This window comes from Fusarium phalaenopsidis (assembly GCF_050370095.1).
Source record: "Fusarium phalaenopsidis strain FUZ10S chromosome Unknown contig_32346, whole genome shotgun sequence".
Lineage (NCBI taxonomy): Eukaryota > Fungi > Ascomycota > Sordariomycetes > Hypocreales > Nectriaceae > Fusarium > Fusarium phalaenopsidis.
In genome coordinates, this window is record NW_028145388.1 from 1 (window position 1) to 142,671 (window position 142,671).

A 142,671-nucleotide genomic window follows, 5' to 3' on the forward strand; every position below is an offset into this window, starting at 1 on the left:
TAGCCTCAGGCCTGGCAATAGGGTGTTTAATCAAAGGTGTCATAACCCTCATTTCAAAGACCGACTCCATTTCGGCCTTTTGCGCCATGTTTGTTGCTCCTATGACAGCTGCGTCCTGCGACGTCGCTGTCGCCGCCACCCCATTGTTCAAAACGGCGACATTTGGTCTGCAAACACGGTCTGCAACAGGAGCAATTGGTACATATATCATCACCGCATTCTAACATCAAGTCCTTCTTGTCACAGAGCCAACATGTGCGGCAAAGAAACCAGCCTCGACGCCTTCGTTAGGGGTACCGAGTTTGGGGCTGTCATCAGCTCTAGCGCCTTCGGGACGAGGGGCATAAGGCCAGACTCGTCGGTATAGCCTCCGAATACGATGGCGTGTGGTGCTGGAACCGATACCTAGGCGCCCGTATCGATAGCGCCGTGCCACACCATGAGTTTTCTGGTCCAGAGCTTTGGTGTGGATGGAACTGGAGGCAGCGGTTTCCCGGCAGCGCAGAGATTCGAGGCTACCTACTTCTCATATGTCGCAGACGAGTGGGGCATCCGGAAACACACTGATTTCAACACGTACATCTCTAAGATTGTTTGGGATGAGCAAAGTAGGAGATGAACTATCGAGAGCAAGTACAAGAAGGGATAGGTTGTGCGGTATTTCCTCTTGAATACTAGCTTTGCGGCCGAGAGACGAATTCTTGACTGGAAAGGGGTCAACAAGTTCCGTGGCAGCTGTTTTTATCCTTCTTACTGGCCGGCGGAGGAGCCGGTCCGAGAAAGAGTGGGAGTTTGATCCTGTCGTCTGCCCAAAGAGGTTCGATGCCATCACCGGAGGTCTGATGCAAATAGATATCAGCGGCATATCGGGCCGGAAACTTGCAGATAAAGGGAAGAGCGGTGCCAAAACGCACCTTGGTATGGCCGTCGCTGGTTTTCCCAACATGCTCTGCACCAACAGACCGCAGGCGCCTACAGCGCTCTGTAACAGGCTGACCTGCGCCGAGTCCCAGGGTGAGTTTATCGTTCAAGCATTGAATAAACTGTAAAAGCAGAATCTCGCCCGAATGGAAGGTAATGAAGACGTCGAGGCTGAATGGGGGGCGGGTGTTTGTGAGACTGCCCATGCAGCTCTTCTACGCAGCACCAAGTTGGTATGCTACAAGATTCACACATCTTTTCAGAGAGAGCTTGAGCATGACTGATCTTTTTCCTAGTGGTATATGGGAGATAATGTCCTAGGAAAGCCGCGCGAGACCCTGATCTACCTTTGGCGGTGTTCTGACGTACAATAAACCCTTTTCCTCGGCCAGGAGCATCGCCGCATCCTGCCCCACAATTTGGTATGCTCAGCCCATTGGATTTGCGCGTATCTAGACATGACAGACATGAACGGCACTTTCCTCGCCCGTCCTATCTTGACGTTAGTAAGGACACTGACGACATTGGCCTCCCGGTTTCCGGAACAGGTGGCTACTTAGCAGGGTGGGGGGTCGGATACGTGGCAGGGCGACGGCTTGAACTGTCGCGGGAGTCTCAAAGCCAGAACTTGCCGCATGCAAGGGATAGGGTGCGTGTTGACAAGTCCATGGCCCTTCCGCTGCTGTACGTAGGCAGAATTAAAGCTCTTCCTTTTGGAGCCTCCCCAAGGCCTGTGCAATCCTCGAACAAACCCTGAAAGCACAAGGTATAGTAGGGTAACTAGGTGATTGGCTGGAATGATGTATTGTGTTCAGAACCTACCCACTAGGCCCCGTTCATGCCTAGTCGTGTTGTGCTTTAACAACGTCGGGTTTTGGCCGTCTGCAACATGCCCATTTACTCGTCCTTGTGGCCCCGGCATAAAGCCTCTGGTTTTCTTACCGTCTAAACCATTATTCCCTATATTCTCCCTTTCGACGGCACTCTCAGCGTGGCCGGTGTTCCATTGACTGACTGGATCGTCCTTTGCCATGTTTCATGTACCTCAGAGCAAGGCAACTTTCTCAGGATGCGCGCGAGACTCGTGTCGTTTTGCTTCTCCGTCATCGTTACATCCTTGGTTTTGACCAAGTTGATTCATCTATCCGTCCATGCTCGAACCGTGCCGATGGTTGACTTTGGCCGCTTCTTACCATCGCTACTGCTACCCGATGTCGCGATCATTGGATTGTCGCGTCTCATAATGCGACGCAGCAAGACGGCTATTGCGAAGGTGGGTCGCTTGACGGGATGTCTATTTTCGTACGTCGTTCACAACCCTGCTTTGACTACTATCTGTTGATAGGCAACCAGCCTTGTTCTCTTAGGTGCTGCGTCGTCACAACTGGGCTTCTTCTATAAGACCGGCAGCGAGTTTAAGTGGACGGACGCCCAAAGATATGCCCGCGACAAAGATGGCCTCAAGATTTTGCTCAACGAGGTGGATGCTGCCCTCGCAGCCGGCCTTCTTGTTGCCACCGTGTCTTGGTTTGCCGGGGAGAGCGTGTACAGAGCCACTGGCGCGCTGTTGGCCATGACTGGCATGCCCATTTTGAACAGTAGGTGGTAATTGCTTTCCTGCCTAGTATATCACACGTTGCCGAGCCGGAGCTGACGCTTGTTGAGTCTTACAACTCCTCAATAGCATAGAGATCCACTATTATTCTCGCTACGTCAGAAGGTTACCTCAATTAGACGATCCAGACTGTGAATCCAGCCGCAACGATAGTTTCCATGCAGCACCAAGACGTCCGACTTTTGAATGTAGAGGCGGTCCGAGGGTGCTCCTCGCAGAGGAAGCTGCTGGGTTTGGTCCGTCCTGGCATATTCAACGCTGACGGCCATCTATCGTCCATCATCGCCGTACTCTATGATGGCAGAGACGCTCCCCGTGGTGATACTAGAAAGCCTCAGGTCGGCGGCGGATGGCTGTGGCGATACGCAGGCTACACGCGACAGAAACCCATGGCCTTTCCCGGACCTTGTAGAAGAGTCGAGGTGGGAAAGCCCCGAGAAGGTTTCAGAGGGTGGGCGCCAGGAAGCAACAGCGGTGGTGCGTGGCGGTATCGGCAGCGCCGCCCTCCTTGGTTGCCAGAAGCACCGCCCTCCGGCTTTTCTAAGTGGCCTTTGAAGAACTCGACGCAGGAAAATGCCAAAGAGACTAGCGGCGGTGACGGCCGCAGCTGCCGCGACGAACAATATGATGGCAGATTCTATAACCCTGTCGGTGATCCGCTCAAGATCACGAACCATGACAGCGACATCCTGAGCGCGTTGAAGCCTGCGTTTGCTGGCGGATCCGTCAGGATCAGGCACGTCGTGCTCGTCATGCTGGAGAGCTATCGCGAGGAGCTCTTTCCTCTGCAGCAGGGCTCTGATGTTCATCGGATGATGGCGAGATCTCACGGGAGCAGAGACGACGACGATGAAGTCAATGAAAGGCTTTCCCATATATGCCCGATCGCCGAAAAGATCACGGGCAAGTCTGGACGCTGGAAGAGAAGGGACGGTACAGATTTCGGTCAGGCGCCTACCCCGGAGTGGAACGACACAACGCAGCATGGATTCGGCGGCATCAACGTGGTCGGCGGCCTGACAACGGCCTCTCTCTCCCTCAAGAGCATGACCGCCATCCTCTGCGGGGTCTGGCCCCTGCCGGTCGACAACTTTGAAGAGTCGGAGGCACAGAGCTACCAGCCTTGCATGCCCCAGATCCTGCACCTCTTCAACCAACTCAAGGAGAACGAGTCGACGGACGACTTCTTGGAGCAGCAGTGGCTGTCTGCATTCTTCCAATCCGTGACTGACGGGTACGACCGGCAGGACAAATTCGATGGCAAGATTGGCTTCGACCACATTGTCACCAAGAAGCGGCTCGAGCAGGACGCCAAAGAAGGCACCATCTTGGAGAAGATCAACTACTTTGGATACCCCGAGACGACACTGAGACCTCACATTCGCGATTACATCGAGAAAGCACTGGCACAGCGCAGGCGGATGTTCCTCTCCCACTTCACCAGCACCACCCATCACCCCTGGGAGTGCCGAGGGCCTTCCAATCTGCGGAGTACGTCAACACACGCGGGCCGATGGCATGGCACGGCGATTTCAACAGCTATCTAAACGCCATGCGATTCACCGACAAGTGGCTAGGCGAGCTGCTGCAGACCTTTGATGATTACGGCATCGCCGACGAGACGCTGTTCGTCTTCGTCGGGGACCACGGCCAGGCGTTCAAGGAAGACGTCGCCTCCAAGACGGGAACCTACCAGAACGGCCACATCAGCAATTTTCGCGTGCCCATCACCTTCAGGCACCCTCATATCCCCGGGTGCAGTACAGTGCCCTCGCCACCTCTCTGTCCATCCTCCCGACGATTCTTGACCTCCTGGTCAGTACCGGCTCGCTCAACGGCAGAGATGCGGCCGTGGCATCCGATCTCATCCAGGATTACGAGGGTCAATCATTCATCCGACCGTACAGGGATACTCACAACGGCCGGCGCGCTTGGAACTTTGGCATCGTCAACAGCGGGGCTAGCATGCTCTCCGTAACGTCCGCAGATGCCCCCTGGAGGCTTGTGGTGCCTCTGGACCAGGGTTCCCGATACCGACTCACCGACTTGAAGAGCGACCCGCTCGAGCTCGAGCCTCTTGAGAGGTGGTCCATGGGCGAGCTGGCATCCGAAGCAGGATCAAGGCACGGCGTGAATGCATCACGGTGGGCCGTCGAGGCGGAGGCGGTGGCTCGTTGGTGGGCTGCAGAACGCAAGCGTCTCTGGGGCTACAAGCCTGGACAGTAATGGGGGAGGAGGGGAGGGTGAGGTGAACGAGGTGGCATCGTCGGTACCTGTGCATGTGAGGAGTGCCAATAATGCGCAGCCCCGCCAAGCGTAGCTGCGAGCTGGACTCCTGAACGTGCATAATGGGGTGAAAAGGTGGAAATGCTCAAAAAGTCTGGACGTCTCGAGTTTGCGTCTGCGTCTGCGTCTGTGGTGGTGAAAATACCGCTGATTTAGCGGGACTGCCGGGCCCGTCCAATCGACAACGTTCCGACGGGAACGAAGTTCTCCCCGCTGCAGCACGCACATTGGTTGGCTGACGGCGATTGGGGCCGATTCCGCAGTTATTGACCATCCAAGCATTGCGTAGGTAGTCATGCGCCTAACGCCTCAAGACAGTGGTGAAGTTTGAATCAAGCTATGAGGCTAGTCGTTTTATGGGGTTGATTGCTTCCGAGGGCTTGGGCTCAGGCATGCCTCATTCTCGGAGCAGAGCGGCAAGCAGGTTCTTCCGCCAGCTCCCTGATGCATCTGAGCACAGTCTTGTTAGAACGACAGGACTTGTTTAAAAACGCGAACCGCCCGTCTCATTCGTGAACGACAAAGTTGACCCTCTCCATCTCCTGTCTTGCAGATCTGTCACCTTTTCTCTTCTATCCTTTTGCAAATTATTTAGCCAACTTATTTGTTTGAAACAATCAGGCATCCATCCGGTCCAAAGCCGCTTCTATCCTACTCTACAGACAGATTCGAAAACACCGTGTGTGGCTCGTCGCAACCCAGGTCGCAGGTATCTAAAATGGATCTTCTAGCTGAAACCAGAGGCAAGAAAAATGGTCCTAGTAGTCCCGGAAGATGACCTGGGGGTCTGAAGGGTGGCAGAAGTCGAATTTACAAGAGACAAAATCCAAATACCGCGCGGTGCCGGGCTACGGGTTCGAGACGTCGCTCTACACCGAGCTGCAGAACATCTAACACCGCTGAAGAGGCGTCGTCAGAGGCAGAGACGGAGATCCCGGATTCGGAATCAGACACATCGACGGATGTCATTCCATGCACTCAAGATGCACCTTCCTTGGTCTCTGTCGGCCATGAGAAGCATCATGAAGGGACATCGAATCTAGGACGACCGGTTAGTGTCTATAGCACCGTAGAGGTACGCTTAGATGATCATGTTGACGAAAAAAAGTAGATGAAAGCTAACTGCGTTTCGACCCATCAGGTGATGCTTCACGTCGACGAGCACACTGGAGTGCAGACAACTACAATGCTGTCAGCCTGTGGCGGATTTTGCGTCAGATATAAAACCCTAGGGTGCAAGCGATGAAACGAGAATAGTGGGTTTCTTATGAACGACACACAGGCTGAGTTCATTGCCGGAAAGAAGCGCAACCTGCTTGTATATAGATAGTAAAATACCTAACTCCCGTTGGAAATACCGGTAGACTCTCGGTTATCATCTCAATCTGCATTAGCGTCAAGTAAGATTTATGATATTCCCAATTCCAACCCTTGGAGGAGCAGGCGCGGATGACCTTGGTGGAATCGTATCAGGACAGTATCAATGTTTTATTTCTTTCATTTCTTTCATTTCTATCAACTACTTATTTGCCCCCTTCTGACGGCCCATTATTTCAAGGCCGCTGGCTGTCAGTGGCAAGCCACGTTTATTGAGCTCCCGCACAAGCAGCACAGCGCTCTCGGGCACATGCCCAAGGAAGTCATCTCCTACCGACTACCTTAACTAAGCCGAGGAGGATAGAAAGTAGAAGTACATAAAGTCAAAGCAATGCAATAGTCCGCGGTATCGACGTAAGCACCGCACTTTGTCCTCATTGAAAATCGGCGAGTTCAGTGTTTCCAGTAGCTGGGATAAGACCCCACTGTGAATCCTGGCACCGGGGGGCATCGGGGAAGCAAGCCCGTTGCCTAGCGGAACGGGCGGGGCTGCTGCGGTCCCAAGGCCCAGACTTGTCAACCAATTCTAAGAGTCTTTCTAGCGCAAGGACTTGTTGATCTTTATGGACTGGCGACGCTCGCTGCGTTGTGATTAGAGCGGCGAGCTCGATAATGTCGTCGATACTTAGGATCTCGCTCACGAGCATGGAACCGGAGCCGAGCATCCATAGGATAGAGAGAAAGGCGTGGTTTCGGCACAGCTGCCTCATCGCTGGCATCGCCTGGGCTCCCATGTCCAGCAGAGTACGGATCATTTGTTCCCTCTTGTAGCAAACAGACAGAACCAGTGGCGTACATCCATAGCCAACATCAGCGTTGACGTCCAGACCCTCCTGTTCAACGATGACTCTCACAAGACATGCCAGGTCTCCTCGTACAGCCGCCTTGAAGGCTTCGAGGTTTGGAGGGCGGAGGCCTATGGAGGCACCGCGCCGGACGAGCAGGATCGCTGTTGACTCTTGGTGGCTGACGATCGCTTCCATAAGCGGTGTCTTCTTGGAGGTGTCTGTATTCCCCGGGCCGTCGGGTGGCAGGCCATGGTCGAGGAGAAAAGACATGACATCGTCACGCCCCCTCCTGGCTGCCAGGCGCAGAGGGGAGTGGAGGGTCGCGTCGAGACTATACAGGGATAGAGGGTGATATTTCCGGGCATCCTGGCAGCGCTTGAAGTCTGCCCCATTCGCCCTGGCGGTCGCTAAGATTGCCAGGGCGTCACACTCGTCGCGGCTGTGAACAATGGCGTGGAAGACGGAGGAACATCGGTAGTTCTCGACGTCGTTTCTGTAGAGGATGGGGATGCAGATTTCGCAAAGGCGGCGGCATGAGCGGGAAAGCGACGCTTGACTGCCGAGCGGGCATAGCTCTATAATCATGCAGACAAGTTCTTGCGGCAATGAGAGGATCATGACAAGGTACGGTGGATAGAGCCTTTGTGCTGTTTGTCGAGATGAAGGAGCTGATGGCAACGTGTGGAAGCTTTCAAATCGCCGCGAGTAGAAGGTAGCTGTTCTACATGCAACGAGGTGTGGATTGAAGGTGTAGAAGGGGGACATTGGCCGGCTGGCAGGATCACTTGTCATTTTCAACACGGGATTTGTTGGTGCTTGGCTCAATCGAGATGAAGGATTGCAGTTTTGGACGTGACGACAATGCGGCAAGAAAGAGTGGTGTCGATCGACTGTCTGGTAGCAGCGGCGCAGCCCGAACAGGACGGTATCTTGTCAGTGGTCTACAAATATCACTTCGGCCGTTTGTGCGGAGATCTGGTGCCGTGCTAGCGCCTAACTGATAGCATTTTTTGGGCGGTATAGGTGTTGCCTGGGATGTAAAGTGTAGGTGGATGCCGGCGTGATCGGTTGTCAGACGCTTATGGCGGATCTACTTTAAGTCACTGGCTTGTCCAGTGCTGGCCCATTGGACAGACGGCCGAAAAGGCGAGGGAAAAAAAAAAAATGAACGGATCAAATCCTTAGCTGTAATCCGTGCTTCTGCAACTTGATTGTAATCACCGACCCCCTTCGTCTTCTACAACGGGTACCTACTATCCATTGGGGATGGCAAGGAGGTAGCTGGGGCGAGATCAGCCTGGTCAACATTGTCGGCTATTTCCATGGCTAGGCTTCAGCAGAGGGCCAACGCTTTCGGAAACACGAGAAGAGGAGGGCCGCAGGATACTCATAGACGCACAACTACACTCAGCCGATCTTTTCAGGCGCGATTGAACTATATGGTCTGGACTCTTCTTATAACCTTCTGACCTACTTAGTAGTCCTCCGCTCTCTCAAGAATCACCGTGAAGTGCCTCAGGGTATCCGCTTCTTTCACAATTCGGAGACCGCGGCTGATGGTGAGTCGCCGTCCGTAGATGTCGATGAAAGCTTTAGCCACAACGTCCAGCTGATCATTCCCGTAAACTCTTCTTGGGATCGCAAGGCGCATGAACTCAGCCCTCGCATAGCGATTGTGCCCCGTGATTGGATCTCGGTCATTCATCAGGGTGCCAATCTCCACGCCTCGCACACCGCTCTCGAGATAAAGCTCCACCGCCAGTATTTGCGCCACGAACTCTTCCCTAGGGACAAGAGGCAGAAAGGCGGCTGCGTCGATGACGATCGCATGGCCGCCTACTGGCTGCTGGATCGGAATTTTGGCGTCTATGGGCTTGCGGCCGAGCCGCTGGACTTGTCCAACTTGGGAGCGTAGATGATCCGCACAGGTGGCTTCGCCGCGGCCTACGGCCAATGCCTCCATGTCTCGGCCAGCCATTCCGCCATATTTTGTGTAGCCCTCAAACGGGATGACGTTTTCAGAGGTACGCTCGAACCAATCCCGGCCTCTCATCGCCAGGAAGCCTCCAATATTCACCATCCCGTCCTTTTTCCCCCTCATGATCATCGCATCCGCATACTGGTACATTTGCGCAATGATTTCTTCGATGGTTTTCTCCGCGTAACCAGGCTCGCGTTGTTGAATGAACCATGCGTTCTCGGAAAACTGTGCGGAGTCGAAAACTACAGGAACGCCGTACGCACGAGCTAGGGCCTTGACGCGGCGCATGTTGCCGATCGAGACCAGCTGCCCGCCGGTCTTGTTGCAGGTGACCGTGACGAGGACGAAAGGGACGTTGTTGGGCTGGGCCGCGAGGATATCCTCAAGCTTCTGGATGTCGAGATTGCCCTTAAAGGGGTGGTGTTGGTCGATGCAGAATGCCTCATCAATGGGGCAGTCGATGGCGGTGGCTTATTGGCATTCAATGTGGGCTCGTGTGGTGTCGAAGTGGGAGTTTCCAGGCACGACGTTGTTTCTCTCGACGATCCGGGAGAACAGAACGTGCTCGGCAGCACGGCCCTGGTGGACGGGAAGGACGTATTTGAACCCGAACAGCTGCTCGACTTTGTCTCTGAACCTGGAAAACGACGAGGACCCTGCATACGTCTCATCGCCAATCATCAATGCCGCCCATTGGCGGTCGCTCATGGCGCCGGTACCGCTGTCTGTGAGAAGGTCAATGAAGACTTGGTCGCTTTCGAGGCCGACGAGGTTGTAGTTAGCTTTACGGATCCAGTCCTCGCGTTGTTTTCTCGAGCTACGCCAAATCCGCTCGACCATCTTGACACGCCAGCTGGCTGGCAGCAGATCATGCTGAGACATGTTTGCGGCGAGCGGAGTGGATGCTTGCGACTCTCGCTTTGTATTGTTGATGGCAGAAGTTAGGTTGGTCCGTGGATAGTTACAATATGCTTGGGAAACAAAAGTTGGAACAAGACGATGCAGCTGCATTGCGGCCTGCGTATATGTAGGTGGTCTTTTGTTTTGGAACGCGGAAATAGTCTACGGCTGTCCTTGGTACATAAGAGGTAAGAAAAAGACATTAGTTCCTCCCAGTAGGAGTCAGTAAATATAACAACAAAGGCCAATTCATGTCGCGAAGAGGGTCACCTATTTTGTCCGGCCACTGTTCAGACGAGAGTGGGTAGAGTCGTTACTTGGATCGTTTCCTATCCAATACAAGACTTTTTTGGACGGAGATCTTGCATTTTTTTTTAAACTACATTTGAATTTCACAAGCCATTTCTCGCGCCTACCACTACACCAGATGCGTCTATCGTTGCTATTAGGAGGTAACAGACTGGGTGTGGCGCCTCGCAAACATGTGTACTAACGTGTGACCCGGGAAGTCCGTGCACCCCCCATCTCCGCACATCGTGATGCCCTCACGGTCGGAAGAAGCGGTTAGCGACAGTCATTGATTTCTCGGCCAATATAACTTCAAATTATTAATTAAATAGCGAATTAACTAAAGAAAGCACTATTAATAATCTAGCTCTTTTTGCGCCTTTTTCTCGCCGGTTTGCGTGTGCCAGTTGCCTTCCTTTTCTTAACCTGATTTTCAGCCTCATCACGAGTATCTATTATTTTATGGATCTGAGGGAACGCCTTATTGGGGTCAAATTGGACGGGTTTTCTTCCTGAAGGCTTCTTAGCCGCTGCTTTCGCCTTCAGGAGAGCGACTTCTTGCCTCAGATAGATAATTTCATAATTATCACGATCTGCGCAGTCTTGTGCCTTTTTAAGGACCCTCTTTATGCCTCGAGTCGACTCATTTTCGCCCAGATTAAGCTATTCAACTTGTCGTTCAATATCGCGGCCGCAATGAGGCGTATTCCACAGCCCGGGGGCATCGTCGATCTGGTTCTTTGGTGTTGAGGGCCCCGCCTTTTGTGCTTTGAAGACCTTTAGTTTCTTGACGCCGGCAAGAGCCTTCGTCACGTCAAGAGGATATATTCCAGAAGCCCGAAAACCAGCTCGGATATTCTTCTCGGTCATAGCTTTTATTGAAGCTCTTTTATAAGCTGATACGAAGAGTTGTTTTTGGTGTGGCGATGTGATACTGTAGACGGCCCACCCACGAGTCTCCTCATGATAAAAGACCTTCAACGGTCCAAAAACCGCAACGTCAAGCGGCTGCGTAAGGTGTGAAGAGTGTGACGGGAGCCAGCTAAGCCAGACCTTATTCTTCCAAGCTGTCTTTATAAGGTCTCCTGTTATATGCGTCTTATGTTGATCGAGGACTAAGATACGCCACTGGTCTAGCTTTTTTGGCTTTGTCTCAGGAAGAAAGACGAGTTTGAACCACTTGAGGAAGATATCTGCAGTTGACCAGCCGGAAGGGCTACAGTCATACTTCCAGTCCGGAATCTCCTTAGGAAACCACTGTCCTTGAAGGTTATGACCCGTAAAGACAACGCACGGCGTCAGGCGGCGACCATCAGCGCTCCCACACTCGAGAATCGTGATCCAAGCAGTTGAATCGCTCTCCATAGCTTCGGCCGCCGTCGTCAATGATGTTCCGGCCACTTTCCCGGCTTGGGTTTCCCCTTCTTTGACACCAGTCTCGTCGACATTATATAGACGATCCTCCTCGATGTCACAGTCGTTAAAAAGGTCGCCAAGGCCGCGCCAATGCTCCCTAAGTCCTTCTTCTGTGACAGCCTTCTTGCGAGCGGCATCAATAAGTCGAGATGGCTTCATTTTGACCTCCTCGTGGCGAGTAAAAAAGCGGTCAACCCAATGCTTACCGACGGGTTTATCATCGCCGCCCTCCTTCGCAATCGCCGAGGCAAAAGCTCATATCTCAGACTTATTGGCAGGCATATAAAAAGCCTCTCTTTGATGTATCCATTTGACGATATCCTTCTCTTGCAAAAGACTCAACTTTTGAGTCTTTTCCTTGGCGGTGTGAATATCGGTGGCTCCTTCCATCCGGTCTTTCAATGTCGAGGGCCCCAGGCCGTGCTTGCGCGCCGAGCCGCGAATTCCGATGCTTTTCGCATCCTCGATGGCCATAGAGAGAGTTACCTCTCTATCAGTGCTTTGAGAAGTCATATTGAAAATTTGGTATTGATTGAAGCAAAATTGCGCCCGTGAGAGTTATATTATATGATGTTGTGGTGATGCAATTGAGACATTCACGTGTGCGGAGATGGGGGGTGCACGGACTTCCCGGGTCACACGTTAGACCGGCTCTGACGCTTTGCCACCGCCATCTTCGAAAGCCAATAATGCGTGAGATATTTCCTTTATAGATACAAAGCGAGTATCTCTACGGTAAATAGCAAATCAAAATATCATTCTTCTTATGGATCTGATGAGATTTGTTGGCATCTCATTGATGTAGGGGCTTTGTACTATTGTGGATGAAGCTGGTGAATGAAAGCTCGCCGAAAACAATAGAAACCGATAGCTCAGTCAATGAAGGTTTGGGTCTCGCTGGCACTCCGACACAATTTTGCGAGGCGGCTATTTCTCAGCTGCTCAGGCTGTAGACATCTCTCGTGTGTTAAACAAACTTGATATGTCTTTCGTAGAATCTAAGCATCTGCAATCAAGATGTCAGATCATGATTTTGATTTTTTGGGATGTTTTTTGGACCAACCTGTTGAGGACACCTTCTATAGACCTCTTCTCTATCATGTTCAGAAACTTGGCCATTTGGCCACTTGAGGAAGACATAGTACTTCTTCGTCGACTCGTCAAACTCCATATGGTCGATATCTGAGTAACTCCATTCAACATCATGCTCGTTCGATGTGTTTTTGACTTCGTGAGCTGAAGAAAGCTGGTTCAGAGGCTGTTTTTGCGATCGAGTTCTCATATCTCTGGATGTCTTAATGACGATGCAAGCCGGGTTTGCAAATCTTGACTTTTTTTACTTTTATTCTTTTTTTTTCCTTTTCCTCTTTTTTTGGGGGGATGGGGGGTTAGGCGTAAATGTTGCCGGATCTCTCCTCGTTTGAACCCCTTTAGGCAAGCAGTAAAAGGTCCCTGATTGGCTCTTGAGGGCTGATTTCTCGTCAAATTTCATTCCTTGATTTGGTGACAAGTATGGACAAAGGCGGCGTGTCTGGTATTGGCACAACCCAATCTGGACTTGTGAGGTAGAGTCTTTCGTACGGTTAACCTTGCTCAGTGTAGTTTTATACTATCGGACTTTATAATTTAAACTCTTAAGGAATTAAGTCATTAATACATACACTTATGACCATACACATATTGCTGAGCGGATACGAACAGTAAACTTGATAAGCCCACTAGCCGCTTGTATTACTTGAACATGGCCAGGCAAGACGAGAATGATAACATGTAGGGCGATCTAGGCTTCATGTCGCAGATTATCTTCTATGGGTATTTGGACTGACTCGCAGCAGATACGCAGTCGATTCCATTCAGGATCATTTCGTTGATGAATATGTGAGACTTCACCATTTTCTTCTTCATTTCCGCACTTCTTACGTCAGACCCGCCTCCAAAGTTGAGACACGCCTGTTCGGTGGCCACAATGCCCTCGCAAGAAGAGAAAAAGACCCCTTCTATGCGGAATAACAAAATTTCTATCATGGTCTGTCTATACAGAACTGACATGTTCAAGGGCAAAACACATTTCCAAGTAAAATGGCAAGGCTATAAGAGCAAGAAGGAATGGACGTGGGAACCTGAGGAAAACCTCAGGCAAGTTTCCTGCCGTCCATGACTAGGTTACGTTCGGCTGATGATGGAACTCACCCAATAGAGTTGCAGGTGACACGCTTATTCGGACTTATTTCGAGAGCCTTGCTCAAAGATCTAAGAGAGTTCAAAAATCTGCGAAAAATGTTCATACTCCACGCAGCCGGAACAAATACGCTCGTGGTCCTGCAGGCCAAGGTTCACGCCAACATTCTCTCCCGAATCACGTTCCGGGCCAGAAATGGAGACCTCCTGCTGGGGACTGGGAATATCATATCCTTACAATTGATAGCTGTGATGAAGATGACACTGGAACCCTTGTGGTTTACATCACTTGGTCTGGAGGTCAGAAGACCAAGCATGCAGCTAGCGTGCTTTACAGGAAGTGCCCACAAAAGGTTCTACAGCCCCAACTTGCCCTGAACAGTATACCATAGCAGTTCTAACAGAGCCAGATGCTTCGTTTCTTTGAACAATTTGTCCAAATGTCATGAAACATACTCTAACGCGCGCTTTTCTCGCCTCTTCTTCATCCATGAATCGTCGGCACTGAAGGGGGGTTTGCCTCCATCTTGCTTTGGACAAGTTGTACCTAGTCTAGGCGATGAGACTTTGGCTAGAGCTTCAAAATTTGCGTCTGATCAACATGCTGGGATGTACGGCAGTGTATTGACATCGCACGTTGGTATGGAGCGCCTTGGTATCCCACAATCGATGGCTATAAGAATCAATTAAACACGATTTGATCAGCCAAAACGGACGTTGTCTTGATCATTATGGTAATGATAAAGACAGTATTGGATGTCAGCATTTCTGTAGCAGTAAGCAATTCAAGACTAGCCCGCTACCTTGGCTTGAAAAATAGGTCGGTACCTAGCAAGGCGAAATGGCTTTTTTCGCATCAAGTCCATTGATGTCTTTATGGTTATGTTTCGTAATAGAAGCCTAGAGTCGGTGTAGAGCTTAAACTATAAAATGACGTATCCAAGAAAGCCGAGATAGATTTTATCGTCTCTGTTAGTCGTTATTGTTGACTCTCTCATTTGCAACCTTTTATTTCATTGAGAAACCCCGCTCTAGGCACGCACCTAACTACACCATAATAATATCGCCTCTGATGGAACCGGTCGAGCTTAGTAACCACCATTCAACGAGCCGGGTGATGGACCTGACCCCTCAGCACGGGCTACATAATCATCGCGGTTCGTCAGATGATACGTCTCCTGCTCAGGCTTATCAGGCGGTTCGTCCGCTTCCCAAAAGCCAAGAGCCTAACTCGGCTTCGAACAGAATCAGGTCAGAGGCTGAAAGCGCAATGGAGTGTGGTCCATGCAGCCTGAGCCCAAGCACGCAAGATAAAATGGTCAGAATGGGCCAAGACCTGGACGCCTTGAAGAGCACCATTCATCATATGCAAGGTGTACAAGACGCACAGAACAAGATCATAGGAAGACTCTTGTTAATGCAAAGACGAGGGTCAAAAGCTAAGGGGTCACTCAAGGACGAAATCGGAGGGTAACAAAGACGTCCGATTGTAGGTGGTGGACAATTGGGTAGCTTTATCCCTGGCTGGGACGCAAGAAGGGATCGGTTCCTGCCACATTACCGTAGAGTCTATCGGTTGGCGGGGCGGGAAAATGTTCGGATGTTCAGATTTGGCCGTCTACTCTGGCGGAATCAAGACGCTAAAAACGAGGCGGCATCCCGCAGAAGACCTAGTTGAAGTCAAATATCCTGAGCATGACATTGTTTTATCCCTTGTTTCCGTTCCTATCATGAATCTGTATGATCTATACTACAGCAACCACAGAACACTGACCTAAAAATTGATCTAAAGTGAAAGAGAGAAAGACGCCTAGGTTGCAGAAGAAAGAGAGAAACACGGAAGGGTAGCCGCATGATGCTACTACTCCACACGGAAGGAAGCAACGGGCCAATGTGCAGCATGGACGAAACGCGTCTCCTCGCTAGCTGCAGGGAGAAGCTTGCGGCGCATATTGGTAAGCAGAGAACCTCCAGGACATGGAATATTCACGCTGATAGGACCAAGAGCAGAGAACCGGGGTTAATATAGAACCCGCTAAGGTTCGCCTAGTGACGATGCAGAGTGATGCCTATACTTGGGTCTACACAACTGAAGTTGCACACCTCTTTTCCAAGGATTTGGTCGACCACGGAGTCACAGCGTATCAACGACTCTATCAGGAGGTGGGGCAGAGTTTTCACGCAGTGACATTTACGAACAATACCACTGTCATCAGTCAAGCCAGTTCCGCTCCCTACGTCTTGTCGGGCGGCCTGCCAACTCACAATATGTCGACGGCTCGGTTGGAGACAATGAGGCGCAAAGACCTGATTCAATACGCCTCACACATGGTTCAACAGTTATCCCAGATGGAGGAGAAGGCCGTTGTCGAAGCTGCCGCGATGGCACGCATGCAGCAAGATGTGGAAAAACTGCACCACGAAAACGAACGTCTCGCCCAGGAAGTCAGACAGCAGTCGGAAGATGCAAGGTACCATCGCGACTTCTACTACAGGCTTCTGGGGACCACATGCCAGTTGAGTTCATCAGTAGAGGAGATTCAACAAGACTACATGAGAACCGTCGACACTAGAATGTTCCCCAAAGATGAGTTCTCGATTTTATAAAGCTTCTGATCGTACAAGGTTGCATCAGCCTCACAATACCACGACAACAAAGTACCTACCCTGAACGCGGCTGGTGGAGCGCCGAGAGTCTTTGGGAGATCCATGCAATACGAGGCCTAGACCGCTTGAGGGATCTTTACACGAGGCCAAGAAGACACAAAAAGCTCGGACTTAGAAATATATCCGCTCATTACTATGGGGGGGGGGGACATGGTGTCTACACTTATGAGGATAGTGCTCTGGTTTATTAGAGCCAACTTATTTTTTTGGTCATTTTCTTATGTACGAAAAAAAAAAAAAAAAAAAAAAACACCTGCTGTGGTGCCATCACGTTCTGAACGGAAGGACTCAAGCATCAATAATTCTTTATGTTGAGGCCAAATTAAGCTATCCCTAACGATCTCTTATTCATGTCTGTTATCTCAAGAGAGAAGTCATACAGCAGACAACGAACCCTGACTGACCCATAAGATACCTCGTGACATGTCATCTGAGGGGTAAAACGGAGGCTTGCAAACTAATCACCCGCCCAAAGCTATACTTGGCGTCAACAAAATGGGTGGTCTAGACACCTAGAGTGGTGATGACATACACGTCTGCACTAGACTGGCTGTGCACACTGCCTACACCTTACGGACTTACAGTAACAGCACTCGAAGAAGAGACCGCACTCTGTAGTCTCACAAGTAGGGCAGATCCACTCCGCTAAGCATCCATTGGCCTTGATCATCCATGAATGCTCCATTTCCTGTCTGGCAGAGCAATCGCTGTGCGGCCGTTCTGTAGTCGCAGTCAAAGCAGGTTGACTTGGCTCTGGTCGGTATGGAATATATGGATCATTTTCTGGTGGATTTTCTGCATTATGGTGACATTCGCAGCAACTATGTATCTTGTACTGTATTGTATTCATGACCCCTGGACCAAAGAGTCGTACATGTACTTGGACTCGTCAACTTGGCGGCACAACAGGTCACACAAGCGGCGGCTGAAAAGTAAAAGTAGAGTTTCTATTGAATATTTATAGCTTAACTAAAGCGCTTATTACGACCGCGACGTGCGCACTTTTGTGTTTCACAACAAAATACCTTCTATCCTATATAGGGCGGTCCGATGTTCACAGAACAAGCCAAGATTTGAATACCGCCATGTTACCGCTTTTGCGTTACACTGGTCGATATCGGATGGAGATGAAAGAATTCTGCGTATTACTCATGCAAAAACATCTCTTTGGGCTGTTTCCTGCCAGTGGTTGGCGACCACTGTGCCTACAGCCATTCTAGGACGACATGAGTAGGTCTACGTAGGAGACAGGTTTTGTACAGTGCCGACCACTTCCAGAGGCCTGGGCTGTATGTTTAGTAGATTCGTTGCTTTGAATTATGGCCGTGCTTGATGACACGTGACGGTGACAACCATCTTTGGCAAGGCGGGGTAGATTACCACAGTCTTGTCATAGAACAGAACGCACTGTTGAGAAGCCACAACAGCTAGACTTCCTCTATCTTACAATATCGAATGGCTGTTAAGTTGGCAACAGACCGAGACAAGCGGTACTCACGGTCTAGGGTAGCCTTGGATACATGGATAACCTGAAACCGTCCTTCTCTGAGGCCGCCACTAGGCTTTCAAGTTGATGGTAAGCTGGCGTCCCATTAATCTTTATCTTGCTGGCCTGTCTTATCTTACGGGCCAGAGGATCAGTTGGATCCGGTTTATGTGGTCTATCAAAGTCCCCAAACAACTACTGGTTTAAAGTATTCGCTTTGCAGCAGGTATTTCTAACTTAAACTAGTTATAGCCATTTCGAAGAATCGCAGTGAGGCACCGAAATTTTTATGTTCGGTTTTACCCAAGTACCCGTTGGTCAAGGCCCCACCAGCCAACTTTCGGGGCAGGCTTCGCGCCCCTTAGTTGGTCACAAAATTCGCGGACAGCCACAAAATTCGCAGACAGCAAAATGCCTCATTTTGGGTGGGAAAAACTGCCTTTTTTAATCAATCGATTCATAACAGCGTATATTCTAATTCTGATGACTAGAATGAGGTACAGAAAGTCAGACAAAATGCATACTTCGTAAGGAAGAGCGTGAATCGCGCCCCTGGGGTCTTCTGAGCCCGTCTCTTCGCCCAGTCCGGGCTGCTTCCTCGGTCACCTTAGCTGCCAATTTGGCGGTGACTTTGACCGGCATCGTTGTTCAAGTTGGCCCTCATGACTCTCACGGTCTCGGTCAAGGTCTTCCAACGCTGCCTAGGCTGTGAGGGCGGCGGCAGCTGTGGCGGCGGTTGCCTCGGGCAAGGCGTATCCGGGTCGATAACTTCAATGACTTCTGCCGGCGGTGATGACTTCATAAATGGGGGCAGCGAGTCGAACTGGGTGTCATCTTGGTCATCAGAATCTCCTCTGTCTACGAGGGTATCCTCATCTTCGTCGTCCTCGTCGTTGAAGGGACCGAGGCCGGTGAAAGTGACGGTGTCATCGCTCTTGGGGAAGTCCATCGCGAGGATCGGTCTCGGCGCCTCCGAGGCTCGTTGCCTAGCTCGTCGGAGCTCTTGTGATTCGGGAATATCGATCATGAAGCCATCGGGCTTTTGGTTGAGGAGCTCATTGAACTTGGAGCTACTAGTATCAATAGAAAGGTAGTCAGTTTCTCTTCCTGTATCCTTCAGCCAATCCTCGAATTTCCAAGCCTTCCTTGTTGTACCAAAGCGAGCAATTTTATCAGCTTTCCAAAGCTCGAAAAAGCGGTCTCTTTCCTGCTTAACGAGAGCTTTGACTGAGCGAAGTTGACGGCGTTGTTCCTTCTCCTCGGCGGCGGCGAGCTCGGCCTCATGTTGTTCCTTGATATCTTCAAAGTTGACGCTTGTAACGAATATTCCACTAGGTTTAATGAATTTTCCGGGCTTTCTCTTACTTGTGACTTTCTTAATACGTGATTCGAAATTGCTGACGAAGGCATTACGCTGCTTATCCATCAAAATCGACTCTGAGAGCACTTTTCTCGCCGACTGAAGCTTCTCACGGCTCGGCGAGCTCATAATGTCGCCATATTTCTCAAGCACGGCGGCGAGAGAATCTTCAGCCTGTTGGAATCGTGTTTCCTTGGGCAAGAGGTCGGCATAGGCGGGCTCGGCCGGCGTGCGTGATTTGAGCTGCTTTTTATGGATATATGTGATCGCAGGTTTGGAGGTGATAGGATAGATACCGCTTTTCTCGAAGCCTCTCATGATATGAACAGCTGAGAAGCCCTCGAAATAAAATTCGTGAAAGGCAGTGGCAAAGGCAAGTCGTGTAAAGGCCAAGTTACCCTCTCTTATCGACTGACGAAGAGCTTTTTGGTGTGCATTTTTCAGGAATTGAAAAACGCCCATATCGAGAGGTTGAAGGATATGAGTAGAATGTGGAGGCAAGGAGCAAAATACGATATCGAACATAATACAATAGTTGACGAAATGGAAGGCTGTATGACCGGTGAAGCCGTCGATGATCAGAAGTCGATAAATTCTCTCGTTATCCGGCCGAGAATTAGGTGGCTGCTTGAATATGTTATGAGGCCTTCCAGGCTCTCGTAACCACTCATCACAGCCAAACCATTCCTCTAGGGATAACCCGGTCTTCTGTGCCTTGGCCGAAGCATTCCAAGACTCAACGTTGAAGTGGTGAAGCCACTCGAATGCGATATCTCGGTTACTGAAGCCGGTCTCTGACTTGGCAAAGCGCATGCCGGGCACACAGTCGATCTCTAACCATGATTCTGTAGGAAAAGCTTTGAAAATAAGCCAAGGAGGAATAGTATCACCAACGGCATTTCCTGCTCCTAAAAGTGACGTTGTTTCACGGTTGTTAGGGTCAGAAACCTCTGGCCGCTGGGCACGAGTGGTCCTTACGATCAGGACCTGGATTCGCTCGCGGAGGCAGCCAATACGGATGCCGCATTCGTCCTCATTCCACATCTCTGAGGGACCGATATCTAGCTCTTCCACGGTGGATTTGAGGTCATCGAAGAAAGTCTCGGTGTTCTGGATGTCATTGTTCTCATATGACTTCCGTGCCTTATCCACGGCCTTGATATGTGACGTTTTGAGTTCCTGATGACGCCCACGGAACTGGGAATACCAATTCTTGTTAAAGGGACTGTCAGGGAACCCTCTGCTAAGTCGGAATTCCCTCGCAGCCTCCTCAACTTGAGACCTTTCAGCTGGAAAGCCGGATCTCTCAAGCCAAACGACATATGCCACTAGGCCGGCCTCTTCCTCGGGCGTAATAAGCGGTGGGCGCCCTCTCTTGGCAGCAGGCTTTGGTCTCATCGCTTTTTCAACCGCTGCTTTAGTGACCCCGAGCTTCTCAGCTGTATCACGATAGGAACCGGGTTGCCGTGTGCCGTTGTTGGTGGTGTTGCGGGTGGCACGCGTGAAGCGCCTCTCGTTATTCTTGGCTGCGTTGACGGCATTTTGGATCCGTAGATTAGCCGAGACTCGAGCCATAATGACCTCACACGTTTGAGTACTTGGATTGAACTGAAATGGCCGTATTTTGGTGGGTTTTGGGGGTGTTTGAGTTTACGTGTGGTATTTTGAGGTGTCTGCGAATTTTGTGGCTGTCCGCGAATTTTGTGACCAACTAAGGGGCGCGAAGCCTGCCCCGAAAGTTGGCTGGTGGGGCCTTGACCAACGGGTACTTCTAATAGCGTCGTTCTAAAAGCTTGCTTTTCATCGCTCACATTTTTTTTTATCACCAACTTTTGTCACTCACCTTTCATCGCCCGCATTTTATCGCCCGTTTCATCTACATCTTTCTCACCGTTTCTCTACGCACCTTAGCCCCTTCATTCTGCACCTCTCTGTATCACCTGTCTAGTGTTGCATCGTCCTGTCTACTGTCTCAGAACGCAACTACCACTGTATCACGACGCAGATGCTGACCTAGAGCTTCTTGTTTCCTTCGTAACGCAACCTTTTTGGGTTCAGTTAGGGAAAAATTTCGCTCGACTCAGCCGATGCAATGATGACAAGGCGGGAAATCGGGGAATGAACTTGGAGATTTGCCCGCACTTCTGGCCCAGAGGGCGTTAATGGTGAAGGGAGCTTACGTGGATGGCTGACGTGTATAGCAGAAAGCCATCGTGTAAGACTATGACAATCAAAGTGAGGCATCTCACATAAAGAAGGAGTTGAGAATCACAGACACTAGGTCTCTATGCACGAGTTCCTGATCATGTATCTTAACGATTTGCCCTTCCTCAACCGGGCTTCAGTTAGAATGGTAGTTGGTAAAAATCCGAAAGCCTAGGATGGCGAAGTTCGACAACTTTCTCAACGTGACTAGCGGGTATAGGATTCTTTGAGCCGAGCAAAGATCACAATAGGAATCTCTCCAACAACATTGATTTATGTTATGCAACAAAACCCGCCACCATAGCAACCGAGGGATAAGTTCAACGTTACATTCAACTCGACTTCCCGTACATAACTCCCTCAGGGTTTAGCGCAACCCGTGTCGCTCTGTCTCTCTGCCACACACTCAAACATCACAACAGCTATCCGCCTCCAGCAGGCATGGCAGCTGCAGCAGGCAGCCATGCTGTCTCAACGCTGCCCAGTTTCAAGCAATGTCTGGTGGCAAAAGCAGCTAACGGAGCTGCAAAATATTAGTGATCCTAATTCAACTCGTGGGAAGAGCATGAATTATTCTTGTTTCAAGTCGCCGGCATTAAGAGCGCCGCAGAGATGAAATCGAACCAGCAACTTCGGCTTTCGCCAGAATGTTAGCAGTTTCACCTGTCCAAACCAATCTGGAATCTCATTGACCAGTTCCCAGTCGTACGAGTACACCATGGCGGCGAGGATTATCTTGGCCTCGAGATACGCCAGGTTGACGCCCAAGCAGGCACGAGGCCCAAGAGAAAACGGGCGGCTAGCCTCTTTGACACTCCCAGAATCGCCCCCGATCCAACGATTGGGATGGAAATTATCCGGGTCGGGAAAGTTTCGCGTATCGCGAGACATGACAAAGTTGTCGACCGATACTTCCGTGCCAGGCGGGACATCGGAACCATCCACCGTCGCACCGGGACACGTCCGTGGAAGACCGAGCGGGACTGGAGGAAATAAGCGGAGGCCCTCCTCAACCACGGCGTGAAGATACGGGAGATTCCTAGTGGAATCTCCATCGATCTCACCCCTGGACGAGAAGGAAGATCTCACCTCGCGCTGCAGCTTTTTCAGCGCTGTAGGCGTTTTTAGTAGGTAGTAAGTTACTCCGGCTAGGAAAGTTGCCGTCGTTTCCGACCCGTCCAGCAGCAAGATCTTGGCCTGCTCCGCCAGCTGGTCTTTGTTGAAGCTGCCGCGGCGGAGGATGTGGGCGAAGAAATCCTCACGCTTGCTTGGATTGCTCATCGCGATGCGCTGGGCGACCTTGTCTTTCGTCAGCCTCTCGTGAAGGCTGACAGTCGCTCTAAGGTCGCTGGGCATGAGCCAAGAGAGAAAAGATTCAGGAATGGATAGTCGTTTGGCCGCCTGGAGCAGAGTGAAATGCCTCGTGAATTCCAGGATGAGCGAGACGTAAATGTCTGGTTTCCAATTGGCGACAGACTTGAAAGATTCTCCAAACGTAAGCTCGCCTACGGCTGTTAGCCCTTCGCTCCTCGCATTAGTGTCGCATCTTACCAATGATATCAAATGTGAGCCAATTGTACACAGCCGACATGTCGATGCCTCCACTCCCCCGGCTACCATACTTGCCAATCCGCTCCACAAAGAGCCAAACGTGGCTCCGAATAATGTCCTCGCTCTCTCTCAGGGCTTTCGCGCTGAAGGCGTGAGAGAGGGATCGTCGCTGCGCGCGGTGCTGCTCGGGGTCGATGGTGAAAACGATGTCTGGGTGCACGACAGACGGGCCTCGATCGTAAAAGACTCTGCTCTTGAGGAATGGTTTCTTGTCCCCGACAGCGTGGCCGTAGATGTCTTTGTAGGCTCGTGGAGTTTTGAAGCTTAGCTCGTTGGGCGCAACCCTGACCACATCGCCGTATTTATCATGCACCCGCCTCATGTCGAATGGATAGTTTCCTCCCATCCACGCTCGTATGAACCAGAGCTGCATCGTCCTGAATTAGCATCCGGTTTGTCTGGTCAAGCATTGGTTCCCGCTCACCTGACTGCATGCTGCAAGCTTTGGACCGGGATATCCAGCAAGAGGGTGAAAGTAGATGCGATAGATGGCTAAAGCCAAGAACGTGAACCCTGCCTGTCGAATGGGAAAGGTTATTACGACAGATACGAGGGGAGTTGGGCTGTCTGGCGTACCGTTGTGAGCAAAAAGACAAGACCTAGAAGGAAGGAACTATGAGTGAGAATGGGTTGAAGAAACCCATTGTCCAAGACGATTCGAGACATTCCCAGTGCGACCGACCTACAAATCAAATTACCCAGTCTGTAGATCCTTTGTTTAACTTGGCGAGATTGAGCCTTCCAAGCGAGCCGAGGACTGCGGACACCTTATGTACCCTTCTGTGGATTGAGGAAGGGGTGACTTCTTAATACAGGACTGGCTGAAAATTGGCCGCTCGTTGATGAAGACTTTCGAGGCCTTTGCGTATCGGTTATGGATGGGTGTGCCGCTAGCAGTCCCTGGAGATACTGTACTTGTGCCTGGCGGAATTGCCGAACGCTACTTGTAAAGCATGTGCTTTGGAGTAAGTCTACCTGCGGACGGAGTCCGTAATCTGCCGTTCACTGGACCCAGAACAAGCCATCCGAGTTATCCGGCTTATGGCTCCCTGCCGTCCATGCGGGTAATGACACTACGCTGCCGCACACGTACGCAATGAGTTCGATGAGCGAGTGCGCAGTCTTTGTCCCAACTACGTATGATAGCCGGGAAAGGGGGATAATGGGTAATGAGGCGAGTCAAGAATCTATTTAAAGATCTTGCCCGAATTCAAATGTCAGCACTACCGACACTGAGGTGTTGTGATGTCCTATTTTACAGGTGCATGCACTGGTGATGGCATTTTAATTCCCCAAAACTCTACATGAATTCAAAACCTAGCAAAATCTTCATCTTGCAATCAGGGTGCTCTAACCTAGCCTCGTGGAGGCTTGCTCTGCTGGCTCTGGCTGTTCTGTCCATAAGATCGGTGGGCCGTATTGCCGGTTCCAAAGATAAGCCCTTGCATGTTGCCCCGGTTGACATCCATCTGAACTCTGTAGTTCGTGGCTGTCGTGAAGTTGATTCCCTTTAGCTCTACCTGGTCCTCCATTGTTTGAGAAGCCGCCTTCTGTAGGCGAGGATCGACGTCTCCAATGGCCTCCAGAAGCGTCTTGAGACTGTCACCAATGGTCTCGGATTCGCTGTGGCTCAGTTCATCGAGTTTTCCCTCCAAGGCGACGGCGTTCTCGAGCTCCGCAATGAGGCCCAACAGCTTCATCGTGAGAGCTTCGCATTGTTCCTTTTTATACAAAGCCCATTGAGCGCCAAGGATACCAGCTATGACTTGGCGACATCTTTTGTCGACGATATCGCGAATCTTGGCCTTAAGGCGCTGGAACTTTGGCCGAATATCGTCGTCATCATCCAAGTCCATGTCATCCCCATGGACTTCCAGTTCGCAGACTCTTTCTGGGCCTTCTTTAGAGCGCCATTGATGTTGTGCGGTATCTCTGCAATGGCTTCTGCTTCTTCGTTGATGGCAAGAGCCGACTGTCATTTCTGGGAAGCCCCGCCGTTAAGCTTGGCTTCATGCTTAGGGGTTTAGACCGACAGCCTCTCCCCATCGCGACAGTCTGAGTTGGGTGATAGCAAGCTTAGTCTGATGTAGGCCGGCTTCATCCTCAAAGGATCGGGCGACTTCTATGAAGTCGAATGCTTGGAGCGCCGTAGAAAAAAAAGTTAGGAATCTGCGAGATGGGGTCCGTCGACATGATGATAATGTTGCTGGTCTGACAGATGGGTGTTTTGGGTCCATGCTAGCACGCATGCTCGCATTATGGAGGGGTTCAAGGCGATCGCCAACAACGTCAAGCTATACGGCCGCCACCAACCGAAGGCTGATATACTACAGCTTGTCTATGACTGGTTGTCTAACGAGCAGGATGGCAAATGGCTTATGATTCTGGACAGCGCCGATGACTATAACGTGTTATACGGCACAACTGGAAACCGACAACGGGCGGCCTATGGCAGCGTACCTCCCACGGAGTCAGAATGGATCCATCATTCTTACCACCCGCAACAAGGCCTTGGCTTCCAGAATGACCGGTGCTCACGAAAATATCATCGAAATTAGCTCTATGACACAGAAAGAGGCCCTGTTGCTTTTAAAGAACAGATGTGGCTCTCTCTCAGATGTGGACTGGGCAGCTGATCTTGTCAGGTTACTTGATCATATCCCGCTTGCTACAGTAGACACGAGGGCTAGAAGAGAGCCATTCTATACGCAAGCCCAGTTCAGTTTGTGGCTACCATGGTCCTGGGGAGTGCCAATCTGATCTTGATTCGGCTCTGTATCACACGTAGCGGCCAGGATAGAGATGCAGGATATACGGCAAAGCCGGCTGCGTAGTGCTCAAAATCGGACTTTTCTTAGGCCACTCCTCATTACAGTGAAGGAACAAGGTATAGACGCACCACTTCTGCAGCTTTTTTAGGCACCTTATCGGTGTTGAAGGTAGCGGGACGGCATGGCGCGTGACCAAGTCTTTGTGAGATGCGAGACCAACCGCTGAGCTATTGAGATAAGGGCTGGGTACACCTACGGATGGGCCAACGCCCATTTCCGAACGTTTAGCTAGTGGGATAGCCAAACATATCATGAGCCAACGGGTAACGGCAAAAAACAGTCTCTCTAGTTTTCTAGATGACTGGGTACTTCGGACGCCTTTCCAACCTACTTATAAATAGCCGTTCAAAGCTCGTGCTGGATCCTAGGACAGGACTCGCTTCATCTCTTTAATCTTTGGTCGCTGAAAGAAAGTGGTCGAAATCTTTTCCACGCCACGGTTGCAAAACGCTCCGAATCTTGTGTTGCCGGTGAGAAGGCCTAACGTCATGTTTCACTCTAAGGCAATTCTCGGCCAAGAGCTCTGGAACAACCACCTCGACATTTTGGCCCCTGCATCCGAAAAAGAGATCTCCCTGCATTATGCGAGAGCAAGGTCGCTATGCCGTCACAGCGGTGGGTACAAGATCTTCATGATATACTGTGCCCACCTAGGTACTAACTCAGTTATCTGACAGGCTTGTCGTTGCACGACATCAAGAACTTAACGCAGAAGTTCTGGGATTTTCATTTTGATTGTGAGTCTCAGATTCCATGGCTTGATTTGCACTTTAGTCTAACGATGTCGTGAAGTGGTTGCCGCCCGCGACATGACGGCTTTCATCATCGCCACGATCCACATAAATCTTTGCATTGGGACGCTAGGTTCTTTTTTCGAAGAGCGCCCCGACCTACATAACTTGCTCGACAGGCTTTTGAATTTTGACGTATGCGGCGAATTCATGCTTACTGAGGTCGGGCACGGCCTGGATGCTCGCAACTTGGAAACAACCGCGACCCTGCGGGCCGATGGCTCCTTCGATCTCCACACCCCTCACGCAGCAGCGTCAAAGGCAATGCCACCGACGACACCGTGCTGCGGCATACCTCGAGTTGCCGTAGTCTTTGCTCGCCTGATGGTAGGCGGGAAGAGCCACGGTGTCAAGCCTTTCATCGTGTTTCTCAGTGACGCGGAGACGATGCGGCCCGGAATCACGTCGCGGATCCTACCTACGAGACCAGGTACCAAGCCGCTGGATCATTCCATCACAACCTTTGATCATGTCCGTCTACCCCCGGATGCGCTGCTCGGTTCTTTCTCCAAGCCAAAGAGTGAGCGCACTGAGTTCTTGCGTCGGATTTGGCGCGTCTCGGTCGGTACTTTGTCACTCTCCATCATGGGCATCTCTGCCATCAGGGTGGGAACGCGCATAGCTGCCGTCTACAGCGAGCGAAGGACTATCACGGCTGCTGATGGACGCTCCACTACGCCAATCATGAGTTTCAGCACTCAACAACGCCCGATCGTCGAGGGGTGGGTCCAGGGCAAAGTCCTGACCGCGTTTGCTCGCTGGACCGTGGATATGTGCCCTGACCCTACTGATGCGACGCAGCATGCGCTGGCAACGATTTTCAAAGCGACGGTCATCAAAGCTGCACGGCTTCTGGGTGATCTTGCTGAGAGGTGCGGCTGGCAAGGCCTGTTTGCGTACAATCAAATAAGTGAGCTGGCACTGACTTTCCAGGGCAACTGTATTGCCGAGGGGGATACATTGGTTTTATGTATACGTATGCACTTGGACATAACTCAGTTCTTCGTCCCAGGTCGTAGCTAATCTCTCTTCTAGGTTTAGTATCCGAGCTTCTTGGAGGGAAGTTCAGGTTACCACGACCGCGAAATGAACTGACGGCTTTTGCACAATACGAACAAGAGCTGGTGGAAGGCCTTCGTGCAAGACTAGTGGAGATTGGAGGATATGGAGAGCATCGCGGTCCAGCTTTCGATCGGCACATCCTCCCTCGATGTCGGCCACTGGTTGAGGCGATCGGTCACCGCATGGCGTACGAGGCCGCTGAGCAGTCCGGAGTTGCCCCGGACGTGCTCGAGCTGTACGGGCGCATGTGTGCCGACGGAGATCTAAGCCGTCCACTTGGAGAAAAGCATTGGAGCGGGCCCAGTAAAAAACCAGCGCCATCTGATGATCCATACGACACTGTTTTGGCACAGATCAGAGCGGAGTCGGCATGTGGATCCGAGTTAGACGACTATGTCACGGCGCCTATCATGTCAGACGAGGCGTGGGTCGATTTCGTCGAAAGTCTGCGTGTATTCAGCCATCCTAAGGATACTAGAAGTAACTGGTCCAAGCTATAGATTACCTTGTCGAGGCTTGTACTTTCAACGGCCGTGAAGGAGCATTAGGTAGATAATAGAGAGGAATATTAGCGGAGAGTATTGTTGGCGTTCAACGAAGCACGTAGAAACACTGCATAGTATATGTCACATCAAAGATACTAGTAACAACCTCGTTCAGCAAAAATGGTGTCCAAAGTGAGATCGGGTCGATGTAACAACAATACTGGCACTGAGGTCAGAGCTCCGAGAGAGCTACGCTGGCCTAGAGCTCTGGCTTGTTGTCTGGGCTTGGCTTGGGTCTGCTCGATACCTTACGAGACCTACCGGTACTAAAGCTGCTGCAAGCAGTGGGCAGAATGTCCGTTGCGAGCTCCACAGTGTGCCAGTATCTGGGGGAAAAGTCTGCCTTTTGGAGTCAGAATCCGGGCTTTTGCCAGTGGGCTGTACTACCAAGCGTGTCAATATCTCGAAGCTGGTCGACGACACTCGGCCGTATCAGATATTGCTAGTATATCCGAGAGTGTATTGAGAATCATTTCTACTAATATGGGCACCTACATATTCCTTAACGCCTGCTCCCCCTTGGTGGTGATCTCGCCCAGGCGTTGCCTACTCCCGTGACCTATGTATGCTCTTCTGAATATTGTCTGTTACTTACCTACTCCTGCACGTATCCTGTATTCAAGACATCCAGCTTGGAAAACCCCTCCCACACCGTCGTTAAAATCTTTGCCTAGAGATATGTGAGCTTTTTGTCGTTGTGCAATAGGGTAGTGAACATACAGCGCGCCCAGATAGTTTGATAAAAGACAGTTGCGCATGACGGGCCCTGGGATCCAAACGGACTCCTCATCTCTTGTGGGTCACCAACGCAATCTTTCACCCAACAGATAGAATACTCATACTCAACATCCCACAGATCCTTTTCCAAGCTCAAGAGGCACTCGTCACCAGCTTTCATGAGTCCTTTGGTGGTTGACCTGCCACACCAAGCCTCTGCAGTCATGCTGACTCGCGTGCCATAGACCTTGGCGTTGCCGGCCAAGACATTGGTATCGTAACAGACGATATCTGACGGGCTGGTTTGAGCGGCCGAGGTTGTCGTTATCGTCTTTGTCTGGCCTCTTGTCAACGCCGACGTCAGTAACGTTGTTTTAGTGTCCGTAGAGAACGTTGTGGATGCTTTTGTGGGATACTGAGTGTATAGAGCAGTGCTCGAGGGGGCAGTCGTTTCCACGGCGGAAGACGCGAGCGACGTCATCCCAGTTTGCGTGCCCGATCCCACATTCGTCGTATCTGGCTTGGATGCGAGATTGCTCCTTGTAGCGGATTCTGCTGTAGAAGTTTCTCGACCTGTTGGTTTCTGAGTTGCGGATGTAACCGACACCGGAGTTGAAGTTGTGACTGAAGTTGCCGAGTATGTGGCTGTCTCCATCGTAGCTGTCTCCATCGTGTCAGTGTTTGATGTAGTTCCTGACGGTACTGTCGAATGTTTGGTCGTAGAGGCATCGCACGACTGATCGATGCTCCGGTCTGATGTTTCTTCTGACCCTTTCGGGACTGATGTTGTCGGTGGGGCTGTATTTAGCGTGGTCTCGCCACTGATGCTGGCCGAAGTCGTCGGCGACGTGACAGTTGTTCCCGCCTTTTTGGACTCTTTAATCGATGTTGTACCCGAGGTAGAGATAAACGAGGTTGATGTCGTCTTTCCTTGTCGATTTTCCAACGTGGAAGCCGGTGAATCTGTCACAGAAGAGTGGTCAGACTTTGTGCTCGTGCCGACATACGCTGACGTTTCCATCGACGCTGTTGAAGCCGCAGCAGATCCCTCACCATCTGTAGTGGAGACTCTCGCGGGCAGACCAGTGGACCCTTGACTTCTATTAGATATTGGTGCGGTTGTCTCTCTGGTTTCAATGGTACCGGTTCCTGAAGTCTCTACGTCGTCTGATGCCGGCGCCTGTGAAGATCCTGCGGTACCGCCTGTTGGAAGCGAGCCTCGCGCTTGGCTTGATGCTTGGGTGGTTGGTCGCGTCGTGGATGTAACGCCAGATTCAGCGATCGACTCATCCGATGATCCGGCCGTTGGTTTGCCCGTTGGGTTAGGGTGTACTTCCGACTCCGACACTGATTCTCGCATCGAGCTATGTGAGGCGGAGTCGATGGCTGTAGGAGTTGGTTGTCTTGACAAGTTCGAGCCTAGGCTGGATGGGAGCTGAAACGCGTAGGATGCGCCAGCCTCGGTCTTAGTTTTTTCTTTGTCCTTCACTACACTGGTTGATAGGCGCCGGGACTCGGGATACTGCGAGGTGGATGAGAATGCGGTGCTAACCAAACGATCAATTGTCGAGGCGGTCGCGCTGTCTGCAGCATGTTGGATCTCGAGCAAAGGTGGGCAGTCGTTTGTCCATGCACCAGAAAACCGCGGTACCCTATATGGCACGTTGTAGGGTACATGAGGATAGATGTCGTCAATGTCTACAGCCGGATTGAGAACTTCGATCTCTGGGCGAGTTACTCCCAGCTCTCTCATTACTATAGCAAACTCCTGGCCCTCTTCGGGTTCCCATATTCCATTATCCCAGTTGCATAAGGCGTGGGCCAATGGGGCCCAGCAGATGAGAATGTGAAATTTCATTGCTTAGCTTATCTCCAGGCAACACGGCGACTGCGCCCTAAGGTACAAGTGTACCGGCCCGGTATATAGAGTATTTCTAGAGATGCGGAGCCTATGTTGGACTCTGTGAAGGACTGATTGGGCCCCTTCTAGCCCCGATACCCTGTGAGCCTTTTCTAGACTGCCTTGGGAAGGAGGTTGGATTTAGCCTGGGTTAACAAGGCAGATAGATGTAGGCCATTGCATCATGTACTCCAGCAGTCGTCTGGAGGTTAGTCAGTTCTTACCAAGCGTCTCTTTTTTGCTCAAAAGATTACGTCACAGAGAAAAGCCTAATAGCGTCCTCTGGTCCTAGATTCATTTTGGTGCTCATCTTGACACGCACATGCAGCTTTAGCAACACCTGACTCTAACGTCCAACGTTAGGTCGGTTTCCAAAGACACCAGCCATCATACACGCCGCGGTTGCAGTGATCCGCGTTCTGTGGTAGACCCTCAGAGACGCTGATAAGTTAGGAAGAATAGCAGACATAGGGCGATCTTCATCAAGTGCAACTGTACGATGAGACTGGCCTTGCACAGTAACACAGCCCACAGAGGTGCCTGCTTTATTTGAAAGTCTTGAATATTACACTAGTCGGTCTTGTTTTATGAACTTAGTAGAACATATGTCTTCAAACCAGCATGTTACCCATTCCTATGCCTTATCTTGTCCTGGCAACCAGCCCCTGACCCTCAGGCCTGAACAGGACACAAAGATACAGACAGACCCCATCACCTTCTTTGTGTTTTCACCCAATCCAGAACTTATGAATCACCCAGCTTTATTTTAATACGGTCAATACAACGCCCACATGAATCGCCCGGTAGCTATGATGCCGGTTGGTCTGGGTGACGCTCAGAAGGATTCGTATAGATGCCAGACGTTACCTCAAGGCGGAACGAGCTACCACACGCTTTCCCCAATGCAGATCGAGGCGATGAATGGACCACAAGTGGCAATCAGGCCTTCCGATTCCTATATCAGTTCATCAAAATGTCCCTTGGGGGCTAGTTTACTCGTTGGCGGCACAGTGACGGAGCTGGTGATGGCGCCGGAGACCGCCTGAAGCGGCCTGACGACAGCTTGGAGAAATAGTGTAGTAATTCTGAGTGGAATCCAAAGCCGCGCTGGGCGCGCTCGGGACCATCCTCAATAGATGGCATGATGCTAGATTTCCCACCCTTGTTTCGACCAATTCCGCTGCCGTGAGATAATCTGATGCAACGGCAATTCTTAGAGACCATCTTGCCTCAGGATCAAAATGCGCGGCCGTGCACGTCGTCTTGTTCGAGGAATATGGGGCCCTAAATACCTGTAAGAGACCATGATTTGGCCACGTCGGTCCCATCACTCGGATACTGCTGCACACTAGATAGCCGAGGACAGGGGGAGAAAAATGCAAGGAGAGTTAGAAGAAAAGCGAACGGCTGTCCAATTCGTTGTCTCACAATTTAGTTTTGAAGACCCTGATGCTCTCACGATGGTACAGTATTGACCACTTTCATCTTCCTCTTCTACGATAATCTTTGTCGCTTAGAAGTGTCTCCACACAGTGTCGATTACCCGACCTGCACAACCGTACACATTAAGATCAAGCCTCGTGAAGCTCTGATCGTAGATTCCAGCAATTTTTGGTGCTACAAGGCCGGGCTAGGGTAATGGCCCGGATGAAGCGTGGGGGTACCGGGACGCATAACTCGCACTGTGAACTTGTACCCACCCACCCAAACTTGGTCCCTGGCCATTAGGTATCCTTGGCACTCAAAGATACCTACCCGTTGGCCCGCCGTAAAGGGGCCTCAACTCCTGATGCGACAAACCGATCAAATGGAATTCACAGACAATGACCGAACTAAAAATCACCGGTTTTGTACCTATGCCGAGATTACTCTTATCCAAATTAACCTGGTCAGTTGCGACGTGTAAAAAGCCGATTTGGTCAGTTACTGGCAGGGTGATTTACGGCCCTTCTTATTTTAGCCTGCCGTTGGCTGACGACTGAAATGGCCGGGCGATGGTCGTAGGTCCACGCAAGTAAGCAACAAGGTACTTGCAAAGTCCTGTTTTGGAGGTGCGGGCTCAGAAGACCTTCAATTACGTGCCCTTGGCCGATGGCCGAAATAAGCTCTATCCGGCCACCAAGGGGTAGAGGTTGTGAGTATATAAGAGCCAAGGGAGAACTCAAGGCTTTTCAATCCCAACACACAAGCAACTCTACCAAGCAACTTCAGAATGGCCTCTAGTCAAGCTACAGGCGATCACACTCCAGTGGTTGAGGCAAAGGAAGAGCCGATGGATGACATTGGAATGGACGGAACCGACACAGGTGGGGGGCAAAATGGAACTACTCCCGCCGAAGACGGCAAAAGCCCGTCAAGCGGGGGGCAAAATGGAACTCCTCCCGTCGAAGATGGCAGAAACCCGTCAAGCGGAGAGAAACAACCACCCCCAAGCCAACCGCCCACCGGCGAAACACCTGCTGAACAGAATCCTCCTAGTGGAGGAGGAAAAGGAGAAGGGGGAAACGACGCTCCTAAGCCCAATGGGGAAAACCAATCACCCCCCTTGAGTGCAGAGGGTATTGATTTGGCTCGACCAGACTTTAAAGAAGGTTTTCGAGGAAACAAGAGGCTGCGACCAGATTCAGCGCAGATCGACAACTCCAACCAGAGAATGCCTCTTTTCAAAGCAGAAAAAGGTGGTTTCGACTACAGCGCTCCGTCTCATGGCTATGACGACTCTGACTTTGATGACGACCTTCATGGGGATCTAATAGGGAGACAGCAGCCCCCCAAGAACATGGAAACTCTGGAACTGGTGAAGGATGGCAAAACGCCGATGTATCTCAACGAGTACAGTCATGGCAAGGCATGCATATTACGGATTCAGCCGATGAAGGACCATGGCTTCAACAAACAAGGTAGGGAGCCCCTCACTTCTAACCTTCCCCAAACCGGGGGTTACCAGAAATGTTGGGGTGACGTGTACGACGTACTGGGCGTAGCGATACCTGGCGATGAAAATAACCCATTGGAAACTTTGGCTAAGATTGACCCGGAGAATTCTGATGCATTTCAGTGGGGAATGAGCCTTTTCATCCGCATTAGGTGGAAGGACGGGTCGACCTCATATGTGAATCGTCAATGGTGGCGTAAGAATTACGTGGCAAAGCACACGCCACCAGCAGAAAAGCGAAAGACCTACTCCATCCGCTCTGGTGATGGATATCGAGAGAATGTCAACGGATTCAAGGACTACAGGCTTCTGAAGTGGGCCATGAAACACGAAAAGAAGTACTGGGAAGCCACGAATCCGGGCCAGGCATTCCACAGTGGCCGAGACAAGTCGCCATCTCCGATTGATGACGATATTGCTCGGCTTCGAGAGGCAACAATGCCGCCCGAGACGGCGCCTCCCAACCCGAATATCGGCGTGCGAAACACAATTGAGCCTGAACTATCGCAGAACACCGCCCTCCAGCTATCCCCTGAGACCATCAAGCTACTCAAGCAGATACTCGTTCAGCTGGTTGCTCAGACGCCCTCCGATCAAGAGCAGCCCCGTTCACACAATTCGCAGCAACTTCAAGCAAGAAACAGCGTAATGGTCCGATAAAGCTGACGGGGAATCGCCCTCGTCAACATCAGTATCACAACGGCGCGGCCTGACAGGCCATCCGCCGGACAACTATTCCAACCAGTAAGAGGACGGGGAAAAAGTTACATATGCAAGTTTGCTTTGTACGTTGTGTTACCAGCTAGCGCTTGGAAAACGCGGGGATGGTTGGGTTACTTTTCATTTCTATTTTGTTTGATTCTTTTCCTTACAAGCACTCCTTAGAACCCTACGTGACTACTAGCTATCACGCCTGTAAATACTTGAGTTTTTCATTACTATCTGCGCCACTTTCAATTCAAGACTGGTGTATACCCCGAAGATAATTCATCCGGTGACGTTGACTGTTAACTTGCTACTTGTGTAGAATCCTCATTGATCAATCCTGCATCTACCATGAGATAGATGTAAGCCGCAGCAGTTGGAGATTACAGATGTTAAGTCTAGAGCATTAATGTTTCCTGATAGTAAGAATTTCAGTTAGTAGTAATATGCTTGCTCCTGAGCTAGACAGCATCCATGCAACTAATCGCACGACGACTTTGGACATCTTTGTAGCATCGTTCGAGCTACTGCAGATGGAGATATCTTGATAAATTGTTCGGTACCCTCTGTGCCTATCTGCTAGGCTTGACGTTTTTGCGGCCTGGGTCGCTAAGGAGTAGCCTAATGAGCATACATCGACATAGCACCGAGAGCTATTCCGACACGCCAGAGTTCTTGGTAGTGTTGACGTTGCAAATACATTTCGATGCAAAAGTTCGCAAGTTCAATTCATCAACCTAGCCTATTAGTAATATATGCGCAGGCCCGCATGGTGGCATTCCCAATGTCCCGGTCTTCTGCGTGTGACAGCAATATTTCGTGATCTTAGTCTACTCAGTCAGGTCTCACGCAAGCGGATGGATGGGATTTTCCATCAAGTCAGTGCAAAAATTCGACGATTTCAGTGTCCAATCTCCGTGATGTGAGCTAAACTATTACAGAATCTCCATCGCTGGGCCAAAGTGGAGGCTTGGTTGGCTCATTTGGCCATTTACGGTCAGTACTTCAGCATAGACCGAACGACACAGGCCCTCCACAGCCGTTTATGGCTCTCAAAAAGCTTGAGAAGTGGTACAGGCCCACACAGTTCAACATTGTCATTTACAATGCTTACAACATATATATATGCACGTGCTAGCAGGCTGCAAATATAGGTATTCCAGAAATCCCCTCGGCTGTTTAATGAGGCAATCATTCTTCCTCCAGCCTCGCCACCCTAGAGCCACTATCCACATTTTGCTCTTCTTTCGCCAGCCCTCATCCTCGACAAGCAGGGATCTGAAGACAGCTGGGATTTTATCAAATTTACATGTCCCGTCGTCATGTCGCTGGGCACCGCGCACTCTATGAAGGAAAGAGGTGTGACGAATTGGCTGTCCAGAGCCGACTGGAACCATCCTCAACTGGAGGCACAAACACAATACCTCATGATTTGCTCAGTCTACCTCTTGATCTTTGCCTATCATACGCGCCGCAGCCTTCCGGTTTATCGTTTCAATTCAAGTCGGAAAAGGTCTATGGCGCTGGCTCTGCATATACTGGCAGGAGCATTCGAGCTTACACGATACTACGCTCGAGCAGTGAAAGGGCCTGTCCTGCCAGATATCGCGGACACCGCTGCCTGTTTCGCTCACTCTCTCACCACCCTCATCCTCGCAAGGACACTGTTACGAGGTGATAAGACAACAAGGGCATCGTACCAGGCTCCTGCGCTAATGCGACCGCTGCTCGCGTTGATTGCTATCAGCTACGAGAACGCCTTCATCCACGAGGCTTCAGTCAAGCTTCTTCATGCCTTTCTCTACACCCGATTGATCATTTTCCTGGCCAAAAGGATTGGAATGAATAGGGTCCAGTCATCCGCCACAGTGTACGCTCATGCGGTTTTTCTAGGCGCTATTGTGGCCATCCACTACTCTGGTCTTCCGGGAGGTGTCCCCATATATATCGGAGCGGTCGGCATCGTGATGGTCTTTAATAATCGTATGACTGCTGCTCTGTCCAATTCAGCAGAGTCGGGGCAATATGCACGGGACATCACAAGCCAATCAATCAGCAGACACATTGGGCAGGGAGGGATCAAGTCAGCATTTGGACAAGCTCTCATGCGGGTGTCCTTGTGGATAGGGCTGGTCGATATTGAGACTATCAAAGTACAAGATCGTTCTTCCATGACATCTTCATGGGCGGGCGACGAGTACATCGAATCGAGAACTAACGGACGAGGACAAGTGGTTCAGGCAAAAGTTAAATAGTATAGTGGCCGACGAGCGAGGTTGTAAAGCAACGAGATATTGCTGGAGAGAGGGCAAAGGTGCGTATTGTCCCGGAACCAGAAGAGGCGCTAGAGGCAAAGCACGTCCCATTCATTCATCTCTCTTGAACCATATCACTACTGGCTGACGCATGGGTATAAGAGGCCGGCCTTCGTCGCTTCCATAGATAGAATCAAGCAGCGCAATGGAATTTCTTCTGATCACACCTTCTCTTGCGCAACTAGTCTATTGGGAGATCTGCCTGAACACTGAATGCTTCCCACTCCTCACACGGTAACGTAGTATTACCCAGCATAGCTCACGAATGCGAATCCGCCGTGCTATACATCGAGGTATCACCACATCAAAGAGGCTGAGAAATAAGCTAAGGAAGAAATATCAATATCACCGGTATTGACACGGCGTAAAAGAAGTCGTGGAACTCTCAATGATAGACTAGATAGTGATACTGCGCCTTAGAGACCCTATTTACCGCGGGTACAACGACGTCAATAGATGTTTGAAGGCGCATTGATATTTCGTGTTGTACCTGAGGCGGCCCCTCCCTCGGCAAGCGCTTACGAGCCATCTGATGGCTTCTGTTTTTGACTGAGCTCGTTGTGTTACGCGGGGCCAAACGAGGACACCATATTCATGCGGGTAGCTGGCAAGTATCCACGTCAATTTCAGTGTTCTCTGATCAAGTTGAGAATTCCTGTAGTTATATCATGGCGGCCATGGTGCAATTGGTGGTGGCATTAGCACTCAGTTCCATCGCCCTGATGTTAGCCAGTAGGTGGACCAAATCAAGTGCCATTTTCGGAATATTTGACTCAATGTACTCTGTAGGTATCATTTAGCCATCATCCTATATCCGCCCCACCCCCTGCATCTTATTATGGCGGAAGAGCCGATAAAGCTGCCAACAACATCAGGCCTGTAGTTCCCAGCTTGGACATGGAGTCCTTTGTTGTTTAGGTTTTTTGTTCGAACTAGGCTGCCGGGATCCCATGCTATTCAAAACGGTAGGAATCCAAGGCCGGATGGCGAAATTGTCAAAGTAGGCTGTAGCGCCATGGGAGGCACTGTGGTATCGTAATGAGGCTTGATACTTCAAAATCTCGCTCAAATCATCCCCGTCTTTCACTAATTGTGGTTCCTCTCCATGACTCTGTACTAGAGGTCTCCATTTTCTCTGCCCCTTCGCAAAGGGCTCCTCATCATCTCAAACGTCAGCTAGCACTCATGGATCACGGACAGAACCAACAATTCAACACCCAAAGCCATCAATGTCGCGACGAGGTCTTGGCCAAAAGCAGAAATCACGATCTGCAGGCGGTCATTTCTTATCAGCTATCGCTCCAGACAGAAAGCCTCTATCGTGAAGAGATCCTTCAACATCTGGAGCACATGCAGGTTTGTGCTAGCTGAAAGGGGTCGTTCACTTTCACTATAGCTGACCAAGGCTAGGATATCACTCTACCAGATGCTGCTATGGTTGCAGCGCAGAAGGAAATCACATGGTCTATGCGATCATGCCTCATTGACTTTCTTGTCGAAGCCCACGGCTACCTCGGTCTCACGCCTCAGGCTCTTTTCCTCTCCATCAACCTCGTTGACCGGTACTGCTCAAGGAGGGAGGTTCGTCGGGGCCACTATTGGCTGCTGGGCAGTGCTTCCCTTTTGATTGCTTCGAAATACGGCGACAAGAGGTCCGGCGACACGAGGCGTAATCATCCGTCGATCCGCGAAATAAGTGGGTTATGCTGCGGCGTCTTCAATGCGGCAACAATTGCCCAGATGGAAATGTCCGTCCTCAACACACTCGATTGGATCGTTGGTCACCCCACGGTCGATTGCTTTGTAGAAATGCTGCTGTTGGGGGTAGAGCGCGATGAGGAATTCAGGAATATGGTAGCCTACATTTGCGAAATTGCCCTCTACCACCGCGACTTTGTGTCTGTCAAGCCCTCTATTGTAGCTGAGGCTTCTTTGTTGCTCGCACAGGTGGTTCTGCAGCAGGATGCAACACCGCGTGTGGGCACAAGTGACCTCGTACGCGGGACGGTGAAGACTTTGTCAGCGCACCTTCGCTATCCCCGGCCCGTTCTCGCTGACAAGTTTTCAACATCCAAGCGATCCAGAGTAGCGCAGCGGCTTCTTAACTTTTGTCACCAGCACACCCGATAAGGAGTTGAAGGGAAGGACTTTGTCTTGTACTTGACTACCTAGGTAGAGCCGCATATGAAACCATGACGTTGTCCTCAAGCTTTTCTTTTCTTTCTGCGTTGGGGCTCGGCGGTAGGCTCATCTCAGATTGCCCGACGCCGGACTAATGGTCTACGAGCATACTACCCGTTGGCTCACGTGAGCCAACGGGTAAACCGAGAGCAGTCTACGCGGGATCTTAGAGTGCGCACTAGTAGCCTTGTCACCTTGCCTTTGCCTTGGCATAGGTATCGATCTACACTAAAGTAACGCGGGAAGAGCAGAAACGCAAGTAGGTCAGATGATCGCACTTAGGAGGCACTTATCTGCGTCTACTGTCCCCTGTCAATTATTGGAAATCGCGGTGGCAATGAAGACGGGTCATGTGGTCCCAAAAAGCAGTAAACGCGCGGTTGATATGATGGCGGCAGTGAGTAAACAGCGAATTTGAATCATGAAATGATCCACCGTACCACTCCATCGGTCCAGTTATGTATGTAAAGATGTGAAAAATGAGGCGCAGGGCCCGGCAAAGGCTGGCCCAAAATGTCTAGCGAATCTCAGACCATTCTAGGAATCCTACCCAGAATTGATTGAGACACAAGCCTCTGGCAGCGAGTGGTGTGATGTGGATGCTTAAGGTATACTATTGAGTGCATTGCATTTTAGGCTTTCTCGAACCGGCCATATAGGGAAAGCCCCCTGTGCCGTGCCCTCTTTGGCGGCCTTTTATGGAGTAGACAACCGGCCAATTTCGTTGATTTGAGCAAACTTTGAGCAGAGGACGCATTGAAAGCCAAGTCAGTTCTGGCCACAGGCAACTTTATAACTAGGAACTGTTCCCGTCTCAAAACTTCAACAAATCAGCTATTGTAAACTTTTGTGGAAATGAATGTAGAGTCGCAGCGTGCGAGTGGTCTTGTGGACTTAGATGCCATCTATAACGATGCAGTTCTACTGCTAGGTTCACTCTTCCCTAGGGGGTACAACACCGGCATGATTAACCAGGACTCACGAGTGAAGCTATACTGCATGCTAAGATCGTTAAGGGAGAAAGAGGCATTCTGGTTCATTCTAGGCCAAGCTTGGTCTGGTGCACCCTTTGAAACCGCCATACTTCTACATGACTCTCCCGCCGAGATACGACTAGCGATTCTGGATAGAATGAGGAAAGCCAGCTACTCTGAGACGATGAAGGTGTTCTCTGAGCTTGAAATACGCAGAAAGCAGAACGATCCACACGGCATTTTCCCCTCAGTCGTTACAGAAAGTCTTCTGAGTGAATTGCGAGCAGTGGGTCGGCCAGATGTTTGCCATCTATGTAAGGGAAGGTTTGAGAAGGAAGGTGACGACGTTGTATGGAAAAAGTGCAAGGCACATTTGATGCATGTCAGATGTTTTCAACATGAGGTTGACAGGGGCGGCATGCCATTGTTCGGCCCTTGCGGCTGTCCTTAGGATGTTTCGTAAGGCCATCAAAATCTTGCTAGTGATCCATGCTGGTAGACTTCTACGCTACCTGTATCACTATGGGAATAGCTAGGGTTTGCTCTTTGATTTAGGACTAAGCCCCAAAGTTCGAGAGTGCATCGCATCATGTAGACCATTAGGGGACTCAACAATAGCAATAACTACCTCAGTCTTTATTAGGTGTATCAGGAGGACTTGTTCAGTCGCATTATACTAGTCACGTAAAAGAGAAATATAAATAACATTCATCAGCTCAGTGTAGAGGCTGGTGTTTACGCCCACTTCGTTGCTCTCGCGCAGTACAATCTACCTACAAGATCAGGTTCTGACTCAGTCACTTACCACCTGCTGGGAGGACAAACTCGGCCGCCAAGAAAGGTTCTAGTGTTTGATTTTCTGTATATTCTGTATACTGTGTTTAGAGTGGCCTGATGGAATTGTGTGGCACTTGTTTGTTACAGCCTTCCTTATCATAAAAGAGGACGATGTCCGTGCTCTCCACTGTCTCCCTGGGCAGCCCTTAGTCCGATTACGCACGACTTGAGAAGCCCGCGGCGAAGATGCTACGCAGCCGTAACCGCAACATCATATTCGATCACCAAACTAGACTTGTACACAGTGGTTCCCATGACGAGGTCAACATATCCCAATGTGTCAGTTGCATGCAATAGAAGTCATACACTTACTTTTTTTGTGACCTCGGTATGACTTCAGGAACAACGACAACCTCACATTGCGCTCCTCATGGCGAGGACATTTGTTTCAAGCCATGACGGTATACCCATTCTCCTACAATAGATAGATATGTAGTGAAGACTAAATATGTCTTACTGGTCTACAATCGGCTGTACGCTATCATGATAAGCATAGTAAGACCTAATATAGCTCCTCCAAGTGTTATAATGTAGAGCCAGAAACGATAGAAAGCTCAAATCGGGCCTACTTACCGGCTTTCATAGGATATAAATATAACCACAGGCAGCCCCGTGGTTTACTGGTAAAGCAAATTACCGCGGCAAAGCGATTTCAAAAGACCATGCCTCCAAAACGGAGATTAGATCCAGATACCGGAGGTTTACCTGCGCAAAAGAGGCGGATGACTGAGCTTCTCGCCGCCCTCTCGGACCGAGGAAAAGCAAATGACACAACAGTCAATCAAGTTGATCTTATAGAACACCATAAGCCCCAGGCTAATGGAACGCTCAACTCTTCGTGTCATAAGCGACCCGTTTCGGACATGGAAGAAACCTCTCTGCCAGAGCGTGAAGCCAAACGACCAGCACTTGATAGGACTCACTCGAAGTCTGTCGACGACGAGAGTAGACTGAAGATCTATCAGGTGCTCCAAGAATGCACGCGCTGGGATGTCTTCTGCTCTATCTTGAATACGGCTCATGAGCTTGGTGACATGACGTTAGCTCAGGTCCTTCATGACTCTCCCCCAGCCATGCGTCTCGAGGCACTGAGACAACTAGGCCCAGGATGGAGGGAAAGATTGATTGAGTTGATTACCAACATTGAACATGAAAAAGAGCATAACGATCCCAGATCTCGCTTTCCTACAGTCGTTACTGATTTATTTCTTGATTTTCTATCTACTTCCAACGCCGACATGCGAGGAAAGGCCATCGTGTGCATCATATGCGACAGAGGGTTCTGTAGAAATAATGTAGAAAAAGAGGTCTACATCGAGGAAGTGATTTGGAAAGAGTGTGGAAAGCATCTTATGCATACCAAATGTTTCAGAAGCAAAGTCCTTGGGGGCAGCATGCCTCACCGTGGCCTATGCCCATGTGTTCTGGCGTTTGATCTGGCTTGAGCGAGCCCTCCGTAGAGCATAGGAGAGAGCTTTTCAGACGATAGGTGCCAGAGATACTCACTAATACCATAGGAAGGTTTGGAAGAGGCCGAGAGGGAATGAAACAATCTAGATACTGGCATCTGCCTAGTTGCCCCATTTCTTGTAGTAATTAGTGGAAGATTGTTCCAGCTTCATGCCCACGAAGGAACGTTCTGGGGTATTCAGGTGACATTCCAATCCACCACAGTTTGAATAGATTACCTCCAGGCTATTGTCTTCAAGTTCTATAGCGACTTAGTGGTAGTTATGCTAGATGTAGCTATGATTTGATGAACCATTCTATAGTCATCACAAGCTGTCTACAGCTTGATAACATGCCCATCGACCCTCCGCCATGTCTGTTTATTCCTCTCATGATCCATCTACTCCCAGGAGTTCTGCCCCATAGCTTCATAAGCGGTACACATGGGTACAAAGCAGGGTCTGCCCCCCACGGTTCATCAGATATCGTTGTTCAAAAGCCGCACAACGAGACACTCAAGACGACTCCCGGCCAAGCTGCGCCCAACATTAGCGTTAGTCTTCGATGAAGCGAAAGGACAGCACAGTCTAGTAGCTCTAGAAACCTCGCTTCAACAGATCACTCACTACTGCATGGCATATCCCACATATCCCCGGCCGATTCCTTGGTCCATTAGCTGGCCGCCTTTGGATGGGTACTTTTTTCCCCATCGGCAGCCCCATTATCCGCAGTGTCAACGGCAGTTTTAATTATTGGGATATGATACTACATGTAATTTTTTGACAATGTGTTCTTTATTATAGTTGAAGCCCGGCCCTTGATGGGATAACTGGTCAGAAGACCGAAGCCCTAGAATAAAGGGCCACTCCTCATTCTAGAGCCTGTTGCAGTGACTGTCATGAGAACGGGTAACTTTGGCGGTTCTCGGGTCTGAACTTTATGCAGGGATTCCCTGTAGCGTAGGAGCCTACATCGGTCAACTGGGAAAATATCGTTCTAGGCTGTTCGGCAGAAGCGACGGGAGATGGACGCGGGTGGCACAGGTCACTATGGATTACTGAGCGGGGTTGATGTTAGGCTATATAGCAAATGAACACTCAATGCCCATTTGTACGATTGTTTGCTGGAGATCATCTGTCCGAATCAGACCAGAGTAGCACAGCCCAAAGTGCTTCTAGACGACTCCACGTGTAAAAAGAGTATTTCGATCGTTTAAGACACACTTAGCCAAGACGTTTGAGCACTAATCTTAACATGAACTCGCGTTCTATTTACTCCAGCTCCTTGCGATCCCTCCCTTCCCTCACTTTCCCTCTCTAACACGCTCTTATTAGGCAAATTCTTTGGTGAGAGGTGCCGGTAGTCGACACAACGACATCTGAATGGCCCGAGTCACGGACCCATTCCGAAGGAAGCCATGACCAAAATCGTGATCCTTTCAGTATCGAGGGGAGAACAACATGGCAATAATCGATAAAACTGGCGCTATCTGTAATTGACAAACTCGGCACCAGATGGGTGAGGCGCGAGGGCGGCCGTATAATCATCGACCACGCGATATACCGAAGAGGCCGACCATCTTTAAAGAAACCGGTCGTAGTTCTGCCACAACAACAGCTTCCGCAGCACCACATAAAGTACAATCGAAATTGATCACCTGTTCCCACATTAGTTCATTTGTTCGATAGTACAGTAAAAGGCAGAGACTAGAAGTCCTGCAATCCTTCGGACTGATAGAGCCGCTAGGTCCTCAAATATTGTTTTGTTCTTTTTATTTCATGTCGTTTATGCTCTTCTCTTTGTTCTTTTCCATTTTACCCTGCCCTGGATTTTTCTTAGCTTCCGTTGATTTCATTTGTAAATTTTCTCTTTCTCGCATCAGATTTCTTCCACCCCCATCCTGTACGGCTTGGTTCCCTATAGAATCGATAGAAACCTTAGAGGCAGTTGAAGCACCTTCCGTAATTGCTACAATAGCGATTATGGTCCAATCTTTTGCCCCATGGCGCAGTGGCTAACGTGCCCGCAGCTATAAGCCTATGACTGCCGCTACATGCCCGACTTTGCGCAAGCGAAGGTTTCTCATTGCTTCTTTTCCCATCCCCTAATTTCTTTCTCTTACCACTCACCATTCCTACAGGTAGCACGCAGTCGGCGACCTCGGAGTCCGCTCTCCCAGACGTTGTGTATTACCTAATTCGCATCTCCAATCGCGACGTGCTATGTAGACCCCCTTGTCCTGCGTGGTTGTGTCTGATAAATTAAAAAGGGTTGGCACCTCAGAAGCCCGTTGGGTCAATATTTCAACAGTGTCAGACTACGGGCGACTCAACTCGTAACGTATGAACTTCTTCACTCCACCAGAAAATACCTGCTCTGTTCTCTTTTTCGGCCACACCTAACCTCTCTTCGTTATTGTCTTCAATGAAGAGTCTACGAGAGACCGTCAGCCATAATAGTCAAAGACACAGTCATTAATACATGACGACATCAAAACCCAATACCATAAAACACCGTAACCTAACTATTTTGACTTCTATGGCAATAGCCATAGAGAATCAGAGGGAAAGGTGCGTATTCTGCACAAGATGGCACCTTTCCCCGTCCTCACAGAGGATAAATGCCCTGCGTTGCTTCTCTGGCTGGCCACCGACACCTTCATCTTCATCCTTATCTTGTCTGTCAGAATGACCGCTACAATTAGGGGTTGGTGGCAGAGTTCTGCTAATGGGATGAAGTAATCGGACTGGTGTCGATGGCGGAGACCGTTGACGAAGTCAAGTTGGGTGGGAAAAGTGAATCGCTTGCAGGAAAAGGCGCATTATAGTTCACAATGGACCTGAAAACAGGGCACTTAACCTCTCAGTCTTCCCACGATGGCTCAAGCCGGCATACTTCCCATCGTCTCATTTGCGTCTCTGTGTTGTGTGTAGCTGGTCTCTGATTTCGGTATGGGAAAGCCAATATGGACAGCGTCCTGCACTGATTGTCAAACAGAACTAGCGAAAAACGGTAGCATACACTCGAACTCTTCCCGAGTGGCTATATGGTCCGGCCGACCCACCTCCAGAGCTGCCCCCAGTATACCGGCTCGTAAAGAACTGTTCAGGTTTACCTAATGCCTAACGCTCATTGGGACTTGGGGCGGCCTCATCGGTCGTTCAGTCCACCATAAGTATCTTTGTTTCGAAACAGCCTATAATAGCTCTGCAGGGACAGTATTGTTTGAAAGTCGATTTTTTTCCCCTCACCTCCTACCTCGATCGTTGACGACGCCTTATTATAGCGTTGATGGTGTCTTGTTTTAGGCGATTACCACGCCTTGTTTCGGACGTTCATCATGTTCTCGGTAATGGATCTTTCATACGTGCACCTCTACACTCTCATCTCACTCCTTGCTTGACTTTCCAACGGCCTTCTTCAGCCAAATACCGATGGGAGTCTATTAGAGACTCAGACTACCCTAATGTTGGACTCTCTTTGAGTCGGGGGTACGTCACAAGTTCACATGACTCATCTGCTGCACAGGTATAAAATCTCGCAAAGCGAGCCCGGCCACTTGGATTGGAAAACCCGTACTAGAGCCATTGTGTTCTAAGTTGATGTGTGCCAAACAAAGTTTGGCAACTCGCCGAGAGGTTGCATTCAAGCTGCCTGATCCTCGCCGTACTCCTGATGCAGCTAGGTATGAGTCTTCTACTGCAGGCAGCAGAAAGACTGAAAAAAAAAGGGCCATTGTGTTAGCATTCAGATATGATGGTATGATGTGTTGATAATGTGTTCTTTGTTATAGTTGAAGCCCGGCCATTGATGGGTTAACTGAGCCAGAAGGCCGTACTAGAACTAAGTTAGTTTCATCCACGTAACTTGGCACAGAACAAAATATCTAAAAAAGGAGCAGAAAGAAATCTCTTCGGGTCGCCACCTCCGTCTTACAACTACGCGCTTTAACAACCGATGCCAGGGAGTTTGCCCAAGAACACGCCAAACTATTAGCAAGCGACAAAACGTCAGATCACGAGGCTATATGGCTGGGGCCTTATTCCCACTAGGGATAAAGCCCCTCGAGGCATTAGACACGACGCGTGTGAATGGTTCCTTCAGCGTAGCCATCACGCCGCGTGGAGGAAGGGCCACGGCTCGACGCACGCAGACCTTAGAAGGACTTAAATCTACAAGCCAGTTCAGATAATAGCAACATCATAGTCACAGCCGATCCGACAGGGCTCGAGACCTCGCGACACAACCCGGTACCGACATGCACATAACTCTCTAGGGCATCACCGGGAAAAAACCGCACCACCCTCGAAGGCAAAATCAAGGCCGCCAAACAACACTGCCACCTAGTTCATCAGAGGGCCCCCAGCTAAACTCGCTCCTGCGCCACAAACACAACCCAAACAAAGGCCAGACAACATAAGCTTTGGTGGCTTAAGTCACGACATCCGAATTTGCATCAGACTCAAGGAAGAGCCCCCAGCATACGCCAGTGCTAGAGTGGCATAGTACGTCAACCCAAATGCTGGTCACAGGATGTAGCTACTGGGTTCCAGGGCGCTGACACCACGGACCAGACCTAATCCGAGGGTAAGTCATGGCCGAAACTGGTCTTGAACCGATCCGCATACGAACCTCACGACAGGACACACCGGATGAACCAACAAATACGGTTCTGGTCTCTACCCTCAATCGACCACAATGATGTTCCCAGCTTCTTGGCACTGGCAAATGTGTCCGCTTTATCGAGAGAGCCTGCCGATCCCCCAATGTGAAAGATGCTCGGACTTCCACCCACGCGGCACGACGATGCCAATACGAAGAGAGATGCAAAGGATACAAGAACTCCGTCATGAGGAAGAGTGCAACTCAGCTCAATGTGCAAGCCATGCAAAAGAGACGTCTCGTCACCTAGCTCTTGGTGGCCGATCTCCCTCCTCTCGTGCCTCGGCAAGGAACCCGAAAGACTCATTGCTCGGTGGATCACGTATGCCCCTGTCACCTGCAGCGTCCTACACCCTAACTAGATTGGTGCCTTCCCCAAACGCCCGGCTGTTGATCTCACCGCTGCCGTCATATATGTGGTCGCATAGGCCGTGATGATCGGGAAGGTCGGGCAGGTCGTGACTATGGCCACCACAGACGTACAGGGGGTCATCAATGCGGTTATGAGGAATAAGATGACACCTTGACAATAGGAGACACTGATGAAGGACACACCGCTCAACTGTGGACTTACCTAGGGGTTCCTCGTTTCACCAATCTTTAACTATATCCAACTGATCTGCTTCGTTGGAGACATACAGGGAGCCCCAGACTAATAGGTCATTCATCGCCCCAGCCGCACAACTCTGATGCACAGACAGTCTTCTGGCTCAGTTAACCCATCAAGGGCCAGGCTTCAACTATAACAAAGAACACATTATTTAACATCTACTTTGCCCGTCAGGCCGTGTTCCGTGAGCCATGGATGTATTAACTACGGCAATCATCTGAGCAATGGACTTGCCTTCCTTCTTTAGGGATGCCTTTGAAGCTAAGTCCTAGAAATGCTCGTCCACCACGAGCGCAAGCTGGGAGAGACGTCGGCTGGGCTCTCTACATCTCGATTTACATTTCCCTAGACGACATCCTGAACCGTCAACTCAACCCCCTCATTCTCTTGGTGGACGGTGGTTTGATATTCCCCAAGTCCCTTGTCGTTCAAATTTGTGCTTGGCATTCGCTCGACTCCTCCTCCCTGGGCGCGTACGGCAGGTGGGTACTGCAGAGTACTTGGCGCCAGTTCTTCTGCTAAGCTCGCCGTTGAGTTGGTTGCAGCGAACACTGCACGCGTTTCCCCCGCGGTAGTGGCATATCGACATCGCAGACGCAAACCACCCATCAATAGCATCGCAAGATCAAGTAGCACAAAGCCATAAGAAATAATCTAGCTCGTTAGTATCCGGTCCACAACGTTCGTCAGGGTAGTCTCACGAGTATTTCCGTATAGATAGAGGTCGACCATGGCCTAGCCAGGCGAATCCCGAATGCTACACAAGTGACCCCAAGAACGGTGGCTTGCATCATCATGCAAAAAAAAGGACCCGGTCTCTCTATTGTATCCCTCAGAACCTTTCCCCATTCCCATGTAAGCGAGGCACGGTAAGCGCCGGCGGGAAGGACAATAAAGAAAATTCCCACTTTGGCAAACCAAATGCTCAAGATAGCGCCCAAAGTCAGAACGATGGCGGTGCAAAGCACCAATGGGAGCAGCCTGGAGAACGCATCTTGCTGAGGGTTTCTAGAGCTAATGAGCCATAAGCACTGCCCGCCTCTTAGTATACCAACTACATACGTTTGGCGTATGGTTTGACCTACCTCTCTCAGCATACTTAGGAGAGCCGGCGTGGCGCTGAAAGCAATCGCCCAGGGGCCCCCTTGAATGAAGGTCAGAACCGCCCATGCAGTCATCACACAAATTCCCAGAATGACGAACGCGAATGCAAGGATCATGAAGTATCGCGGGTGTTTCTGGAAAAATGTTGCGGACACATCGAGTAGCCGACCCTGCTTCACAAGTCGAGATCGTTTGAGCGAATGGCCATGCTGGGGCCAATGGCTATTCTTGGACGGAGGAGATGTCGAATACAAAAACCAGATGTAGTAGGAAGTTGTGCCAAGAGTGACAGCGAGTGGACCAAGAAGGATATACATTGCGATTAGGTGGCTTCTTGTCGGGTTCATGATGCGTTCGTTCGAGAAAATGGAATCGTTCGTGCTGAACACGAAGTCTTGGTGGCTCTTGGGGGCTTTATATAAGCCTTCCTCGCTACCCGGGCTGTTGTACCGGCTCGCCCACGGAATTCAGTGAGAAAACCGGACGTCTGCCGGCTCTACGACCTTCCCATGTGTGCATGGGTCCTCCCTTACCCATATCGCTTACCCACATCGCGTGGCGCGACTTGGTCAGAAAAACCTCGCGAGTCTAGTCCAGAAATACCGGCTGGGTGGCCCATTTCAGGTCGGGTCTCTTTGCCTAAGGTTAGGATGCAAACAAGCGCTGTGTTGGCTAGAGCTGTGTTCATGGGACTACAGCAAAATTCCATGAGCTAAATTGCCAATAGTGCTGGGGACGCGGGTCCTGGGAAACACTGATTTGACCTAGAGCAAACCATGGGCCATCTCCCTGTCAGGCACCATAAAGGAGAGTTGCGTGATGCGGCAATACTGAAACATGACTCTTTACTTGGCTAAATAACTTCATCGTCTGACAGGTATGAATGACTGACGTGCCGTCAATTTGGCAATTTGGCTCTTGACTTGGAGGTTGTCGGTTTCCTCGAGTGATTTAGTGTTTGGAAAGTAATTTCACTAGCAAACTTACCCATAGGATCAGCATCTTATGCGTCTCTTGTTCTGGTGGGCGGTGGAGCCGTAGCTGGCTACTCTCTTCGAATATGCGGCCATCCCAGCATGAGATCGAGGTGAGCGAGTTGAATAACTGAACCCGGTGGAAGAAGACGTCGGCCGTTTCCTCCTTCAATTATGACTGTAGTGGTGGCATCTATTTTGACCAAAGCATTGCTAGCTAAGTTTCGATCGCGTGCAGAGCTCGGGAAGCCCACCAGCATGACAAAGGCGGGACCCTAAGGCTACTCTCTGTAGGTGCCTAATATCTTCATTTGGTGAGATCGTGGTAAACAGGTTCAAGTGATTCCAGCCGTGTAGAGAACTGGAGCTGCCGTGCTTCAAGAAGCTGGGTGATGTGGTCTTTCATTCTCTTTAAGATGTCAATAGTTTGATAGTAGGTCTTTAGATGGTTGATTCTAGGGTGGTCATCGAGTCAATCTGGGTTATTAATTAAGCTCAAACATGAGTGGCACCGTCTTTTTCATGACCCCCTCACACAGCTCACACGATTCACCAGATGTGCAAATGAATTGAGTTGATTGCCACTCTGTGCCGACTTTTCAGGGCCTGACGGCTATATCCCATGTTTATTCGGGCCCTATCGTTGATTCTCTGTCATCCTCCAGTTACAGCGCAAGGCGCTGTCTACCCATTGCCCTGGCAAGCTCCACATAAGTCCATCCTTCAGTACTGAATGTTAGGTCAGATCTTGCACCCTCGTCTCGAAGGAGGTTAATAATTTCTATGGCCTGCTCCGACGGTAGGGCCAAGACGTAAATAGTTGGCGTGGCTCCTTCAGTGCCTTCGACATCCGGATCAACATGATATTCGTCAATTATTCTCGTGGTTTCCTTGGTCGAGCCTCTTCCTGCCGCAGCGTGAAGAGCGCTGACACCGCTGCAGTTGCTGGGATGCGCCCCCTGTCTGAATAGGACAACTGCCATTCCAAGATTACGAAACCATAGCAAAAGAAATAGGGCCGTCAGGTTGGGGTATTCAGGAAGTTCGTTGACGTCTGAAAATTTGAGGAGGATGGCGAGGAGATCGATGCGACCATAGACGGCGGCGAGCTGAAGCGGCCTAACATAGATGGTCTTTTCAGATTCGGCCCTGTCTCTATCAAAGACGAGCCCTTTCGAGAAGTTATGAAGGGGCAGCATAGCAATTTGCTTTGTGGTGGTTCTTTCAACCGTAGTCTGGTTCCTCAGCTCCTCCTCCGGTTGTCCGGTGATGGTGGTCAGTGTTTCGGGCCCCTTATATAGACCATTCATGATGACTGAGAAAAGAAAACGATTACAGTCCATCTCGTCTGATTGTACTAACTCAGCGGGTCCGGTTTAGGTGTCGTCGGAGTTGGAGGCATGTTTCTGAGAATGAAGGGGGAAAGAGATGGACATGGTGAGATTTCGAAGGGAAGCCTATCTAGATATTTATGTGCTATGTAACTAAGCCCCTAGACAGGCTCGTAACTATTCTGGTCTCAGAGCCGTGGAATGACATGGGACCTCCGACTTCAGCATTTGAGAAGGCCAGAGCCTTGCTTTCAAATGCCAAAGTCGGCGGTCTCTTGCCAGACCCCGAAGCATAAAGGGCGTACTAATGACTAGCCGGCAGTCCAGTGGGGAAAGATAGAGATAAGAAGCGATGTCGGGTCACATTGCAGTGGATAGTAGATTACCAAATAGAAAAGTTAATCTTACACTTATCCCTCTTACATCCGCATAAAAGGCACAGTCAGCGCCCATTCCTTGATATCAGAAGCAGTACCTCCATGACCGTCTCGCCCATATTTAAACTTCAAGTCACGATGATGACACAAACCCTCGGTTTTATGAAGCTACCCCCTGAAATACGCTGCATGATATGGAGCCTGACGCTTCCCAGCGCTCGAGTCATCACTATACGCATGGGGATCAGGGATTCATTCCTCTTCAGTGTCCCAATACCTCCTGCGATGCACATCTGCCAAGAATCTCGCCGAGAGGCACTCAAGACCTTGACGCTCTTTGCTCCCGCCGCGTCCAGTGGATTCGGACCTATTTACCTGGACCCGAAACACGACATCATCCACCTCGACATGCATGATCGTTTCGCGGTTGTCAGCAAACTCTTCCCTCAGCTCAATGACATGCACACAATCGCCTTTCCTCTCGACGCCATGTATACCTGGCCTTGGCGTAAAGGCCCTCTGGAGCCTTGCTTCCAAGGTATGAGAAAGCTACTGTTATTCAGGCGCGAGACGGCCACTGCTCAAAAAAAAGAGCGCTGCCACATTGATATTGAGCTATTGTCGGCGGGCCGGGACTATGTACTATGGAAGTCCCCGTGGAGGATCTTCATTGAGAAACACCAGCCATTTGGTGATTGCGTGCCAGAGATTCAGTTTGTTGTTGTCAAATGTAGCTGAGGGCACGCCAAGCCAAATCGGCATCTGTTTACCGCATTCTGTTATGTAAGCCTAATCAAAGGAGGCAAACAATACACTTCCATCCGCCTTTTCACAGGACTCTTCGCTCTGTTTTCTTTTTTCATTCCGGTGCTTTTTCTTCTTCCTCTCCCCAATCTAGGCTTGCCCATTCTGAACTTACTCTCGTGCTCAATGCCTGTCCTAACCTTATGGTCCATGATTCTTGACACCGCCACTTATTGGCGACATGTGTTGACAAGCTAATGTCTGAAGTCCTAAGATAGTCGAGAACTCGTGGCTAACAGAGGCTAGGGGGAATAGGCGTTACATGAACTTGAGAATCGTCATAGGCTAAAGAGCCAGAAAGCATATATATGTCATCGTCTCGTCTGCGGAAGCCTCCATGTGACAACATACAGCCCTCAAACAGTGGACCTATCAAGGCTGCCTAGCGGTAGATTGGAGCTCTGAGGAAAGCAGCTCGGCATGCTGTAGATATCTGTTGCCAGACTAAAAAGTGATACAAAAACAAAGTGAAAATGCTAACTCGATTCTTAGCCGTAGAAATGCATCGGCTCGAAACACCAAGGGTTGCTAAGAGTTATCGGAGGAATCACGGCCGCTGCCGGCATGGCGATAGTCAATAGAGAGCCAGATACTTTCATCGAATCAGACCCCGAGGGGCTCCATAGGGAGGATTCCTGACCACCCGGCTGAACGACCTGTGCGAAGGTATTCTTCCCGCCGCCGTAGGCCACCCCCTCCATTCGCACGCTTTTGTTGCGCATAAACTCATCAAACTCCTCAACATAACCTGGTGGACTCCGCAAGGGTTAGCTCTTGCTCAACAACATTAGATGATCCTATACAAACACAATGACGCGACTGTCTGGCACAGCATCGTTGTTGACCACGTGGCTCGGCTCTTCTACAAACCACGGCTGAGGACCGGTTAAAATTGGAATACAATCTGTGCCAGATGTGGTTGACCGGCAAAGCGTAGACTCACCAAGCTTGTCTGATAGATTGCTGTAGCCAAGAAGAGTAAGTTTCATGCTACCATGAACTTCGGCAACTGACGCATCATATGTTCCTGCCGCTCCTGCCAGAGTCTCCCAAGTGTACTGGCCAGGAGACTGCTGTATTTTATGCAGCATGGTTTGTGTAAGCGGTATTAAAAGTTGATCAACGACCTTTGAAGTTGCCGGCCGGCTATCGACAACGCTCATGCTAGATGAGTTCTGACTGTGTGGCGGGTAATAGCATGGCCTTCCTGATTTGTTGCATCCGCTGCAATTTGGACGCGCTCCGTTACACTAAAAGATAGCCCGAGTCAGAAGATGCCGTCGGGAACATAGTTAACAAGGAAGACGACCTCCGCTCACCTTTTTCTTTCGCCTTCTGCATTCGGAACAAACACTGAGTTTACGTTTACGGCGAATTGTTCTTCGTAGCGAATAGGAGCATGCTCGCCCCAGCCGGTCACATCGCCTGCAAGTCGGGCGCACCATATCGCACTAGAGTTGGGAAATGTTAGAAGCCACATCCGAGGAATCTTGAAGGAGGGTTATATTGTGGGAACTCTGTAGCCTTACTTTGACTTTATGTTCTCTGCAGTAGGCGCCGTGTTTATCATCTCGTAGCAGCCCAGTCTTTTTTTTCCCCCTTAACAGCTCTGGTGCATCGCACTAGAATAGGGGAGATGATTGTAAACTGGCGTTCGGGATTTATCACTGGGGAAAATACAGCGTTTGCTTACATTGGCTTGTTCATCCACATTCGAGCTCTGGTCCGGATGCGTGTCGGGCGATCCGCCAGTACTCGGTGACGTTGTATCCAGCTCCGGCAAACCAAGGATGTCGATCGTTGTTGGTCCAGGCCGACTAGTTGCTGCGATGGCGTACCAAGGTTCCGAAACCAACTCAAGAGTTCTTGGACATCCATATCTGGGTCCCAGGACCTTTGATTCTGGCCAGATGTGCTCTCCGACTAGTTCTCCACAGGTGTTTGCCATGAATTCATCAAGTCGTTGATAGTAAAGGTTGAATTCCAAGGGCTCGGAAGCGGAGGTGAAGGCTATCTTGTCGGTTGAAAGGTTGTTTGTAAAGGTTGACTGTACACTGGAGACTATCCACCGTCGTGCATTGGGGCTCTTTTATACTTGATGTACTGAACCCCTTCCCTTGTCCCCTCTCCTCTTCTCCTCACCCCCCTAACAGGTCCGAGCACAGAGGCCACACCAGATATGCACGTGTCCCCTGCCAACATTCCCACCTGCGCTGAATGTTTGAGGGTGATATCGTTTCGCCAATGCTGAGTGAGGCTGTATGTGGAGCGCTCCTTGGGAAAGCAGACCTTGGTGGCGACTGGCGAATGGCCAGGATGACTCGACGGTGAGCCAGGCCCGCCGGATGCTCCTCCCCGGCTGTGATAATGATCTTCTGCTTGCTCCATACATCCTGCCTTCCCACGCAGCAGGCTGATGCTCTTATCCATTACTAAACCCTCAATTACATATCCTGATGCACATGAATATTGGATATCACGAGGTTTTGCACAGGATCGGCATCACCTCACCTGAGAGGGCGCAGGCACACTTTCTGGTGATAATAGAACCTAACGGCCTAGCCAACTTCTGGAGAGTTTTGCCCCCCCCCCAACAGAGATGCCAACTGTTTGGAGTTGAGCGGTTCTTCTCAGGACTCTACCCCATCATTAGCACGCGCTCATACCTCTTGGAGATTGTTAAGAATGCAGTGATGAAATCTAGTGGGATGCGGGCGTCGAGTCGAAAGCAGGACCTTGTGAGAAATCAGAAACTAGTCAATCAATCAGTACTATGGCCAACCGGAGACAAAATAGTGCCCTGCCAGAGTTCAGGATCATTCCCTTTAACGCGGAATTGCAAAGACAACAACGAAATACTGATACATGCGTCGTCCTCACACCAGATGGAGGAAACCCCACGTATCTGATCTCCTCCTGTTTACTACTTTCACCCCCAAGCCTCATCGAATCGCAATGACCGCAGAGTAAATGAAGACAAACGAGTGAGCTTGCAGCCGCGCTCCGTTGAGTAAAGCAGAATTCTCATTTGCAAACGCCCGTAGCAGCGCTCTCGCCTTCATCTACCACTCTCCTCTTGAGGAAGTTTTACTCAACGCAAGCTTATGGTATAGTTATCTAATGTCCACTCAAGCTCACAGCTTTTCGTCGTCAGAGCCTTTATCTTAAGCACCGTCGTCAGAAAAGTCTAGGCAAAGCTAACTATGGCAGGCGATTGGTCGAGCTATGGCTGCTGTCGACGCTACGACTGCTGCGGTCTGCCCGAATCAAAGATGTCGTTGGCTGTCAAAGCAATGATACGGGGCTTGATCGATGTCACAATGAAAAACAGGATTGAAAGAAATGATGGTGGCACGATGAGAATCAAAGCCAGTTGCAGTTGGCATTCGACGGATAGAAAGTCAAAAATGAGGCGGGTGGCGGGTGCATCAGCATAGTCAACTGAAGCATGTTCTGTCCAATCAGCACACTCTTCTGACGACCCAGAAGGTCAGCAAATCCCTAAATGATTGGCTATCTCAAGTATGGTGAAACCTTTTTTTTTCTTGCTCAATCTCTCGCCTTTTCGGAGAGGTGTATCACACCGAGCGCACTCGAAGTGCCAGAAGGTTAGTTAAAGAATAACGAGTAACGTACATGATAAGCATGCGACGCATCCAAGTATGCGACGCACTTTTCCCTCCTACACCTAACTTTTCAATTGATCAATTGATTTTTCCACCACTAAATATGTCAGACCTAAATACTGAGGCTAAAACCCTTCTTGCCCTTCAAGCCCTTCAAAATGACCCAAAACTAAGCGTCCGACGCGCTGCAAAGATCTATAAGGTCTCCGAGCCAAGGCTGCGTCGTCGCAGACAGGGAATCCAATCGCGATGCGATTGGATTCCAAAATCACGCCGACTATCTGATCTAGAGGAACAGATCATAGTTCAGTTCATTCTCGACCTAGATTCGCGAGGATTCCCCCCCCGACTGCGTGCTGTTGAAGAAATGGCCAACCGATTGCTCGCCGACCGCGACGCGTCACCCGTCGGCAAGCGCTGGGCTCATAACTTCGTCAGGCGACACGAAGAGGTTAAGACGCGTTTTTTTCGTAAATACGACTACCAGAGAGCCAAATGCGAAGATCCAACCATTATTCGCGATTGGTTTAGGCTCGTGGAGAGCATAATCGCGAAATATGGTATCGACCTCGCTGATATCTATAACTTTGATGAGACTGGCTTTATGATGGGTCTGATTATAAGCGGAATGGTCGTCACAGGCACAGATAGGCGTGGAAAGCCAAAATCAGTGCAGCCTGGAAACCGGGAATGGATTACAGTGATCCAAGCGATTAATGCGGAAGGCTGGGCGATCCCGCCGTTCATCATCGGTGCGGGCCAATATCACCTCGCCAACTGGTACCGAGAAAGTAACCTCCCGGGCGATTGGGCTATTGCGACGACCCAAAATGGCTGGACTAATAATGAGATCGGTCTCGAGTGGCTAAAACACTTTGACCGGTGTATGTACAAGCAATCGATCAATTGGTTCCTATCGTCTTCTGATCCTAGATGGCCACGAAAGTCACCACTCCGTCGACTTTGAGAGATATTGCGAGGAAAATAAGATCATCACGCTTTGTATGCCACCTCATTCGTCTCATCTACTTCAGCCTCTTGATGTCGGGTACTTTAACCTGCTCAAGCAGGCTTACGGTCGAGAAATAGAGCATCTGATCAGATGCTCTATAACCCACGTTTCAAAGACTGAGTTCTTTCCGGCCTTCTACGCCGCATATCAGGCCACTATGACGGAAAGAAATATCAAGGCGGCTTTTAGAGGAGCCGGGCTTGTTCCTCTTGACCCGGAAAGTGTGGTCTCGAAGCTTGATGTGCAGCTACGGACTCCAACGCCTGCCGAGGAGGTAGCTAGCCCTACGACCCCTTGGGCGTCAAAGACTCCAAAGACCGTCCTTGAGGCCCAATCTCAGTCTGAATACCTCGATAGACGAATCAGAAGGCATCAAAGTAGCTCCCCAGAGTCAATTTTAGGAGCTCTTAAGTCGCTTGCTAAGGGGACTAAGGCAATGATGCATAAGAATGCCTTATTGAGGTCTGAGAATAAAGACCTTCGAGAGGCAAATGAGATACTAAGCCGGCGCCGGAGGGCAAAAAGGACTAGACTACAGAAAAGAGGGGTAATGACAGTAGAGGAGGGAAGGCAAGCAATTGATCAGATGGATGTTAATGCGCAGGTAGTGGCGGAATCATCGAGAAGTGGTGGTCAAGGAAGGTCGGCGCGACCGGGGGTTCGGCATTGTGGTGTCTGCGGCAAGCCCGGTCATAATGCAAGGACCTGTCAGGTAGTAATTGAGACGTCTGGGGAAGAGTATAGTGAGTAGTTTTAATTGATTAATTGATTTGTTGTGTTTTTATCTTAGTTTATAGTAGTAAGGTTTAAGAAAAGTGCGTCGCATACTTGGATGCGTCGCATGCTTATCATGTACGTTAGCAGTAGTTAGTTGATTAATTTGTATCAATTTGTGTCTAAAGCACCTGTACTCCTTCTCAAATATTTTTGCTCGAAGCAAGCAGCTCGATTATTAATTATCAAGTGTCGATGTCCCATGTCTCGTTGAGATCATGTCTATAACACCTTGTGGTCGACCCTCTCCTCCCGTCCCCCAACTTACGTATGTATATTTTTGTCTAAGGGCTAATCAGCCCATAGAGTCCGACCTGCTAGGGAACAAAACATACTTTTACGATCCTTCGCCATTCACCAAGCAACATCCGCGGGCGCTGTACGGGAGCTCATACTTGGACGTTCAATATGCTGAAATGAACATCAGGCGGCTGATGTCGGCCATGGTCAACATCGTCAGCGGTTGAACTGATGGAACAGGAACATTGCCACGAAAGGCCCTGACAGGAGGCATTAATAAGAGAAGCATGTAGAATACCGAGCACGCAAAGAGTCGAAGGCAGATGAAGGAGATGAGTAAATTGACAAAGCTGATTGCTGGGTAATATGACAGGTGTCACGATCGCTGTCAAGATCAGGTCGTTCATTCAATAGTGTCACACGGATAGGGCCTATCCGAAGGATCAAACACACAGAAGTCTCAGCTCTGGCAGCAGACTTTAACTACAAAAGAGTAACCTTTAGACCCTCATTAGACACTGTAGAAAAATAAAGAGTCATTCCCAAATTCGTTCCAGACAAGAACTTCAACTACGGAAGCACAATCCTCGGCTCTTTTTTTTTTCCTTTCATTCTTTCCCTCTTTCTTCCCCTTTGCGCCGTAAATATGAGAAACGGAAAAGGTGCCGGGGGGGGGGCAAATATTTTGTCTAAGATTAGGAGGAAACCGTCTGCGGAGAACATTGGCGTATTAAGGCCATCGTAAAATCAACAGCATGATGTGCCCCCCAAGGAAATATATAAATCAACAACTTCTCAACGCGATGACAGCTAGACAATACGGTTTTTGAGTTTACGAACCCCTAACCCCATCTTCCTTGCAGATCGACCATGATGAAATCTAAAGGGCATTCAGCGCATGGTGCTACAAATAACAGCAAATCTAGGCCAACTAAAGGCTCTTTGTCTAATGCAGCCCAGGCTGGAATTATTATCGCCGGAATCATCTTTAGTCTGCTCTTAATCACATTCTGCTATTATGCGGTCAAAGGTTAGTCGATAACCCGTCGGAAGGCTTTTGAATTCCGATATAACATGGCAATTAGGTACTGAGACAATAGCATAGAGCGGCGCCGTGCGCGTGACGAACAAGGCACCTTCAGTTGGCACAAAGTGATTCGTAAGACGTTACGTGCTGCCATCTGTCTTTGGGTGTTTCTCCCGGTTTATGCCGCGCATAAACGACGCAAAGCAGCCAAGGTTGGGTCATGACAAAGTAAGCTCTAAAAGAAGTCTGAGTGCTCTCATTTCCTATGCTTTCCCATGCAATTGCCCAAATGGAGGGACAACGAAACAGAGTCTGGAGAGAGGGCTTTCTAAGTTGCTCTTGAGGGTATCTTCATCCAGCGCCTGGCTTTTATGGGATCGATTATAACTGTAGTACTGTCCATTGTTGGCAAATAAGTGATAACTATACCACTCAAATCCTACTATGAAGCACGCGGGAACAAAAGACACCATATAATACAGTTTTATATAATTCGTTGCGCGATGGGTAGATGGAACCCCTCCGGGTCTGGATGCGTAGGCCTCAAGTTTCGTTTGATCTCTGGCGACCGATTATCATGGTCTCAATCCTCCTCGGATACTAGAGTGGATAAGCAATCTACGTTATCTCGCAACTAAGAGCCCAGAATACATATTTTGTTCGGCAGGTTTTCAGGGTTGGAATGGGGTTGACCCTTGTTGTGGTCAGCATATGTCGGACCCGAACTTCACACTAACAGGTGTAGCTATATGTTATTTCATTCCCAGCTACTCTACTGTGAAAGCCTCGTTCCAAGTAGACTATCTAGAGATAAGCGCATAGAATGTCATTCAGAAGGGAAATCGGACGGCTCGGCAATACCGATATTTACGGCCAAATAGCCGCCTTGCGATCTCGCATTCTGCTCATATTGTCCTATTCCCGCCTATTCCACGTCCAAAGTAAGATAAAATACCAAACAGTGGCCCGCCTGGAGAATGAAAGAACCCAGAAAGCTGCCATTGGCAAGTGGTCGGGTCTGCACAATAAATCCTTGTGAATCTTTCGTTGCTCGACATGCCAACACTTGCTGATCCCTCTGAGCCATCCGCGCCACACCTGCTTAACGTTCAAGACCGACTTAGGGCTCTACAAGAGTCGTTCAACTCGCTTAGCAACGATTGGGAAAATGCTCGATCGTTGAACGACTCTATGTTGAATACATGCTCATTAAACAGAGCCACAACGCGTCCCGTATCGGAATCGGTGTTACTCGAACGAAGAAACACGATAGTAGAAACCATAGCCTTCATGGAGGATCTGGGTTTCCGTTTGTTCTGCGTTCAACAACATGCATATGATATGGAATGGGAGGGGGAAAGTGAAGACCAAACCACCCAGAAGCTTGACAGCCAATTCAATGAAATATCGGACATCATGACACAAGTGAAGAAAAGCACCGAATCGTTGCATATTGAGACAAACGCCATGATCGAAAAAATAGCCAAGTGGATGATGCCATAGCAATATCACATCATTTCTCAGGCCTCGATCTGGAAAGTACTGAAGCCGATAGATGGTAGCATTTTCCACATCAACGGCCCAAGGCAGGGTAGGACGTTTCGTGCCAGAGGGGTTGTAACCACACCTTGTGGATGATTATTACGTATAATAGAGACCTTAGATGTTTTTGTAATAGATCTAGGAGCCAAATATCTCATCCAGACCTAGTATGCCTATAATAGCCCCGTTGTAAGAGAAAGCTCTCATTTCTCAAACAGCCCGAGGAAAATAACCAGCCCCTAACTCAGCTGCTTGTGACATCGAGGTTCAGTGATTCTAGGATTATTTTTTACCCAATATTAAGCCGTCGTAAGCCGTAATTCACCGTCCCGTCTTTGTCATTAGTGAAGATCGCTATCAGGGTTAACCCTGACCTCACTGGCTAGTTCGCTTAGTTAGTCTTTGAAAATGGCCACGCGGGGACATTTTTACAGCCTCATTTTTCTTTATTGTTGTTACAACACTTCTTTACAATGGTCAGTAGCCTGGGGGGTTTCAAAATGTGGTCACATGGTTGGCCATTCTGCCGCGTACTCGGTAAACTTCCGGTGGTTTTCATCAAGACACTACCTTGTGGTGGCTGTAGATCAGTTACTCTACAATACCCCGGCTCGTGGCTTGTGCCTTGTGGTCGATAGTGGGGGGCGCCTCGCCAAAGTATCTCTACCTACTGACGATGCCAAAACGGAGTAACTCATGCCGCGAATCCATCGTTCTCGGCTGTGAAGACTTCTGGATCATCTCGCCCATATGGCACCATCGCAAATCCTTGATTTGCGAAAGAGTAGGTACATAGTGCTCACGGGTGTCAAACTCGATCAAGAACGAGTCATTGTCTTGGGCAGAGCGAAAAGTCCATTCCTCCCTGTTGTCAGACGCTGTTATAAACCGAAATCCGCGAGTGACGTATTTTTCTACGGCATTTTCCGCCCTTTGATGGACAGCTTCAGGAACTTGCCAGCGAAATGCTCTCTTCCCTGATGCGAGACGGTAATACAGATGTAAAGCGACATGCTTGCTCAGCATGCACTGCACATGGCTTCCGTAGAAGGACAAAATGCTCCCAAACACCGTCTGCGATAAGCCATCGGTGATGGAGGTCATTCGACGATCAATTGTTCCGATCACTAACTGGACGGACACCGCACTTCCGTTCCGATGGGCCGTGCCAGAGAGAACCTTCGACACGACATTCTCGGGATATCCATGGGTGATCTCTTCGTGCGGCTGCAGAAGAGTCACACGGCCGCCCTCCCGTATGAAGATGGGAATGAGGTTCCCCATCCAGCCGACCGAACCATTCTCGCGAATGTGCATTGTCATATCCCTCAATGCTGGGTACATGTAGCGGACGCTATTGATCACTATCCGCTGCTCCACCGACCAGGAACTTTTGTTAAAGAATGCCTCATAGGCGATAGAAACGATCTGGTTCTGATTTAAGACCACTTCTGACTTCTGTCTCAACTGTCGAGCGGCCGACTCGAGACTGGATTCAAACCTCACACCCGACTTCTCCAGGGCATTCTTGACTGCTATGATCGATGGCAGGATAGGGGGCACATAAAAATCCCAATCGGAATCGTTTGTGGAAGACCCCGGAACAAAGTATTCCAGAGCTCTAGATCCGGAAAGCACTGCACCGTGTCTTGCCATCACCTCCAATAACTCGGGGCTGTCGGCAAAAGGGCCCGTGCTTTGGAGGTATCGAGACGGATCGATACGTTCAGCCAGAACCGGCAAGAGGTCATGTGTTGCGCGCTTCAGGGATACAACGTCTGCGATTGGCAAGAGACCAACGAGGTGCAGGATAATCTCGTTCGGTAGCAGCTCGAAGAGTCCCGTTGGTGTCACTATCATTTTGATTGAACGGCAAAGCGGGATAGGTTGGTTACGACAAGGCCCGAGAACCGTTGGCACCCGGTCGTTCCCTATGACACTTGTTTCAGGTTATATGGTTTTCCCAAACTCGGAATTGCCTAAAAGTCAACGAGACTCGGGTTTGTGTAAGCTTCCATGACACGCTTTTCAGATCTGAGCCTGCCCGCTTTATAGGGGGGGGTTCCTCGTTCCGGATGGGGCATCCAAATTTGGCCGGGACTCAAAATTGTAATTGCTTGTCTACTGAAGCGGGCGAAATAGTATTAGAGCCCAGGGTCTTCACCATAGATTAAGACACCAATATTGGTATATTTAGTGGCCAACTCACAACACGCAAGCAGGCAACGTCGCGCGCAAATAGCCATACCACAGATCTCCATCCAAATGTGATGGATCAGACACCATTCTGGATTATGCCAAAGGACCTAAACAAGACTGTGTCTTATTTGTCCCAGTGTATTCTAGACCATGCGAGCGGCCTCTTCATGGCTGCATAGCTCCTTTTTGATAATCTTGAATGCCCTACCTAAAGCAACTTATCCTTCAGCGTTTTTGGGAATACTTTACCTAGCGCAGCTTACTATTACTTCGCCAAGGGATTGTCCATCGACGCGGACCCGGGCGCCCTCAACATTGCTTAGTCGAATAGGCTGCTACAAGATGATTATGCCCAAGCCGTAGCGGAATATAGAAGAAAAGTCGAAAAGATTGTTGGTGAATGCAAGCGCGTCAATATGCGATATCGTGACCTGACCTGGGATCTGGTAAGTCCCCCTTCTCACTCAGCTCACCAACGCTAACTAACATTGCCTTAAGACTGAGACTTGAAGCACGAGAAAGGAGACTGTTTCAATGGTTTATGTGAAGAAAACTACGACTTGAGCGCCGTGTCTCTGTCAAGCTCGTATGAAAAAATACCCAAGGCCGTCAAGAGAATCCACGAGATATTCGAGCAGCCCACATTCATGGAACGCATTCAGGGTGGCGACATTACACAGGACAACTTGAGCGACTGCTAGTTGATGACGGGCTTAGTTGCTCTTGCCAACATCCCTGCCGCTGTTAAGCGGACCTCTGTTATCTACAACATGACGGTCGGCGTCTACGGATTTGTCTTTTACCGAGACGGGGAGTGGATATACTCCATCATTGACGATAAGTTGTACAGTTAAGAGCACGGATGTCTTCTTCCCATAAAGAGTCTCATTCTAGAAAAATTAGGAGAGACTTTCTTTCCCCATCACCATCAACCCAACCATAAAACGCTCTTTCATACTCAGAAAATACTTGATTTCATCTATATATTTTACAATACATATTGTTTTATCCAGGACCTATTCCACCCATGGCCTCAATTACGACTATAGAGCAGGCTGAGGACGTCGCAGGCTTTCAAAGGCGAAGTGTACGTGGCTCAAACAGTACCGTCATTGATGTCTGCATCATTGCCAAAACATGGAACGACGCTCAGGAGAATTTGTTACGCCAAAGAATCGCAGATGAAATAGGCTCCAAAACTCTTCAACTCTCTCCAGGATGGGGCACAACACTCGTTGGGCTTTCCTTTGAAGAATCGGGCCTAGCCAACACCCTCATCAGCACGTTGAAACGAAATGGCTACGAGCCGTCTTACATTAGGCTACGAAGGTGAGTCAGAGCCTAAACACCCATAGCCTCCCTCTAACTTATCAGAATCATTGCTTAGTCCCTGCCGGGAGTCAGAGACGGAGATAAACCGGTGTCAGTAAGCACGGCAAGTATTCTACCAAGATCGAGAGTTAGTCGCAGAGAGGCACACGAGAACAAGCTATTCTGGAAAACGTTTTGATTAACAACCACAAGTCTGCATCAGGTCGCATTCCGAGGCCAATACCTTGCTTTTCTGTTTCCCTATAGCTAAGGTTAAGACCCTGAATAGTTTTATCTGAGAAGATAAAAATAAAAATTACGCAGCTTTACTGCCAATTTCCGACGCTCTCTGACAATCACGTCACATGGGTTGTAGAAGGTCGTAGTACCCGTTGGAAAGCGAGGGAGAGGGGGGCGGGCAACGGCGAGCCTGCGAGAAACGCCCAGGTAGCGTTTTGGGATGTGGCAACAATCATGAATCAAAGCGAGATTGCCGACGACTGGCCTAGTGACGATGCGAGCAACTCCGATTTTCCAACGTCCGATAGCGAAGAGTCTCAACTAGGAGCCTTCGCCCCAAGAAGCTCGCTGAGACCCGTCGGGAGTGCCTTGACCTTCGTTCCATTTGCTGACTGGAAACCAGGCCAGTCGTACGAAGGCCAACCAACGATACGCTATAATGTGAAATGGAAATTGATTGCAAAGAATAGAGCGCAAGCTGGCGAATCGGAGCTGGACATCGTGATCTCGCCGCGCAAGTTCTGGAAACATGTCCTTGAGCCGAAAGTGACTGCTGCGAGTACAGATAAACCCTGGAAAGCGGACGGGACGAAGCTCATCTTGTCCGTGACCAACCGTAAGACAGGCAAGATAACGAAGCGATTTCCAAGATTAGACGTTGACTGATTATTTGTTGCGAAGCAGTTCAGGGAATGGAGTAAGTTTCTTAACGATGGCAAGAAGATCACCGTTACGGTTACGTACAATTATCAGGTGAAAGAGGGTGTCCATGCTCTCAACTGTAACTTAAATTACCCTGTTGGGACTCTCCGAGTACGCAGAGAGATCTGTTGGAATAAGTCGGTCAAGACGGCGCCGAGGACCTGTATCGGAGAACGTACTAGACAGGATCTAAATCTCTCACCCTTGCGCGGTGCGGAGACCAAAACGAGACCTGGGTCCCTCTCATAGAGAAGGCGTATGCGAAAGCGCACAGCGACTATTCTTCTCTCGCCGGTGGCTTGACCGGCGATCTCACCATGGAACTGGCCACCTCCGATATCCTCGACATAGACCTGTTCTGGCATAGGGAAATGTCCAAAGTCAACCAGGACTTTCTCTTTGGCACATCCACTGGCTATCTAGAGAATGGAAAAGGTGAGCGTGACGGCATCGCCGAGGCCTACGCCCACATCGTCCTGGAAGCAGGTTCACTGAAGAATGGCCAACGTTGGGTTAAATTGCATAACCCTTGGGGCGATGCTCGCAAAGGCATCCGGGAAGGTCCTTGGAGTGCTGGCTCTAAGGAATGGACCAGAGAGGTTTAGGACGAGCTTGGCCATAAATTCGGCGCCGATTCGGCGTTTTGGATTTTATATGACGATCTTATGCTCAAGTTCTCTCTCCTCGACAGAACATGTCTATTTTAAGATCCTGACTGGTGGTGCTGTTAGCGCTGGGTGAGCGTGGACGTCCCTTGGAGGGCCAGTTGCTAGGAACGGTTTCACATCAAAGTAACGCGGAGCTCACCACTCGTAGTTGTAGTGTCGCAACTAGATCGTCGCTACTTTGTGGAGTTGCACGGACAATGCTCTTTCAGGCTGCAATTTTGTCTCCATTCCCAAGATAGCCCTGATGCCGATCGCTTCATTGCCCGGTCTCACGGTAACTACTTGGTGAATCGGTCAGTGTCTGTGGGCATCTCCGATATCTCACCAGGGTCTTACCTCATCTACCTGAAAGTGACGGGCAAAAGAAACCATTCAGCAAAGTCGATCGAAGAGGTTGTCCGGCAAGAATGCCTTGAGAGAACCGAGAACGACAAGCTTATCCAAATGGGCCATACCTACAACCTAGCTCACGGGAAAGCTTCACTCTATTTGAATAAGGTTTCCAAGCTCTGTCAAGTCAGATCTTCAAAGAAAAAAAAAGGCGTCCGAAAGCCGACGAAGAGAGCGTCGCCGACAATGGGCGAAGCGCCGTGCCAGGCGCCACGCTACCAAGAAACTGAAGATTCGTATAGTTCCCAGCACATCACCCTGCAGAAGCCCTCTTTGCAGTGCGCCAGTGAAAAGGAAGGGAAACCCCCCATCGTAGATGGCATTGCTGGCAGAAGCTCAAGTCAGTTGAGAAGAAAATGGGCTTGGTCGAAGAGGCAAGAAGTGTCATTGTCGCAGATTCGTCCGCGTCGGTCCGTCGGAGAAAGCCCTAGCCTCGGATCTCTGTACAGGGGCTGAAGATGGAGCACAACCCCTGCACGACGTGGCGGGGGACCCCCCGGACTCTCCGGTCGACGACTGGGAAGCGTTATACCGCAGTGACGATATGGCCAATGAACCAAGAGACGGCATAGGCAAGCCTTCGGGCGCGGCAGCGCCCCCGCGTCAAACGGGACAGAAACAGCGCAAGTTCAGTGAATCTTCGAGCGATGACTTTTGCGACTCGGACGAAGAGGAGCTGCCTGATCCATGGAATGCAGTTTGCACTGCTGGCATCAGTGTATACTCGAAAGATTGAGACTTGGTGGTCCTGATAGTTGAGGGTAGCATTCTGCTGGAAGAAGTACGGACAAAGCGGATTGCGTAAGTATTCAATAAACTAATTTTCGAACATTATGGCCCTCAGTACACATGCTGCCGTCTGAATACGTGAAAATATCGCCGTCCTTCTTTACCTGCTGTAAGGAAAAGCTACACCCCGACCCGGCCCGGCAAGGTCTCCTAGCATTCCTTGGATGCAAGTTAAGGAAATTTCTAGACATCCAGAGTTAGAAAAACCTAAAGAGAAGTTGTTCAATGTCGATGCTGACTTGAATGGAAAGGTTAAGTATCGACTGTTGACTTCTCACGGTAGGTAGGAAACCGGCACTAGCATTGCTTACAACCCCCCCAAACGTAGTATAGTCGATTTATAGTTAATTACCTATATGTACTCATGTATTTTCTTATAATATATCTATAAAACCGCCTAGTGATTTCTAGGCATACCTCTCTCGACGGCTGGGGATGTAAGCACATATGTTTTAACGCCTCAAAGATGATTCTGAGCCGTTTTGGTCTGTGGTGCTATCGCGCTTGTCTTGACGAAAGAGAAATACCTGTGATCGCATCAAAGAGTCAGATATGCGGCGTAATAGGCCTGGCCAACACGGCGGCAATTGTGAAATGTACGATAGGGAATCCAACTAAGCCTGCTTCAGATAAAACTGCAGCAAGTCCCAATAGCGAGAAGTGGGAATATCAATGAAAGAACCCCTATATCACGTCCTAACGCAGATCTGGCCATTATTGGGCAGCTGTCTACCCTGTGCACAGATGGTCGCAGCTCACCCAGTAAAATAGGTTGAGGAAGATTTGGCCACTCCTCGAGGCCAGGTACATATAAGGCAGGCTCTTGCAATCAGACATCAACATCGTCGCCAGTCCAGGATGCGCCGATTCCTGATGATTCCGGAAACCGGCTTGCCTCTGACTCCGAGCTGGCCCACATACTGTCTCGAATGTGATATTCTCACAAGGGCGCAATGGAAACTTTGGGGGTTTCAAATGCGAGACGTTACTGAGTCTCCGGGAGACAACAGTAAACTATCTGAAACATCCACGCGGTGTGATGCATGCGCCTCACGTTCGCGCAGCTCGACCACAAAGTCATATCAGCTAGATACACGTGAAATCGCGAATTTCCCCAGTCAACCCGTCTAATATTATACAAATCAAGAGCACTGCAGCCAAATCAGGGCTCACGGCTATAGCAATTGCTTTGATATAAATGACACGCATCCGTATTTAAAGCAATAAAAGTAATTGCCACGATGGTTTTAATCGTTCGTTTTCCGTCCCAGTCGTGGCAACTGGCCGCGGCGCGGGAACATCCTGCTAACCCCCGAGTCCCAGTCAGTCAAGTGAAGGAAGAGTGCGTTCAAAACAGCAGCCGAATCCCTTAGATAGTCTTGAAGAGGAATTCATGTTTCGTGGTGGCTCTACGGTTCGAAGCCCTTAACTAACGGCCTATTTTTCTGCATCACACAATCCCCATGATCCAAGATCACCACGATTTACTAAACCCCACGATCCATTGAGATCACTACCTAGTATATAAGAACACTCATCACGATCTTCTAACTCAGTTAACCCACCAAGGGCCGGGCTTCAACTATGACAAAGAGCATATAGAACGCTTGTTACACGTTAGATAGAACACCTGGCTACCTCAGCTATCAACAAATACAACGTGGTTACATCAAACTAACCCTAACCCTTGCGGGCAAGGCTGTGTGTCTCAAGGGGGGTAAAGGTTCTTGATTGTATTCTTCTTGAACAGAACGGATGCCCTGATGAGCCCCTTATTGACGTTAAGACCCTCAAGACTGTCTTTTAACACAAGGGCAATGTGCTGCAGGGTTGATCAGCCTAGTTCAAGGCTCCCAGGCGGGTCTGGCTTCAAAGGATTCTGCTCCTACCCTATGCAGCCTTTCATTAACACGATGAGAGCAGCCATTGGACTTTTCCAGAAGATAGCTTTGTCCGCGTATATTGTAGACAGCTCATGGTAATAAATTTGCTGTTCGATGATAAGATCAACACCACTTACAAGACACGGCGTGGAAGCTTTGGAAAAGGGGGCCAAGGGGGGTCTTGGCATGGTTTCGGGAAACGCCTCTCAGACATTTTACCAGTAACATTATGATGATTACCACGTGAGGCTCACTCACCAATATTGTCGATTAAAGGGAGCAGGAATGGGCGGGGGGTTGCTGGTCATACTAAGGAGGCCGCAACCAACGTGACCCTGCGATGAGCAGGACGGGGCTACATTGGCTAATAGGGAAAGTTAGATCGGCAACGCCGAAAGTATAACACGATTGTAGACATATTAAGGAGTGGCAGTAGGAACGAACCAATCCATATAACAAAACCTGCTTTCATCGCAGATCCCACGCCTCCAGTGTCTTTATCAAGCCATTTACGAAGTTTCGCATCTCAATTGGCGCTTTCAAACCACTACCCTCCGCCCTCGCGGCCCGCGTCATTTGGCCTTTCATACCTAACCTTCCGAGAATTTTCTTAAAGCTTTGGGTCGCATCTGACATTACTCTCTTCATTCTTTGCAATTTTTGTTTCTCCTCTCCAGATTTCTGCCCAAAACCTTCGTCGTATAAGGCATGGCGGCGTCGTTTCGGTTGAGGCGAACTGTCGCCGCCTTGCAAGGCTCTCTTCAGCTGAGCGGCGTCAGAATGGAAACGCGATGCCGAGGTTGCTGGGATGGATTCGAAGCGATGCGGCCTGCAATACCTAAGTTAGTTATCAAAGTCCTCCGAGCTTTTCCCAGGGCCTCACTCAGTTGTTGATTACTTGATCTGGCAATCTTAACTATTTCACTTAGTATTCCTTCGTAACATATTTAATATTTCGTAGGTAGGTGGGAGCGTGGTTTTTTCGTGATGTTCTTTTGTTGTTGCTTCACATGTTGGCCCACTCCGAACTAGCTGTTGCTGGCCCTGGGAAAGAAGAAGCACTGACATAAGATTTTCGCGATCTGCAGTAGTTTTGGAGTACGTCGTGGACGTCCTACCTGTGCCGTTGATGATACTGCATTACCTGGGTTGATGAACATTGAGGCCGCATACTTCAGTCAATTCGGCCTTGCTATGACATGGCAAGAACAAGCTCGGTCGTTGGTAGATCCTACTCACCGCTATTTTTAACCTGGTCTGATTTCATAATAGATAGGGTAGTTTCTGTATTATTCGAGCCAACATGACTCAGCGGCAGCTCAAGCCTAGGAACAAGTTGTTACGCAGCATACCTAGGTGACACTGAATTGGGTGAATTGGCCACTACCACCGTTCCCTAATCACGGACTCTTCCGGAGGGTCATCGCCGGACGGAACGGCACCCCAATAAGCGAGTACACTTGGCCAATCCCGAGCTTCAGAGAACAGTCTCGGGCTCCTGTCCTACAATGGCATTGTCTTTATGTCGTTGTTTCGCTGCGTTTTCGTGTGTGTCACGCTTCTGATAGCCTTGGCTGCTGTCGAAGAGCTGCCAGTCTTGCGGCCGGAGTCGGCACAAATCCGCTTTGCCACTCCACCCGTCCAGATCTTGTAAGCCCGTTTCTTGTTCCTTGATGATCGCCCAGTACCTTCACCGCTCCTATCGGACATTCTCGGCCATTTGACTGGCCTGCCGTCACTCACCCCGCCTTCCGATACTTGAAATGACAACGCCAGCTTCCGCTGTCACGAGAGAAACAGGCGGGGTGTCGCTCCGAGTTTCAGATGCTGGGTTGCCATTCTGTGGTCCCCAGAGCAGCTGTACTCATCTAGTGTCTTCTCGAGTGTGTTCGAAAATTTTCGTTTTCAATCAAAGCTTGACAATTCGCCGAAATGTTGTACCCTAGCTACCTACCCCATCTTTCCTCGCCGTATTCCTCCCTCATAATCGAAACCTCCCTCCCTCCTGTTGAATGACTTCTAACACTCAACAACTTGAAAACTTTAACCTCCTCCTCAAGCCCCGGCAACGTGTACTCCACGACTCAACCCCTACAGCCAGCTTTCCCGTTTCATCCACAGAGTCTTTCCAGCCCTCTCAGCTGCGCGAGCAGCTCTGGCAGGCTATCAACCCAGCCTGTGCTTTCCGTCACCGCATTGAGATAGGTATATCCTCCTTCGGGCCCCGTAGTCATGAGGTCATTGAGCTGTGGTAACTCATCGCGTCGTATGAAGCGCTTGTGCTCTGTGGATGCTCCGAGGCTGTTTGATGCTGCGAGGAACGCCTTGAAGCCCAGGATGGCCAACTATATGTAGTCATCTGCCTTGAGCATGGTCCGCTGCTCATTGAGCCTGATCGCCGCGTCGATATAATGAATAGAGAGCACTTTCGTATTGCTCTTAAAGTGACGCTTCTCTTAATGAGAATGGGTAGGGAGGAGAGGGACCTTGTCTCTGTACTCAGCTGCGGCAACCTCATACGGCTGATTGATCTTTTTTCTCACTATTACATTAAGAAAGGGCAGAAACTACGATAAGCTAAAACGGAATTGTTCTCTCTCGTACGCGTAGCCAGAGCAGTTTTATACCCTCCGAGAGGTTAAATCACGTCTCATGATGCAGTTAGGTTTGAGTCTTCAACATTAGGCACTGGAAAAGACCAAAAGAGAAGCCTCTGTACTAGCATTGGAAAATGGCGGTATCGATGTGTTAATGTTGTATTCTTTGCTACAGTTGAAGCCCAGCCCTTGATAGGACAACTGCACAAACAGATGGGTCTTTTTTATTTACCCATTTCCAGGGGTTAGGGTAGTCGAAGAACAGACTTCTCTCCAAAAAAATATTAGAGTGCTCAGTAAGTGGGCGTTTGCTTTGATAACCAGACCCAGTCGATGCTTGTGGTGCCATCAGAAACCGAACCGCTTTCGTCGAAACTCTCAAGATCAACGCCGATGAATAGGGTAGTGAACTCTAAGCTTTCCGGTTCTTCCTTTCACTGTGTTCTCGGGAAAATGCGGCTCAAGATCGAATTTAATCTCAGGGGATTGAGTCAGTAACCCAATATTCCATTGTCCTTGTATGTTGCAATAAACATGACACGAGGTATGAAGGGCTTAGGAGAAAGATGTAGCTATAGCACAAGTAGCCTAAAGGATTGCCAGTGTATACTCGATCGAGCTGGATGGTCTATGAGATGAATTGGGACATAGTCATTTGGCATAGATCGCTTTTGGACGTACATAAATTACTTTTAGAAGCGTGACGCACTCTTTTGGACGCGATGGAACAAGATATATCAACATTCATGATTATAAATACATATTATGCCATCCAATGTAATCATAACGAACTATCTATCAGTCCATTTGTCTTGCAGCCTTGAACATGGCCATCTGTGAGAGAACCAACGTGCTCTTGGATAAGATATTCAAACATCAAGGCTGGCTTAAGCATGCCGTAAGCCTCGGCGCAAATCCTGTTTTTCTCGGGTATGATCTTATTGACTTTTTTAACGGTGTCGAGTCTTCTATGAATCTTGCGTTGATATCAATGGAATTTGGTGGCGACCTTTGCGGCCGAGAACTTCTTGAATCCCTCAAAGAATCAAAATACTTCAATGAGGAGCTGGCTGAGTACTCTCTCAAAGAGTCGAACATAACCTTGAATATCTGGGAAGCTCTAAAACGAACCGACCATACAAAGGTTCCTAGCTTCGAAAAACTATTTATACAAGAGTCAACGACTCTTAGAACGGCTATCCTATATTATAACGGGGGGCTCGGGCACTTTGAGAGTTTAGTGATAGAGAATCACGCACTGCCCTGGAAGAAACGGTATGAGGTGGATCTCCCACTATGCAGAAATGTATGTAACCCTACGATGAGGTCCACGTGGGTGTTCACCTTGTATGCCAAGGAGTGGTTGGACAAGGATTTCGGCCTTATCCAATCCCGACTCTGTCAGGAATCGAAGGCAAATTTCTCTCTGGAAGACCACTAGAGCAGGATATTGTAGAGCTTGCTCGGCCGCAGAGCTAAGGACTAGGGCCTCTCTACAATGGGAGAGTATTGTTGGGTAATTATAGAGATTAGAAATGTGATTAAGTGTAGCAACACAGCAATATATGAGTACTTATAGATGAGAATAGCTTAAAATGTGTTGAAGCCCGGTCCTGGATGGGATAAACTGCACCATACGTCTAATTCCAGATAAGATGCTCGAGGAAACTACGAAGACACTCCTTATGCTAACATCTGAGGGCCATTCTGCTGTTTAGACTGTCACGCCATAGACAGAGCTGTCACGTGTTCTGAGCGATCTGCAGAACCACAGATGTTGAACACAATAAGCCACTATGCCAACGGCAAAAGTGAAAGATACCTTTCGGCAGGTACCGAGGATTAAGGGTCATATTGCTGCATGACAACAGATCGTTGTGGCCACTCCTCCAGCCTATCAGCAAGGACGACGTCGCCGATTATTATGAAGCCATCAGGACCTATGGATCTTAGTTCTATGGAGGTTAGGCTGGAGGCGAAGCAGTGCACGGCGCCTGAAGATTTCATTAAAGCTGCTCAGCCCATCTTCGGAAACTGTCGACGATTCAATGATGAGAATTCTCCGTATATGAACTGTGCCAACAAGTTGGAGAGGTACATGTGGGAGCATATAAGCACGATCTCAGGATGATCACATCTGGAGTAGTATGATGGTATGGATTGGCTAGCTAGAGGTGCCATGGTAAATCTGGGTGTGCAGGCCATCTATGTTTGGTCTCGCTCCTACAGAGCCTGCGTTACGGCTGAAAAGAGTTAACATCATGGTAGATTCGTGGGCGGACCGGTTCTATTATGCTACCGAGGCCATTTTTTGTCGTTCGACACGACCCCGAAACGTCCCAAAATTGAGCTTGGATGCCCAGCAAGGCCACACAAAGTCGCCGATCAACCAGGAAGCTTCCACGTTGGAGCTAGGGTAAGGTTCATTTATCCTTTACAAACAGCTGCAATCGCCCTGGTACGGTCAGTTCCGGACTACCCTGAATGGATTTCGCGTCAACAATTAAAGGCACGAAAACTACATCAACCCGACACTGCCCCTTAATCCGACATATCTTTCACTACGATTGTCGCCGACCTTGACCCAGTAGTATTCCCCAAATCTCTCAACACAGCTCGGTTGTGAAGTCGCAGTCTAACATCATGATATCACCGGTCTGTCAGCGCAGCCTTGAGAAAGGTGACCCTATACAAACGCCATGGTCCGCTCATGTCGTCATCAAGGAGATTCTCGTAACCACCCAGGTGGGCAACTTGACCTTTTACGGTGTCCGTGCCGAGACCCAAGACTCCCACCCTTGGGACTGGCTGAACACAGAAAGCCTTCTCTGGGTTTTTGACGATGGGACAGGCCCTCGCATGTGGCAGCATCTGACCCAGCCAGTGCCGTACAGTTTTCAGGAACCAGAAAAAAGCTTGGAGCGTATCGTGGGTCATTACGAATCGAGGAGCGGGGAATGCTACGTTGCGGTCAAATGGAAGAACTGCTTGTCACCCACGTGGGAATTGGAGGAGAACATGGGCTGTCTTACTGACGCCCTCACATGCTATTTCAATCACATTTCATACCAGAGCTGGGCTGAGTAGGCCATGGAAGTATGTTTCCCGGCGTTATTCTGCGTTCCTCGAATAATCTTTGTTCTATATGCTGCCAGATGATATAGAAATCGCCCTTGATGAACGTACATAACAAAAGACGCACTGGAACTCACGCCATGTCAGCTCCCAAAAGAATTTGAGCCGTAGAGGATAGCATGACAGTCAAGTATCGTGCTATGATGTACCTCATGTGATGTGCAACGGTGCACCTTACCCGCCACGTCACAGGGCAAAGGGTACAGCTAGTACGGAAGACGATAGGTGACAGTGAGATATAACGCCCACACTGGGCAGCCAATGAAAGTGCAATATAAGGCGCTATAGATTAGTGGGCAATGCACTGTAATTTTTATAGTGGAAGGTGCGCTGTGAGCTAGTGGGTAGTGTGCTCGAAATTAGTGGTATATGCGTTGCAGCTTAGTGGATTACTTTGCGCTGTGGCTAGGTTAGTGGCTTCGCGTTGTGTCTTATCGCGGGGAATATGCCGTGCTGTGGCCTGGTTGAAAATTAGTGGATGCTGCCCTGTAGCTTAGTGGATATGCCTTATAGCCTCTTTGTGAGTGCGCTATATTATAGTGGCTTATGCGCTATGATATAGTTGGTCAAAAGCGTGAGGGGGTGTAAGGCTACTCTTTACGCGTAGTTTTAGTCAAAAAGAAGTTGTGTCTCACTGTCACCTATCGTCTTCCGTAGCTCGTATCGTTATGATCGTAGTCATAGTGGTGCTTTAGCTGGCACATATCTCCCCGTGCTTGGTCTTCCAAGTGCAACCGAAGCAAGCACGGGGAACCGGGCTGGTCTATGCAAGTAAGGACTTGGTGGAATTCACCCAAGTGCTTGACAGGAGCGTTTCATTCCCTAACAACATAAACAGACCAATGTGTACTATAATATCTACATGAGAAGATAAATAAGACCGTAATTACTTGACCGATACTGACGAGACCATCCTTCTCTTACCCCTGACCGAAGGAAAAAAAAATCCCAATCGAAGGCATGGAAACCCTTTGTCGAGATGAAACCTCGGGAAGAGGGGTTACCAGGATGTCCTGTGGCCGCGTCGCTTTTTAGTGGGAAAAATGTCAAGTTCCCCTTCGTCTGGTAAGGGACTCGACGAGGAGTCATCACTCGTCGCCCTTCATGCCTGAAGCAATATTGCGGTATCTGGAGTTGGGGTAGTCGAGCCAGTTTTCAGTTTGGTCGATCGATCCAAGCGATCTGAGACTGGTCCCCACCAGCGACTCGGGTCCTGTTTTATCGCCCGAGGCCTCCCAGAACATGGTGCCTCCCAATCCCATGCGCTTAACATATGCTACCTTAGCCTGGACGGCCTGCGGAGAGTCGTAGGAGATGAGCTGGCGCGTGGTAGCATCGTAGCTGTATGAGGCTTGTGCGACGTCATCATAGAATGTTTCTCCACCCTGCCTAGGCAGAACCTTGTACTCCCAAATGCCACCCTCCCAATTGCCAGGTCCCGAATTAGCCAGGCCGACGCCAGAAAACGGCTCGCCGAGGCCTGAGGTTGCTTCGAATGAGCGACCGTAGGCTGGCATGCCAAGAATGATCTTGTCGGCCGGTATGCCGCCTTCTAGATATGCCTGAACGGCATCGTGCGAATTGAAAGGGGTGGAACCAGGTAGGCCCGGGTTCTTGTAGAGGTTGGACGTATGACTAGCGACGGAACCGAGGTAGTCGTAGCTCATTAGATTGACGTAGTCAAGGACTTGCGCGAGCGCAGGAAAATCAAGCTTCTCATAGTGCGCAGGACCCGCTGGTGCGGCGATGGAGAGAAGGAAGTGATGGCCGGGAGCAAATTCGGCGGCATAAGAGTCAAGCTCATCCCGCACAGCCCTGAGAAGTAGAGTGAGGCTGTCCGCTTCGGCCTCGTTCTTAGGATACTCCCAGTCGATATCTATGCCGTCGAAGCCCCAATCTTTCATAAGCGTGACGGCAGACTTTGCAAATCTAGAGCGACCCTCAACGGTGTTGGCAGCTTCAAAGCTTCCCGCCTGTGACCATGTCCAGCCACCAATGGAAAGCATGACCTTCATGTTTCGATTGGCCTTTTTGAGCAGGTAGAGCTGCTTGATGCACCCATAGGCATTGTCGTCTCCCTCATTCCATGCTATAGGGAGGCATCATAACACGCGTTAGCGAATGAAAAAGACAGGACATACAGTCAAGGTGTAGAGGATAAGCCTGAGAACGGGCGGAATGTTCGCGTGGGCAAAGTTTATAGGTCGCAGACGATAAGGCGGGAAAAGAGAGAACAACTAGACAAGTATATGGAAACCTATGGAGTGGAACTTACAGTCATTTTCGTAGTGTTTCTCCAGGTCAGCGTAGGTGTCTGCTGTATAGCTAGATGCAATAGAGGTCAGATACTCATGGGCTTAAGTGAATTATACGCGACATACACCGTTCCATCGGCTCTAACATTCATGAATGCATAGAGAACGTGCGTCAGAGCTGAAGCGGGAAGATCGTGTGGTTGAAAGTTGCGTTGATAAATGCCCCTACCGTCGAGCTCGGTTAGCCTCGTGTGCACTGCCGGACTCCAAAGTCCACCAAGGTCGCTTGGCGCCTCCGTCCAGTAATTTTTTTAGCTAGTTTCCCGTGTACAACGCTCCGTCATCATATCTATCCACAGGATCACTTTCCTTGGAACGAGTCATCACTGATCACCTACCAGTTGACAAAGTAAACGGCGTTTACATAGCCGACGTCACGCCCAGAAAGACCGACTCGTCGAGATGACGGAAGGTCATCTCCGTGCACCAAAGCAAATAGGATTTGAAGAAACAATGTCCAGGTTATCATCCTAAAGTTTGTCGGCCTCATGCCTGCCATTGTGATTTCTCGTGGCAGGACGAGATGCAGCGTAGGGTTTAAACTCTGGGCTAGGGCGGGCTCGCCCATTCATCTATATTATAACTCGAAATATTTTCGGCTCTTTTGTGCCTCTGACGGACATGAGGAGATTCCAACCCCGTGGCAGCCGTTTGTAGCCGCTTCATAGAGCCTGGAGAGTACGTTGTTATGAATCGCCTAAGAACGGCATCAATAGGGCGGGACTTTTTCGTAGGCTCGTTACTGTTTGTGCTCAATAGCAAGATGAAGAAGATAACTGGTTTATCAAGTGCTGCAAGCTAGAAGTAGGCCTAGATTCATCTAAAGATAGGAGTTATTCGAGGAGGCTGGAGCTCTACACAGAATCAGCTTAGAAGCAAACGAATACGCGCCGGGTCATTATGCGTAAGAAGCTCGGTATGGCAGTGAGAGCATGCCCTGGTTATACTCAGGGCTCCATTGGTCGATAGTTAAACCGGTAACACAAATCCTATCGGAACATATGGTATTGTAGAGGAAAGGTTGGCAGGAGAGACTGATTTTCGGCGTAGTTAGAGCGGTTGGTGATAGATACATACCCACGCGCTCAAACCTATGCTTATTTTGCGTACATATTTCAGTAGAATATCAGCCAAATTATGGTGTTACGGGTAATCCATCATGCAGATATCATGATTGATCAAGTGCGTATTTTATGGTGGTTCAAGTACCTATATTTACGCACTAGATTCGTCCATAGAATGTAAGATTCTCACGAAACTTTGATGAGAGTACTATTTCCTACATGGTTTTGGCAAGAGAGAAACAAAATGCGGCACTGTGAATAAAATTTCCTGGCTAGCAACATATCAAGATTGTATTTGCTGATGTGTTTGTGAGGTGGTACTAATTAGGTCACTACGGGAAATGTTTTCTTGCTACTCCTGCGGCCACTGACGGCTATGATCGCATGGTAAGCTTTGTCGAAGTGTCTGGTCGTAGCGATCAAGAATTACCGGAGGTGGCATTAGAGCTATCTGAACTACACGAAATCAACGGCATCAACTCGTTTTTAGCTAACTGTTAAAGGGACCTAACTCTATGCGGTAAAGCTATGTATCTGAGAGGATGAGTAGCGCGAGAAAGGCTTTCTAGCGAAAAGAAAGGTCAACAATAGCTGTACTTAGCAGGGCCTCGCCGCCTCAGTCAGGAGGCACGAGCTGCGGGCCTTTCTTTCTTTCCTCTCTCTTCTTTTCTTTGCAGCTTTCGAAAATACTAACAAGTGTGTCTATGTTTATACTAAGGAGCTCCGTTAGTCATGTGTTCCTCGGGCCTCTCAACAAAAACAACATGTCATGTTTGATGTTCAGCAGCGGATCGGCCTAACCGGCAGTGACCAAGCCCTGAAAAGAAACATAGATTTCAGTGTCCCTAAGTCTTGTTGCTGAGATATTTGGAACTATTAATGTTTAGGGACATCTAACAATGCTTAATTGTGCTAGGATAACGTTACATATTGGGCGCCTTAAAACCATGGCTTCTTCCTACATCACACGCCCCTATCTATAGTCTTACTCGATCGAACTGCATCTGATCTGGGGGACACAGTTCAAACGATACGATACCCTTTTCATCAATGGAAGCGCCACGGCTACATATGGAAACGTGGTGAGCATCCCTCGTCGTCTGACGGATCTCCCAATCGCTTACCCCGAGATGATCTTTAGGTATCCATACAGCAGGCCGCCGAGCACGTAGAGCTCTGTGTTCAAAGGCGTTGCGGACGAGCATATGTCTCAAGCTATCAGGCACATCTTCTAATCTTGTGGGGAGTTCGGAATACTCTGCGGTGTCAGCGGCCATCTCGAGGCATCTGCGACCAGTAGCATTTTCGATCAGGCTACAGGCCTCGTCATGAACGCTGCACTCAGAAACACGATTCTCCCAGGTGAACGAGCCATGGGGCACCATTGTTTCCGAGGGGTCCCTTCCTTCTACAGTTAGATGATGGAAGAGAGGTGCAAACGCTCTGTTGAGCCAAACCTGGTAGAGGATTGTAGAAATGAACAGCAGGATCATAATCACACCTTGCGCCGTGCAAGCGAGCCTTCCATCTTCGTCTTTCACGATAAAGAAGAGACCGGAGAGGCAGAGCTCCATTACGTACACGCCAGTGAAGGTCTGATTGAGCGCGCGGGGGTAAAGCACCCCTCCGGTGTCGTAGTCAGACTGGTAGACGTAGAATATCATGTACCGTTGAGCGGCCCAGAGAAGGCCAAAGGTGAGAATAGCAAAGGCAGATATGAGGGGAGAAATGATACAGTACGTCAGGGCGATACACGCAAAGTTTGTGTAGGCAGGGAAAACAGCACTCCATCTGACAGACACGGGGCTGGTATGGCGAAGCCATTTGGCACGAGGTGTCGAATCGAGCAGCGGTCCAAGAACGTAGCGTGTGATAAGAGTGCCTGCCTGTAGGAGCGTCGCGGAGCTGGCTGAGAGCGACTGCAGGATCATGTAGGAGAAGAAGTAGTTGGCCGCCTTGGGCAGATTCCTGGACAGGATGTCGAGCACGTCTCTTGCTCTCTGCAGCTCTCCCACATTGGCTGCTAATTCGTCAATCGAAACTGTAAAGAAGGACGCGATGGAAACGACGAGGAATATCTGGATAAACAGAAAGGCGAAATAGAATCTCTGCACGAACTCGTCCCTTAATGCGTGGGTCTTGACGCCCTTGAACTCGGCCAGAAGTTCCAGGAAAAGTGGCAAGAGGTAGAGGAAAAGTGCCAGCAATATGGTTGGCAAGAGGCCTGCGAATGCTTGGACTGCCGTTCTGAGCATCTGCCTTTCCTCCAAAAGCGACTCCCAGCGGCTCCCCTCGATAAGCTGATCGATTTGGCTCAGAGCGCCGGTCCAGGCCACGGGAATGGACCAGAGCGAGATCATGACGAGCAGGATGCCGTAGGCCGCCATCGATCGGAACAAGCTCGCCCGATAGGAAAGGCCCAGGTTGGCCCAGATGACTCCCCTGGGACAGAAACCGATGATTCTGGGGGTCATCCGCCCCGGGAGAGGGAGAATCTCGCTCTGACACGCCATGTGAGCTGCCACCTGGGTATTGAATTGGATGAATGCCGAGTTCAGAGGCGGAAAGCGATCTTCCGGGTTCTTCTGCAGCATTTCAATTTCAGAGTTCATGGAGTCCAGCTGCTGTCGGCACCAGTCTATGGTGTCAACTCTCTTCGAGAAGGGCGCAATGCCGGGAAGCCATGACAAGCCAAAGAGCGGCAGCCGATGGGAGGGTCGGTCGTTTCTACTCAGGATCTCCCACCAAGGCCATTCCTCGTCATGTTTCTCGCGGTCGGTGTCGCCGCTGCAGTCACCCGGGTCTGTCAATGATAATCTCTCTTGTTTCTCGGAATACATACGACTAAGGCCTGGAACTCGGGGCACCCGACACCCAGACGCCGATTTCGACCCGTCGGACCTGATGGTTGGGACTTCCAACACGCCGTCAGGTCTCAACACCGGCTTGCCAGCTTTTCTCCACGCGCGTTGGGTAGCCTTGATGAGGAGTGTTTCGGCCTCCTCGAGCTTACGATGGATAGCATCGCGGCGGTCAATCTTCTCTGTCAGAGAGGAGAGGTCTCTATTCACCCACACGTTCTCCACCCCGCCGGGAAATAGGAAGAATAGGTCCTGCAGCTTTTCTCTGGTGCACAAAGAAGCGGGGATCGAGTTTACCAAGATGGTCCTTGCCGAAGGTCTGACCCGGTGGTCGGCGCTTGTGAGGTAGTTCTGCCGCACCTCTACGTACGTCTTCATCTCGTGAAAGAAGACGAAACAGACCCACGCCACAGCAACTACAGACAATGAGAGGTGCGCCCAGTAGCGATGCGTGCTCGTCGGCTGCACATTTCCCCACGCCAATGTGTCCAACCCAGTGGTACGGTCTGGACGCCCGCCCGTCGAGTTTCCCCCTCTGTCAGAGTTGAGCTGGCTACCCCGTCCGCCGACATAGTTCAATGGCACCAGCACCGGTATCACTACCACGGCGATCGGGAAGAAGATAGCGAGCAGTGTCTGTAGGTATCGGAGGAAGAAATACGCATCAAGCCCACACCTCTTTATGGTGTCTTCGTCACGCACGTTCCACAGCCACTTGGCGGTGGTGACGAACCCGTAGCGTTGCCGTTCCGGCCGTTCGTGCGGGGGGGCTAGATATAATTTTGACTTGCTGATTGCGCGTGTCAGTATGCGGTGTGGTCCCAGGTCGAGGCCAACAAACTCACAAAACACGTGATAGATAGTTTCTGAGGAAAAGAAACAAGAAGAACTGGATGAAAAAAACGATAGATCCGCTACCAACGGCGATAAGGAAGCTAACAACGCCGATGCCTCGGTCGTTCTGCGCACCACCAGGCAGCCTATCGCTCGCAGCTCTAGCAACGAGAAGAGTACCTAGAGATACTAGTTCTGTCATATCTACGAAACTTCCGATGCTGATGCGCCTGTCACCTTCTGCCCTCTTGGGATGTAGGGGCGACCAGGCACGAGGTGCCATTAGTCCTTGAAAACCTAGAAAGACATCAGATTAGCAAGTCTACTTTATACCAAGATAGAACGGCCATTTCAGTCCTAGAGCTTAAAACAAGGCACACTGTCGCCATAGACATAGTGTGATAGAGAGCCTTTTCACGCCCTGGCTTGCAGGATCAGAGGTTACTGTTATAGGTCCCTTGGCTCTGGCAAGAGACCTGTGTATCGCTGAAAGCGGAGGGAAGATAGCTGACTCTGGCAGCTATAAGGTCAAAATAAACATAAGTCACAATGCAAAGGAGGCACATAAGAGGTAATATAATCTAAGTTGATTCATCCTATCTAATGGCTGCTGGATTTGACTATTATAGAGCCAGATTCATCACGTGGGGGGCCTTTGTGTGACGATCGTAGTGTTCTGGTAATGTGCTCAAGGTATTGAGTGTAACCAAGTTGTATTGATAGCTGAAGCAGCCGTTACATAAGAGAGTGCAAATGAGCGTTTTCTATATACTTGGGACGACTCACGGTTCATGAGCCATCTAACGAAGGTGATGGCGGCAAGCGCATAGCAGACAGCCCCCCTTTTTTGCTCTCCATCTCCTACCTCTAGTATGAAAACCCAAGCTGAACCGTGCGACCACTGGCCCCTACCCTCTGGCTCGCTTCCGAGAGAGTCAATCAGGGCCTTGTAGGTCGCTCATGAGTTCCCTGGAAAACTGGAAAGCCGAACCTGCTCGTGACTGTCATAGACGAAGTCATCGATGGCTTGATCCAGAAGACAAAGGCAGCCCCGCTCGATGTTGTCCATCTGCCCTGGGGAGGCTTCTCTTGCGGGGTCGGTTGGGGAGGGGGCCCTTTCGGGAGGCATGATTTCGGTTCTAGGCGCCACGTTGATGGACCTGACAGTCGCGGTACAGGGAGGGTCCGAAGGCAGTTCGTCCACCTTCTCAACATGGATTGGCAGTGGATCCCTACCATCGGTTTGCTGAAAGGCCAACTGGTTGGGGTCTGGCTGGATAGGGCTCGGATGTTCCGTGGTAGATTGAATCGGAACATCATCTTGGACTTCGACATCGATGCCGTCAGGATGTTCATGGATATGTCTGTATTCGGTCTCGGGTCCTTGGATCACCTGGCTCGGGGTGTCCCCATACAGGCGGTCGCAGTGATGACAGAGGTTGCGAGCGAAGGATCGTATGCGGTGTAGTTCTTGGATAGAGAACTGGCTCAAGGCCGACCTCAACCCTTGGCCGAGCTTGTCGTCTTCATCTCCAACCTTAAGGATAGCGTCGAGCACGAGAGGAAGAACAAGGATATCTTCGATGCATCCAGAAGGTCTTGCATTATCCAGGTCTGACAAAAGCTAAGCACACCAAGCTCCTTGCTCGTCTCCCTATGTAGCTGCTTCTACTGGTCAAAGTGACCGATGGAGCAGGAAGGGCATGTGGCGAGAGTGTCCTGAGCGAGATCGGTAACGAGGTCACCGCCGTGTCACAGAGGCAAGGAGGGGAAGGAAGGAGAGGGAGAGGGCATGAATAGCAGTGGCAGCATGGCCTTTACCGGACTGGCCGAGGTTCTACGGCAGGGTCGGATAAGAGACGAGGCACTTAGCAGTTAGGAGGGGGCCTTCGAGACGATGAACGGCTATTCCTCTATTGCTTCGTCTAGGGTAGGCGATTCAATCACACGGCCGCGATCTGCTCGCATCGGCACGACTGGGTGAAGTCCAAGAGGAGGGCGTCGAATGAGATGAGTGCCGGGCGCAGAAGAAGGAGTGCATGGTAAACTACGCCATCTGTTGGACTTATCATCACCCGTAAGATATCTGCCGGGCAGCAGACCCCGAGTACGAGGGCGAGGAAATAAAACAGGACAGAGACATGGCCCTGCTTCTCTGCTTCGGGCTATACGGCCGGCTAGACCGTGAAAGGTGTTTTAAGAAGCACTTCACTAGGAGATATCGGATCCGCCACGGGTATATGGTCCGGCTCGGTCCGACCTCTTCTCTCGGTGGTAGCCAGGGCGTCGGGGAGGCCAGCCGAGTTGCGGCAATTTTACTGGCGAGCTTAAGGCCCTGATCATGAACAGGGGTCAAAATGAATCATGCTTCAAATTTTCCTGTTAGATGAATGAGGGGACACGCTTTCCTCGATCTGGCACCACTCCCAGCGGGGGATATAAGAATTGACCGTCCCAATTGCATCTCTGAGCACAAGGATCGTCATCGTCATGTATCACGCTAGCCGGGACCTGCCGCGGGCTTCGGGTTGCCCGTGGAGGCAAGAGGTATGACGATCACACCGATTTTCGTGATTCATTTTGAATCCGGCGAGAGAGGGTGATTGGAAGCTAATCACAGTCCTATTTATCATCAGAAATGACATCTAAAGAGGAGGAAAACGAGGAAATTACTCACCTGATCGATGATGACGGCCTCCTTGACGATGAGGAGCATCTTCGTCAGTTGGCAATAGAAGATGAAGTCATCACCAACCGCCATAGGGTTCTCATCGTACTGCGCTTCCTTGGTGTCATCAGCGATGAGAGACCAACTTGGCGAGGCTGCCGCCGCCGCCGCCGTCTACGCGCAAATACGCATCTTGCAAGAGATTACGCCTTATGGCTGCTCGGCGGGGACGATGATATGTTCAAGCACCTATTTCGCATGCCACACGCCCTATTTCAGGCCCTCTGTCGGTGGTTGCGGATCAATACTGCTGCTCATGATAGCAGGCGTATGTCTCTCGAGCAGAAGTTGATGATCATGCTGTGGATCTTCGCGTACGGGGAGCCGCAGAGAAATACCGCCTTTCGCTTCTGTGTCAGTCAGGGGACGGTCTCAAATATATTTCATGAACTTATCGAACCTCTCCGGCTACTGCATATACGCTTCGTTGTGCAGCCAACAAGTCATCTTCTCGATCTATCGACTTTCGTGGAGTTATCCCCGAAAAGGAGGGCGTTCAACGGTGCCGTCGGTGCTATAGATGGATGTCATATACCTGCCTTTGTTCCTCGTCAGCAACAGAGGAGATATTGGTCAAGGAAGAATAATATCTCACAAAATATCCTCGCAGCAGTCAACTTCGAGGGATTCTTCGTATACGTGCTCGTGGGCGCCGAGGGATCTATCAACGACTCCTCGCTCATACGTATAGCAAAGACTATTGACCTGCGAATCCCATCAGCACGATTCTATGTTGCTGATGCCGGCTTTGGCTCCAGCAGAGGCATCCTGATTCCATTCCCAGAAACGAGATACCATCTTCAAGACTGGGAAGCAGCTGCTCGACGGCCACAGCGCCCGGAAGAGATATATAACCTTCGTCACGCCCAGCTTCGCGTGATCGTCGAGCAGATCTTTGGCCGGGTCAAGAGGAAGTTCAAAATCGTGAGACATAGCGCTGCAGAATACTCCATCAGAGACCAGCATCGTATTGTGCTTGCAGTCACGGGTCTGTGGAATTTCCTCTTGGCAGATGGCATAGAGCCCGGCGAGCGTGATCTTGACCTTCTGACATACCTGAATAACTTCCCTCTCGCCCGGGAAGCGATGGAGGCGGCCAAGAGGCGTGCGGATGACTTCGTGCCGGCGCAGTCCCCGACCGGGCTGCGTAGTATGATCGCTGAGACGACTTGGCGGGATTATAACATTATATTAAGAAGAAGAAGGGAAGAAGAACAGCAGGAGGCCAGAAATCAGCAGCGCCGTGAGAGCGGCCGAGGCGAGGAAGGTGGTGATAGTGAAGAAGGCGGCGAGGGCGGTGGAAGCGATGAGGTTGAGGAAAGTGAACAAAGAGAGGGCTGGCAGCGCGGCTGAAGGCGGTGAGGGGTAATTTGAAGCTGTAAAATCGGGCTTGTGATAGCTTGACTGCAGTTGGTAATGAGGCATTCAAATGAGGGTCAATTTGCTAGGGAAAAGCTACCTCAACAGATGAAATACTACTAAGCTTCGTCTTCTAAGCACAATAACTACATAGCCTTATTCTGCCGGGCCAAGTTGGCTCTCAACCCAAGCTTCCTTCACCTCCTTCGAACCTAGCGCATTCCATATCACCGCATTCCTCACTTCTTTGAACAATGAGATCGCCCTCACGGCATAAGTCATGCCTTTCGACTCTCCAATAACCTCCAGGCAGTTGGTGACTGCTTTCTCTAGGTCTTCTGACCCGGCTGCCCGTGACGTGACGGATAAGCTCCTCTGAGAATCATCGTGAAGCAGCTCCTTCAACTCCGCCGCTGTGATCGGTCCCTCACTCTTCTGCTTCTTCTTCCTCGCTGCCGCTGAGGAAGGCGTCTGATACTCTGATATAGCGCTGCGCTGTCGCCGCTGTAGCTGCGATGAAGAAGGAGTTAACCCTCCCAGAGACGTCGAAGACATCTTAGCCAGCGACGATGAGGACTCTTCCCCACGCGGAGTATCAGGAATCAGAGAATCAGGAAGTTGTAAAGAATCAGGAAGCTGACTCTGCGGCAGATTATTCACTTCGTCATCGCCCTCCTCGTCCTCCTCGTCCCCCTCGTCCTCCTCGACTTCCTCATCGTCGTCGTCAGTCATCACGATATCCTCGTCATTGCCCTCTATCGTGCCTCTCGGGTCATGGGCCACCCAGACTGTCTCATCATTCGCTGCAGCGATGAGACGACCTGCTGGCGGGTCATCTGCGAATATCTCCTCCCACGAGTCCATCGTAATATACGGACCAATAAGCAGTCCCTCCGTCACAACTTTATGACCCTGCTGCGGGAATCTTTGCTCCATCTTCTTCTTATTCTCCCGGCTAAGATCAACGCGTCCAGTCCTCTCACTATACCCCCCTCCCGACAGATCATAAGCTTCACGAAAAGCACGCCAAAAGTCCTTCAGGTTCCGCAGCTTATTCTTCATCGTCTCATAAGACCAGCTTTGGTTCCTCCACCTTGCTTTAAAGCTAGGGATAAAGCTCACCAATACATCCCTATACGCTCCTTTCTTATTGATATTCAGGTCGCCGTTCCGCCGGGCTTCCAGCAGTCTCCCAAGGAAGTACAGAGTCTGCTCGTCAGACCACCGCCAACCCCGGCTATTGCGAGGCTCTGACGCGGCTGACTGCGTGCTAGGATCGTCAGGGTGCGTGGGCGGCGGCTGTGATGCTTCCTGTGTAGTCGGCGGTAACTGGGACCGCTTCTTGGACTTCCGACGGGCTCTTGAGAGCGGCATCTCTTCGAATTAGGTGTATTTTCTATGGAGGATACAGGGACGACTCTCTTGTTCTCGAAAATCGTGTCCAAAGGCGATGTGTTTACCTTCTCAATATCACAGCCGTGATGACTTCACTATGACCTCCTGACAGGTGGGGAAGGCGGTCAGGGCCATCGCCCATTGAGGAATAGCTATGAACATGACGGGGTTTTAGGTACAAGACGGTGGCTGCGCTAATTTTATGCGATAGGATGTCTCACCTGAAAACCGGGTTCATTTTGACCCTTGTTCATGATCAGGGCCTAAATGCGGAAGGCCACGTTGTGGCCGGAAAGAAAGGAGGAGAGAGCCTCAGGAAGAACGGCATCAGCAATAGACACACAGTGAGGTCATCCACAAGAGCCCTGCATTCCAATAAATACATGACATATACCTATGTCTAATTTTTTCGGTTTGTAACCTCAATTAGCCCTGCCGTCACATCTTTAAGAGTAGAACAGATGTCAAGCATACGCATTGCCAAGAGATGCTCCAGCGTTGCCTTGAACGAAAACGTCCAATCTACATTAGATGCACTGAGGATATCATCCGAAGACTGGCCGCCCACATCCACCACCCTGCAAAAATTATCCCTGAGCTGTCGCGGCTCTGAAAACTCAGCCGGCACCTCGGCTGCTGGTTCGTAACCAGATTGCCTCAATCGGTTGCCCTCGCGATCAGACTGACGGCCCGATCGCTTCAACATGATGTATTTGCCGTCGAAAGTCAGTCTTGGGCATAGGCAAACGGCTTGGTTCCACGTCATGAAGCACGCTGTTTGGGTTGATAACGCTTTCCAGATCGCGTAGGCTTCCAGAGATGGCAGGCCTGCCCGTTCGAGATCTTCCCTGGGGCAAACCTCGAGTATGATATCATCGCCCCCCTGACGGCATAACATCAGGCCCGCTGGGGAGGCGCAGAGCTGGTACTCCTCTGATTGGAAGATCTCGGCCAGGAGGGTCCATTCGGTATCCGCGTATACGAGAATTCGTAACGGATTCACGCTTTCTGGAAGTTCCTTCGTCTCTGCAAAGGCGGAAAGAACCCATGGACCAGCGGCGACGGCTTTTAGCTCCTTCATTACCTGTCGGAGAGCTTCTGTTTCGCGCACATAGCGACGAAGAGGGTCTCCCATTGTAGCTCGATCGTTAGGCTAGGAAGCACTGTTCCTATGTGTGATTGTCAGTGTTCTATCACAAAATGCGGTGTTCGTCCTCCACGACGCGCTTGTGCAAGGCATCTCGTCCTGGGAGCTCCTAGTATATGGCCCACTTCTGTTTGGTCAATAAGAAGGAAAAGGGCGCGAAACCTACTACTCAGGTATTCATGGTAGAAACCCGCCCCGTTCCCACTCCTCGACGAATAATCGCATCTAGCAGGGCCGCACTGTTGGAAACAGGCTCCGTTTCTTAATCCCACTAAGACGCGAAACGCGCAACCTTCCTCATCTCCTGCTCATAACCAGACTGCTGGCAAATGTGAATAATCAGCTCTCGCTGCCTTTTGCTCCCATGACAGCAGCTTGTTTATCTCTATACCTACCTTCCCTACGATGGAATTATCCCCTAAGAATCTTCAGTGGCTAGACAATCTCGGCCTGCGCTATTATGAGACAGAGCATGCTATCCTCTGTAAGAAATGTGGCTTTGCCCTAGAGCGATCGCGTGTCGCGATATCTTGGGGAGAACTATGACGTCGATGCGTCCCTGAGCAGCCAATCTCTTAACTTCAAACTCGATACCATCATGGTCTAGAGGGAGAGGTCTATCCTGACATTCTTTACCTTGATTGTCTTGTGGAGGGGCTCTACCGATAAGTTCTTTGCCTTTACCTGTATGGTCGGGTATGATTTCGACCCGAGGAACTTCGCTGATTTGATTAGCTGGTATTTCTTAGGATAATATACAAACATCCACGAAATCTGTGGTGCTACCTGCACCCAATTCTTTTGTACTGTCTGACGTAGCAGACGAAGACTCATGAATATTCCCTGTGGCGGTGGTGAGAACTAGCTATAATATCAGTCTCAAGGGGCCATCATACCTTGGCTTTCCTACAAAGTATCTGGTGTTGCACCCAGTGGGTCTTATACTCCGGCCACGTTTCCGCTGGGGGCATAGCAGGATCAACTACATCCTCGAACGGGACAGATGATTTTGGGCTGCTACAGCCGGATGGCGCGGCATCCTCAGTCAATGGTACCTGAGCTACAGGAAGGCGTGGGCTCCTAGGAAAGGCCTGAAGAACCGGGAGATGATCCATCGCTTGTTTTTTTGCCTTTCTGCTGCCTGCAGTAGAAGACTCATGCCTCGCTGCATCATCATGAAACGTTCAACCTCTCATGTGGTATCTGACTGCTCTAACCTCCGTACGAGAGCGTTTTTAGTAGCGAGCCAGTTAATCTTGTAGTAACTCATGCTATTGCCGTTTCCTACAACTACGTAATGAATCATATTAACCGAGGCGCCCAAAGGAGGCCATATCTAGGCTGTTACTATCCTACCGCCGGGGCCCTTAGCAAGCCATTACTTGGACCCTCTTACTAAATATGGTCCTTGTAGATAGATTCCTCTTATAGCCACATAGGCAGCCGGCCTAGAGTTGTCATGAGTGTCAGAAAAAATGGAGAGTATGCCTCTACAGCGCGGTCTTCAAGGCTTCCCATCCATAGAGCCAGGTGAGGCAGGCATTCCGAACCGAGAACGAATTTACGCCCGTGGCACAGCATAAACACGTCTGAGGAGGGGAGAAGTCGGATAACATTGCTTGTAAGAGGCTTCAACTAGGACAGCTAAGAGGGAAAAGGCATAAGGAAGCCTTTGGGGCCGGTAAACTGTAAAAGAGGAAGGCGCCAGTCAATTTGGGAATGTGAGCAGTGTGATGTGGCGATCCATAACTTGAGAGATTATTGATACTTCCGTCATGGGCCAAATTAGGAGGGAGCAGCAGGTATTCTTGATATGGCGCATTTCATTGCCTGCAACCCCCCGCCGTAACCTGGCAGCAGGGTCAACACACCTTGAGGGATAATACAGGACAAAAAAAGACTAGTCCGTTTTCGGATGACTATGTGTATAAAGCATGCTGACCACGCCGGATAGGACTGATTAAAGCTAACTACAGCGCAAATCTAATACTCAAACATGTCCTGGTCTAATGATTTGCAACTGGATGAGACACGGGAAAGCGCAATGAGAGTGCCTTTCCTTCGGTCGCTTGCTTCTCATCGTGCACTTACCACACCTGATACACCCCGAAAGACATATACAATATGGGATCTGTTCTTTAAAGACTATGAATGGTTGAATAAAGCACGCGAGAGCGGCCATCCGCCTATCCTAGTAGGAAAGGGCTTGAAGAGGATGTATCATGGTAGAATCAAAGACTGGGAAAGAGAGCATTTATGTCTTCTTTGTGAAGGTTATGAGGATCCTAGGCTATTTAAGAAATGCCTGCAACCACATTTCCTGCATACACACGGAAGAATGGTGGCATATGATTACGCCTTCAAAGCTCATCAGATCACGTTGAATGCGTCGTGCGCTCTCAACGCCAACCTCGCACACCCAGTCCTTACAAGATGGCCGGAAAGGCTAAGCGAGCTCACATCTCGAGAGCGGCAGTCATCATACCTTATCTACGGCGAGAAACCAGTAAGGGACGCGCAAGTTTTCGGCCTAGGAAAGAACCTCCAAGCGGACGAGTCAGTTGCGCGGATATGTAAAATCATTATAGATTCCAAGGATGGGACGCAGCTTAGCTGTCTAGTTTGCAGCCAGGCTCCTTGGCTTTTTACACAAAACCAGTCATCTCACACTTTTGAATACGCGGACGACTATGATGAGATTTACCGAAGGTATATACTGAACAAGCTTAAGGAATACAGCGAAGGCCCACGAACGAGAAAGTGCGAAGCGTGCACAATGAAAGGCGAGGAAACTTTTGACGACCTTTGAATCATATGTTTAGTCAAGTGATAATTGCATAGTCTATATACTGCATTCTTTCATTTGCAAAATACCACTAGGGTGTGTAATATCAAGAAATCAACGCAATTTCCAGTACAATTCGCAGGAAAACTCCGAGACTTGGCATCCAATTGATCCGCATCCGCCGATATTAGTTATTGGATGCCAGGCAGTGCAGAATTAAAGACGCAGCCGCTAGGTTCTGCCAGTCGTCATTTAGCACTTTCATGCCCATGCAGCTGTTACACCCTCTAGGCCCTCAAAAATACTTCCATAATATCTTTTGCGTTGCATGCCACCCTCGTTGCTACCTCCCATGTTGATTGCTCGGGGAGATACCCGACCCGATCTTCTAGCTCAGTTAACCTATCAAAGACTGGGCTTCAACTATAACAAACACATTGTCAACATATCGTAGCATTATATCCCAATGCTAGCACAGTGGACTTTTTTTTTTTAGTCTCTCTGCTTCCTGCAGTAGAAGACTCATGCCTCACTACACCATAAAAGGTTATTCAACCTCTCTGCTTTAACCTCCGTACGAAAAACAAGACAGAATTATTCCTTTCCTTCTTCTAAATATTTCTGCAGTTTCTCAACGCGATGCCGAGAACTACGGTCGGTCGGTTGTACGACTCTGACAACACTATTCGCTGCCGCCAGGTTTAGGAACCGGCACCGTCTCTCCCGTCCCCTCTCTCCACCAGCGAGAGATCATCTGAACGAGAATACGGAATTGTCCTTATTCCGCGATATCGACACATCAAGGTCTGCCAACGAGCAGGTCATCAACCCAGGCGACTACATCGACTCGTTGAAGGGCAAGATATTTAGACAGTAGCAGATAAACTAGTTCGCGGACACCGGATGATTAAGGCATAACATAAACTAGACGCGATTGGCAATGGATTGTAAAGTGAAAGAGACAAAGAGCCCTGCTCATAGCCTGAGTTCTAATCTAACGTTGAACTAAAGAATATTAACTGACATCAAGTCAAATGACGACCCGCATGTGCCTTGGTCTGTTGTCAGGGCCGTGATAGACATACTAGCCATCGGTCCTTTTACGTTTGGCCACTGAGCAGACATGAAAGGGTCTAAGCCAGAAGACGGCGCGGTACTGTATTGCGTCAGTTTCCCCCCCCCCCCCCTTTCACGTCTCTGACTGCGAGCGAATCCTATAGCCTAACTCATAGATCCTCTAGTAGCCCTGGGCCTTTCCCACCCCTGCTCGCAGCTGGTATACCAAGCACCCGGCACGAATATGGCCCCCAGCACCTCCGTTATTGCCTGGTCATAACTATCAGTAGGCTTCTTGCGTGGGTCAGCGAGCACGGTACTTACACTTCTTCCAGTTGCCAGTCATGAGCGCGTAGCACGTGTCTTTGGAATACCCCAATGGTGAAAAGACATCTTGGTCGGGCCCGGTGCAACCATCGACCCACACAACAAAATACTCGTATAGCACATTGTTGTGGCGGCCTATCCCGACCAGGCGACGGTCTCCCTTGCCCATCGACAACTCCGAGTGGCTATTACACCATTCATTGGCCGTCTCGCTTACACCTTCCTCGCTGGTGCCTTGGGGATTTTCCGCATCGGCCTCATTGAAGCAGTATTGAGAATAGATGTCCTTGTTCTGTTCCGTCGTTGTAGCCGTCGTAGCCTGACTTGTCGAGGGTAGAGTGCTCGTCTGCTTTGATCTCGTGGTCAGTGTAGTTGGCTGGCTCTTATATGTTCCTATGTTTTGGTTTGAAGCCGTGGTGACTGTGGTCGATGACGCTCCGCTTCCCGTCGTCTGAGATGGCTGTGTCATTGTCTTCCCCCCTAAGCTCGTTGTCGAGGTAACCAATAGAGTCGTCGATGATATGCTTGTCACTGACGAGCTGGAGGAAGACGTTTCTCCGCTCTTTTGTTCTATCTCAGTGCCCATGGTAGGTCTATTCTCGGCCGTGAGGGCGGACGAAGAGCCCGTTGACTCTTTCGTCCCGCGGCTCGTCGTCGTGGCGGCCTTGTCGGAGACGGCAGGCATATTGGAGGACGTTCTTGTTGCTGTCTCGGTCGAGCTTCGTGGCTTCTCCGATGTATAGATGCTTTTGGGCGGCGTGGAAGGACTACTCGTCGGCTCAGAACTGGAAGAGTCCGTTGTAGACTGCGCTGTTGTCGACAAAGATCTAGTCTTGGCCTGATGTGCGCTAGAGCCTCGTGAAGAATGCTGGGGTACGCTGGGGGTGGGAGTTGAGCTGGTGGTTATGGCCTCGGACTTCAGTGCCGCAGGAGATGAGGCCGCCGGCGTTGTGGTCGCCGATAGCTGGAGGGTTGGTGGACAGCCCGTCAACCAAGCGGCCGAGTACTTGGGTTTCTCATAGGGCACAGTATACAATTTGTTTGGGAAAATATTATCTATATTCTCCTTGGGATTCAAACGTTCCACGTCCTCACGACTGATGCCCAGCTCGTTGATCACTAGACCGAAATATTCCCCCGACTTTGGGGTCCAATGCCCGTACTGAAACGAGCAAGCGCGGACGAGGGATAAATACGTGAAGATGTAGAATAGTATCATGATTTTGTCTTCTTCAGGAGTGCATGGGGCAGCCAGGCTACCGAGATACTTATATAGCAGGCGCGAACAGGCAGCCAGCAGAGTCATAAACAGACGCCCCACCACAAGCTCACTGGTCCGCCAGCGGCAGTTTTGGTTGTATATGGCTGTAATCGGCGTTGCCGGTGATTTTTTTCACCTCTATTGCGCCTAGGATCCCTTACAACCGCAATAGCAATCATCCCCTCGAATGGGCCAGGCGGGCCAGCCGTGTATGGCCCTTGAGGGTGGGGGAGACACCAGAATCGGCCGAAGCCGTGAAGCTCACTTCGTAGCCGACACCGGGGCTCGGCACGCTGATCGTGCAACAACAGCCGCTCTGTTCAAGGACTCGAATAAGCAGGGGGGGGGTGGCTTTGGAGCAACCCAACGGAAATGATAGCCGTAATACAACTGAAGCTTGCAGCAAAGAAGTATGCCCAGTGATTTCAATAAGATGAAGCATAGATCTCAGAAAGGGAGGTATGGCTAATTTGACGATTGAGCTCGTGGTTATGTGGCCTATAGGCTATATACGGTCTGTTTCTATAGAAGTCAGCTGAAGGCGTACGCTTGGATTTTGAGATAGCCTGACACAATTCATCCAGCTTGAAACCACTGACGCTACCCCCGAGCTTGGATGAAAAGTTCTTGGCCTGTTCAATAAACTACTCATACCAGCTGCTGAGAAAGAGTCAATTATTGGCATATTGCTTCACTATCAAAACGGTCGGGTAAGAAATGTCGGTCAAATATGGTTAGTTAAGCTTGCGGGTCGCTTATGCGCCGAGAGCACTGAAGGAGTATTATTCAAATTGTTGGCAGATGCGAGGATTGTTGCGAACGTGGACTTGCACTATGTTGGAGAGAATGGATGGATTTCCATACCATGGGCCAGTGGTTCGGGTTGGTGATTCTTCGAAGCCATTCTCGCCCTAACGCAACATCGCAATGTGGATCTTTTGGCTCAGTTGACCCATCGAGGGCCGGGCTTCAACTATAATAAAGAATACATTGTCAACACATCATAGCATCGTGACCCAATGCTAACACAGTGTTCTTTTTTTAACCTTCTACTGCCGGCAGTAAAAGAGTCATACCTAGCTGGATTATGATGAAAGGTTAAGCCTCTCATGGGGTATTTAACTGTGCCTGCTTTAACCTCCGTACGAGAAACAAGAGAGAATTTTCATCTTCCAAAGACTACAGTCTCTCAACACAATGTCTGCGAGAACCACAATCAATTAGGGAAGAACGGTCACTCGGCCGTACGATATTGACGCCGCCGCCGAGTACAGGGACCAACCACCTCTCCCTCCTGCCCTCTTCGAACAAAAGAATCATCAAATCAAGCACAATACGGAATCCCTCTCTATTAATAATAGAGATACGACAATCAGGCTCCATGAGCAGCGGCCCATGCTTCAGCCAGTCGACTATACAATCCGTTCGCCCCGATAAATTTTCACTTTTCTCTTTCTCACTCTGTTCATTAGAAAAACCATCCCTTTCGGCCTTCGTAGACTACATGACTTCTTACCTAATAGACACACCAACCTAACAAGGCGGCGAAGCCAAGTTACTAGATAAGATCATTCAAAAAGTCGTGGTAAACACTTCTCTATGACCATACAATATCAACCATTACTCCTCACGACACCCCTGCCAAGCGCTTTGCATCTCCTGTAAAGTTAGCTTCTCATAGAGACACCGCCGGTGGTGCAAATATGATCATTTAAGTGGCATATATATGAGAGAGAGGTATCCTCTCCCCCATCTCGAGAGACAGCATTTATATATGTAGTTAAGGAGAGTGAATGATTCACCAGCGCTGTGTGAGAAATGCGGTGTATTTACAAAGGAGGAAATATAGGGCAGAAATGCTACACGGTGATTGGTCAGAAGGGGAAATGCAATGCAGTTCTGGTGTGCATTCTCGAGTAGCAAAGACCACCACAAAGGGGCGTAGAATGTCGACTAAAAAAATGGTGTATTGTGATAACTCAGGCGAAGTCTATCTTTGCGAGCACTCGGTACTCCACAAAATTCTCGCCATTGATGGTAATACTATTCCCCTGTGACACCAACATGCCGCTGAGGTGCTCATTTTCCCGGCGAGTATAATCAACACCGCCGTAGCTCTTAATGTCCTCAGGCTTGCACTGACCATTTTTGTTTTGTTCTGGCTTAGCATTCGCCTTACGTCCATGACGGGATTTATGTCTCGAGTTCCCGGATCCCAGTAGTGAATCTGACGCAGTTTCGCGAGGTCTACTGGAGGCTTTGGTGCCACTTGGACCCTCATGCTTCCACTCACCGATATGCTTCACAAACTGTCCGCGACCGCAAAAATGATCATCGATATGGTCACATCGTTTGGTCCATGCTTTCTCCAGATCGTTGATGTCGCTGATCTCGATCGCCCCGATGCAAAAGCCGCATCAGAATCTATTATCGCGATTGCAGTCTTTCTCAGCCTGGCAATGCTGGCGGCTCTCGTGTCTCTTCCATTCATCTTTGCTGCCAAAGTTTCTTTGACAGTTGAAGAACGTACAACTCCATGGCTTTGTGTGTCTCTTCAGATGTTTCCTAAGAGTGCGTGTGAGTAGAGCAAAGGAGGGCTTGTTGGTGCTGGGCAGTGCCTACTTGAGCTCGCATTTTCTGTAAAAAGACTTTGGGCAAACTGTACATCCATGCATTTGTTTTCGGCTCGTGCTAAACAACACATCCTGTGTTGAGGCATCACTCTTGGATCCGGCAGAGTAATCTTTCAGGTGGCCCTTGGTGCGGTGTTTGGGTGTTCTATCGACGGTCTGTTTCGGAGACTCTAAGGTTGAACTGACTAAGTCCTCCTTAGATTGTACTGGAGGAGTCAGTGTCTCTTCAAGGGTGCCATCTGCATCAGCCATCAGGACATCAGGTTGGTAAGATTCCTGATTGTTTGGGCCCTGAGAATCAGGCGCATGCACAGGTGGTTGACAATTCTGTGGCATTTCCTTTACGGGCATTGCTTCGGTGCTGCCTCGCATTTTAGATCCAGAAGAATCATTCCCGGCTTCAGGGAATTTCTGTTGGATCGGGCTCGATATTTGCCAACGAGTAGAGAGGATGGAAAGACGGCCCAGATCACATAATGGAGGTTTACTAGAACCGGTGAGCACGAATTGGGGAGATGGGCCAGTAGGCTTCAACATACCGACAATTATACATACTGAGATCATCATCAGCATCATACTTTTTTCCATGAATTCGAAGCAGGTGCTGGCGGAAGTTATCGGCTCTTGACCAGGCCTTGTGCTCCATCGTACAGCCGTTAAACTTGCACTTGTACAGGCAACCTCCGACTGAGAAATCCTTATGGACACCCCTCCTGTGCCTGTTGAGGTCCCCCTGAGAGGGGAAGCCTTTTTCCCACAGGCATCCCTCAACAGTACATGTGAACGGTAGGGTATGCCTGAGCATATGTTTTCTAAGGACGTTTAGCGAGCCAGTCTCTGGGGTGTAGTGCGATGGTCATTTGACTGACTTTAACCTCGACTTGGACGGGTTGTCTTTTCCGCATTTGTCACAGCGGTGGCTGTTCGAATGCTTGTGGGAGGGCAGTTGTGGTGCCATGATGAAATTCTCCCCTAGTCCCAGCCAGACGACTGGAGCTTGACGGATGCTAAGATTCGCAGGCCGATCTTGGGAAATTAGGTCTATGGTCCCAGTCGATTGAAAGATTTGGAGGATACACCGCGGTCTGGATACCGTCATCCATTAACAACTGTGTTTTTGTTGTTGGGGCTGACGGTCTCTCGCGGACTTGTCACGGCAAATGATAATAAAGAGGATATGCTGGGTGACTAGGTGGAGGTGTTAGCTTTATGACACTTTATGGAAATCATGTTACAAACAGCCCATACCGACACGAGGAACGGAGAAACGAAGAACAAGAATATTCTAGTATTCAACCCCTGCTATAGGACGAGAAATTCACGCATGAGAATGGGCGATTGGGGTCGTGGATGGTGGCCAAAAATGAGAAAGCAGAAGGCGGTTAGTTACTTATAGTTCTGTAAAATTTGGGGCCAAAAGTCTGCGAACACGCCACCCCAGCCCCCCCAATTGCATTTTAACCACACAACTTCACTTATACACAACTTTGCGAAATAAAGGTCAATTAAGAAGATAATTATACCAGCTTATAGCCCTGCTTTCACTCTTTAATACTTTGTATACCAACCCTTGGCTCGTCGCACGGCTGCGAGCCGATGAGGGATTGAGTCAATGAGGGTGGTAATTTGCTCTGGAGTTATTGCATCCCACGCCTTCTTCAGGCATTTGATCAATTCTTCCCTGTCAGCCTCATTATCCTTTAATTCTTCTAAGTGAGGGAACATCTTCCTCATATTGGCCTTGAGAGCTTTCCATACGTGCTCAATGGGGTTATGATCCGGCGAGTGTGCCGGCCAGTCAATAAACTCAATGCCGTGCTCCATCAACCACGCCTGGGTTGATTGAGCTGTATGTATTCGGGCATTATCTTGCTGAAATCGTCGTGTGCCATCATAAACAGGAAGTAAACCCTCTAATAAAGCTTGTTGATAGCTAAGAGCCGAGTATCCTTTCCGCTTTGCCTGTTGATCGCGCTCCATGATAATAAGGTGCGATTTTCCGCCTCTCCAGATCGCTGCCCAAACCATGATCGATATTTTACTCTTCCCATGGACCGTGATATTCACAAATCCCCTCAGAAACTTCTCGTGAGGTTTCCGGAAGAGCCAGCCGCGTTTATAGTTAGGTTGCGACTGTACGGTTGATTCATCTGAGAAGATTGTCTCGAGGGTGGGTTAGCTTAGTGAACTTTGACCAGACCAAAATAATACTCCATCTTTACATAGCCATACCTCCATCAATTCATCTTCTTCGCCGGCCCAACCTTCTGCCCATTGTAGCCGCTGTTTTGCTATTTCTTTTGATATAGGTATCCGCTGCATAGCTCTCCATTTGCGACCGTAAAATGTGCGGACAATTCGCTTGATTGTCGTACGCGATATATGACCACCTAACGCGCCAACTAACGCGTCATATGTAATCCTGCGGTCCTTTTTAAGTAAGATAATAACATACTTAATATCAGATGGCGTAAGCTTCTTTGGCCGGCCTTCACGGGGTTTCTTTTTAATCGTGCCGTCTTCTTTCCAGCGCTTTACAATCTTATGCGTAGTCGATGGTGTCGTTTTGAACTCTTGCGCGACATCGCGGTGGGTTCTTCCCTTGCTGATCTCATTGATAATAAGAGCTCTTTGAACCTCATTAAATTCTTGGTTTCGTCGTCAATTTACGCTTATAGTGGCACCAAAAATAGGCTATAAACACGCCATTTGAGGAAAGTGTGCAAGGTTGAAAGTGCAACGCGTGTCGAAGGGTGACGGGCCGAATTACGCGGTGTCAGGTTTTGTTCGCAGACTTTTGGACCCGAATCTTTATTGTAGCTTTGAAGACCCAATCACTGTCCAGCATGTTGGGCTACCTTCCCATGGTAATGCCACTGTGATTGGCTACGAAGTTGGAAGCTTGTTCGCGACCAGAGTGGACCGACCCTGTAGGGCAAGGACGCAACGGATCCTGGTTGGGCTCCTACGTACTGTCGTCTGTCTTCAGAATCACCCGCGCAGCTTGACAAATTATCCGGGGGTTCTCCGTAGTGCAGTCGGAGGTTTGGTGACATCAGCTCAGCCAGCGTCTCCCCCCCACGGCTTGCGTATAATGAGGGCCTCCGAACAGGGCAGGAGGCTGGTCCCTGTGCTCGGCGGCGGCGGCAATGTTGTACGGCCGACTGAGTGCTATTGCCTAGTTGATTGTTGTTCTCAGTATTGTGTTGAAAAATTGCAGAAATCTTTAGAAGGTGGAAAAGGGTAATTCTCTCTTCTTTCTCGTACGGCGCATGTATTAGTATTGGACGAAAGGGGTTCGTTCTAAGTCTCTTTAGGCCCTGATCATGAACAAGGGTCAAAATGAACCCGGTTTTCAGGTGAGACATCCTATCGCATAAAATTAGCGCAGCCACCGTCTTGTACCTAAAACCCCGTCATGTTCATAGCTATTCCTCAATGGGCGATGGCCCTGACCGCCTTCCCCACCTGTCAGGAGGTCATAGTGAAGTCATCACGGCTGTGATATTGAGAAGGTAAACACATCGCCTTTGGACACGATTTTCGAGAACAAGAGAGTCGTCCCTGTATCCTCCATAGAAAATACACCTAATTCGAAGAGATGCCGCTCTCAAGAGCCCGTCGGAAGTCCAAGAAGCGGTCCCAGTTACCGCCGACTACACAGGAAGCATCACAGCCGCCGCCCACGCACCCTGACGATCCTAGCACGCAGTCAGCCGCGTCAGAGCCTCGCAATAGCCGGGGTTGGCGGTGGTCTGACGAGCAGACTCTGTACTTCCTTGGGAGACTGCTGGAAGCCCGGCGGAACGGCGACCTGAATATCAATAAGAAAGGAGCGTATAGGGATGTATTGGTGAGCTTTATCCCTAGCTTTAAAGCAAGGTGGAGGAACCAAAGCTGGTCTTATGAGACGATGAAGAATAAGCTGCGGAACCTGAAGGACTTTTGGCGTGCTTTTCGTGAAGCTTATGATCTGTCGGGAGGGGGGTATAGTGAGAGGACTGGACGCGTTGATCTTAGCCGGGAGAATAAGAAGAAGATGGAGCAAAGATTCCCGCAGCAGGGTCATAAAGTTGTGACGGAGGGACTGCTTATTGGTCCGTATATTACGATGGACTCGTGGGAGGAGATATTCGCAGATGACCCGCCAGCAGGTCGTCTCATCGCTGCAGCGAATGATGAGACAGTCTGGGTGGCCCATGACCCGAGAGGCACGATAGAGGGCAATGACGAGGATATCGTGATGACTGACGACGACGATGAGGAAGTCGAGGAGGACGAGGGGGACGAGGAGGACGAGGAGGGCGATGACGAAGTGAATAATCTGCCGCAGAGTCAGCTTCCTGATTCTTTACAACTTCCTGATTCTCTGATTCCTGATACTCCGCGTGGGGAAGAGTCCTCATCGTCGCTGGCTAAGATGTCTTCGACGTCTCTGGGAGGGTTAACTCCTTCTTCATCGCAGCTACAGCGGCGACAGCGCAGCGCTATATCAGAGTATCAGACGCCTTCCTCAGCGGCAGCGAGGAAGAAGAAGCAGAAGAGTGAGGGACCGATCACAGCGGCGGAGTTGAAGGAGCTGCTTCACGATGATTCTCAGAGGAGCTTATCCGTCACGTCACGGGCAGCCGGGTCAGAAGACCTAGAGAAAGCAGTCACCAACTGCCTGGAGGTTATTGGAGAGTCGAAAGGCATGACTTATGCCGTGAGGGCGATCTCATTGTTCAAAGAAGTGAGGAATGCGGTGATATGGAATGCGCTAGGTTCGAAGGAGGTGAAGGAAGCTTGGGTTGAGAGCCAACTTGGCCCGGCAGAATAAGGCTATGTAGTTATTGTGCTTAGAAGACGAAGCTTAGTAGTATTTCATCTGTTGAGGTAGCTTTTCCCTAGCAAATTGACCCTCATTTGAATGCCTCATTACCAACTGCAGTCAAGCTATCACAAGCCCGATTTTACAGCTTCAAATTACCCCTCACCGCCTTCAGCCGCGCTGCCAGCCCTCTCTTTGTTCACTTTCCTCAACCTCATCGCTTCCACCGCCCTCGCCGCCTTCTTCACTATCACCACCTTCCTCGCCTCGGCCGCTCTCACGGCGCTGCTGATTTCTGGCCTCCTGCTGTTCTTCTTCCCTTCTTCTTCTTAATATAATGTTATAATCCCGCCAAGTCGTCTCAGCGATCATACTACGCAGCCCGGTCGGGGACTGCGCCGGCACGAAGTCATCCGCACGCCTCTTGGCCGCCTCCATCGCTTCCCGGGCGAGAGGGAAGTTATTCAGGTATGTCAGAAGGTCAAGATCACGCTCGCCGGGCTCTATGCCATCTGCCAAGAGGAAATTCCACAGACCCGTGACTGCAAGCACAATACGATGCTGGTCTCTGATGGAGTATTCTGCAGCGCTATGTCTCACGATTTTGAACTTCCTCTTGACCCGGCCAAAGATCTGCTCGACGATCACGCGAAGCTGGGCGTGACGAAGGTTATATATCTCTTCCGGGCGCTGTGGCCGTCGAGCAGCTGCTTCCCAGTCTTGAAGATGGTATCTCGTTTCTGGGAATGGAATCAGGATGCCTCTGCTGGAGCCAAAGCCGGCATCAGCAACATAGAATCGTGCTGATGGGATTCGCAGGTCAATAGTCTTTGCTATACGTATGAGCGAGGAGTCGTTGATAGATCCCTCGGCGCCCACGAGCACGTATACGAAGAATCCCTCGAAGTTGACTGCTGCGAGGATATTTTGTGAGATATTATTCTTCCTTGACCAATATCTCCTCTGTTGCTGACGAGGAACAAAGGCAGGTATATGACATCCATCTATAGCACCGACGGCACCGTTGAACGCCCTCCTTTTCGGGGATAACTCCACGAAAGTCGATAGATCGAGAAGATGACTTGTTGGCTGCACAACGAAGCGTATATGCAGTAGCCGGAGAGGTTCGATAAGTTCATGAAATATATTTGAGACCGTCCCCTGACTGACACAGAAGCGAAAGGCGGTATTTCTCTGCGGCTCCCCGTACGCGAAGATCCACAGCATGATCATCAACTTCTGCTCGAGAGACATACGCCTGCTATCATGAGCAGCAGTATTGATCCGCAACCACCGACAGAGGGCCTGAAATAGGGCGTGTGGCATGCGAAATAGGTGCTTGAACATATCATCGTCCCCGCCGAGCAGCCATAAGGCGTAATCTCTTGCAAGATGCGTATTTGCGCGTAGACGGCGGCGGCGGCGGCAGCCTCGCCAAGTTGGTCTCTCATCGCTGATGACACCAAGGAAGCGCAGTACGATGAGAACCCTATGGCGGTTGGTGATGACTTCATCTTCTATTGCCAACTGACGAAGATGCTCCTCATCGTCAAGGAGGCCGTCATCATCGATCAGGTGAGTAATTTCCTCGTTTTCCTCCTCTTTAGATGTCATTTCTGATGATAAATAGGACTGTGATTAGCTTCCAATCACCCTCTCTCGCCGGATTCAAAATGAATCACGAAAATCGGTGTGATCGTCATACCTCTTGCCTCCACGGGCAACCCGAAGCCCGCGGCAGGTCCCGGCTAGCGTGATACATGACGATGACGATCCTTGTGCTCAGAGATGCAATTGGGACGGTCAATTCTTATATCCCCCGCTGGGAGTGGTGCCAGATCGAGGAAAGCGTGTCCCCTCATTCATCTAACAGGAAAATTTGAAGCATGATTCATTTTGACCCCTGTTCATGATCAGGGCCTTATCCTACCGAAAAATTACTTTCTCAATTTTTAACCACCAACGTCCCCTAGGAACACGACCCCACAGCTAAAGCTAGATGCAGCACCTAAGCCTACCAACTGTCTAAGAGCCGATTCATTCGGTTCATTGATGAATTCGGACTGTTTAACCCACCAATCACCTTGCTTTTGGGCGACTCGACTATGGCAACTATCAATCTGTCATTGGTTGAGCCACGACCAATAGAGTAAAGTGGATCTTTTGGGAAGAAGAGGCAAGAGGCAGACGCTGTTTTGAGGTCTTGACCCAAAAATGCAACCGGTATAAAGCCTGTGGATTGCCATGAGTCCTATTCTGATCCTCCCTTATAATCTTCCCCCTCATGTTTTCCACTTGTGACCAGTGGGGTTCTTTTGTGTGGTCGAATAGAGGGCACGATCTTCTGGCTCAGTTAACCCATCAAGGGCCAGGCTTCAACTATCATAAAGAACACAATATTAACATATCATAGCATCATATCCCAATGCTAATATAATAGCCTTTTTTTTTAACCTTCTGCTTCCTACAGTAGAAGACTCATACCTAGCTGCATCATCATGAAAGGTTAAATCTCTCATGGGGTATTTAACTGCTCTAACCTCCGTACGAGAAATAAGAGAATTATCCCTTTCCACCTTCTCAACACTGCAGTTTCTCAATACAATGTCTGCCATCACAATGTCTGCCGATCCAATGCCGAGAATCACAATCAATCAAGCAATAAGAGTCACTGGGCCGTACGACATTGCCCCCACCGCCGAGTATAAGCACTAGCTACCTCTCCCTCTTACCTTCTTTAAATAAAAGAAGTAATACATTAAGAGTAATATAAAGTCCCTCTATATTTATCATAGGCGTATGATAATTAGGCCCTATACGTTGCGGACCGTGCTCTAGGCAGTCCACTATATCGAGTCAGCCGTCATGGGCCATAAGGCGTTTCTCCTAGCATCAAGGGGACTAAGGGCATCTAAGGAGCTTAAACGCTTCGTAAGGCGCTATGAGCTATGGTAGCCTGGAAATCTCGGGGCCACGAGGCCCACAAGAGACCACACCTTCGTCAAAGCCATGACGAAAAACACAGGCTAGGTCGACAGTCTGCTAGAGCTGTTCGCGTAGCTAAGAGAGGTGGAAGAATGACCATGAATGGAACGGGGAAGCTTGGGGGAGGGCATCAAAGTTTTTAAGTTGTTAAGTCACAGAAGTGACTCAACTTGTTTGGAGGGAGGAAGGCGTTGGTCGCGAAGGCGGAAAGGTTTGGATTGTGGCTGTTGGAGTCAATTAACCTTTCAGGAGGAGTATGGCGAGGATCAGGTCAATTAGGCAGCTGGAATATCACATCTCGGCGAGTTGCCAAACTTTTGCTGATTGGCAAAAAAACATCTTTGATCACAATGGTTCGGCCGTCTAGACATATTGGCCAGCCCTCTTTGCGGGGTGTTATTTGCAACTCACCCACTCATGCTCCCTGCTTGAACAGTCATGTAGACCAACAATCTGTGGATATTGGGGACATTTCGGCCCGACATCTGGCCTGCCTGACCGCAGTCTTCTTCCAGGGTCAACAATGATTACGGCTTGGGCCCAGTTTTCTTGGAGCATGAGCCCGCGAGGTGGCATGTTCACTAACTATACAGAACGAGGGCTGGGACAATATCGGTACCTATATACTGACCGCAAAAATTCAGTGCCAGCACAGTTTGGTCGAACAACTGATCGGTTACAGAGTTGAACTGAAAGAGGAGGCTAAGGAAGAAATTTAAGTCTTTGACGTATCCGTGAATACGCCTCCACAATCCCCCGACTCCGCGCAAGGATCTCGTATGGAATAAAGTGGTATATGGAGGACGAACGAAAAACTGGGCGAGGAGTTTTAAGTTTAGGCACGCAGTTTCCAAAAAAAGAAAATTGGCCAGTAGAGGGAAGCTTCACCAGAGTGCGGAGAGAAGCCACCGTAGGGTGCAAGGCAGACCGCACATAGGAGGGGAAGATAGCTTCAGAGATGGGCCATAGGCCGCACTAGGTGTTGAGTATGCCCTTAGTCTTGCCATATCCGGGTTGCTAATTACTTATTGCTTACGTGCTGGACTTTCCTATGCCCAAGTTTAGGGATGTATAAACAATAGCCTCTTCCCTCTCGCCGACCGTCCGCACTCCATCTACGCCGAATCTGTTACCAACGCAGGTATATTGCCTCTACACTTTCAATTTGCTCTTATATATCCTGCCTCCTTTCTTCCGGCAATTCATCGTCTCACCACATACCTGCACTTTTACCCGTGTTTTTTTTTTTTTTTTTTTTTTTCAAAGCTTCGTCATCGACAGCAGCTACGATACCGAATCCTGCGGCGCCTCTCAACTCCAGCTCCTTCTATCAACCAATTTCGACCTCTCTTACAATGTTTACATTCATGACACAAACTGCCTACACCTACAATGCAGCGGCTTCTTCTTCTCCCAAAAGGAATCCGCGTAACATCAGTGCTTTTGGCGCTTCTGCCAAGCCTGATGAAGACTGGACCAAGATCTCTGACCTTGCCGAGCGTCGACGGATACAGAACCGCATTGCCCAGCGCAACTACCGTAAGTTGCGCCGATTGACGGTCCCAAGAACTTGAATTTCACCCGGCTTGACTCCCGATGACTCTTACAAGTTTGCTTCTCAACAAAAACTAACGCTTGTAACGTCCTGTAGGGAAGAAGCTCAAGCAGCGTCTCAAGGATCTTGAGCGCCTCCCTGGCTTTTCTGATGCTGAATCCAAGAAGTCACAGAAGATCATGAAGTCGGAACCATCCTCCTCTAGATTCCGGAAGCCACCACCTTGTACGGCCACCAAGCCTGTTGTCTCTCAAGGCCAGTTCACCCACCCAATGGAGCCAGCTGACGGCGATATTTCCCATAAAATTTATGGCTCTCGAGCCCGTTGCGACAATTCCACTCAGTTCGCTTTCTCGACTTATTCGGCTTCCGACAAGATTCTCCTCGCTCCCAATGGCCCCGCTCCAGATTACACATTAATGAACACCGACGGCGCCAATCACAACAACAACCTAGCTTCCATCGTCCCTACGATGTTTCCCTCGGTCATTCACCATAGCACAGCGATCGAGTGCCGGCCCTGCCAAGCTGATGACGAGCTGGCCCTCTCCACAACATATCACCTCACGCCTCCTACAGGCTTTAATACCCTCTGCCCTTACGACCAGTCAAACTTTCACGTAAGTTATGCCTGTCAGGCCCCCCCTCCAGGACAGCTTGAGACCAGTTTTGCTGATGCAGTTCATAGGTGCCTAACCCTTCCGACTCCTCCTCTGTCTGCCCAGAAGCTGGTTACGAGTATCTTACTATGCCTCTGTCAATGCGAAACCGGTCGGGCACTATTCATCTCCAAAGAGAGACTGAAGACTATATCTGCAATTTTCACCTGAATCCAGTCGAGATGGCAACGATGACCAAGACATGGTTTGCCATCGACCACGACCAAATATGATCAATGAGATACTAGGACCGCCTTGGGCGAATGGATAGGCGGCGATGGTTTTGGGCACACGCATCGAGCCATTGGAGGAACTAGGTGACGAAGACGCAATAGAATGAATGTATAGATGACGCACTATCCGAGTCCACAAGATCTCAGGCTAGATGTGGACCGTCAGGTGTTGAATACCGCACGCGTTCGCCAGACTCGCCAGGCCCAGAGCGATTACGTGCTCCATGAGTGTTGTTGTGCCTAACTTTTTTTTGGGGGGTGCAGTTGGCGTTGCTGTTGCATCTACCTAATAAGAAAGCGTTCTTGCCACTGGCACTGGACGTCTGGAAGCCATTTCCGAGATAGAATAAATACATCGAGAAGGAAATGAATGAACTAGTCTTGCTGGTGTCTTAACCAGTGCGTCAGTCAAGAAGACCATGTCCCTTCAAACGAAGCCGGTAGAGGAAGATGAGCGGCTCCCCGCTGTTGACTCCGTAGCCGTCACGCAGCCGACAATTTCATTGAATGGTTACTCAATGATTTTGCATGCCGTCTTCTTGCCGTTTTATTCTTCCCACATTCCCAATTCTATTAGCCTTGCATCCCTCGCTGTCTTTGGCCGCTGAAGAATGCACACCGACGGGGATTCACGAAGTCACCGACGGCTGGAATCGATCATGCCACTCCACTTGGTAGGATAACCTTCATCCACTGCGATCACAAGGCAAGAAAGAGATACGAATACCATCGAAGTGTGAAAAGCATCTGGGCCATGGCCAGTTCGGTATCAAAACCCTTCTTGACCCGATGACGACGAGGCCAGCACCACGGCCGCCGACGCCGTCCAGGTTATGGGCGAAGTCATAAAGATCATCAGAAACCTTTCCTAAGACTCCTAAATCATCACGACAGCTAAATAGAACCATGCTCGGGAGGTTATAGAACTGATACTTATAACTTTGACTGCCACAGGGTGAAGATTGAGGTGGGGGTAGAGATGACACGAGCCAAAGGCGTCGTGCACAAGTACTCACGAGCGCTGGAGGGATGACCTCCACTTCTCCCACCCTAGACCATTTCTCAGTCCTGCGCGAAAACACTGGAAGCCGTTTACACATCAGCATCCACCCTTGACCAAAAAGGGTTGCGTCCTGTTTTTGTTTCTCTAATCGACCGTCCCCCATTGTGTTCATCCTCTCCAACGTGGGCGGCAACGGGGCCGATCGAGGTTTTTGGCCGGAGTTGTCGGGAAAAATGTTTTTGAGAGGGCGGGATCGACCATCGTATGGATCAATCTTCACTCCCTAACCCCCATTCATCTTGACGCAGTCTAACCCTAGATGGGCCAGGGAGATGTCCCCCCTGGACTAGCCTCTGTCCTGCGAATAGGAGTGGTTGCTGGAGGCCTCGTCATCCCCCGAATGGCTGGTGCTAAACCCCCCTTGGCTCAGCTGAACATCGCCGGGATGGATTCTTCCCAAGCTTTACCGAGCTGCCGGGCAATGCCTTCCGGTGTGCTGAGGAAAATGGGCTGGTTTTGTTTCTGAACTTATCTTTTCCGTTTGACGAAGGATTGCGGGTAGAATCGACGTCGACACGGCGGACAACTTCTTCCATCGCATTCTCTCCTTGCCTTCGGATGGGATCTTGTTTGAGGTGCGGCCATTCTACAATGATGAAATCCCTCCCAAAGCCTAATTACTGACTCCTGAATCAGAGGGCATCACCACGCTCTCAGTTTACGTTTATCCAAGTTGCGCGCCGGCCGCTCTACCCACATCTATCAGCATGGCGAACGATACCTCAAACCATCCTCTGTTAAACGCGTCTGGCGCTTCGCTCCCGCCTATAGAGGCCGCTGCTGTTATGTCGTGAAGCTCTATTTGTTGATGTCGAGCCGGATTGAAAAGTTCGAGCGTGCTGAGCGACGAATATGGGAAGCAATACACGGAAATCAGGAGGGATTTGAAGGGTACATGGAAAACAACTTGACACTGGAGAAGCTACGGCGGCAACGCCAGGCGGCTGCCACCCCGGCCCTCAGACAGGTACCAAAAGCGGAAAACAAGCGTGGCAGAGACCGCTATCGTGCATTGAAGAGTATTCGGAGATTAGTGAGAGCTATCAAAGAGTCTGACGCTGTCTACTCCAGTGACCTACTGATGGACGCGGACAATCTTGGTTTTGGTTCTGGAAAGGCGGCTCAGATGTGATCATTTTGTGGAATGGATCCTGGAGGTCGTTTCGTGGGCGCAGTGGGAATAAAGGCAGCACCTTGACGCGTTCATTGCATGTGTCTGCTTAACGTTCGCTAGAGATTTGTTGAAAGGTTTCTCACAGAATCCCAGTTCCTAGCTGAGAGTAATTCCGATCAGATTGAAGGTTCTATACACGTTGTTGTTCGTGTTCAGCCATGTCGAGTGCTAGGTATCCGCTGTCTCGTGGCACATGCCACAACCTGCGGCCACCCGTGAGCTGCGACAGGCGTCGGCCAAGCCAACTGTCGACAAGTGGAGGTGTCTTTGTCCCGCTATTAGGATAATGATGTGAAGTATGGTGCCGTGCTTCCCTGCACGCCGCACACCTGAAGGAGTACTTCTGGGAGCAACGTTGTCTTTTTTCGCCATCATCTTGACTTTTTCGTTTGTAGGTATCTTGGACAGCGTGATTCAATTGTGTCTCCTACTCGCACGAGCGTTGATGTTGGTTGGACTCCAGATGAGTGATTTGCCGATGATGCGCAGAGTGAGGGCACGACAGTGTTTTCATCGTTTGTCTTGCGGCAGGCCGACCTTGTGTGGCCGATTGCCAGGCTTGTTTCACATCACCGCAATTTGGTAATAAACCTTGAAAGTCGAGTGTCTGATGGTAGAACAGGAGGAGTGAGGGAATGATGAGGGATGGAGACGGGGCAACTTGGTCGTTTGTTGTGGCGAATGTAATTGCAAAGCCCGGATAGACGGTGAGCCGGTTTTCGCTGTGAGATGTTGGTCACCAGGCGTTGCGATGCAGTGATTACGACAAAAGGCGATGGTTGGAGTGCTCTGAATGTTCAGGTCTCAACCAAGATCGAAAATTATGACTCTCAACAGCGGCCCCTGATCCTGTAATGTACCCACCGCTCCGCAGGCTCTACCGCATGGCCTCGCAGCAGGACTGTTAGCGCTACATCAAACAGGCCTTGGCCTCAAAGCATCTCTGGCAACAAACTACGAGAGGACCTAGTATACCAACAAGGATATCTCACCGCCTGGCATGTGTGCGTGTGAGTGTGTGTGACGCATCCTGGCCCGCTTCCCTCCCACGGCGGTGACGTGTTACCAAGCTCGAGTCGAAGCAAAGCCATATCCCTCTGAGTCAGTGGCCATGATCGCTCGGGCGTATCATCTCACGAGCCCAAGCATAACCCGCGGAGCCCGGGGCGATACCACCGTGCATCTAGCTCAAGTACTCTTTCCTATTTAGACAGAGCTGAGAGGCTTTGCCCGCAGCGGGCCAAACACAATATTTCCCTTGGAGCTTGCAGGTCCGGATTATGAAAAGTTTCAGGTCACGCCCGTCGTAAAATGGTAGCGGGCACCTCTCTGACGGGCACCTCCCAAGGTGGTGTTTGGCAGACACCTCTGCTGGGCGAACAAGTGCGCCGGAGCGGAAGAAGGCACTGGCACACTGTGCGTTTGCTGTAAACAGGAGTACCCATACCGCAATTTCCTCATGCAGCAAGGTAGGTACCTCCTTACGAAACTCCGCTCCCAACCTGCACTCCGATCCGCCATCCTCTCCTCCTGCCCGGGGTATTCTGGCTCCATGGCAAGGGCACATCTCCCTTGCTCAGAGATCCTAGCCGATACTGTCTTTCACACACACCCAGTCCGTCAGTGGAGGGGCTGGTTGTAGCGAGCACGGGCTCGGGTCTCCTACCAACGCCGGGTCCTGCACCACAACGAAGTACAGGAGCTGGCCCAACCTCCCTTGGCGAACACCCCTTCGACAAGGATTCAAACTCGGGCTAGACAGAGTAGAGCTGGAAATGACAGCATGACCTTTTCTGGGGCTTGCGCGCGCTCTGACGAGGGCCGGGCAGGCGTACTCCTGGAGGACTGGAAGATGATCCAGCCAAGCGTGGCGCAGACTCCACACACACGCCTTGCACTGAGTACCCTGAGGTGATGATGGTGTCCCTTGCCCACCGTCGCGAATCGCTGTGGGTGTCTGTTCTCCCCGCCAGCTTCGTTCGTACCCCCTGGTGCGCAGCGTCAACACCCGGTGCTTCAAGTTACCTACGCATCACAAAGACGGAGACACTGTATAATAGGGATGGGTGTGTATGCAACACGGCTGTGTGCTGATCCGCCTTGTAATGACGAAGAAGTTCTGCCTTGTGAGGCGACATTTCTACGACGCTACCCACTAGGTATAAGGCTGCTATACAAGTAAACAAAGTAGTTATAAGATAACCACGCTAAATCAGGGTATTTTGTCCACTTTTTCTGCCTCCTATGGTTATATAGGCGCACTATGATGACCTTGAACTGCTTCCCTACTTTTCTCTATCCGGCCGGCCGCGGTGTGGACCTTGCCAAAGTGATAATTGTTACGGCAATGGCCTCTTAGGTCACGAGAAGCTAGGTAGGCGAAATGGTTGTATTATGGCTGAAGCTTGCTAAGATCAAGTATAATGGTGGCCATGGCGAAAGATAAAGGATTCCTTTGTGACACCCCGCCGAAAGGGCCGCGGCATGTGAGCCGTTTCGCGGGCCTGAACAAAGCCGCGTAACAATAGTAAAGAAATCAGCCTTGAATAGCCCCTCAAAGATTATAAGCTCTAGGAAATCGCTAACCAGAAGCTATAATCTTGTAGATAAGAAATAAACGCTAAAATCCTCTGCTACAACAGCAACCTAACCGTTGTGCCATAGGTAAAAGATGGAGTTACAGCCGTTATGATAGTTATAACCGCTTTAAAGCCTGTTTTTACTACGGGGAACTAATCATAACACCTGCAACCAAATCTCTACAAGCTTTCCTTACCTTAATTATATATATAAGACGAGTTAACTCGTAATAGCTACCCGTATACATCATCTCTGGCCAAGAATACTAGGGATGAATAGCGTATTTACAATAATTTAATACATCAAGTGTTCCATATTAAGCGTCTTCGAGTAGAACGTCACACCTTTTTCTCTTATCTTAATAGCTCAATGCGCCATGATATTTCACAGCATCAAGATTAAATGTTTATAAACCTAGTGATAGAGGACCCATACTCAGGCTGGTACCAATTCAAACCCAAGTCAAAAGGGGAAAAAGCAAACAAGACATCCGAATAATAATTAGATAAGGATTCACTAATTAAGAGGCCATTTTGCTTACTTTCCTCCTTTCGACTTGGACTCGAATTGATAGTAACCGAGCTTATTGAGTTGGGAGGAAAAGGTGCTAAGCCATTTTGGGCCATTGGGCAATTTCCTGTACGTAGAAAAAGGTCAGAGGCCAGTTGCCTTCGGCCATCGGGACCATCATCACTGTCGTCATGGTCAATGAGAAAGGAGCAGCTTTTGGGCTCTTTCTCTGACCAAATCTCCGTTGCTATCAATTGATCAATTGCCCTTACTATTTTATATTGTGTTTGCCTCACCGAGAAGTGTGTGGGATCCTTCTTTAGAAGTCTTTGAGAAAAGCTACGCGACCTACAATCTGGCTGTGGTTGGTGTGTTCTGTTCCTCCAACAAATTATACTCGACTGCTTGCATTCGACTGGTCACTAGTCAAAATAACACAAGGCTAGCAGCAAGATCAGCGAATATAGCTTAATAATCTCACACCAATCTAGCTTCAAATAGGCTAAATAGATACCCAACAAATCGCTTGCATGTGATGCGATTTTTCGCACTAGCCATAGCGAGCAGCGAGCCCGTCCGCGATTGGATGAGTGGCGGAAGGGGAGTAACAGGGGATCCGCTCTAGCGCGATCTGTCTCCGCAAGGCCAGAGCAGATCCTCCAATTGTGTTTGCCCTTTATGGCAGGGATAACCAGTTCGCTTGGCTCGCACCGCAAATTGCTGGGTTGTCCGTGGCCAATCTGACTGCGACGCACCGTGTACATTGCCAGGCTGCTGCACACTGCTTCGATACCCGCCAGCCACGACAAGAAACGGGCTGGTACCGACCGCAGAACTTGCGATTCTCTTCGACGCATGCGTGCCCCACATAGCCAGCTCGTCCTCCAAGGCGCCGGTCAACACTGCAAGCGAAGCGAACTCCAATACCCCGCCAACAAACCACCCCCGGGGCCGATGAAGCCTTGCTTCGCCGCGCTGACCTTGGAATTTTCAAAAAGTTTTCGAACAGACTTGAAATTTACAAGAAGCTAACCTGCAGAGCAAGTATCGTGCGTCTTGCACCGAGGGACAATCCACAGTCCCATGAGCAATGTTGACGCCCCTGCAGTATAGTCAGGCAAGTATCTTATTTAAAGCGTCGTTTCCCTCGTCTCTGGTCTCCTCTCGTTGCTAATATAGATCGTGCGGTCGCGACGCCGCGGCCCGCTAGCAATGTCACTCGGCCGTGGTTCCAGAACTCTACCTGCAGTTCGACCTACAGCATCGTCGCTGCCAATGCTTCACCCAGAGCGTCTGGGGAGAAGCACGAAAGGCGGAGAAAGACCTCGCTGCCCAGGGGTCTCCAACGAAGCGACGGCACAGTGGTACCAGAGAGGCCCACGGGTATCGCCTACCGTTCCAGCCGGGCTTGCCCTGCATCCCAGTTCGTGCGGGTCAAACACGGCCATCTTGTCGCGTAGGTACCGCCTGCCGTTGGAGAAACGTGAGAAGAGGACAGGTGACAGCCACGGCATTGGTGCGCAGGGGGAGGTGGCGAGAACAAATCGGGTTGAGTCAATGCTGCCCCAATCGTGACACTTGTTGGCGCTACACCTCTCCATGCCGTGCGGCAGGGGTGGTTGCTGGAGACGGTTGCCTTGCGAGGGTTTCCCTTCACCAACCTATTGGCCCAAGTAATAGCAAAGGCAAACGCCACAGAAGCCTGCGTCGATACGAGCGGCCGGGCGTGCTCAAGGGGCCTGGTTGACGAGGCACCCAACGCGTCTGGGATGGGCCCTTCTACATGCTGACGCGGACACGGACATGCATGGACAACTGGATAATGATATCCGATATGACGAAAAGGAATGGGCTTCTCTCGCCCTGCTCTTCGCACGCGCCTCGCAACGGGAGCTGGCGAGAACCGTGCTTCCTCGTCCTACCGTTCGCCTTGGTTTCAGACCGCAGCCTGATGCCTGTTGCCTGTTTCCTGCTCAGATGGTGGAGGCCGTAGTATCGTCTTCATTTCAACCGTCGACCGTATGACACAGCTACAAATATGGCATCTACCGCCTCACCAGGACGGCCAAATACACCCTCTGCCAATATCGACAGCACTTTGTAAGCCCCAAGCCTCCTTAATGACCCTCTTGCGGCCAGCCCCTTCCACCAACGTAGCTGCGATCATGGCTACATCTTGCAACTGTACCAGTTTCGACTACAAGGGGCAGATTCTTGGGACGCTCCATCCCGTTTCTTTGCTTCCCTGGCCCCCATATCCCAGATCATCTCTTTGCTGATATTGAATTCTTTTTCTTCTTCCAGAAAACTGCTGCAGTATCTATAGCCATGATTCTCAATTCAGCATCCTCACCCGACGCGACGAGTCTGATCACCTCCAAGCCTTCGTGCTGAAGACAGAATGGAGAGCGTTCTATGATGCTGCCGGCCGCGGCCCATGACGCTCAAGGCGCGACCAAGGCTCTCCACGATAACTCGGCGAGTGCCGTTGACCGGTACATCGCCTGCCACGGCTACATCATCCCCCCAATACCGTTCTTCAGTCTCGGTCTGGCCTGGGTAGCAGTGACGCGAGACCGGAAGGCGTCTACGATACCTCGGACACCGGGCCGTCCGGATCCGCAACGGACGACTCAGACGACGGTACGGAACGCGGTATTGCCCGCCGAGGTCGTCAACGTGGTCGTGGGGCTGCCCGAGTAGTGGGAGCCCGCCGCCGTGAGCACACCGAGAAACTTGCCCGACAGCAGCCAGTCCTGCATCGCCCTGCAACTTCCGGATGGTATGGCCCTGCAACTTCCGGATGGTATGGCCCTGCAACTTCCGGATGGTATGGCCCTCAGCCACTATCAATGCCTACGCCTACGCAAATGCAAGCTCAGCCCGCCCGCCCTCCAGTCATGGCAGGAGTGTCGCCTCCTCCCGGCCCACCAGTTTCTCATCCCTCTACCGGGCAGAATGTCTATGCCACGCTCCTCACCATCCACTGGATTGGCAATGGCAAGAAGAGCATGGCTGTGAACACAGTGCCAACTAAGCAGTCACTGGTTCGGCTCGCCATCAATGAAACCCGGATACAGTCCCTGACCTTTGCCGACGAGGAGGCAGATTATCCTCTCAGAAGTCATGACAGACCCAATGCGCAAACCATAGTCCGCAGGGTGACGCTAGGCGATAAGAATTTTGAGGTATCGGCCTTCGGTAACGACCTGGGTGCATTCTTCTGCAACCCTACTGTCATTCCCGAGTTTGACGTTGAAGTCCCTGCGGTAAAGCCGCCTCCACAATCCTCTTCGCCTGCTTGTCCGACTTCGAGCCGCGATCTTGTTGATTAAATGGACGCCGTGGAGATTGCGATAAAGGTGTTATGGATGTGTACAAGCCGATCTCGTCTTGATTCTAGGGTGATGATAATAATTTGTGAAGCGGTTTGAAGGCGCCGTAGGGGTCGGTCGTGTAATGTGTTCCGTCGCCGCTGATAGTGGGCCCGTTTTGGCCTCACAGATGCCTGCAGGATATGTGCAGTTCCCTTGCATCCAGCGAATGAGTTTAGGTCTTTGAGGTCGAGGGTCCTCCGGAATTGTAGGTTCGTCATGCACTTGATAACCCCGCCCTGTCTAGCATGGTGTTTGACTTGTTCAGTTGTCCAGTAATGAGCAGCGGATGTTAGGGCGTCTTTTCCCAGACGAAAGTCCTTGTGGGCGAATGGAACCGGCTTGGATCGGACCCTATAACGGCGAGTGAGTACTAGAAACGCTGCTTCGAAGTAGTATATCAACTATAGACCATCAGTGGGAGTAGGTATAGAATAAGAATGAACATTGGGCTCCACGGTATAGCAGGTATGAGAGGTGTTTGAGGTTAGTTCTCGGCAAGTTTCTTGAGAATTGCAGCGCTTGCCAAGCAATCGGCTCCATTTATTATTCCCGCTTCTCCAGCGCAGGTCGTGTTGAGTTGGCGATCCGAGAGTTGTTAGAGGACTACCACTGTGTTCGGGATCATTATAAACGGTAACATGTCTTTTACTGCAGCTCAATTTTTCGGCCCTCCTTGACTCCGTCAACTGATCTGCTTTGCCACCTCTGCCACCAACTCTGGCCCGGCCCGACTCACTCCAAATCGGAAAGGCTGGAGTAGATCTCAGCGCTGTTTACCTCGGTGCCCAGACTAGTGGCCCGCCAGTTCGGCCTGCCATATATCCTAAACACACTCTCTCTGCCAATTTGCTCAATCACCCTCTACTGCAACCATGTTTTACGCCAGCAGATAACTGCCCATCGGAGTGCTGAAGAGTCATCCCGTTTCAAACCATTCAGATCATCCTCAACGGTCTTCATATTTTATCTAAGCTCTATTTTGAAACGGCGATAATGGACCGTCGTCCTTGCTCGGTATACGGGGATATTCTTGTCAGCTATGATGTCTCTAGAAGAGGGCATTAGCCACAATAGCAAAAGACACAGTTATCAACACATGACGGCGTCAAAACCCAATACCGTAACACACCATAACATGGGAATATTACTATACTCACCACCTCAGTTGTTCAACGCCGGGCACCCTTGTCAGTGACACAAGTAATGCGGTGGCCACAAAACAGGCCCTCCAACCAGGCGTTTCGGACGGTTCGCGAGCCCCATTTGGACGCCAGTGCCGCAAGATGAGGCTGTAACAATGGGCCCCTTGCCGCTTCTGCCCAGTTGAAACCCACAAACAGAGTGCCTAAGCTAGGTACCGGATTATACCTGCAGCCTTGGGCAAGGATCACAGGACAACGACGCCCAATATAGGCCCCCAAAGCCACAGGTGTGGTGTGTGGGGCCAGATTTTGCTAGGCACAACTTAAGGCATTTCCCTCTCTCTGTTGGAGGTCACAAGCGTGAGGCGACCAAGGCGGTGGCAAAGTACGGAAGAACAGCGACGACAGCATCGACGGGTTCGTCGTAGTCTCCCCCCCGGTCGGATACTTCCACCTGGCATGCCCATTCTACATTTACAACCCGGCCAGATACCAGCAATGCTTGCTGCAACACGACCTGCGGTCCAACGAAGACGTTATCCGTTATTTAAGGCGCCACCACACGAAACCCCCCTACTGTCCCCGTTGCTCTCAGACCTTTGACACATTGTCCACCCGGGACAGCCACATCTTAGGGGGGGACATGTGAGCTTCGTGATCCACAGTCTATTGAAGGCATCAACTTCTACCAAGGGTCAAGGTTAAAACGACGAGATAAAATCCATCTCGGGGAGGCAAAGCGTCGGCGACGCATCTATGCCACCGCATTTCCCAACTCGGACCCTCCTCATTCCCCATACTTAGACAGAGGATGTGGGAAGGCGGTTTCTATGGCCCGAGACTGCTGGAGGGCAAATAGCCGACATTTTGTTTGCCAGTTCCTGGAGCGCGGCGAGTTGCTCGGCGAGGAGGATGAGGGGGATAGGGCTGCGGAAGACGCATTGTGCGAGTTGGCACTGGAGGATATGGTCCGCGTGATAGTCCGGCGCTATGGTTATTGATGTGAGGGCTTTGATAGAGTAAAAAATATGAAGAGGTAATAGAACTCATGATTTTCAGGTCCCTGGTAATCCGCAGGATTATGATCACGAGCTACCTACGGATGGCAGAGTGCGACAGTTGGACCTCCATACCACGGACGAGGCGCAGCATGCTCCACCTTCACATACCCTTGCTGATCCAGCCAGCCCGCCAGTCAGCCTTGTCTCTTCTGGCTTCCCTACTTAAGTCAAGAAGCCTTCCCGTTCATGTGGCTCTCTCTGTCTTGCTTATTCTTAGGCACATAGAAATCATCTCTGTTTGGTAAATATTCCTGCGCCTCGACTCACGCTCATCACATAATATATCCTTCAACAAAGACTAGGCGGTCAATGTCGATCGGTCATCTCGGTGAGAGCTCGCTCCTTATGAGGCCGGTCCCTAGCCCCGTTGGCGTCCGTCCTCATGGCAATGGTGACGGCCGCGCCAGCCTCCGTCGAGGCTCGAACGCCGTGTATTGGTTCCTGGACTCAAAATATACACCGGGTCTTAATAGCCAGAACTCTGCCTTTAGATATCTCGCCTACTCATGGCACGTCACCAAGGTCACCCTTCTCAGCAGTATGTTTGCGCCCGTTTCTGAAACCCCACTTTCCTAGCAGCGATGCAGCTGACTTGATTCCAGGCTATGTCAACTTCCTTCTGGTTATGGTCCCCGTCGGCATTGTCGCCGGGGAACAGGGCTGGAATCCTATTGCCGTCTTCACTATTAACTTCTTCGCTATCATACCCCTCGCTGCTGTTATGTCGTTTTCAACCGAAGAGATCTCTCTAAAGCTGAGCGAAACAATGGGCGGCCTGCTGAATGCTACCTTTGGAAATGCCGTCGAGCTAATTGTGCGCCTCACCTGCGAAAGACCTACGTCCAAACCCCGGTGCTAACCATGGCCGCAGGTCAGCATTGTTGCGCTCAAGGAAAAGCATATCGACATTGTCCAGGCCTCTATGCTCGGGTCGATCCTCTCTAACCTATTACTGGTGATGGGCATGTGCTTCCTGTTTGGTGGTATCATCCATCGCGGTCCAACTGGCAACGGTACAGAGCAGGTCTTTTCTTCGGCTACAGCACAGACTACCTGCTCGCTCATGGCACTCTCGTCTGCCTCCCTCATCATCCCCGCTGTCGTAGGTTTCAACTTCTGCCACTCTGCAGGGAATAAGCTGACCGATCGTTGGGTGTAGCTGTCTGCCGTCCTTGACCAGAGCGGCTTCAGGGATAAGGACCAGAGCATCCTCACTCTGTCGCGTGGAACCGCCATCATCCTGCTTCTCCTCTACATCCTCTACCTCGCCTTCCAACTTCGCACTCACAACAACCTTTTCGATGCCGAGAACCAGAACTCTGACGAGCATGAGGAACCCGAGGAGCCCAGTCTAGGCACCGTCAGTGCTATCGCCGTCCTTGTTATCACCACCATTATGGTCGCCATCTGCGCCAACTACCTTGTGGGAAGTATCAACAGCCTTGTCGAGACGTCAGGTATAAGCAGGGCTTTTATTGGCCTGATTTTGATCCCCATTATCGGAAATGCCGCCGAGCATGTCACCGCCGTCGTCGTGGCAGTCCGGGACAAGATGGACCTGGCCATGAGTGTTGCCGTCGGGTCCAGCATTCAGATCTCTCTTCTCGTCACTCCTTTCCTCGTCATCGTCAGCTGGGCCCTTGGCTCAGATATGAGCTTTCACTTTGAGACTTGTAGGTCTAGAACAACCCGCAGCCGTACCAGATGTTTGGATGTTAACCTGCTACCCGTCAGTCCAAACTACTATCTATTTCGTCTCCATTCTTGCCGTTACGCGCACGGTGCAAGACGGCAAATCCAACTACCTTGAGGGCGCTATGCTTCTCGGCCTCTACGCCATTATCGCTCTAGCCTTCCTCGTCATCCCCAGTAGCCTCGTTAGCCGAGAGCTTCAGGCCTGGTAAGACGCATCTATCACCCGCCCGGCCTTCTCTCACGCGTTGAAATGGAGGGGGGGTGTCTGGCCCAAATGGTGAAGGCGAATACGCACGTCGGGCACAGGATTGTTATCGGCTGAAAGCCTTGATCAAGTCAGTGGTGGCTGACGTTCTTCGAGAAGCGTCGCGTCGTGTTGTTATCGGACAAGGGCATTACAGTATTTCATAAGTAATGTGTCCATAAAGTTTAGTGGTTATACTTCGGGCTCGCACTTGTTGGGTCTTTGTTGATCAAGTCTTCGTCATGCATCCGGTTTGCGGAGAGATTACCACCGATGTGGCCATGCTGGGCATATAGCTCTTAGCGACCAAGATTCTCCAAGATGCGAGGGCCCAGATTGAGTAGTTTGTCAAAAGGAATGAGGTAGCCGCCAAGGTACGAAATGCCACCCCCTGACCGACCCTGGACGGTGTTCTCAAAGATCTCCTTGGCCTCCTCGATGATCGGTCTCTTCACCTTCCTAGTAAAGGCTGACTAGTCGAAGGGGACTTTGCGTTCCGGTTTGAAGGCTTTGGCGTACCCCCTGTCTTTCGGTCCAGCCCTGTACTCACTCGATGTCTGTGGAATACCATCCGTCACTTCCCGCCTCGGCGTCAGCTTGGAGCCGGGCCAGATCGATGTGGACGGAGGGAACAGCGAATGTTTTCACTATGTCATTCCATGCACCCATTTCCTCCAGTTTATAAACAAGCCCCTCCCCCATGTCAGCGTGTGTCAGGGAGATCTTTAATGGTGCCCCAGGTAATGGTGTTGAACGGCCTGGCGACGTGAGGTGTGTTTCCTCAGCGGTAGGTGGTGATGTGCTCTCGACCTTGTCGCTCCAATGGGGTGTTGACCCATCGAACGTCGTCTTGCTCGAGTAGCTGGGCGGCTGCCGCTGCGGAGTCGGTCATAGGGTTTCTTGTCTACCTGAGCCTCGGACCTGCAAACCGCACGCTGGTTGTTTGGCGTCTGCCATGGGCATATCTGGACCATCGTCTTTCGGTTCGTGCTCTTGGTCGCCTGACGGTTGGCAGTCCGGAGTGGGATTGATGGCCGGTATGCCATCATCGGCGTGCCTAGGTGCGTGTCCTGGTCGGGGAGCAGGAGCCAGGGGGTCCTCTGCCTCTTGCATAGGTCTGTCCTTGTCCTTGTCGTCGGGGCTATTGCTGGAATGGATGGTCACAGGCCAAATTCTCGCCGCGTGCTGCATCGCCGATGGCCTTTCAGCCGGCGGCTGCGTTGGTCTGTGAGTCCGGGTCGGATGCGGTGTGATTCTCGGTGCCGGCTGGAACTGCCTGCTCATGGGATCCGGATCCGAAGGATGACAGGGAGGAATCGGCCACAGTCTACTTCTTCCTCCCAGCATGTCCGGTAAATGGCGTCGGACAATACAGCGCGCCGTCTTCAGAGCGCCTACTTGATGGATCACCGCCTGCCTCAGCAGTGTGGGCTGGGGTTCCGCCTTTCGTACTTTTTTTCGCCCCGGATCGCTCCGTTCTTGGCCTAAGGCATCATACGCGACTGGACTACCGTCTTTCCCGGTGCGAGGCAACACTTGTGACGCTTGTAGCGAAGGATGGATGCTTTTCGCAATGGTCTCGTTGACGAAGGAGGCAACACCGTTCCTGAGTTGGTTGACGATGGGGATGGCGTCAACCAATTGTAGCGGGCCTTTTCTTCGTGCTTTGCCACGGCCTGTTCGCGCGCGTGACGTCGACTCGCTTGTCTGCTCTTGGATGATTGCCTCAATAACATAAAGCGAATTCTGCATCTCATCGTATCGGGACTTGATCCACTCTTCCATCCGATGGGCTTCAGCAAATAGTGCGGCGCAATCCGGAGCGGGCGGTTATGCGCGGAGCGCGGCTCTCAGTGTTTTCACTATCTTAATAAACGCCGTTTCCTCTCTTAGATTACTCTGAATTTGCCTATGCTTCTCTGTGATAAATCCCCATATGCCTTTCAAGATTGCCTTTCCTTGTAAATGTCCTACTGCAGTGGTCACACGGCAATCTATACCTCAGACGGGAAGAGTTTATATATATATCCTTGAAGGCCCCACAATGTCTGGTATTGCTAGTCTTGATCGATATCTTCCATCTCGAGAGTCGCTGCCGGTTCGGATATATCTTGCTACTCTCGAGTATTGCGTGTTCTGACCTCATTTCCTTCAAAATTTTGCTTGTAGGCCCTGCGACATGGCCTACCGCTGGCGGGGGCAGGGGTAAGTGACCGCCTGTCTTCTTCACCGGCGAGCGTCGTGTAGGATCCAGCATCTTCGTCAGAGAATCCAGTTTCGGGAGGGTCAGGGAGCTCATCCAATACATGGATGCTCGAACCGTATCTGCCAGGCCATGATGCCCGAGGCCAAGGAAATTGGATTTCATCCGCATAAAAAGGTATCGGACTACCCATTGCCTCCTCTTCTTCACCGAGGGTTACGCCGAATCCAGCAGTGAACGACCTGGGGTCTGCAACGACAAGGACAGGTGTCGCCAACTGGATAGCCTTGCGAAGTTTAAACCGGTGTCGAGATTCGGTAGGCTGAGCCGATCGACCTGAACTGTCGGGCTTGGCCGCTCTGGGCCCTGGCTCTCCCTCTATAGATTGCGCGATTGCTGAGAGTGCTGTAACTGGGTGACCTGAGTGATGGTCTTGTACCATGGCCGAGGCCTCCTTGGAATAGTCGAGCTCGAATGCCAACCCGATAGCGTCGTCTCCAGATGTCAGCCGGTCATGGTGACGAGGAAGGCCGTCCGTCGAACATGACGAAGCCGTTGGACCTGCCTGCCGGGGAGAGTGATCCTGAGAAGGTTCTGGGTTGAGGATGTAGCTGAGGGGATTCGACTTGTAGCGAGTGTTCTCCATAACTTGCTGGGGTTGATTATGTGGACGAAACCCTGACTCTGCCTCTGACTGCATCTGGCTTTCCGGTCCGCCCCTAGGATCCTGACTCTGACCGCTGTCTTCTACCCCGGGTGTCGCTGTTGCTTCGGATGCGTCCTGCCCTCGGGTCCCCTGTCTTTTGTGTCTTTCCCCACGCCGCAGTTCACGTTTCCTCTTAAGGCTCGGTTGTTGATTAGTGGGTTCGGGAAGCAAGTCGTGATAGCCGTCGTCGCCGTTGTTGTTGGGTTGCTGGTCAATGGGCTCAATCGATGCATGGGTGGTCAGAAATTCTCTGCCAGTTGGTTGCGTGATCCTCCCTTGAGCAAGATGTTTCGTATTGGCTTGCATCCGCCCATTTTTGGCGACCTCAGCCTCCAAGCTCTTCCCATGGCGCTTTATGTAGTGCCTCCGTAGATTATCGGGCCTTGTAAATTTTTCCTCACAGCCCGGAGCGTCGCACGGAAAGGGATGGACACGGATGCCCTTCTGAGCAGCGTAATATTTGTGGGCAGTGGCGTAGTGGCGGTTCATGTCTCTCTGTTTTGCCTTTCTCACCTCGCAGCTCGGGTCTGCTTTGCAGCCGATGAGCTTCTCGTGAATCTTGACATGCTTGCTAAGAGGATCCGCGTTAGTCGAGGAATTACGTCAAATGTAGTTATCTCACTTGTGTTCTCGACTGTTTTTAAGCTTTCTTCCGCAATACTTGCATATCTTATCCTGTGCCACAGCTGATGTGGAGTTCGTTATTTCTTTCAAAGGAGCGATATCGGGAAACCTGCTTGGTAAGCTGCCGGCAGAGCGCCTCTCGGTTGGCCTCTTATTCTCCCTGCCTGCGTCGGAACTCGACTCGATCGAACTGGTTCTGGAAGGGGCAGCTCTACCGCATGGCGTTGTGGCAGGTAGGTCACATTTGCCACTGCTTACAGGCTGCGGGTCGAGGCGAGCTGACCTGCGAGCCCCCATGGCAGGTTGTTGAGGTTGATGATATGGTTGATCCCTTGATTCTGTCTCCGATGGCATCTGCTTTGCTGGTTCCGCTCCATGATCGTCTTCGTCGCCGCCTCCAGAGCTAGGGGTTATCGTGGTAGTTTCGTCCTGCCTGGTGGCCCTAACGTGTGCCATCAGGCTATGTTTCTCAAGGTCCTCAGATGTTTTGTAGGAGTTATCGCACTTGTCGCACGCAAACGCTTGTCCCCTATGACTGCTGAGGTCATGACCCCTGAGAGATTTAGGGTTTGCGAAGTCCATATCACACGCGTCACAATGAAGTATTTGTCCGTGATCGCCTCTCCTATGCTGCCAAAGTTTTGAGTAGGTCGGGAATCTCGTCGTACACAGAGTACATTTCCATCCATTGTGTGATACCTTATGTGACTGAAGTTCTGAGTAGGCCAAAAATTCCTTCCCACACTGACACACATGTGGAAGGCCTCTGTGGTCGTTTTTATGCCTCCAAAAGGCTCTGCGGTCCTTGGAAACCTCCCCACAAATGTCACAAATATAACTTCCGGTATTGGTGCGCGGAAGCTGGCGAGGACGACCACTCGGCTTTGGCTTTAGCTGGCGGCCGGTGGGCTTATGTGAGACATGGGCGAGAATCCCCTGTTGGGCCATGACGTGTCTAAGCATGAAGAGTCTCTTCAGGGCGTGGTTGTTGCTGGCGGTTCAAGCTCGCCTATGCTGGTTAGCCTTGTCCAGGCTTGCTGAGTATCCAAAATGGCAGGATCAATAGGAATATTGTCTTCTCGTGAAAGTCCGAGTTTGGTCGGGTGTCATGATGGCAACGGGACTTGGGTTGTTGAGAGCAGCGCTTGAGTCCCACCATCTGTCTCGGGGGACACTTGCGTTTTCATAGGACCACAGGGCCTTGACAGGGGCACCATGATCCGTGGATGCAATGATCTGCAGGCCCTTCAGCTGCGTCAATTTTCTTTTAGCGTGGAACACAGAGATGAGCCGTCATGCCCCCACTGCACTAGGCGATGTGGTGGTGAGGCTCCACCAAATTGGCGTGCGAGCTCGCATATAAATTACTGGATGGCGAGGATCGGCTCAGTACGCTAATGCAGCTAAGAAAGAATGTGAGACAGGGTAGGCAAGCGCACTAACGATTTCAGCACGCTCGTGGGAGCTCGGATATGGTCGGCTAGGCCGCCATAATAATGGTATTGGAAACTGGCTTCCGACAGCAATTCCAGTGGCTCGACACGGAAGTCATTTTAGAAGATCACCTCAAATGGACCGAAGCCCTTGCCGCCGTCAAGGTCGCGAGAGCGGCCAAGGAACTGGCAAAGAAACGGGCACACGTCAAAGACATGCTGCCAGCAACCAGACCACCATCATGGCTGATGGATTTACGCCTGGGCAGGCGCCAATAACGCTCCATCTGGTGTGAGACATCCAGTACAATCTTCTGTCACAGACTCAATGTCGGGCCCATATCCCGACTACACAGGAAGCCTTCTCCTTGGACGACAGCGAACTGTGAAAGAGCGGAACAGGGATCACAGGTGCAAGAGCCAAGTGTCAGAAAGTCACCACTGAGCCAGAAAGCGTAGCCCGCCACTCTAGTTAGTGGTGCTTCCCTTATTGCCTACTAAATCGCCAATCCAACACCGACAGGCAAGATTCATTGGAGCACGCACAGGGCAGCGGTCCTTGGGGGGCCAACCACACCTTGGCGATGGAGTGGATTGAGGGGTGAGAAACCTACTGGGAAACTAACAAAGCTGGGCAAGCTTTAGTATCTAGTATCGGCGCGAGAGAACTGGGGGCAATCGGCCACGGCGAGACTCAGAGGGCCTGCATTTGCTCACACTGTATGTCAGGGGGTTCAACCCCTGGTGGGAAGAGGCACCTACCACAGTATCTAAGCAACTTTCCCTGTACTCCAGCACGAGAGCGCTAGGGCCAGTGGCGCCGTGTGGCCCCTTTGGGCCCCTGGAAGGCGTAATGAATACAACAACAATGCAGTTATGGCTAACCTTCATTTCTCCCTTTTGCATTCGAACCAGGGACACACAAAGCCCAGCGAGAACAGCACCCAGGTGCCCGGGGTACACTAGTCCACAAATGTAGCCGACCTGAACCCACCCCCCCCTGAAATACGTCCACGAGGCGCAACTTATCCAGAGCCGAAACGTCCTTCCAAAATGCCCAAGCCTTTGGGAAGCTCGCACCCCCAGAGCCCCGACGCAGCACACTCATGCAGTCACCTCAGCTGCGGAGTGTGTAACGGCTTGGCTGGGTAGAGGGGAGGCAAAGTCGAAAGTACCTGATGATGCACCTTCCATTTCCCATGTCCCCATCACCGCCCAACATGTCATCGAGCAGGACCATCTTAAGAATGATCTCTACGGACCCGAGCTTTGAGTCCTTGTTACACTGAGGCGGCGATGTCATTCCGTCTAAGGGCCAAATTTTTACCGGACATTCGCACGCTGCAAGCATGACAAATCTTGCACAAAAGGACCACTTCCATGCGTTTACAACGCAATACCATTACCCTCTCCCGTCTGACCTATGAACTTCCGGCAATGCCAGACGATTTACGAGACGTTAACGATCTTGCTAGACAAACGACATGGGAAATGAAACCCCCCGGATGCGACACACCCCACAGAATCATGACTGAGGAAAACGATGCGGGACTCTTGCAGGGCGGCGACTGACACTTTACATAATGTCAGACCACTACCATTTCTCCTGCTCATACAGCAAGTCTAATAGAATCGCCCTCCTCTTCTTCGGCTGGGCCTATATTCTCTGTATGACCCTGCGAGAGAAGCAGCACATTTCGATGTGTTACTCAGCCAACATTTCTGCACTTCCTGATCCTCAGCATCACTCGGGTGAGCAAAAGCTCACGGTGGACGTCATACACGCTTCTGAAGAGGAGTTCCGTTGGTGGACTTCTCTCGTCTCCCCAGGCTCGGGATGGTGATCTGCCAGCAGGAAACGGCCCGCACGAGCTATTGCGTACGCTGGCAATATTGAGGTCCAACTTGCAGCATAGGTCCTATCGTTGCCGAATCCAAGCCCCCCGTTAAGCAGCCAGGCAGTGAAATTTCTCTCTAAATTCGCTTCCATAAAAAACATTGATAACGAAATCCCCTTGGCTCTCGCTGTGGCTTTGATATCCCCCCACACAACCAGGCGGTCTCGATGGTCGAACTATTAAGAATATTCTTACCATACGAAATACTCGAGTAGCTTCTCTTTCGAGCATCGAACGGAAGCACAGCAACTTGTCTCGTTGCATGACACTCAGTTCCAACCCCACCTTCCTGTCGTTGCTGCTTTGGGCGGTTTTCTGGGAGCGAGGGCCGGAGTAAAACCTGGTTAGTCCTTGGTGTTATCTGATAATTGATATGGTTAAACCTTTGGTTAACCAAGGCGGGCCCGAGATGCCAAGTTATGTTCTTGTGCCCGGCCGACCGAACGTTGCTCCTCTATGGTATGGTATTGCCGCCTGTAGGCAGACGAGGACGATCTTTGCCATTGGACCCTGCCTCCAGAGTCTTGACACCCCGATATCGAAAGGCTGATACCGAAAGTTGCATCTTGGGCAGGTTCTCCGCAGTCGTTCATGGACCTACGTTGGTGAGGAGCTTATCTAGAATCAGAAGACCATGTTGCTCAAGCAGACGCATAGCGGTTGCGCCACGCGTGCTGGGATGTTGAACTAGAAAGTGCTCTTTTGAAAATGTATTTGCTTACATCCTTGGGCTGAAGGGCTGGTAGACCTAGAAATGGACGGAAACGACAAGACTGATTCGAGCTGTGGCTCCCGCCGGAGCTCTTCTCATTGTCGTACTAAGCTAGCCAAGGACTGGGTTATGAACACAGACGTCAAGTGTATGTAATTCCATTGAGCAAGGTAAAAGCTAGCATATTATGGGCCATGTTGTTCCACTTTCACGACAAAGGTCATTGGCAAAACCTAAGAAGCCCATCGACAGTTCTGTTGGGAAACGGGAGTTGGACATTGGATTTGTGAATGATCCTCGAGCTGGAACAGCTCAAGATGCCACTGGACACAGATACTCGTGCCAGGAGAGCTCAAGAGCAGCACGTCCGCCGACAAAGCTTCAGGGGCATGGCTTGACCTTGGGAAGTACGCGAGGAAAGTGTTCGCTGCCCAGGACACTTGCCGTTTCGTCTTGGGCTTTACTATCTGGGTATTTCTCAACAATAACCAGCCAGCCGTCAAGGTACAAGAAGTACAAGACGGTGGCTAGAAGTCTAAGACACAGGCTACGCGATGCGACGATTGGCACGTATCTTCCTCAACCCAGGCAGAGATCTTCCAGAGAACTATTCAATCCTATCCTTCGGGATTCCTTTATCCGGCAACTCACTTCGGCCAAGGCATAACCATCGATCGGCAAACATGGCAGCCTCCCTGTTGACCTGACAGCGCTGATTGCTGGGATTGTTGTAGCCAGAACGGCCGAGGGGGGCAGTGGGGGAAGCAAAGGTGAAGATGAGTGTAGTCATTGTCGGTGTTGACGCTGAAGCAGCTGTTTGCTGAGAAATAAATCACAGGTGGCTAAGAGGCTTTATAGGCGTGTTTCATAGGAGCGACGTCTAGGCGAATTGTTAGACACAAGATATTAAAAATAAAATACACCAAGGCAGATGATAAGAAGGACAGTGGCAGCCGCAAGTGGAGGATGGGCACCCGTTTGTCGCGAACGACGGACTGGGTGGTCGCAAATCTCAATTCAGGCATAACAGCCAAGAACTACGCTTTCAATATCTATTCAAGGGCCGTTTTTGCCCGCCATCTGAAAAGAGAATGCGCCGGCTGTATATGGCCAATCTACATCCTCTCACCACAGGATACACAGTCAGTTTCGTCCCACCGTGAAGCGTTCTAAAATGACCGGTGATTTCCTATATATATTTTATCTCCTCAGACCTACCCCCAACAATCGCTACCTCTCTTCAAAGTGGATCGAGCGTCAATCTAACTTCATCCTGTTTTCAAATTACAGGGTTGGCAGGTGGTGCCTCACACACTCGGCTAGCTACTGGGGGGAGTATGATGATCAGTAGCAAGCGAAGTCTTAACTGGGCCTCCTTTGGTCAAAGGTAGGAGCAATGAAGCCTCCGGCTTCAGGAGCACACACCCACTCGGTTTCTCTTGGTCACTAATGCTCGACGACAAGCCCGGCTTGCTAACCCACGAGACGAACAGGCTTTTATTGTATCCGTTGGCGCGGTTGGGGACGAGATTGAGGGAATGGCTGGCTTTGACTAAGAAGTTCACTCCTTCTGCTCTATCCATCTTTCGGCTAATGTTGCTGATTTAGCGATACGAGTTGGTAAAATCCTACCTTCTACTAAAGAGTGATATATTCTATTAATCACCACACCCAATAGAGGCTTTCGCGTGGCCCGTATTTCTTTTTCCTTTTCTTTCACGTTCAATTATCTTCATATTTGATTTTCATCCCCTTTCGTTGCTGACAGTGAAATTATTCTTCTTAGGCCTCTTCTACGGTGTCTCAGCCTCTATTACCACTATCAGGTAAAGAGAAGAGAGCTGATGTAACCAATAAGATATTCCCGTCTCTCCCTAAGCGGTCAAGTGTCGTTATTAGAAATGAACCGGTTAAGAGGTAATCCAACATTCATGATACCACCAAGCAAGTCAAGACAAGGAAACAATAGGAGGTTTTATCAAGACTCAGCATCCCGAACGACACGGCGACTGACCTCCCATTAGTCTCCTGTGATTTAACGGTCTTGTTATCGAAACGCAAAAGAGTAGGCACGCCAGGCCTCATTATCCCCTGAAGTTTCCCCAATAGAAAGATTAGATTTTATTGCTGTGGATGTCTCTTCTTACGTGACGGGTCCCGGTTAGTATTTGAAACGTCGTTCAAGGACTGTCTTTCTCCCCGACTCTTCCAAAATTAGTCATCCCCAGATTGGATCGTCTCCGTTCAATCATGACTACTTCGGCAGGAACCTCGGATGTGGATAAACAGCTAGATACATGGAGCTGATCGGTTTCCTATTTTAAGACACCCCATTTTACCAAACAACATCTTTTTACACCATCCCATCGCACATGGTCGGAGACAGCTTGGAGGTGAGCCTACCCTATACAGTGGGGTGCGAGTTCAGCGTCAGCAACTTGACATTACAATTTTGACGAAAAAGGACTAAGCACAGTGCGCAGATTCAAGGCCCTTGCTGGTGATAAGGTCGATTTTGCTGGAAGACCCACCGTATCCGGACGGCCCACTCAGTAGCCAATTTTAGAATGAATTCGAGAAAGCCCAAACCCCACACACTGACGCTGAACCCGCACCCCACTGTATCATGACACTGGAGGATACTTCATGTACCCTGGTACCTCTAACTTCTCAAGTCGCTTTTTCTTATGTGCTCCGTATCTTACTACGCTCGATCCAAAATGAGATAATGATGTCTGCCAATGTTTTGCCCTTCTTTTTGCTGTTTTGGAGTATAGAATATGGAATGATCACGCAGGCACCCTTTCCTTCGGGAGGGTGGATTAGGTACCTATTGAGCAACTTCTCACCTCAGGCTCAGGTAGTCGACCAAAACCGCCCAGCGGACTCATCAGAAATTTAAGGTCCCTCCAAGTCCACAGGCACGGTTTCCAAGAGCGAGAGTGAGACATTAAGCGATAACTTGTCAGGTAACTGTTAGTGAGCGCAGTGATGGGGCGGCGATGATGGTAATCCTATGCACTCTGGGCAAGCCTGTAATTATTCAGGTGGGATGTGAAGATCATCAAGATATTTGCAATGACCTACCAGAAGGTATGGATGCATGAGAAAAGTTTGTTTCCCTAGGCTACCCGTCAAATTCTAATCCCTCAAGATCAGCAACCATCAAATCTAACATTTACACGATCATCGAAAGCCAGTGCCAGGAGTTCGGACCCAAAGGTTGCCACTATCATTGATTATTAGGCCTTCCACGAATCTGGCCCACGGTACAATACACCCCATCGCTCGCTCTGAAAGAGAACACGACCGCCTCCATAAGCAACATTGTAAAACTTCTTTCCTAACATGAATGTTGCGAGGCTGGGAAATATCATGTATTATCATGCTACATGGGACCCTGACTTGATACCAAAAGCTGCTCTTCACAGGCTTCGGCGAGGGCTGCAAGGGTGGGCTGTTCATATCCTGCTCTGGCAGTAACGTCTTAGCCCCCGATCTAGTTGCTTTCGAGACCTACAACTTCTCTTGGTGAGTACAACATGTTAACAACGTCTTAGTCGTAACGGGGGACCGAACCGCAACCTGCCACCTTCCTGTGTCCAGGGCTGCTCAGAGTCATGGTCTTTTGCAATGCATAGGCATACTGAACAGACAGCAGTGCGCTGATATGTCCAGCGAAGTGGTTGCTAACACTAGTGAGTTTCGCTCGGCTCCTCAGTTTCACTGGTTTCGACGACGCTGTTTTGGTTCCCTGGATCTTCATGGGCCAGCACAGAACAAGATCAAACTTAGATAAGTCCTCATCCATTGTTTACGTAAAGCCTCATCCTAAATAAAAAAGCGATAGTGATCAGTGGTTCTTTTTTCAACTAATTGTGCCCTCAGCAGACATGATAGTCTCACCAATAATACCTCTGACCTTGGAAAGCTCAGCCCGCGAGTCAACGATATGGGTGCCCCAAGTACTGATCCCTGTTCTGCAAAAGAGATTGCCACAGCAAATCTATCAACCAGATAGAAACCGCTTCTACTTCATCCTCTACTAGCACACGGGGGTTTCACTAATGCATTTCCCGTCTCATTGACTGATTTGCGCACATAGATCCTCTCACTTGGTCGAATAAACATATCATCGCTAATTCTTGGTTAATAGTTCTCCAGAGGCTTTTCACAGGAAGCTTTTAGACAGCCTGTTTTCTATATAGGCTTCAGCGTTCATTTAGCACTCACGTCTTTTGGGGGGCATGGGCGATAAAGGAAAGGCGTTGACAGACTTACCCCTCTGGTAATATCTCTTCTCCCAGCTTGAGCCCAAATAGATTGGCAATCATCTTTACACTGACAAGGCTCAACTATATAGGCACTGGCTTCCAAGTCTATAATCACCCATCTTCCTGAAAAGCAGCTGAATCTAAAGAAGTCTATTGACCCTCACTTTTTATCACTCTTACTCTCAGAAACGCACTTCCAACACCTGTCAGAAACCAATAATTACGTTGCAGAGATATCTTTATATTTGTTCTTCACCAACGCGATCGGGGCCTTGACAGGTTAGCAACGCTATCACGGACAATACCTTTTTAAGGTCGACCATCACGATGTATATTAATGACCAGCAAAAACGTATCGGGAAGAGACAACGAGAGGGAGGGGGCGTAGAGCTGGGAGCCGGTTGTATGCTTCTCACACGGCGTCAGCCTACAAGTTATTCTTAGCCAATACCGAGAAGCCGTATGCGAAGATCGTGGCATAGAGTACTACCACCAGATTCGCTCTATCCGCTCTGCTTTTGTTCTAGAGGTCAATATGTCGAAGAAGTGACCGCATTTGAATCATGAATCCGACGCCAACAGCATCACAAAGGAGTCATGGTTTAATAAATGGTCCCAACACATAGGTGAGGATAAGGACCATTGACCTATGGACGCACAACGCCCCCAGATAACCCAACTACTCAGTTAGAAGATCGGCGACTCCATGGCAGATATATAATTAGCGCAGAAGATCGGAAACTTCATCTAGAGTGCCGACTACGCCTCGAAGCCCATCTGCTAATAGACTAGTCCACCCTCGCTGGCAGCAATGATGCTGTCATTTTCAACCTCTCGTCGCCACAAACCAGTAGCTAAGCCGATGCATGTGATGGCTAGGCAAATCCATACCACCTTCGACCTTTGCCGCTAATAGCCCCCTCATACAAATCATCACCACAATCACGACCTTGCCCGCCATGCTCTTCGCAGCTTCAGCAACGCGCATCATTTATCAATTCTATCATTCAAATATTCAGAGAGAAAGGAAGGCCCCAAGGAGCCAGTCTCACACGCCAATGCGGCAACACGTGGGTATCACAGAAACAGCTCTCCTAGCCTTCTCCCAAGCTATAAAAGCCTCCGCGGCCGCTGAGCCAACAATGCGTCGCTTTCTGATAGCCCGGCTTTCCTTTACATGAGCTTTCTGAATTCTGTTGTTGCCTCTCCTTCCCGCCGCTCGCTGTGCTTGGCGCCGCTCAGTCTTGAGTTACTGGTTGGATCGATGCCAAACTTTTCTCCACATGCTCTCTTTTCACAACGCGGCCGCAGAAAAAGCCTTCTTCCTTCACGTAGCTCGCAAGAGTCTGCCCGGGATGGGGCTTCTGCCCAAAACCAATCCATGTGCCTGTTGCGGCGGCTGTCGTCAGCAACCCGGGGCCTGGTATTTCGAGCGTTTTGTTCTCCTCCATCCAGAATGTGGTGTTTATCTCGCTATCGACGAGGAGGTTTAGAATCATGAGTTCCTGGCTAGATATGCTAGTGCTGTTGACCACCTCACAAATCTTGATAGCTGCCTGAATAGTGTTGAGTCCTGGTAGAATAGGGTAAGTGTCGAAGGCGTGCAGGCTCGATGGACATAACAACCATGAATTTGGTTGTTGGACCCAGGTTGATTTCCGAGCCGCAGAACCAACGTCCTGCAGGGTCGCTAGCCTCAAAGTCTCGACTCGAACCTGTTCATTATTGTTCACCTGAAACTTTCGAGCAAGGTATGCATGGTTTAGCAGTTGGCGGGATAGGCGGTCTGGAGGGCAGAATGCCCCGATAGTAATGAAGATCATTCCAAGAAGAGTCCGGTCTTCGAGGAAAGGATCGTGGTGCTCTCTGTTGGAGCTCACATCCTGTCCCTGGGTATGTATAAGCCCTTGATCGTGAGACTTCACATGTGTGCTGGAAAACGTACCATGATGGATTGGCTAAGGGTGTCGGCAGGTTGGCCGACGTTTGCGTAGTTGGACTTTGGTCCCTATTATCGATGGTGCAGGGGCCGGTGAGGTGGAAGAGAAGGAAATTCAAGGAAGACGAAGGATTGATGGAAGGTGGTTTGTCTGAGGGGTGGGTAGGATAATCCTGATGTCCTCCCACTCAGGGCGAAGTATTGGTGAGGGGGAAGAGGAAGAGGAAGAGGAAGAGGAAATGCCAGAGTGGGAGGACAGCGAGTTTATATACCTGCGACACACAAGGTCTCTGGTGGAATCGCCTGTTCGTTTTAGTCATCGATTCTAGAGCCCTCACCCCCTTGATGGCTAGGAGCTAGTCCTTACAGTCACCACCCTCACTGATACAGGCATGATCGAGTCGTAAAATGACAACCCCCACGAACTGCCCCAAGGCCCAGCTGATGCCTACAGGGGACTGTTGATCCAAAGACGGAGAACAAGCTCATAGCAGAAACTCTTCAGAGTTGTCGGGTCTCGTTGAATATCCTTTCCCCATCGAGGCTCTGATACCTCTGGGATGGGAGCGACCGTTGAAGCACGACGGGAATGGTCACAGTGCTAGCACCAACAATAGGTGCTCAATGAGATGACATCTACCGCTGTGTGACCCGGCTCAGGCGACGCGATTGGAGCGAGACGACTATAGGAATTGCAGTGAGGGTGCAAAGTCCTCCTGCTACGTTCCGCAATCCCCAAACCCTTTCTCGTCACCGTAAGGTGCGGGTGAGACTGCGAGCCATCCGGTCACAGAGCCGGTTTCTCCGAACCCAAGACGCCAACAGAGAAAACCAGGGGCTCTAGACCGTAGCAGATTGATTTGGGCACGTGATGCTTGTCACCTGGTTGTCATGGCACGCGCTTCGGGCTTATAAAGAAGCCGCATTGGATGGGGATGATGACTAGCCCTCGTGAACTGTACCTCCCAAATCGTATGGGGAGTGTGATGGTCATTTCTTCGACCCGCCTGCTCCTGCAGCCAGATATTGAAAGTCTGTCACGTTACCCTCATCATCTGCGGCAACAGATCAAGGCAAGGTGGTCGTAACGAACGGGAGGTGCGGCATGCTCGACGTGCGCCATGCCTGGGTGCTGCTTCCACACTTCCATGACCATCAACATGTCATCCACGTTTTTCTATCTATCAATTGGTCCACCGATGTGCTTCTTTGAGCAGACGCGGTAGGCTTGTGGTCACTGGCGCTGGGGTCGACGCAGACAACAGTGTAACACAGACTGGCGAATAGGCGAGACGTGTAGACTCAAGTTCGTCTACAAGACCAAGTCAGAACCCGGTACGTGCAAGCTCTGTAGCGACACCGAGAAGAAGCAGCGTCGGTCGGACAAGATGAACCGTGACGTCGAGCGTTGGCAGCGCGATGGCAATCGAAAGGCTACTGTTGAACGAACATGCGATGAGATGCTTGCTTTGATGAACGCAGTCAGTCGGATGAAAGTCAAGTACGAAGAGAAGTCAAGATTGCTGAGATGATGTAATGCCCACGAGGCGTTCCGAGCCGAGACCAATGATGCACCAAGATCAAAACGTGGTCAACACTTGGCGGCGCCAACGGTGACGATGGGTCTCCAGGACAACTCCGGGAAGCCCGTGGACTGTGGAAAGTCATGGCCAAGAGCATGGATGCAAAGTAAGGCAGAGTGAAATCGAATGGCTCTCATCGGGGCACTTTTCATCATCATGATATCAGTCTCCTATCCCTTAGACGGTACAACACCCTCCTTTTCCTTCTCTGTTGTGTATCGTCTGTTCAAGAAGACGGACAGACCCAATGCTCCTACACATCCTTCCGTCAGCCTGGACTTGTCTTGACTATAACTTCTTCCAATTTCTCCTAATCAGCTAGATTCGAATACACATTTCATGCCAGGGCCTATCAAATATATAAATCTCTCATTACCACGCTGTCATCAATCCCAGGGTTCACATCGCAACGTCTGCTGAGTCCTTCCCACTCCAACGCTGTCTCTTGGCGACATGGGCAGGCTCGTCTGCCGGTTCTTCCCCGAGGCTGCTCTCAGCCACCCTCCGTTTTCCTGTTCCGTTCCTTGACTCCTCCGGAGCCCTCCTCCAAGTTTCCATGTCGTCAGCGTCGAAGACGCCAACGACATCTTGCCCAAAGGCCTTGCCGAGCCTCTCTCGAAGACCCACGAAAGGCCATAATGGAACGCTTGTGTATTCGATCTTGAAACCGGACATGGTCGCGCCGCTGTCATCCGGTAAGGCCTTGAATGGATCGTTAAATCTGCGCAAGAACTCTTTCGTTATGTGTGCTGTGTATACAATGAACGCCGACGTGGCTGTGTCGTGTGTGAGGATTTGTAGCTTGACATCCTGGAGGCTGGAAGATGGAAGGCGCTCCCTTCGGTCAATTCGACGCTTTTGCGTATTCCTGGACGATAAGTGAGGGTAGAAATGGCTTTGGGCCATGGCGAGGAAGACACCCGCAAGGTACGGATCGCGCCTGGAGCTTGATGGCACGAGCTTGCGAGCGTTTACTTGACGAAGACGGGCTACCGGATCGTTTACAGTTCCTCGAGGCCCAGATCTGACGCGCAAACAGCGGTTTCGAGAAGAGGCAAGTTGAACCATGTCGATATAGCAGATCATCCGAGGTCTGTTTCGGCTCGAGATGGGGCAAGATTGGGAAGAGATGGCGTCCGAGGTCAAGTTCCACATAAGCTCGGGGGTCACCACATCTAGAAAGGTGGAGGTGCCGACATGAAGACTAAGCCCAACTGAACGAGACGGCTGGCTGAATGTGTTGGGCCAAATTGTTCCAAAGACAGACCCGATAGCGTCAGTGACCAAGGCTCGCTCTGAATCGGGAGGAGCTTCCTGTATGCGCGTGAGCTCATCCATAATTGACGTAGCGGTCGGTGGACGGTTCAGATGTCCGCTTGAAGATGCGGCGCTCGAAGAGGAAGCTGGGCGAGGTGTGTCGCATGGGGAAAGTTCCTACCATCGGACGCCGAGGAGCTTCACGTGAAAGTCGGTCCATTTATTGGGAGGCACGAACAGCGAGGTTCCTGGATGTTCATGGAGGATATCATACAATGAGCCCCTATCCGGTCTATGGATTCGAGGCCGTCGCTTGTCCCGCCAAAGAGGAACCGGTGCCTACGGCGAACATGGCATGCGCTGTCCAAGGTTTCGATTGAAGTCGGACATGTTGTCGACGAGGCTACTATGTCTTCAATGACGCAATGGTTAAAGAGACTGCCGTCGTTACTGCCGCAATGCAGATTGCAGATGTGTCTGCGCATGAAGAATGAAGGACGAGCTCCCTCGTTGCGTTTCCGCTTCGAGGTGACGTATTGCTTCGGTTTATCTTGACACTAACATGATGCGTCTGCCCTATATATATGCACTCAACAAAGACGCGTCGCCAGACCGTCGTTGTGGGCGAAATAGACGCGAAACCGACGCGAGCTTATGAATGGGGCCGTTGGTTGCAGGGAAGGCTACGTGCCAAGAGGTCGGCCTAGACGCTACTGGGAGGACACAGAGGCTTCATAGAGACAAGCCATAGGGGCGCATCTGTGCTCGTGGGAAAAGAAGAAAAACCTATGAGAGGGAACCTTGCAGCACTCCCGAGGGATCTAGCAGGTACAGCAATCGGCGCAGGGACAGGGTTCGTCATGCAACGAACCATGCCATCTACCATGTCAAAAGGGCGGACAAATGACAAATTTACGAGGGCATGGGAGGAGCAGGGTACCCGACCGGTAACAGGAACAGGAAAGCCTAGATACTGAATACGGTCGTGCCCAACCCCACGTCGCGGCGTGGTCGATCCCAGAATCCCGCGTCATAGAGTAGACCAATCAGAAGCAAGCCCGAGCACCAGGGTCACTTCCGTCAAAAGGCTGCGCAAGGCCAGGGGGCGGGGGCCTCGGAGGAACTCAATAGAAATAATGCATCCAATGGGGGCGCGGAATATATATATTCGCATGGAGATGTTGTTTAATAATTCAACTGCGCCGAAAAAATAGGGCGTGCCACAGAGTTGGTGGCACGATCGCTACTTGCTCCACATATTTAACAGATATGGCTTAATCCTATTAAAGAAAAGGAGTTTAAGGATCTAAATAAGGCTAAAGTTTTATAGCAAATAGCTATAATAGGCGCGTACGTATTAATAAATATAGTTGCGAATAAGGGAATAATCAAGAATCTAGCCCGTGGTTTAATATAAATTATAGATAGGTAAATAATATAAAATATAATCTTACTTATATATTTATAAGTATGAGCTACTTTAGTTCTTAAAATAACTTTATTATACTTACTTCTTATAAGTATATTATAAGATATTACTAAAGTTTTATATATAATATAATATTTTAAAATATTTTAAATAATATTATATTAAACTTATTATAAGTATTTTTAATATTCTTATAAGATATAACGTACATGATAAGCGAGCGCCGCAGACAAGCGAGCGCCGCACTTTTCCCTCCTACACCTAACTTTTCATTTGATCAATTGATTATCAACCACTAAATATGTCAGACCCAAATACTGAGGCTAGAACGCTTCTTGCCCTTCAAGCCCTTCAAAATAACCCAAAACTAAGCATCCGAAGCGCTGCAGGGATGTATAAGATTGATGAGCGGCGGCTACGTCGCCGCCAGCAGGGCATTCAATCCCGACGCGATACTATCCCAAATTCACGCCGACTATCTGATCTAGAGGAACAGATCATAGTTCAATTCATTCTCGACCTAGATGCGCGAGGTTTTCCCCCGCGACTGCGTGCTGTTGAAGCAATGGCTAATCGACTGCTTGCCGACCGCGACGCGCCACCCGTCGGCAAGCGCTGGGCTTCTAACTTCGTCAGGCGACAAGAAAAGCTGAACACGCGTTTTTTTCGTAAATATGACTACCAGAGGGCTAAGTGCGAAGATCCAGAGGAAATCCGGAAGTGGTTTCGGCTCGTGGCGAATACAATCGCGAAGTACGGCATCTGATCAGATGATATCTGGAACTTTGACGAGACTGGCTTCCTTATGGGTATGATTGCAAGCGGAATGGTTGTTACTGGCGCAGAAAGGCGTGGTCGACCAAAATCAATACAGCCTGGAAGCCGGGAATGGATTACAGTGATTCAGGCGATCAATGCGGAGGGCCAAGCGATTCAGCCGTTCATCATAGGTGCGGGCCAATATCACCTCGCCAACTGGTACAGAGAAAGCAACCTCCCGGGCGATTGGACTATTGCAACCTCCCAAAATGGCTGGACCGATAATGAGACCGGTCTCGAGTGGCTAAAGCACTTTGACCGGTGTACAATCAAGCGATCAAATAGTCGCTATCGTCTTTTGGTCCTTGATGGCCACGAAAGTCACTACTCTGTCGACTTCGAGAGATATTGCGAGGAGAATAAGATTATTACGCTTTGTATGCCGCCTTATTCGTCTCATCTACTTCAGCCTCTTGACGTCGGGTACTTTAGCTTGCTTAAAAAGGCTTATGGTCGAGAAATAGAGCATCTGATCAGATGCTCTATTACCCACGTTTCTAAGACCGAGTTCTTCCCGGCCTTCTATGCCGCTTATCAAGCTACTATGACGGAACAAAATATCAGGTCTGCTTTTAGAGGGGCTGGACTTGTCCCTCTTGACCCGGAAAGTGTGGTCTTAAAGCTTGATGTGCAGCTACGGACTCCAACGCCGGTTGAGGAGGAGGCCGGGCCCTTAACCCCTTGGGCTTCAAAGACCCCAAGGATAGTGCTTGAGGCCGAATCTCAGTCTAAATACCTTAAAAGATGAATCAGAAGACATCAAAGTAGCTCCCTAGAGTCAATTCTTGAGGCATTAAAGTGTCTTTCTAAGGGAACAAAGGCAGTTATGTATGAGATGGCATTATTAAGGGCTGAGGTATAGGATCTTCGATAGGCGAATGAGATACTAAGCCGGCGCCGGAGGGCAAAAAGAACCCGGCTATAGAAGAGAGGGGTAATGACGGTAGAGGAAGGAAGGCAAGCAATTGATCAGATGGATATTAATGCGCAGGTAGTAGCTGAATCGTCGAGAAGTGGTGGTTAAGGAAGGTCGGCGCGACTGGGAGTTCGGCACTGTAGAGTATGCGGCAAGCCCGGTCATAATGCTAGAATGTGTTAAGTAGTGATTGAGACCTCCGGGGAAGAGTATAGCGAGTAGTTTCAATTGATTAATTAATTTGTTGTGTTTTTATTGTGATCTTACTAAAGAGGGTTGAGAAAAGTGCGGCGCTCGCTTGTCTGCGGCGCTCGCTTATCATGTACGTTATATAATTAAGGCATTATATAAATTATAATAGTTAAAAATAAGATAATAATTAATAATTATTTATTTTTTACTTATTAATACTTTATTAAATAAGCTTCATAGAGATAAATATATATATCTTAGATTAATATTTATAATATCTTTTACTAAATTAAATTTAATATTAAAGATTATTAATAGATTATTTTTTATATTTTATTTTATAATTATTCTTCAATACTAAGAATATATTAAAATTAAAATAAATAGATTAATTAAGGTAATCTTTAATATCCTTAGTTAATTAAAAAAACTCTTAATAATAACTTATTTTATATTACTTATAAATGCTTTAAAATATGAAATAATATTAAGTTATAAAATAATTAGAGTAATTAATTATAACTACTTAAAATATTAAAAGTAATATTTATAAAGCCTCTTAAAGAGATTTTTAATCTTAATAAATTATTATGCTCTTATTAGTCTTTTAAAAGTAATACTAAAAGAATTAAAAACTTTAATTAATAAAATAAGTTTATATACTTTTAATATTTAATTTTAATATTTAATATTAGCCTAAAAATAAATCTTGTATTAATAACTTATTAAGGTAATTAAGTTATATAAAAAGGGAGGTAGTATATAAAAATATATTTCTAATATTAATAGAAATACTAGCTATAATATATAAATTATTATTAAACTTTTAAAATATTATTTATAGTTTTAAAGCTAAGACCTAAGTTATATTTATATATATAAGCTATTCGACGTATATTAAGGGGCCTTATTACTTCTAATAAGTATATATTAAAAAGTAATACTTATTATATTATAGTCACAGTTATTACTATGCGCTAAAGAGCTAAGTAAAAAGAAATTAATATATAATATACTACTAAGGATATAAAGGCTTTATAAATTCTCTAGGGAGTTTTATATTATTAATATAAATATTTTAAAGTAATATCTATTATAGCTTATTATAAAATATCTTATTAAGGGTAAAATAATACTTTTCTTATTGCTATCTAAGAAGGGTTAAGTATTAACTAAAGAAATATAAAGCTAATATTAAGAATATAGAGAAAGCTAAAAGATAAGATATATAAAGTTATGAGTAAATATTAGGGTTATAATATTAATAAACTTAAAGTATTATAGCTTAAAAATTAATTATTATTTTTAAGTAAAGAGCCTTAAGGGTAAAGATATTTTATTAATATTATAATAATCTAAGGTAAAGTATCTATATAAATACCTAAAATATATTAGGTTTAGTAAAAAGAAAGTTTTATTAATTACTACGTTAAAATACTTTATTTAAAATTTTAATTAATATTATATAAAGCTATTTGAAGTATTATATAATAAATATATATTTTAAAAGTATAAGATATATATGATATTTATATTTTTTATTAATAATTACTTAAAAGAAAAGTACTTTATTTATAATATAAATGTTTAAGTATATTTTATTATGAAAGGTGTTTTCTATTAATAAAGACTAAGCAAACATTACAATAAAAACATTTGATTAAAAATGAAATAAATATTTTTAAGATCTTAAAAATAATAATATATATTTATATAAAATATAACTTAGTATCCAGGGTTGTGATTTAGTCACTTTAGTCTTAGTCAAGGGCTGACTTTAGTCCTTTAGTCTTAGTCAAGGGCTGACTTTAGTCACCTTAGTCTTAGTCAAGGGCTGACTTTAGTCACCTTAGTCTTAGTCAAGGGCTGACTTTAGTCAGCCTATTTTAGTCTTAGTCAGACTAAGACTAAGACTAAGACTTTTTAGTCAGACTAAAAAGTCAAGCTTTTAGTCACTTATATAATAAGAAAAATTACTAAAAATAGCTATAAAAGGCTGTAAAGGGAATATTATGTAATATAAAAATTCTTATAAGTAATATTATATAAGCCTTTAGTTATAATATATTTTATCTTAATTTTAACTAACTTATTTAAGCTATAATTAATTAAATTAGCTTATTATTCTTAAAGAGCTCTAAATAAGCTTCTTAAAAATACCTATTTTTAAAAGTTTTATAATAATCGCAATAAATTAGATAAAAATATAAGGTTTAATTTATTATAATATAAATAAAATAGAGATATTATATAAGCTATTTATATTATTAATAACTAAGGTTTTTTATTTATTATATTAATAAGTGACTAAAATTCTGACTTTTTAGTCACTTTTAGTCTGACTAAAAAGTCTTAGTCAAAATCAGCCCTTGACTTTAGTCTGAATATTTTCTTTAGTCAAAAAAAAAGGCTGACTTTAGTCAGACCAAGACTAAAAAATCACTGACTTTTTAGTCATGACTAATCTTAGTCAATTAGTCAGTGAATTAATCACTGACTAAATCACAACCCTGCCTATAATTATCTCCACATATAAAAAATAATAATTAAAAGAGCCTTATTTGTCTTAAAAATAAAAAGGTATTACTTAATATATTAATAAATAGCTTTTATATAACAATAATAATAATAATAATAATAATAATAATAATAATAATAATAATAATTATAAGACTATTAATAGGTAGTTTTATTATCAAAAAATAAAATACTTTGATTATATGCCTTGTATATCTATATAGCATAAGTATATAGCAATTCTTATATTTTAATTAATTATGAGGTATAGTATCTATAAGTTATTATAATTAATATTAAATATTAAGCTAGGTTCAAAATATATTTCTAAAATAAGCACTTAAGACTTATTATAGCTTTTATTATTTATTTTAAAGAGAGTAATTAAGCTTTTATGATATATATGATAATCATATCTTATTACTTTTTATTATATTAATTTTCTAAAAAAAAACTTTTTATAATGACCTTTATATCAAAAGGTTATTAATAAATAAGGTATTATTAGTAATTAATGATGGCTAGGTTATTATATGCCCTGTATAATATATAGTTTATAAAAGATTTATATATGAGTAATAAATAATACATATATATATATAGTAAGTATAATAAATAAGTAAGTATAATAAAAATCCTATGACTTATATCTTCTTTATTTAATTAATTAATTCCTAATTACTTAATATATTAGACTCTAATAATAAGACTAGAATCTTTCTTACTCTTTAAGGAATTTAAAATAATCTAAAATTAGGTCTTTAATAAGCTATAAGTATCTATAAGGTCTGTTATTAGGCCTTAGACTACTAATAAAAAGGTATTTAATCTTAATATAATTTTATCCCTTAATTATATTAATTAATAAATCTAAAAGAATAAATTCTTATTTCGTTTATTTTCAACCTGGATTTAAAAGGACTTCTCTCTCAATTATATAATATAAAAAATATACTTAATTAATTACTTGTTAATTATAATATATTATTAATTAATAT

General features: G+C 49.4%; 17 protein-coding genes across 17 annotated transcripts; 8 read left to right on the top strand and 9 right to left on the bottom strand.

The window, feature by feature from the left end:
• Positions 1-2,164: 2,164 nt before the first annotated feature.
• LRP88_14366 (uncharacterized protein) lies at positions 2,165-4,762 on the top strand (the record flags this gene model as incomplete). Its single annotated transcript, XM_083250711.1, has 5 exons — positions 2,165-2,223; positions 2,275-2,519; positions 2,729-4,027; positions 4,114-4,291; positions 4,357-4,762. 5 exons carry the CDS (start codon positions 2,165-2,167, stop codon positions 4,760-4,762), a joined length of 2,187 nt encoding a protein of 728 aa, XP_083093501.1.
• Positions 4,763-6,573: 1,811 nt separating this feature from the next.
• On the bottom strand, positions 6,574-7,572 carry LRP88_14367 (ankyrin repeat domain-containing protein; the record flags this gene model as incomplete). Its single annotated transcript, XM_083250712.1, has 1 exon — positions 6,574-7,572. One exon carries the CDS (start codon positions 7,570-7,572, stop codon positions 6,574-6,576), a length of 999 nt encoding a protein of 332 aa, XP_083093502.1.
• An 889-nt stretch (positions 7,573-8,461) lies between these two features.
• On the bottom strand, positions 8,462-9,850 carry LRP88_14368 (uncharacterized protein; the record flags this gene model as incomplete). Its single annotated transcript, XM_083250713.1, has 2 exons — positions 8,462-9,376; positions 9,494-9,850. The coding sequence occupies 2 exons, from the start codon at positions 9,848-9,850 to the stop codon at positions 8,462-8,464; spliced, it is 1,272 nt and encodes a 423-aa protein (XP_083093503.1).
• An 8,660-nt stretch (positions 9,851-18,510) lies between these two features.
• On the bottom strand, positions 18,511-20,838 carry LRP88_14369 (uncharacterized protein; the record flags this gene model as incomplete). Its single annotated transcript, XM_083250714.1, has 1 exon — positions 18,511-20,838. The coding sequence occupies one exon, from the start codon at positions 20,836-20,838 to the stop codon at positions 18,511-18,513; it is 2,328 nt and encodes a 775-aa protein (XP_083093504.1).
• Positions 20,839-22,038: 1,200 nt separating this feature from the next.
• Positions 22,039-23,401, bottom strand: LRP88_14370 (cytochrome P450; the record flags this gene model as incomplete). The annotated part of the gene is made up of 2 exons (XM_083250715.1): positions 22,039-22,922; positions 23,020-23,401. The coding sequence occupies 2 exons, from the start codon at positions 23,399-23,401 to the stop codon at positions 22,039-22,041; spliced, it is 1,266 nt and encodes a 421-aa protein (XP_083093505.1).
• A 1,033-nt stretch (positions 23,402-24,434) lies between these two features.
• LRP88_14371 (uncharacterized protein) lies at positions 24,435-24,935 on the bottom strand (the record flags this gene model as incomplete). Its single annotated transcript, XM_083250716.1, has 1 exon — positions 24,435-24,935. One exon carries the CDS (start codon positions 24,933-24,935, stop codon positions 24,435-24,437), a length of 501 nt encoding a protein of 166 aa, XP_083093506.1.
• A 1,973-nt stretch (positions 24,936-26,908) lies between these two features.
• On the top strand, positions 26,909-28,263 carry LRP88_14372 (uncharacterized protein; the record flags this gene model as incomplete). The annotated part of the gene is made up of 2 exons (XM_083250717.1): positions 26,909-27,611; positions 27,737-28,263. The coding sequence occupies 2 exons, from the start codon at positions 26,909-26,911 to the stop codon at positions 28,261-28,263; spliced, it is 1,230 nt and encodes a 409-aa protein (XP_083093507.1).
• A 4,874-nt stretch (positions 28,264-33,137) lies between these two features.
• On the top strand, positions 33,138-34,520 carry LRP88_14373 (uncharacterized protein; the record flags this gene model as incomplete). The annotated part of the gene is made up of 1 exon (XM_083250718.1): positions 33,138-34,520. The coding sequence occupies one exon, from the start codon at positions 33,138-33,140 to the stop codon at positions 34,518-34,520; it is 1,383 nt and encodes a 460-aa protein (XP_083093508.1).
• A 15,816-nt stretch (positions 34,521-50,336) lies between these two features.
• LRP88_14374 (uncharacterized protein) lies at positions 50,337-50,981 on the bottom strand (the record flags this gene model as incomplete). The annotated part of the gene is made up of 1 exon (XM_083250719.1): positions 50,337-50,981. The coding sequence occupies one exon, from the start codon at positions 50,979-50,981 to the stop codon at positions 50,337-50,339; it is 645 nt and encodes a 214-aa protein (XP_083093509.1).
• Positions 50,982-65,173: 14,192 nt separating this feature from the next.
• On the top strand, positions 65,174-65,461 carry LRP88_14375 (uncharacterized protein; the record flags this gene model as incomplete). The annotated part of the gene is made up of 1 exon (XM_083250720.1): positions 65,174-65,461. The coding sequence occupies one exon, from the start codon at positions 65,174-65,176 to the stop codon at positions 65,459-65,461; it is 288 nt and encodes a 95-aa protein (XP_083093510.1).
• Positions 65,462-75,406: 9,945 nt separating this feature from the next.
• Positions 75,407-77,132, bottom strand: LRP88_14376 (glycoside hydrolase family 18 protein; the record flags this gene model as incomplete). The annotated part of the gene is made up of 4 exons (XM_083250721.1): positions 75,407-76,407; positions 76,594-76,643; positions 76,700-76,798; positions 76,972-77,132. 4 exons carry the CDS (start codon positions 77,130-77,132, stop codon positions 75,407-75,409), a joined length of 1,311 nt encoding a protein of 436 aa, XP_083093511.1.
• Positions 77,133-79,111: 1,979 nt separating this feature from the next.
• Positions 79,112-81,594, bottom strand: LRP88_14377 (uncharacterized protein; the record flags this gene model as incomplete). Its single annotated transcript, XM_083250722.1, has 3 exons — positions 79,112-79,154; positions 79,279-81,348; positions 81,404-81,594. The coding sequence occupies 3 exons, from the start codon at positions 81,592-81,594 to the stop codon at positions 79,112-79,114; spliced, it is 2,304 nt and encodes a 767-aa protein (XP_083093512.1).
• Positions 81,595-85,311: 3,717 nt separating this feature from the next.
• On the bottom strand, positions 85,312-86,415 carry LRP88_14378 (uncharacterized protein; the record flags this gene model as incomplete). The annotated part of the gene is made up of 2 exons (XM_083250723.1): positions 85,312-85,524; positions 85,750-86,415. 2 exons carry the CDS (start codon positions 86,413-86,415, stop codon positions 85,312-85,314), a joined length of 879 nt encoding a protein of 292 aa, XP_083093513.1.
• A 13,707-nt stretch (positions 86,416-100,122) lies between these two features.
• LRP88_14379 (uncharacterized protein) lies at positions 100,123-101,226 on the top strand (the record flags this gene model as incomplete). The annotated part of the gene is made up of 2 exons (XM_083250724.1): positions 100,123-100,788; positions 101,014-101,226. 2 exons carry the CDS (start codon positions 100,123-100,125, stop codon positions 101,224-101,226), a joined length of 879 nt encoding a protein of 292 aa, XP_083093514.1.
• Positions 101,227-105,233: 4,007 nt separating this feature from the next.
• On the top strand, positions 105,234-106,325 carry LRP88_14380 (bZIP transcription factor; the record flags this gene model as incomplete). Its single annotated transcript, XM_083250725.1, has 3 exons — positions 105,234-105,417; positions 105,530-106,053; positions 106,122-106,325. 3 exons carry the CDS (start codon positions 105,234-105,236, stop codon positions 106,323-106,325), a joined length of 912 nt encoding a protein of 303 aa, XP_083093515.1.
• A 7,882-nt stretch (positions 106,326-114,207) lies between these two features.
• LRP88_14381 (uncharacterized protein) lies at positions 114,208-114,987 on the top strand (the record flags this gene model as incomplete). Its single annotated transcript, XM_083250726.1, has 1 exon — positions 114,208-114,987. One exon carries the CDS (start codon positions 114,208-114,210, stop codon positions 114,985-114,987), a length of 780 nt encoding a protein of 259 aa, XP_083093516.1.
• A 2,590-nt stretch (positions 114,988-117,577) lies between these two features.
• On the top strand, positions 117,578-119,136 carry LRP88_14382 (calcium/proton exchanger; the record flags this gene model as incomplete). Its single annotated transcript, XM_083250727.1, has 5 exons — positions 117,578-117,770; positions 117,835-118,046; positions 118,104-118,334; positions 118,392-118,905; positions 118,967-119,136. The coding sequence occupies 5 exons, from the start codon at positions 117,578-117,580 to the stop codon at positions 119,134-119,136; spliced, it is 1,320 nt and encodes a 439-aa protein (XP_083093517.1).
• Between the last annotated feature and the right edge of the window lie 23,535 nt (positions 119,137-142,671).